We start from the raw sequence: 144,179 nt of genomic DNA on the forward strand, positions 1-144,179 counted from the left end.
AAGCATTCAGATTGGTCTTCTTTCTAAGGATGCACAATCTATCTTAAAAAAGTAGACTCCTCCATGAGCTATATGGGCATGACACATCAACTCCTGATACCATGGAACAATTAGAACACACAAATGTGAAATGTATGTCCTTAATGCCAACCCTAGCAAGCTGTATGCAATTCAATGAGACAATGTTAGAAAATGAAATGCAACCAATAGTGCATATTAACTCCATAGACAAACTGGAAGTGCATGACATGACACTCCCTATGTGTCAACAAGAAACAGCATGACCGAATAGCTTAGAAAACTGTATCGCCAACAAAGCTGGTTTGGAGAAAATGTTAACATTGTGTTTAAACTGTAGAGTAATTCTGAAATGTAACCTTGACATGGAACAAGGTTTAGTTAATGAAGCACTTGGAACAGTTATAGGCTTCTAGGTGTATCCACATGACAACAACATTCAGTTTGTCAACATCCATTTTGACAAAATTTCAGAAGTTAAAAGGATTGGACACTCAACATCACAATTCCTTCTTTTCAAAGACATCTGTGTACGCAGAGAACAATTCTCTCTGTCTCATGCATATGCAGTTACTATTCACAAATTACAAGTTCTAACCCTAGATCAGGCATTGATTGACAATGGCAGCACAGTCTTTAAAGAAGGTTTGAGTTACAAAGCACTGTCATATCTATGTACACTCGAAGGTCTATTTCTAGTCAATGTTGATACAAACAAAGTCATGGCTGACATTCCTTGCATCGTGGAGTACATCAGACTACATGCATTCTACACACTCCATTTCGATATGTACCCTGGTCCCCAAAAAGGAAAACCTGTTAAAAGAAAAGTAATGCAAACAGAACGCATAAGAGATTTCCCAACAGTACTACCAAAGAAAGTGAAAGCAGCTGCTACTCCATCAATTAACACAACCACAACACTATGTAGGTCAAATGCACGTGCACAACCGACATCACAAACAAAGAGAAACATGCCTTCTAAAAAACAAGTTGAACTCCAGCAAATGACACAGACACAGAACTCTCTGCCTCATTTAAATTTTCTAACACAACTTGTGTAAATTGCTATGCAAATGTAGCAATCAATGTTCTGTTCCAATTGCCACAAATTGTTCAAAACATTTACTTGAACGGCACAGACCAGTTATGTTTGCAAATGCTCCTCCTTCATAAAAATGCAACAAACAATCCTGACAATACTTACAGTGTCTCAGTAATAAGGCTAGAATTGGACTACTCTGCGGGAATGGTAAGATTCACCATAAACACATAGGAAGATCCACAATAATGTCTAATCTATTTACTGAAAGTGCCAGAAAGCAAAAATATACCTATAAATGAAATCTTACAGATTTCAAATACATGGAAACATACATGCACTCTCCGCAACAATGTTGCGCAGGAGCAACTCCCTAATCAACGATTTTTGTATGTATCTATACCTAATTGTGAATCCATTCCATTTCAGCAGCTGGTGCAAAATGCAAATCATGGCATATTATGTACTGTTTGCAATTCAGACAATTGTTCCACCTTACAGATAAACCTGCATAGCCAATACGTAATAGTAATGCTTTTAAGATAGAACGCAGATGGTACCATAAACAACTGCAAGCTTACTAGCTTCACACATGGGCAAGTATTGCTTAGCAAGAAAACCTTCACAACAGTAGGCATAATCTACCACACAAGTGCCACAACCACTGCCGGTCACTATACTGCATACTTTAAAAAGAAATGTGAGTGGTTTGAATGCAGTGATAATTCCATTACCAGCAAATCTTGAAAATGCCTACTTAATATTCCTTAAATCAAAATGTACTCACTGATTTACAAAAGTAGCATAGCCTACTGCCCAATACCCACCGACAGATATGTAACTGCAAACAAATACAACCTTCTGCCTTGTGAAACTGGAAGAACTTAGCAAACACCAACTGGCCCATGAGTACATCAGTTGCACTGCTGTACAGTTCTTTCCCCAATGACTCACTGATTATAGTAACAGAAGCAACAACTGTGCAAAACACACACTAATATTGTTTCACCCATAGTACTTAAAAAGAAAAGTACTGGGTATGAGGGTCTACAATCTGTCCTCAATGACCTGTAAAATCACCAACCGTTAGAATAAGGCAACAGCTGCCTAACTATGCCCATACCATTGCAATAAATATCTAACTGCATGTAACTGCACCCAAAATATGGCAATGGCACTTGGCAATAGTGGAAAATGGAAATCCGCCAAGAAGAATGAAGGTTCTTGAAAACATACACTGTAAAACTGTGAAACTGTAACAAGGTAGAATACACCAACTGTTATCTAACTGCAACCATAATACTGAAATATTACTTCCCATTACTACACAACTTAAAATCCACCAGCAAAAATAATAGTTCTTCTGAGGAAGCCCTTCAAGACTATCAACAACCAGAATACACTAACTGGTATATTAGTACTCCCACAGTACTACAATGTTACTTCCAACAGGCAAACTGCTAAAATCGACCTTCAGCAATCAAACTGCTACAAAACATACCCTCAGCAACTTTCAAACTACCAACAGTTAGAATACACCAACAGGTATCTAACTGCCCCACAATTCGTCAATATTAGTTCTCAATAGTACAGTATTTTGAAAAAACCAACAGCAATTAAACAGCATAAACGGATACTGTTAAAAAGAGGAAACAAATAAACAGTTATAATACGCCAACTGGTATCTAACTGAAACCATAGCACCACCACTTCCAAAAAGCAAAATGCATACACCATTTCAATTCCTTCTACTGCAACAGTGCTTATAGCAGCAAGACCACATAGAAATGTACCTGAAACATTCCTGTGAGTACTGCGCACATCAATGAAACAGAGTGTGCCACATAACATCAAATGAATGTAGACATTTTTTCTTTTAATCCTGCATGGATATTTTTTTTCTCCCACGGACCCAATGATTATGCATACAAACACAGGAATTAAGCACATTGCAAAGTACACTTATTTGAAGCATAGTATCTGTAATGTACTAATTATGTGGGTCCACAAAGTACTTAAATATCTGAAATTGTGTACAATACGACATCATGAAGTACCTTCCCTAACATGTTATGTTTTTTTATCACAGACAATGAAACAAGGATTTCTCCAGCATTTTCACGTGCAACAAAGAAAATATGTGCCCGCAGTGTCACAATATTCAAATGTGCTATTGCCACTTCAATGGTATTATGTCACTAAGTTCCAAAAAGTTATAGAGTGCCTCAACAATACATACAGTGAGTAGACGCTTATTGGTGTTATGCTTCTTTGTAATGAGCAAATTTCATTTCTATACACATGTTTGGGCAATCCATATGCCAGTGTCACATTTTTGGGTGCATGGCCGTATTATGCTGCAGTGGTTGTGGCCAGCCCCTAGACTCTTGGGTGTATGGCCTACGGCCTCTGGCCATGCACCCAAGAGCCTAGGGCCTGGCCATAACCACCACAGCATAATACAGCCATAAACCCAAGAATCTGGCCAGTGGACACAACTCACACACTTAAGGCAAGCGGCTGAGAGCCTGCCTCTTCTGTACACATATTATTACAAGTCTTGCACCCAGTGTGCAGACTTTCATACACCCAAGACTCTCGGGGCAGTCCAATAAGCCAGCTGCCACACACCCTATCCACTTCTGTACACTTTGTATTACCGTACTTGCAGCCAGTGGGCAGACTCTTGGATTCATGGCCTCCGGCCATGCACCCAAGAATCTAGTAGCTGGCACAACCACCACTGCATAATACAGGCTTGTACCCAGCAATCTGCCCAGTGGCCACAACCCACACACATAAACCAGCCGCCTGACGCCCTGTCCACTTCTGTAAACATACTATTACTGTACTTGCACCCAGTGGGCAAGAATCTTGGGTCAGTCCAATAAACAGCTGCCACATGCCCTGCCCACTTAGGTAAACATACTATTGCAGTACTTGCAACCTCAAGCATAATACAGCCATTCACCCAACAATCTGTCCAGAGCCCACAACCCACACACATAATACAGACACCCGGGCCCCTCTCCACTTCTATACACATACAATTACTCTTCTTGAAACCAATGGGCAGAGTGTCGTGCACGCAAAAGTCTAGGAGCAGCCGACAACCATCACACCATAATGCACCCATGCACCCAAGATTCTCACCACTGCCCACAACCCACACACACAATACAGGTGCCCAAGTCCCTGACCACTTCTGTTCACATACTATTACAGTGCTTCCACACAATGTGCAGACTCCACAGCACCCAAAAGTCTAGGGGCAGGCCACAACCACTACAGCATAATACAGCCAGAAACCCAAGAATCTGGTCAGTGGCCACAACTCACACACATAAGGCAAGTGACTGAGAGCCTATCCACTTCTGTCCACATACTATTACAATTCTTGCCTCCAGTGCACAGACACGGCAGCCTGGAATCCTGAAGTGAGTGGATCCACAAGAGAGGAAAGACACGTATAGAATCAACCATTTCAGCTTCCATCCTCCTTGCAAAAAAGGCATTGATTTTCTAGGTGCACCTGATATAATCAACATGAAGGAGCCTAGAAGTGGAGAATATTTAAAATGTTCTCCCACGAAACCTGGACATAAGATTCCAAAGGAAGTTGGGATGACTCTGAAGAGGACAACAGTGTTCGGTGATTAATTTAAGCACTTCCTGCAAATTATTAAATTTGACTGGCCATAAGTGGGCTAGAAAAACTGCTCATGCCTGCATTGAATAAATTGCAAAAAACAGTAATGGGGTACATGAAAGTATTACTACTGAACTGAAGAAATTGTTCTGTCCTGAAGAAGGCTGTGATAATGATGGTGGAACAGGCAATAGAGATAGTGTCTAATATAATCTAAAGGCCGAATCATGTCGACAATCTCGAAAGACTAGAAAACGAGAGTCTTGTGTTAATACCTATAACTTCGCTCTAGAGTTACTGATTTATTGAAATCGATCCCATGACTAATTATGTTGTTTTAATAATGTGTGTATCAATACTATGTATATGTTTATCTAAATATGTATTAGTAGTATCTAATTATATTGTTTTAATAATGTGTGTATCAATACTATGCATATTTTTCAGTCAAACATAAGAGTGCTTCTAAGATATGTGGCACAATAATGATCTAATGTATGGGTGGATCTATATATGCATGCTAATATGTTAATAGTGTAAAAACAATACCAATCCTGATCCTAACTTATATATAGAGAGGGGTAATCTTTTTCTCACCTTTGTATAGATAAGCTATTACTTGTTCTCCCGTTTTGAGAAATTGATCCCCCGTAGGAAAAATATTTTGGGAGATTACCTAAGTATTAGGTTTTGAATTGCAAGTCGTACATAATATGCTATAATTTGCATTTTGTACCGGCTGCTGAAATGGAATGGATTTACAGTTAGGTATAGCTATACACACAAAGCGCTCATTAGGGACTTGTTCCTGCATCACATGGCTGCAGAGAGTTCATGTACGTTTCCACATGTATGAAATCTAGAAGATTTAATGTATAGGTATGTTTTTGCTTTCCAGCACTTGAAGTAAGTACATTAGAAATTCTTGTGGTGGATCTTCTTGTGTGTTTACAGCGAACCTCACGATTCCTGCACAGTAGTCCAATTCCTGCCTTATTGCTGAGACACTGAAAGTGTTGTCATGATTAATTGTTGCATTTCTGTGAAGAAGTAGCATTTGCCAACACAACTGGTCTGTGCCGTTCAAGTAAATGTTTTCAAAAATGGGTGGCAATTGGAATAGAACATCGATTGCTACATTTGCATAGCAATTTACACCAGATGTATTAGAAAATTTGAATGGACTAGACAGTTCTATGTCTGAGTCATTTGATGGAACTCCACTTGCTTTTTTGAAGAGGTACTTCTCTTTGTTTGTGCAGTTGCATATTCATTTGCCTTTTCACTACATCCTTTTATGGTTGTGCTAATTGATGGAGTAGCAGCTGCTTTCCTTTCTTTGGTGCTACTGTTAGGAGATCACTTGTAAGTTGTGTTTGCACTAGTTTTCTTTTATCAAGTTTTCATTTTTGATGAAAAGGGTACATTTTTAGATGGAGTGTGTAGAGGGCATGTAGTCTGTTGTACTCTACGATGCAACACATGTCTGCCTTGACTTTGCTGTATCAAAATTTACTAGAAGTATACCTTGAAGTGTACCTAGGTGTGACAGTGCTGCTTAACTTATGCCTTCTTTAAAGACTGTGCTGCCAATGTCAATCAATGCCTGATCTATGGTTAGACTTTGTGATTTATGAATAGTGACTGCATATGCAAGAGACAGAGAAAACTGTTCTCTGTGTACATACATGTCTTTTAAAAGAAGGAATTGGGCTGTTGAGCATCCTATCCTTTTAACTTCTGAAAGTTTTTGAAAGTGGATGTTGACAAACTGAATGTTGTTGTCACGTGGGTATTTCTGGAAGCCAACAACTGTTCCAAGTGCTCCCTTAACTAAACCTTGTCCATGTATGCTTTAGTATTACAATGTTAACATTTTCTCCAAACCAGATGTGTTGGGGATAGAGTTTTCTAAGCTATTTAGTCATGTTGTGGCTTGTTGACAAATAGGCACTGCACGTCCAGTTTGTCTATGGAGTCAATTTGCACTATTAGTTGCATTTATTTTTCAACACATTTTATTTCATTGAATTGTGCACAGCTTGCTAGAGTTGGCATTAAGGGCATACATTTTACATTTGTTTGTGCTAATTGTTCCATCAGCAGGTGTGTTATGCCCAAATAGCTACTGGATGAGTTTGGTATTTTGGATGGACTGTACTTTCTTAGAAAGCACACCAACAGGAATGCTTTTCAAAATGTTAGCATAGGTGAAGTTTGCAGACTGATGCATGTTTTCAGTTAGTTCTCTGTATTGGAAATGTTGCCAGAAACTTACATTTCCTATGCTTCCAAGTGTGTTATAACACGGTTTGTGTCCTAAGGTTTTAACAATCGATTCACCTTTCACTGGAGTTAATTGTAGAAGATCTCAAAAAACAATAATGTTTTTTCCTACAAAGAGTTCTTTGTAGTTTGTTTTAAGGACCTCTTGCAGTGTGAGGTGAATCAATGCCAACATTAGGTTGGAGACCATGCTCACCTCATCGTTTAGGAGCATTTTCATTTGTTTCAAAACTCTGCATAGCTCCATAGCAGCTTCTGCTGCAATGTTGTAGTAGTCTAATTTGTTTTGGTGTTCTACTAGAAGAAGTAGCAATCAATATAAAGTAACACCATGTATGTTGTAGGCAGCTAAACCTGTAGGGGCAGTTACAACAGCTGCAATCTTGTTGTTTGTCAATTGTTGGAGGAACGTGCTGATGATTTTTATTAAGAATGTTTTGCCTGAACCAGCTTCACAACTTGCATATAGGAGTACAGGTGTATAGCTTTGACAGGTACAAGTTTTAGTTTCGTGCTGCACACTATGTTCAATTTCATTAGTTACTTCCAGGAAAATGCCACGCTGTTCATCATACAGTTGTAATTTCAGTAGAGCAAAGTTTTCTTCAAATTCCTCATACTGGGACATGGTGTTTTCTACTTCAGCCATGGCTAATTCTGCCTCATTTACTATGAGTGGCTCTCCAAGTGGTTTTTGGCTTCTGGTAAAAGAAGGTTGACTACTCTCAGGAGTGTCTACATTTAGTTGTGCTTGAAGATCTACCTCTTGTTGGTTTTCATTGTCCAACATGTTTTTGTACTGTTTGAAATGTATATCTGCTATGGTGCTTTCACTCTCATTGAAAGCATCTTCATAGGAGGCATGGGTGTCCAATAAATCTTCTTATTTTCTCCATGGTTTAAAAAGTTGTACTAGTGACATGTTTAAAGTTCTCTATGTTGAGGAGTTTTAAATGATAGCTTCATATGATTAATGAGGCCGCTTTTGGTAAGTTTAACCAGGCTGCCCAAACAACTTTTGGCTAAGTATTTACCTTTTTTTCATCTGTTTTAATTTTATTTTTGTATGAGAAGTTTTCGGCTATGTGGTATAGACACATGGCTTCCAAAGCAGTTCTCCTGTTTGGGTAGTATGTGTCCAATACATTGTTTTGTAAAATCTCTTGGCTGTTGGGATCGTTTTTGGCTATTGTTTCTATGTCTTGGTACGATTGGGAACTCTTTCTGGATGCAGCAGGGTCGGTTAAACGGTCTGCGGCTTCATAGCAACCACATTGTCTATTCTTTTAATGCCAAAGTTGTATAATTTTTGTGACAGTGTTTTGTCAGATGATATGTCATCCCACTTGTCTTTGAGCTCTGTTTTCTAAGATTTGGTTAAGTAGGCTTTGACATACCGTGCAACTGCAGTGGAATTGTGGAATTGTCTGCAATTTACTGCACATCTATGTTTGCATTCCACCTTAGGTCAATGATTGCATTGTAATCATTGATGTACTTTGATGCTTCAATTTTTTATGATGTCTGTGTTCTTATGCGATTTGCCTTTCACACTATGTCTAACAGAAGACATTAGACTGGTCTAGGGAAAACAAAGTGACATTTGGTATAATATCTGCCTTTGTATGTCTGTCTAGACAATACTTGCCACATTTTTGTCTTTGGAACCGCAAAATGTGTGCATGTAGCTCACTATGTGCACTTTCTGAAAGGATTTTGCAAGTGACATATTTGTGAATGAACTGCAAAACAGTGGCATTACTGTCCTGACCAAATTTAGGAGCATATTTAATCCCTTCTCAGAGGGGAGGAATTGTTTTATTAAAGATGAAGTGCAGCATGGAAATAAAGATGTGATATAAGTACCTTGACACATTTACAGGGTCAAGAGAGTAGAGTTCTCCTGTTTTTTTTCATGTTTTTCCCTGCTTTGTTTTCATTTGCTATGCATAGGAAATCATTCAAGTCTTCCCATGGATACTCTGCACAACTTAAATAGATAAACCATGTGGGTGGGCCAAGATTGCGTAGCATACAACATACATCTGTGTGACGTCGGAACCAGTATTCTTTTGTACCATGCATATTTGCCAAGAGATTTGAAATACTTGACTGCAAAACTGCATCTTTCTCTTGCACCTTTCGATGTAGCTGCATAGAAGACATGTTTAAAAAATTGGAACCTGTTTTCAATGTGTGTGCAACTCCATAACCTAGAGTTGCTAGTTCACTTTCAAACAGGAGGTGGATTATGTATTCAATGATTTGTCTCAATCTGGGGTCTTCAGAATAAATTTGTGAAGAGCAGTATTCTGATGCTGTTATTTGTGTGCATCTTTCATCATACTTTCCACCTTTTCCAGTAGGAAAAACTAGAGGAAAGGCTTGTGCTTCTAAACTTTTTTCCTATATGCTGATTGGAGATCCTTTGGCTTGCCGCATTTGATATGTTTCTAGTGCATCGTCTATGTTGTCTTTGGAGTGCATTGGGTGAATTATATGCCGGTCTTAAATATTGGATGCTGTAGTAGGATCTAGAAGTTCAAATTGGCCACTTGATTAGGAATCCTGAATTATTTTGGTGGTTTCTCTCAGGTTTTTTCAATGTTTATTTCTTTGTTGTATTCAATGTTCTCTTTAAGATATTGTAGTGCTTCTCGAACTTTGTTTAAGTCTACTAGCTGATGTGAAATATTGGTGTCTTTTATAGGTACACCATTCACTCGGATAATCAAAATTTGATCTATTGGATGTTGCAGTTCCAGAGTGGCTTCTTTTTCTTTAATATCTTATGGAAAATAAACTACTTTGCCACAAATGCCTTTCAGTAATTCTGAAGGAGGCAACTTGGCTCTTTTCGGTTGAAAGTGTATTGTAGTTTGACATGGGTGTAATGTTTGGATTAAAATGCTCTCATACAAATTAAGCTGGTGGAGTGGTTTTGGAAGTGGGAATACTTCCAAATTATTAGTGATAGCCTGTGAAGGCATTTGGTTATTATCAAGCTTTGCAGTGCAGTATTAGCAAAGTATTGAGAGGTTAGTAATTTTGTATTTGTTTTCTTCTATAAGGTAGAGAGCTAATTGGAACCATTGGGATTCCTCATTGTCTTCTATTTTGTATGCTACATCTACAGTGCTCTTTGTATACAACGTTCTGCGACAACATAGACAAACTTGGTTTGGTAATTCAGCAGATGTGCTTTTAAACTTTGCTATTTTTTTTTACGTGTCTAATAGGAGGTTGGCATCTGCAAGGTTGTCGCTGCTCTATTCTAAAGTTACTGGATTTTGTAAGTGCTCTTCACTTCCACAATATTTGCTTTGCATGTGGTGTATTTCTTGCAGAAGTTCTTTGGCTGTGCCATGTAGGACAATGTTATTTAAATGCTCCAGAGCTCAAACAGGACCTTTTGCATATTATAGTCTCTGAACGAGATTTCGTATAGTAGCATGGTGTGTTGTTAACATTTTGATGTCCTGGAAAGTCCTTTTGCAAGCAGGCCTGCAAATGCAGGCTAAAGAATGTCCTTGCAGTCCTGTGTATTTGTACACTGGACAGGAGTCCATGATATGTGATATTTTTATTTTTAATTTGTCTTTCACATACTGATTGAGCAATTGCCGTAAAGATTTGAAGGATTGTTTTCGAACATTACAAATTGAGGTGCACAGCCCTTTGTAGATGGGACGGATTGGTTCGATGGAATGGAGATTTCGATGGAGTTGATTGTAAGTTTGTTGGGGATATTCTTTCAATCAGCGTTTCTTCTGCCATGATGGTACTGTCTTCCTTTTTTCTTACCCTCGCCCACTCCTCTATATGGCTATTGTTTTTTTTTGTTCTTGTTTGAAAAAGGGCTCTGTGCCGGTTTTGTGAATCCACTCACCTGCACAGAAGTTTGCAATGGTATCTATGTTGATGTTGCATATGTTGCAAAGTACTTTCTGTAGTTTACTAATTAATTTAGTTAGTGGTTTCATTCCATTTAAAATTAATATAAACAATTTCCTTTTAAGGAGCATTGCACTGTCTAAGAGAGCTTCCAGGATCAGTTTTCGGTGGTAGGTTTTAAGGGCTGAGTGTTATTTCTCCCCTGTCCTTATAAGGTTCTGAAGGACTCGATGGTGAAAACATTTTTGACAAATGTTTTTTTTTCAGAATGCTTGCCTGTGCCTAGGTTAACATTGGTAGATGCAGTGTTAGCACTGCTGGTAGTTCCATTCTTCTTAATACATTCACTTTTAGTTTTACAGTTTGGAAAAGGGGACACACTTTTTTGCTGCCACCTGGTTCTGTTTTGCTCAGTGACTGTTTTAGCTGTTTTGTTTGAACTTTTTAGACAAAGTCTGCTAGAGGTGGATGGCTATTTTGCATGCTTTGAGTTTTATCTGCTCCATTTCTGCGTTGTTTTCTACAGAGTTGCTTTTTGGTAGGCATTCTCTTGTGTCTGTTGGGTAAAAAAGGAAAGTGTGGGTTTGGAAGTTGTGCAATGCATTTGTGTGCACTGTGCATGAGTGTCTGAATATGAGGGTAGGCATACATAAAGGGTGTTTGATTGTGGAAAATGTTTTTACGTTTGGTTGGGATGGTTGTACTGGTATGTGTGTGTGTTCCTTTGTGAAAGGTTTGCTTCAGTGTGTATGACAGTGAACTGTTCTTGAAGAAGTAAGGACATTACGATTTGTAATTTGGAAACTAGTGGGTGTTACCATACTGGGGTTCTGATGACAATACAAAGAGTGAACGTGGCAAGGTGCAATGAGTAAGAGTGAAGCAAATGCTGTGGGATTGGATATAATTGTCAAGGCCACAATACAACAACACTACACTGTCTGAGTAATAGGCAGAACACTACTACTGCACTGCACTTATTTTGTTGGATGTGAAGAGTAGGTCTCTTCTGGGTTTGATCTTCCAGCAGAGATGTCACTGACTTTTAGGAGGCAGTTCTTCACTGCAATTGCAAAAGAACGAGTAAGTGGGTGTCTTAATGGCACAGTAATAGCAATAGGAGAACACATTATTTTAGATTGTAGGAGGATTTGTTGGCAGGAAGAGGCAGTGTGTGTGTCCAATTGTACAGCACTGCATAGGAGAGGGGACTTGGGAGCATCATCATTGCTTCTATGGGGACCAGTGCAACTGTGATAATTGTGCCCTATGGGACTGCACTTTTGGATGTGTGTGAGATGTTGTTGAACTACATGGAAATGGATTGATGCACATTCTAGTAGGGTGAGAAAAAGGGCAGACAGATGTACAGATTGGAAAGGGGAATGTTACAGTGTTTGGAATTTTGTTACATGTTCCACACATAGATGCTTGGCTACATGAGAGCAGAAATTGTTTCCTGTTCTTGCATTTATTTATGCAAATGTATAGATAGCACTGTTGGCAATGGAGACATGCATTTCTTTGCTTTCCTTGCAATGGTTCACTGTGGTAATTTTGTAATGTACTTACTTGCCATGCTTTGCTAACATTCATACATTTTCCCTTCTCTGTGTGCATTCTGGGCATTTAACATAGGTTCTGCCACTTGAATTTGCGGTGCAAATGTTCCCAATGTCGTTTTCTTTTTTTTGTTTTACAACAAGAACAGATAGCGAAATATGTGGTTTGCAGCTGTTCTGCAAGTGGGCATTAAAAGAAAACTTTGAAAGCACACAACATTTTAAGTAACTGCCACTTGATGTCAGGAGATGGGACAAATGAGAGTATATTATTCAGTAGGTTATGCAGGGTAAGTGGCAGGCAGCCTGTTCACATGCATTTGTGACAGAGTACTCTACAAAATATATGCATACCTGTAGTTTGTGCTGACGGTTGCAGAAGTTAATGATTCTGGAAGTAGACATCTTGGAGAGTTTTGCAGTAGTTTTTGATGGAGGTTCTTTTCAATTATAGGAGACCTGTACTCTAAGTGTTCAACAGTACATCTAAAGTGTTTAACTCTGATGACAGAGTTTGATGTAGAGTTTTTCCTGTGATTAGTGGATGGTTGTGCGACTGGTTAACAGTAGCCAATGAGGGAGTGCTGCAAAGAGTGAAGTGGAAATAGAAGAAGGATTGGCCCTGTGTTATGGGATCTGCGGACACTGTGGTAGTTCGCGGATAGGTCGTGCCACATCCAGGGCTTCTGACCATGCCTGGCATGGAAATAGGATTGTGGGGATCAGACAATCAGGTGTTTAGGTTGTGCTTTTCAGGAAGGGAGAGTCATCATTTTATTCATTGCTTTGTTAGTTATGGAGTGAAGATGGCTGGTGTTGGAGAGAGGGGGAGACTTATTGTATGGAAAGTAGAATATTCATTTGTGTATTATATGAAGATGTATGCCCAGGCAAGAGGTGTTTCTGGTAATCTTGGTTTTCCAGGCCTGCAGGCTTTGTGGTACAGTGTGACTGGCTGCAATTTGCAGGCACTGCTTTCTTTTTGCAGAGACATGAATACTTTTGGTAGTCCTGATTTTTTGTTTGGTGGTGCACTGTGGAGGAGAGCATTTGGGCTACATCACTGCTCCAACTTTGGTTCCTGTACTAAAGTTGTTGGTGGAAGAACTGCTGCTTTTCCCTACTGTTAAAAACGTGTTTTATTCTGAAATACCACCTAGAGCATAATGGAACAACCCCTATGTCTTTAATCCCCAGCAACATTTTGGAAGGTGCCTCGTTAATAGAGGCATGGGTGTAGTTTTGCCACGTGCTGAGATGTCTGTTTGCTCTAATGACAACATTGACTCCCTTAGTGTGCACTACTTTACCCCAGATGGCGTTTCATTGTCCATTCTTGGAAATGCTCCTTTTTTTGCCATCTAATGGATTCTTTGCAGAGGTTGATGTAATGCAGTAAGGGGGAAAAGAAGATAAACCCCCCCAAAGAATAGAAAACAAACGGTGTTTGTTTAGTAGCACCTTAAAAAAAGAAAAACAAAAAATGAAAGGCTCTTTTTGGAGACATCACAATAGAGGAAGTTTCGTATCCTGGGTTAAATTTCTCTCTCCACAACTTTGATTTGGCTGATTTATCCGTGAACACTGCGGTAGTTCGCAGATCGCACATGCCACATCTAGGACTTTTAAGGATGGCATGCATGGAAATGGGACTGTGGTGGCCAGGGGATTGGCCAATAAGGTTTCCTGGTTGTGGAGTGTCTGGAATTTGGGGGACTCTTGGATACATTGGTTGCAGGTGTATACAGAGCTCTGTGGAGTGGCTGCACATCTTGGATTCCCTCAGGTGGATGTGCACTGGTATGGAGTGTGTGACATGAAGTGGCTGGATTTGCTTCCCCTTGGTGCCACTTTGGTGACTCAGGGTCATCCAGCCAATATTATTGTTCATTGTGGAGGGAACAGTTTAGGCCAAGTTACTGGAATCTCTCTGTAGTTTGCATGAAAGAGGCACTTGGGAAAGTCATGGACATATTTCCATACTCTCGAGTAATGTTTTTGCGCTTTGCCCAGAGACAGATGTGGCTGCGCTCTTCCTCATTTGGTCCGCAAATGGAGAAAGCCAGGCGCAATGTCAACAAGGCTGTTTGTGGATTTTTGCAAGATGTTGGTCTGTCTTCCTTTCACAATGAAAACATTACTTTTCCTAACACCAACATTTTCCGCAGAGATGGCGTCCATCTTACTGATGCTGGCAATCACCCTTATTTGCGCAATATCCAAAATATTTTGCAGCCATTCTTGCAGATATAGCAAGCATTTGTGCAGTAGGTGTCGGCCACTTCAAAACTTCCAAGAACAAAAAAAAGGCTTTTTTCAGAGCCACCACTTTCTCCCAGAAAAGAATGCAATGGTTTACATGCTGCCACCACCTGCATGCTTTGGAAGTCTGCAGACTACCGTGCTGTCTGCGGACTTCAAAGACTGTGCAGGGGCCTGCACCATTTCATTGGCACTTCTATTTTTTAACTATGAAAAGGTTGCTCTGAAAAGAGCAATTTTTGGGTGTGTTTTCTGGTTATATATTTTCTTTGGTATTTTTTAATGAGACACACAAGGAAGGGAAGGGAGGTTCGGGTAGGGAAGGGGCACCAACCACAGGGACAAAGGCACAGGTTGAGAGAGGAAGATGTTGGTTGAGCCTCATTGAGCTAGTGTGCACTTTCCGTCGTGCTCCCGGAGAGCAGCCTCAAAAGCACTCCGAAATTGTTCACCCCTGCAGAGTACCTTGTTGCAATACATATACAATACAGTGATCTTTGAAAGGTAAGGGTTAACTGCAGTGTGTATGGCCTGCGAGGCTGGCTCAGGGACTCACTGCCCCACAGGAGTCTCCCTTGTGGTGACAGGAGCGATGCCTAGGATGCTGCAGAGGAAGTCAACCTACTACCCTGTTTGAAGGGGACAACCCTTCAAACTGCTGCCTTGTGGCTCAACCTCAGGTGTCACCACATGGAGGTGGTGCCATAACTGTACAGCCTGGGTTTGCCGTGACTGAGTACCATATACTCATTGCAGTGAACCTTGGCTGCATGTGCCTTGGCTACCCCCCAATAGTGGTAAAAAGGCTCCACACCCAAGACTCACGTTGACAGCTGGTAGTGGGGACTTCCACTACCTCATCCTCTTCCTCTTATTGTTCCCCCTCTGCATCATCACACTTGTTCCCCTCCCCAGGCCGCCCAGAATATGTTGGTGGTGGTGGTGATATGGGTGAGGATGAGGAGACAGCAGCAACCGAGGCAGCAGTGGAGGCCATCCTTCAGCAAAATTGCAAACAGGAAACCAGGAAGCAGCAATCTGGTGCAAGCAGCAATCTGGCAGAGTGTTCTGTTCAGGAAATCCAAAAACAGATTGAGGAGCAGCACTGGGGTGTGGCCTTGTATAGGGGTGCAGGGAAGCGCACCACGAATAGTTGCATGCTCTGTGAACACTTTGAACCCCAATCAGGGCTCAAAAAGTTCTGAAAAGTTGCTAGATCGCCAGGGGCATGGCCTGGAACCTCTGCAAGGGTGAAGTTAAACAGTAAAACACCTTGAATTGCTCAAAGAAGCACTTTTTTACTGTTCACGGCCCCGGACCCTGTTCATGAATAAGGAACGATGCACAGCGTGGGTGCGGTCACAAGTAGACGTCGCAAACGTTGGCAAACAGGACAGCTGTCCGTAGGACACCTATTGCGTGGGATCCATTGTGCGCATGCGTCTAGGTGTCCTACAGAGAGGGTTGGGCTCCCCAAAATAATTAAAAGTGTGTAACACGTGCAGCAGACAGTTATGAACAAGTGCAGTGTTCGTAGAACCCAGGGGGTGTGATGTGCATGTGCCCAGGTGTCCGCCGGACATGGGTGGGCTCCCCAAACCAATTAAAGTACGTCACTGTTTTGCTGACATGCTGTACAGGCACGTTATTTGTAGGACCAGGGGGAAAAGATGCGCCTAGGTGTCCGTCGGACAGGGTTTGGCTCCCAAACAAATTAAAGGTACCCCGAAACTTTGCAAACATGCCAGACAGGCGCGTTGTCCGTAGGACACAGGGAATGTGATGCGTGTGCACCCAGGTGTCCACAGGACAGGGATGGGCTCCCCGAACTAATGAGAGGTACATCACAACTTTGCAGACATTTTTGGACAGGCGCAGAGTCCTATGGACACCTCCATTTTCATTGTGGACCACCCAGACAGGCGCGGTGTCCGTAGAACACCTCCATTTTGATTACGGACATGCCCGACAGTTACGCTCTTCTCAGACTGCTAACGAGGCTTGTAAAAAAGAAAACACACACACACAGCAACAGTAAACTCAAAGAACTTAATTTACATACACAAATACACACAATTAGGAAGGGGTAGTGGAAATGAAAACATATACAGGGGAATTGGGGTTTTGCACAGGCTGGTCATGAGGGGAGGAAGTGCTTGAAGTCTCATTATAACATCTCAGGAAATTTGTGGGAATATTAGGCTGGAAGAGGGGGAAAGGCTACAGGTACAAGTGGGACAGTGGTACTTTATATTTCACATTATATGCCTTTGAACAAGAAGTTTTAAATCAGCAAATCTGTCATTCAATTGGTCCATTTTGCCCCCAGGTTCACTAGTTAATTGCCCACATTATCAGTTTAGGTTTGTATGGGCTCATGCACTTGTGCAGTAGCTGGTGCGTCTGGGCCATTCCCTTCATTTCCCATATGTACTGGAAAAAAATAAAAAAATAAAAAAAATGTTTCAGTTACATGTGAAAAAATGTGTATTCATTCTCCTACTTTTGAAATTGCACAGTGCACCATTGGAGTTACTATCTTCACTAATTTCATCAAGAGGGAAATTCTCATCAAGCCATTCCAGGGTGCTATCCATTTCTGCGTAAAAAAAAATAAATACATTTTACTAGTCATGTACACAGAACAAACTGGACAGTTATAGGACAAAATATAGTGTACTTACCACTTTCTGGTACGGTTCTGCTGTCTCTAGTTTGTACTTCTCCCGCTGACAGTTGCTTCTCATTTTGTATGTAAAGCAGCACTGAGGTAATACTGTTGGAAGCACAGGTTATTTTTCTCCTTGGTGCATTCCATTATGTTGCATACCCGATGCAATTGCAATGCTGCTTTTATAAGTACAGAGTTTGTAGACAAACTTCATTTTTACTTAAAATTCACTTATGTGCTGCTCTTTAAACATGTTCGGTTTCTTTGCTGCACGCTATTATAATGTAAAACAACCCCTAAGCTTTTGAGCAGTGTGGATGCTACCCGAGGTCCGCGAACAGTCGCACAGTCTGCGCAGCTTGGATTATCAGCACTGGGCTAGGGGGTTCAATATATTATATGGTACATCTACACAAATGAAGGGTATCCTGGTAAAAACCTATGCAATTCAGTGAAAAAACTTTGTTAATGGAACGTTATGGTTAAAATGCGCTAATAAAAACCTATCAAATTAAGTGCAAAAACTTTGTTAAAGGGACATTATAGTTACTTTGCACTAATAAAAACCTATCCATATTGTGGTTACAAGTAAAATCGAAAAGCCCCAGAAATTTGCCAGTTATGGTAAGCTAAGCAACCATAACTTGCGCCACCACCGTGCACTGCTAAGACTAACACCCATGACATCAAAGATGACATCACAAATGTCATTGATAAAATCACTGATGACATCACATGTGTAGTTACTTTTCATGAAAAGTCCCTTCAAGGGATTGTGAGTATCATGTTGGCAAAAACGTGTCAGGGGTGGTTGGGAGATGTTTTATGAACTACGTAATTCAATAAGCAATGCACTGATATAAACAACATTCCATTGTAGTGTTCTTTCTAGTACAGCAACCTACTCATACAGAAACATAGGCATTGGCTGCAACATGCACCATAGATGTGTAATATTTACAATGTTGCAATGTTGGATAGTAAAATGAAGAATTCTTCCGTATCCGTCATTTGCATACTGTGCAACATGTAATAACTACCTAATAATGCATCACTTACTGCACGCTATAAACAAAACATGACAACACAACAATGTATGCAATTCTGTGGCATATAGAGGGAATATAAGGTAACCCAAAGAGAAGCAGTATTATCAGAAACTGTTCATAAGCTAAATGGTTATCTTGATGTACAGAAATGATAGCTGTGTTCCAATTTTTAGTTTCTGACTGTTACTGAAGAAACCATGTGGCCTAGATATGTCAGCAAAAGAAAAAAGAGTGAGCCAGAAGAACACTTCCGGTGTCCTGAAATGTTCGTACATAAAGAAAATGGGGGTGTTCTGAGGACGTTGTCGTATTGTTCGCTGGCAAGTTGCATGTGTTATAAGAACACTCGCTGTATCCTGAAATGTTCGAAAATAAACAAAATGGGGGTGTTCTGAGGACGTTCTCCGTATTGTGTGACTGCTTAGCTGTATGCAATGAGGGAATGGCACAGAGAGTGAAGTGGAAAGGGTAGAGAGCTGTCCAAGAGTTACGCGGTCCGCGGACATCGCGGCTGTTCGTGGACAGGGCGTGCTACATCCGGGTTTTTCCAGGAAATCCAACATGGAAAGAAGACTGTACGGATCTGCCAATCAGATGTCGAGGTTGTGGATTTGTGTTGAAAGAGACTGTGTGTGGTGAAGATGGCAGAAGTGGAGAAAGTCAGGGTGTTGGTGCTCGGAGATATGTTTGTGCATGGTTTACAGCAGTACGCTGAATGCAGGCATGTTGCAAAGAACTTTGATGTGAAAGGAGTGGAGGTGGTGTGGAGCAGTGTGCCTGATTGCAATGTACAGGGAATTGTACAAGTTTGTGAGGATATGGCCACGATGAACAGTCCGCATGTGGTAGTTTTGCACTATGGTGCTTTCCATTTGGGCAACGTCAGTGCCCCTATTTTGTTGGCTGATTTGGAACGCTTGGTTCAAGCAGTAATGAAGATCCTTCGAAATGCAAAAGTAATTTTTTCTGGATTACTACCTAGGGCAATATGGGACAATAGTTCAGTTTTTTGTCCTCAGCAAAATATTGCTAGGTGTGTCATCAACCGAGGCATGTGTGCCTTCATGCTTAGAGCTGGTATGTTCTTCTGTAACAATGAGAATATTGATGCCAGTAATGCTGTTAATTTTAAAGAAGATGGCATTTCTTTATCTTTTACGGGAAATGCCTTTCTATTTTGGAATGTAAGGGTTGCTCTGGAGAAGGTTATGTGAAGATTTTAGGAGTAAAGTAAGAAAAAAAACAAGAAAAAAAATACAAAATAACAGGTGACTGTCAAGCATCTGTAAAAATAAAAAAAAACGGCTCTTTTCAGAGCCAACTTCAAAGGGGAAATGGGGCACACTATTTAAATTTACATTCACCACGCTCAGATTTTCGATGTGTCCGCGGACATGGCGGTAGTCCGCTGACATGAAAATAACTATGAGGGGGTTAGTATGTTCTATGTTACATGTATATGAAGTCAGGGATATTATGGTTAAGTTGTGCACTAAAAACCTATGAAATTCAGTGAAAAAACTTTGTTAAAGGGACGTTATGGTTAAGTTGCGCTACTAAAAACCTATGAAATTCAGTGAAAAAACTTTGTTAAAGGGACGTTATGGCTCAAAGTAAAACCGAAAAACCGAAAAATTCAGCAGTTATGGTAACATAAGCAACCACAACTCGCGCCACCGTGCACTGCTAACACTAACACCTAGGACATCAAAGATGACATCACAAATGTCATTGATGACATCACTGATGACATCACATGGCTGGCTCTCCCTTTTTATCCTTTACTGACATATCGAAGCCACATAGTTTTCTTCAGTAACAGTCAGGAAGTAAAAATTGAAAAGGTACTATATTTGTAGACTTAGGGTCCAGTCACATCATATGAAACATATACATAGCGGAAGATACAGGCTTGAAAGAGAGCAATCGTTTCTGTGCATGAAGATAATCATTATGGTTATCAGCACTTTCTCATAGTTTTATTTTTATTACTCTACCTTCCCTCTATATTCTCATATTTGTATACATTATACTCACTCTCCATAGAGTGAATGGGAAAAAAGATTTGCTCGCGCCTACAGCCCAAACCGCTGGACGGATTTCCACCAAATTTGGACCAGGAGCAGCGGCTTGGTCCCGAAAGCGTGTTTTTGCAAATTTGGTGAAAATCCGTTCAGTAGTTTTTTTTTAAAATGACCAAAAAGTAGGTAAAAAAAATTAGTGGTATCTGTGTTCGGTTTGCGGACACACTTCCCTGTTCGCTCCGCGGAAAGTGTCCTGATTGGCCAATCGTCTTGCGTGATGTTCGCGGACATGCAAAGTGTTCGCTGATCGGACGGCATGGAGCGTGAAGCGTGTCAGATTTTTCGGTAGCGCCCGCCATCTTGGATTCACGGACGTCCCCGGACAGCGCGGTGAAACTTTGTTCAAAATGTGTATTTTGTATAGTGTGTTGGTGTGTAGGAGTGTTTGGGGAGGGTGGGAGTGTATGAGATAGGATGAAAGTTGTGTTTTTTATGTGTTAGACGTTCTTTTTGTGTTCGATTTGTTTGCGGCCATCACGGGTGTTCCGAAATGTTCTAAATAAACTGACTAGGGGGTATTCTAAGGAGTCAATATGTGTCCGTTTTGTTCGCAAGCAAAGTGAAACTGTTCTAAGAACACTCGCGGTGTCCGCGGAGTGTTCGTAGGGGGTGTCCTGAGGACGCTGTCCGTATTGTTCTCTGTCAAGTGTAATGTGTTCTAAGAACACGCGCGGTGTCCTGAAATGTTCGCAAATAAACAAAATGTGGGTGTTCTGAAGACGTTTTTGAGAACACTCCCGGTGTCCTGAAATGTGTGTAGGGGGTGTTCTGAGGACGCTGTCCGTATTGTTCTCTGTCAAGTTGAATGTGTTCTAAGAACACTCGCGGTGTCCTGAAATGTTCGCAAATAAACAAAATGGGGGTGTTCTGAAGACGCTTCTAAGAACACTCGCGGTGTCCGGGGAGTGTTCGTAGGGGGTGTCCTGAGGACGCTGTCCGTATTGTTCTCTGTCAAGTTGAATGTGTCCTAAGAACACTCGTGGTGTCCTGAAATGTTCGCAAATAAACAAAATGGGGGTGTTCTGAAGGCGCTTCTAAGAACACTCGCGGTGTCCGGGGAGTGTTCGTAGGGGGTGTCCTGAGGATGCTGTCCGTATTGTTCTCTGTCAAGTTGAATGTTTCCTAAGAACACTCGCGGTGTACTGAAATGTTCGCAAATAAAAACGATGGTGGTGTTCTGAAGACGTTTCTAAGAACACTCGCGGTGTCCGGGGAGTGTTCATAGGGGGTGTCCTGAGGACGCTTTCCGTATTGTTCTTTGTCAAGTTGAATGTGTCCTAAGAACACTCGCAGTGTCCTGAAATGTTCACAAATAAACAAGATGGTGGTGTTCTGAAGACGCTTCTAAAACACTCCCGGTGTCCGGGGAGTGTTCATAGGGGGTGTCCTGAGGACGCTGTCCGTATTGTTCTTTGTCAAGTTGAATGTGTCCTAAGAACACTCGCGGTGTCCTGAAATGTTCGCAAATAAACAAGATGGTGGTGTTCTGAAGACGCTTCTAAGAACACTCCCGGTGTCCTGGAATGTTCGTAGGGGGTGTCCTTAGGACGCTGTCCGTATTGTTTGTTGTTAAGTTGAAAGTGTTCTAAGAACTATCGCGTTGTTCTGAAACGTTCGTAGGGGGTGTCCTGAAAACGGTGTCCGTATTGTTCGCTGGCAATTTCAAAGTGTTCTAAGAACACTCACATTGTTCGCGGACATTAAAAGTTTCCCATAGATCATAGTTGAAATGTTTGACTCTATGGATGTGATATGCTGCGATGGTTGTTGCCAGGGCATAGAGTCTTGGGTGCATGGCCATTTGGCCATGCACCCAAGATTGTATGCCCTGGCAACAACCACCGCAGCATATCACATTCATATTTGCTTATAACTTTGGGTGAAAAACAAATGTATAAGGAACAAAGGTATTAGATACTATGGATGTGATATGCTGCTATGGTTGTCCTTATTATTGTATACTTACTGTTTGGTCTAGTAATGGGTGTCCATGTTTTTCTTCTTCATTTCTGTGATAAAAGAAAATAGCATGTTAGTATTAGTATTTTGCAATGACTTATTACATTGTATAAGCAATATACTTTTATTTTTTTTCGACCCTCATATTTAGTAGAGTACAAATCAGAGTACTGTGCAATTTGCTCAGTTTCTGTATTTGTTGCTAAAATCATTGGGTCTGTGGGAGAAAAAAAAATCCATGTTGGATTAAAAAAACACCTTTTTTCTGTTATGCTACAGTTTATTTGTTTGTTTGTTTTCAGTGTTCACTTGTTGTTTCTGGCTAATGCTTTATAATTTGCTTTGTTGTATTTTTTTTGGAGCAGTAACAGATTCTTCATTTGTTTTGATATTATAAAATTTTGGAGCAGTTAGATACCAATTGGCGTATTCTAACTGTCTATTTTTTTATATATTTTAGTGGTTTTGATTTATCTATTTGGATATTGTTAAATTTTGGGACAGTTAGATACCAATTGGCGTATTCTAACTGTGTATTCTTTGGTCTAATTTAGTGGTATTCAGTTATCTGATTAGTTGTTGTAGAATCTTTGAGCAGTTAGATAGCTTTTGGAGTATTCTAACAGTTTATATTTTTGTAACACAAATTTACTTAAAGGTTTAAATACAGTTTATTTATCAAATTTTGGTTTTAAGAACATCAAATAAGCGTTTGTAAGATTTGCTGGTAATCTCTGCTTTAGGTAATGGTACTATCATTACATTCAAACCATCCACATTTCTTTTTTATATATGCAGTGTAGTGCCCTGAATTGGTTGTGGCTCCTGCGTTGTAGATTATACCTATTGTTGTGAAGGTTTTCTTACCAAGTGATATTTGACAATGTGTGAATCCAGTCAGCTTGCAGTTGTTTTTGGTACCATCTGCATTGTAACGTAGAAGCATTAGTATTACATATTTACTATGTGTTTGTATTACTAACGTGGAGCGATTATCTGAATTGCAGGTAGAGCATAATGTACCATGGTTTGCATTTTGTACAAGTTGCTGAAATTGAATGGATTCACAATTTGGTATTGATATATATTCGAAGCGTTCATTCAGGATTTCTTCTTGTGTCACATTGTTGCAGAGAGTGAATGTATGTTTCCACATGTATGAAATCTGAAAGATTTAATTTATAGGTATGTTTTTGTTTTCCAGTACTTGTAGTAAGTACATTAGAAATTCTTGTAGATCTTCCTGTGAGTTTATAGTGAATTTCACCATTCCAGCACAGTAGTCCAATTGTCGTCTTATTCCAAAAACACTATGGGCCTCATTACGACCCAGGCGGTAAGTTACCGCCTGGGTCGTACCTTTACCACCATGGCGTAAACTGCGTTTACGCCATGGTGGTTGGCGGACTTACCGCCCCATTCCGAGGTCGGCGGGACGGTAAGTCCCCAATCCCCATTTACCCTTCCCCATTCCCATTTTTGCCCCATAGGGCATAATGGGAGTGGGGAAGGCGTTAATTACACCACCGTAAATTACGGTGGCGTAATTAACAACATGGTCCCTTAGCGCCATGGATTTTAACACCTGCAAAAAGCAGGTGTTAAATCCGCCATGGCGCTAAGGGACCTCGGAATCAGGCGGTAAGGGTCGGCGCTGTTTACGCCGCCGTAAACCCCTTACCGCCTGGGTCCTAATGAGGCCCTATATGTGTTGTCAGGATTGTTTGCTGCATTTCTGTGAAGTACTAACATTTGCAAACACAATGGGTCTGTACTGTGTAAGTAAATGTTGCAAAGAATTGGTGGTAATTGAAATAGAATATTCATTGCTACATTTGCATAGCAACTTACACCAACTATATTTCAGAATTTAAATGGTCCAGGTAGTTCTGTATCTAACTGCTTTTTTTGGAGTTTGTCTTCCTTCTTTAAAGAAGTACCTGGTTTACTTTGTCTAATTGATTCTTTTTTGTTTGTGGTACTTGATGAAGTATTAGTTTCTTTTACTCTCTTTGGAGGATTTGCAGTGACGTCCTGTTGCATTTCTGTTTGATTTCGTTTTCTTTTACAACATTTTAGTTTTTGTGGAACAGAATATGTCTTTAGATGGGGAGTGTATAGTGAGCGAAGTCTATTATATTGTAAAATGCAAGGAATATCAGCATTTACTTTACTTGCATCAAAGTTGATTAGAAATAGACCATCAAGTGTACGTAAGCGTGATAGTGCTACGTAGCTCATGCCTTCTTTAAAGACTGTGTTACCAATATCTATCATTGCTTTGTCTAGGGTAAGACCTTGTGATTTAGGAATCGTGACTGCGTATGCAAGAGTTAGAGAAAATTGTTCTCTGCGTACATACATATCTTTGAAGAGAAGGAATCTAGCTGTTGAGCGTCCTATCCGTTTTACTTCTGAAAGTTTGTCAAAGAGTATATTGACAAACTGAATTTTGTTGTCACGTGGATATGTTTGAAAGCCAACAACTGTACCCAGTGCTCCATTAACTAGTCCTTGGTCCACGTCAAGGTTACTTTTAAGCATTACTCTGCAATTTAAGGATAATTTTAACATCTTTTCTAAGCCTGCTGTGTTTGAGATTGATTTTTCTAAATTATTTAGTCTTGTTGTGGCTTGGTCACACATGGGTAGTGTCATACCATGTACATCTAGTTTGTCTGTGGTGCTAATTTCCATTATTGGTTGCATTTCTTTACTTAACATTATTTCATTGAATTTGAGACAGCTTGCAAGAGTTGGCATTAAGGCCATACAATTGACATTTTTGTGGGCTAATTGTTCCTTAACATCTGTAGCACATGCATTATCGCCATAAAGTGCATTAATGTGCCGGGTTTTCAATGTTGCTTCTGCTTCTTTAGAAAGTATAACAACTCTCAAACTTTTTAAAATGTTGGCATAAGTTAGATTTGCAGATTGGCGCATGTTTTCTGTTAATTCTCTGTATTGAAAATTTTGCCAAAGGTTGACATTTCCAATGCTGCCAACAGTTTTACGGCAGAGTTTGTGCCCTAATGTTTTAGAAATAGGTTCACCTTTTACTGGTGTTAATTGAAGCAGATCTCCAAAAACAATAATGTGTTTTCCTGCAAAGAGCTCTTCATAGTCTGTTTTGAGTACTTCTTGTAATCTGAGGTGAATCAAAGCTAACATCAGGTTGGAGACCATGCTCACTTCATCTATTAGTAGCATTTTCATTTGTTTCAATACTCTGCGTAATTCCATTGCAGCTTCTGCAGAAAGTTTGTAATAGTCTAATTTGTTCTGGTGTTCTACTGGTAATAGTAGTAATCGGTGTAATGTAACACCACCTATGCTGTAGGCAGCTAAACCTGTGGGGGCAGTGACAACAGCTGACAGTTTGTTGTTTGTCAATTGTTGAAGGAACTTACTAATGATTTTGATTAGGAATGTTTTGCCAGAACCAGCTTCACCACTGACGTACAGTAGTATAGGTTTATAATTATGGCAGGAACATTCTTTATTTTCATGTTTTACACCATGTGCAATTTGTTTTGTTACTTCTTGAAAAATGCTACTTTGCTCATTGTTTAGTTTTGATTGTAGTATAGTTAAGTCTTCCTTATCTTCATACTGACACATGGTGTTTTCTACTTCTATCATAGCTAATTCTGCCTCATTTGTTATTAGTGGTTCTCCCAGTGGTTCTTGGCTTCCTGTTACCGAAGGTTGACTACTGTCAGGAGTATCCTTATCTAGTTGGGCTTGGAGTTCTTCTTCATGTTGCTGTTCATTGTGCAACATTGTTTTGTACTGTGTAAAGTTTACATCAGTTATAGTGCTTTCATTTGCTTTGAAAGCATCCTCATATGAGTCATAGTTATCTAGTAATTGTTCTTCTTTTCTCTATGGTTTGAAGAGTTGTAGCAGGGACATATAATATACTTCTTTATGTTGAGGAGTCTTCAATGACAATTTGATATGACTAATTAAATTTGGTTTAGTGAGTTTAACTAAGCTGCCTTCACAGTCTGTCACTCTATATTTACCTTTTTTTCATCAGGTTTCATATTATTTTTGTATGTGTAGTTTTGGGCTATTTGGTATAGACACATGTTTTCCAAAGTAATACTTCTTTTTGGGTAGTATGTGTCCAATAAATTGTTTTTTAAAATGTCTTGGCTGTTGGGATCATGTTTGGCTATTGTTTCTATATCTTCATATGATTTTAGAACTCTTTTTCTAGATTTAGCTGGACCAAGACTTAGCCATACTATATTTTCAGATTTACCATACAATGAAGTACCAGTTAAACGATCAGCTGCTTCATAAGATCCACATTCTCTATGGATGAGCATTTTTATGCCCAAGCTGTATAATTTCTAAGATACTGTTTTATCTGATGACAGGTCATTCCAGAGGTCTTGGAGCTCTGTCTTTTCTGCTTTAGTTAAGTATGCTGTGACATATTGTGCAACTGCAGTATAATTGTCTGCAATGTACTGCACATCTATGTTTGCATTCCATAAGTGGGCAATGATTGCATTATAATCATTGATATATTTTTCTTCTTCTTTTCTTTTTATGTAATATGTATTTTTAGGTGACTTAACACGTTAACACTATGTCTAATTGAAGACATGAGGTTGTTTACTTGACCTGTATTTGTAACTGGTCTAGGGAAACCAAATCGGCATTTGGTGTAGTATTTGCCTTTGTTTTTGTATTTGCGACGACAATATTTTCCACATTTGTGTCTTTGAAATTGTAAAATTTGTGCACGAAGATCACAATTTTTGTGGCTTCTGATGGAATTTCACAAGTGACATATTTTTCAATAAACTGTAAAACAGTGGCATCACTGTCTTGACCAAATTTAGGAGCATCTTTAATCCATAAAAGCATGTGGATATGTGGTGCTCCTCTAGCTTGGTATTCTTTTCTCCAAAAGAAGTGTTGCACTTCTCCAAGTGGAGGAACAGTTTTATTACAAATAAAATGTAGCATAGCAATGAAGCGATGGCGAAAATATCTTGAAACATTAACAGGATCCAAAGAACAAAGTTCTCCAGGTGTTAGAATATCTATGTTTGTTTTGTTTTTATTTGATATGCGTAGGAAATCATGTAAATCTTCCCATGCATATTCTGCACAACTTAATGTAACAAACCAAGTGGGTGGGCCAAGGTTTCTGATCATACAACGTACAACTCCATGACGTCGAAACCAGTACTCTTTAATACCACGCATATTTGCTAATAGATTTGTAATATTTGATTGTAAAACCTCATCCTTTTGTTGCACTTTCTCTAATAATTGTGTAGCTGTCATATTTTGAAAGTGTGATCCTGATTTTAATATGTGTGCAACTCCGTAACATAAAGTTGCTAGTTCACTTTCAAAGATTAGGTGGAATATGTATTCCACATTTTGTCTAAATCTGGGATCTTCAGAATACATCCGTAATGAGCGGTATTCTGAAGCTGATATTTGAATAGGTCTATCATCATACCTTCCTCCTTTGCCAGTAGGAAAGAGTAGAGGAAAAGCACGTGCTTCTATACTTTTTTCCCATATACTGATTGGCGATCCTTTTGTTTGACGCATTTGGTAAGTTTCTAGTCATCTTGTACGGTGTCATTACAGTGCAAAGGATGAATTGTATAATGGTCTAAAGTATTTGATATTGTAGCAGGATCTAGTAGCTCAAATTGACCAGCTTCTTGTGTTTCTTGAATTATTTCAGTTGTATCTTTCAAGTTTTCACAATATTAATTTCTTTGTAATATTCATTATTCTCTTTAAGATATTGGAAGGCTTGTCTAACTTTATATAAATCTACCAGCTGTTGCCATATTTTTTGTCTTTTGTAGGTACTCCATTTACTAATATATTTAAAGATTGCTGCATTGGACGTTGCACTCCTAGAGTATGCACATTTTCTTTTAGATTTAATGGTAAATAAAAGACTTTTCCACAAATGCCTTTTACCAATTCAGAGGGTGGTAATTTTGCTGTTTTTGGTTGAAGGCGTATTATTGCTTGAAATGGGTGTACTGTTTGAATTATGATGCTCTCATATAAATTAAGTTGTTGTAGAGGTTTTGGTACTGGGTATAATTCCAAATTATTTGGGATAGAACGTGAAGGAGTTTGGTTGTTGTCAAGTTTTGTAGTGCAATAACTGCAAAGTATTAAGGGCTCAGTTATTTCATATTTGTTTTCTGCTGGAAGGTAGAGAGCTAATTCAAACCATTTAGAATCTTCGTTGTCTTCTATTTTGTATGATAGGTCCACAGTTTTTGTGTTACTTTTATAAAAAATTCTACGGCAACATACACATACATGGTTTGGTACTTCAGCTGATGTACTTTTAAATTTTAGTATTTCTTTTTTGTATGTGTTTAGCAAAAGGTTGCCATGTGTAGAATTGTTGCATAATCGGTTTAAAGCTATTTCATTCTGTAAATGGCTTTCACTTCCAAAATATTTTTTCTGGATATAGTGAATTTCTTCAAGTAGGTCTTTTGCTGTACCATGTAGAAGGATGTTATTTAACTTTGCTAGTGCTAAAGCAGGACTTTTAGCATAGTAAAGTTTATAGACTAGATTTCTTATAGTTGAATGATGTGTTGATATCCTTTTGATAACATGGAAAGTGGTTTTACAAGTAGGTCCTGTAATGCAGGCCAATTAATGTCCTTATAGTCCTGTGTACTTGCGCACTGGACAGGTATCTATATTTTGCAGTAATTTAATTTTGATTTTGTCTTTGCTTTTTACATATTTATTGAGGAATTGGTGTAAAGATTTGAAACATTGTTTGGGAATGTTACACATTGACGTGCATGGCCATTTGTACACTAGACGTTCTGATTCAGTTGAATGGAGGGGTAATTCTAAGTTTTCAGGGCATATTTTTCTAAGGAGTACTTCTTGTTCCATTATGGTATTATTCACTTTTCATAACCTCGACCACTGCTATTTATGGCAATTGTATTCGTTTGCTTTTGTTTGTACGCTTCTTCATTAAAATATAGTTCTGTGCTCGTAGTGTGAGTCCATTCACCACCGCAGATACTTAAGAAGTTCTTTCTGTTGACATTTCGCTTATTGAGAAGTCTTTTTTGTAATTTAGTTATTAGTTTTGTTAGTGGTTTCATTTTGTTTAACAGTAAAATAAATACATTTCTTTTGAGAAGAATTGCACTGTCCATCAATGCTTCTAAGATTAATTTCCTACGATAGGTTTTAAGCTTTGAACCTGTTTTTATAAGATTTTGAAGGACTTTGTGACGGTATATTTTGGCTAAAATACTTTTCTTGGTATGCTTACTTTGCACTATATTAAAATTTGAAGAAGTAGTTTTATCTCTACTGATAGCTGATTTTCTGTTAATTGTTTTTTGGTTTGTTTTACATTTTGATAGAGGAAGAGAAGTTGTTGTACTTGAAACTTCTTGTGTTTCACTAAATGATTGTATTAGCTGTTTTGTTTCAACTTTTTTTTACAAATTCTGCTAGAGATGGATGCTTATGTTGGACACCTTTATTTTCATTTGCTCTAATTTTGCGTTGCTTTCTACGGAGTTGTCTTTTGGTAGGCATTCTTTAGGGTCTGTTGAAAAAAATAAAGAAGATATGGGTTGGGGTGTTCTGGAATGTATGTGTGCTGTGTGCATGAGTGTTTGAGTAAGATGATAAAGATGTATGTAATGGTGTGTGATTGTGCATTGGGAACTAAAACTAGTAGGGATAGGTATTCTTGAATTTATGTGTTACCATCTGGGGTTCAGATGACAAAAAAAAAGTTAGCTAGTGGTGTGGAAAAGTACAAATAGTAAATCTAATGTATACAATTAAAACAGTTGTTTGTTCTATAATATGAAAATTGTAGTGGTTCAGTTGGCTAATTTGTGTGTCCAAAAATAGAAATCTGTGGGCCATTCTGGCTGTAAATCGCTGTTTAAGACATGGACATTTTTGGACAACATGGTACAAAATCTCTATTTTAAGAAGCCAAAATAGCTTGTATTAATGTTATAGTATATTTGATTAATAATGTAAATATTATGGTGATATTTTACTTACTTTTTTTTTAAATTAACAGGTAACTTCTTAGTTTTTCTTTCTTCTTCGAATTCGGCTGATTCTTTTCAGGAAACTGGTCTTCACTGCAATTGTAAAAGCTTCAAATTAGTAACTTTGTTTGTATATAGCACTGTTTTTAATTTAGATATTGATTTTTTTAAATTAAATCCTCAGTGCCTTCTGTAAAACCATTAAACTAATTTATTTCCATAAGATACATTGCATCAGTTCAGTACATATGATATGTTCTTAATGAACAAATTGTATTGAATGACTAACTGTAGCAAAAAAGAAATATCTTTACTATGTCTTGTGAAATTTATAATATATTAGTGAATACCACTATTTCTGTAAGTAAACTGTTCTAGGTAATAGCGCCTCAATGTCATGTCTAATTTAAAGTAATTAAGTAAATAAATAAATAAAAACAAAAAATATGAAATTGTATAAGTATTTTTATAAAGGTTTAAACATAGATTGTGTTTGCATGCAATTTTGTTTGAATATATGTAGTCTATATATTTAATTTAAAAAATGTTAGTTTAACATGATTTGAGTGTGTGTGTATAAAGAAAGTAAAAAGTATAAAGGTTTATAACTGATAGTTGATTTTAGGAAATTGAAAAAAGTACAGTAAATTCATTTTACAGATTTTACAAGGTACCATACCATAGCTCTCAACTCACACGCTTTTGGCGGGTGTCACACGCCTTGTAAAGGGCAGACTCACCCGCCAAGCCTCCAGCACGCCCATTCATTCCAATGGGCGTCTCACCCGCCAAAAACAAAATCGGGTGATTTCACCCGCCTGTAAAACAAAAATGGTTGAGAGCTATGTCATCTACTATACAGACATTTTTGGGTTCAGAAGTCATGCAAATGAGAATAAGCACTGAAAGGGATTGGTCAGGAAAGTTTGGTGGGTGTGTTGTGCCAGGAGAGATTTTCTCAGATACTATTTTTGCTGAGAGAACAAAAGATAGCTATGGCTGTGTGTTTCAGAAAACAATTTGTTTGGATTTTAGGAGATTCGTGGATACATTGGTTGAAGGTGCATGCAGAAAGCGGTGGAGTAGCTGTAGATCTTGGATTCCCACATGTGGAAGTACACTGGCATGGAGTACGTGGAATAAAGTGGTTGGACTTGCTACCTCTCTGTGCTACTTTGGAGACAGAGCAACATCCAGACATAATTGTAATTCATTGTGGAGGGAACAGTTTAGGACATGTGACTGGAATTTTTTTGCAATTTGCTATGAAAGAAGGACTGAGGAAGGTTATGGACATGTTTCCTAATTCTCAAGTGATATTTTCAGGGATTGCGCAGAAACAAATGTGGCTTCGTTCTTCTTAATTTGGTCCACAAATGGAAAAAGCAAGGCACAATGTTAATAAGGCTGTTTGTTCCTTTCTAAGAGATTTTGGCATGTCTTCTTTTCACAATGAATATATTATGTTTTGTAGTACATACATTTTTCACAGAGATGGAGTCCATCTTACTTATGCTGGCAATCAGATTTTTCTGAGAAATGTACAAAATGCATTGCGAACTTTTTTGGAATTACAACAACGATTTTGAAGTAGATGTTAAGCATTTACAATTTTTGACTTACAAACACCACCCAAAGGCTCTTTTCAGAGCCACCACTTCTTTCCAGAGAAAATTACAATGTTTGTGATGGAGTAGCAACCCAATTTTTTTAATGTTCGCGAACTGTCCGCGGACTTCTAAAAAATAAAAAAAGCCCTGCTTCATTTATTTTCACCTCTATTTTTTAACTGGGAAAGGCGGCTCTGAAAAGAGCCTTATTTTTTTTTGATTTTTGTAATTTTGTATTTTTTTTGGTTTTTCAGACACGACACACTAGGAGAGGAGGGTAAAGGAGGGTAAAGGGGGGACACCAACCACAGGGATAAGAAAGGGCGAGCTGAGAGAGGAAGATGTAGAGTGGGTTTTATTTGGGTAGTGAGCAGGTCTTCTCGTGCTCTGAGACGATAGTCTCAAAAGCACTCCGAAGTCGCTCCTCCTTGCAGAGTACTGTGTCACAGTACATACATACAACTGTGACCCTCGAAAGGTAAGGGTCAGCAGCATTTTGTATGGCCTGTGAGGCAGGTTGAGAAAGACGCTGTCCCACAGAGGTGGTCCTTGTGGTGACAGGATCAGAAACAGAGGATGAAGTAGAGGAAATCAACCTGCTACGTTCTTCGCAAGGTACAACCCTGCGAATAGCCCCAGAGTGAAATGACCTCAGGTGTCGCTTCATAGTAGTGGTCCCAATGCTGTAGTTACTGTGCTTCCCGCGACTGAGTATCATTTTGCACTCATTGCAGGTAACATGGTTCGCACGAGCCTTAGGACCATTCCCATGAATGGTAAATAACCGCCACACACAAGACTCACGCCTAGTGCGGGTAATAGGGATTTCCTCTACCTCATTCTCATCATCCTCTTCTTCCTCCTCCGCATCCTCAGTCCTGTTCCCCTCTTCATGCCCTTGGGGAGGTGGTGGTGGTGGAGGGGGTGTTGGTGGTGCTGAAGCAGGTGCAGCACCAAGTGGCAGTTCAGCAGCCAAGGATGCCGTATCGATGATGGTGTAGTCTGCAGGTGGCAGCAAAAATCACTGTGTTCTGAAGAATAGCCAGAAACACAATGGGAATAAGCTCTTGGGCATGGTCTTTTATAGGGGTGCTTGTGCGCGGTCCGCGGACATGCACACTGTGCGCGGACAGATCGAACACAAAAAAGGATCAGAAAGTTTCAAAAGGTATATAGAAACTCAAGATTGCTATGTGGGACTTGTGGCATGGTGAGATTTTATTGAAAAATATTATGGATTAACTGAAAATGTACTTTTAAATTGTTCGGGGACACGAACTGTGTCCGCATTTCAGGACACACGATGAGCGTGACGCGGTCATATGATCTATTTGCGAACTAGTCTGCGAAGGAAGCGCCTGCCCACAGGACACCAAGTGCATGGAGATTGGTTAGCGCATGCGCATTGATGTCCTATGGACACTGTTCGGGTTCTGAAGTAATTAAAAGTGCGTCACACGTGAAACGAACATTTCAGGACACCGCGTGTGTTCTTAGAACAGTTTAAACTTGGTAGCGAACAGTAAGGATAGATATAGTGTTCTTCAGGATACGTGTAATTTAGTTTATGTACGAACATTTCAGGACACCAATTGTGTTCTTAGAACAGTTTCAATTGGGTAGCGAACACTACGAACAGTTGTACTGTTGTTCAGGACACATCATTTTCATTTATTTACGAACATTTCAGGACACCAATTGTGTTCTTAGGACAGTTTCAAGTTGATAGCGAACATTACGGACAGATATAGTGTTCTTTAGAACACTTTAATTTTTGTTTCTTTACGAACATTTCAGGACACCACGTGTGTTCTTAGAACAGTTTCAACTTGCTAGCGAACAGTACGAACAGGTGTGGTGTTCTTCAGGACACCTCCATTTTCGTTTATGTACAAACATTTCAGAACACTCACACTGTCCGCGGACACTTCTATTGTTTTTTAAAAAAAAAACGGAAACTATTCACAATACAATATAAAAATTAAACTTTATTTAACATATATTAATAATTTATGACAGAGAAGGTGAGGCAGAAACAGAAACAAAAACAGGAGAATTTGGGGTTTCAACATGATTGGTATTAGGTGAAGAAGGGATGGAAATATCATCAAAACGTTTTGGATTATGGAGAGGGTTTGGGGATAATTGACTGGGATATGGTGAGGAGGGACAAGTACATGTGGGGCAATGGTATGACGTTTTTGTTTTAAAATGATCTTCAACAAAAGTTTTCAAATTATTAAAATTGGTCAACAGTAAATCAATTTTTTCTTTTATGTTGTCAAGCGTGTTTTCCATAACAGCTTCTTCAGAGGTAGTTTCTATTTTGTTATGCTCTGTACAAAAAATATATGTTAAATGTATACAAAATAATAATATTTAAATGGTTTATATTATAAAGTGTTTACCATTAGTTTCTCTATCTTGTGACATTTCTTCATGTGGGAAATTGTCCTCTAGCCATTCCAGAGTACTGAACATTTCTGTGAGAAAAAAAAAAAGATAATATATTTTTTAATCTAATACAGAAATTTTATAAATATATGAGTAAAATGAAGTACACTTACTATTTCTGGTAAGATAAGTCTTATGTATTCAGTGGGTCTGGTCTTGTTCTCATTTCTGTTGTGTCTGTGAGGTAATTATGTTGGAAGCCGATTTATGTTCTTGTGGTATATTCCATTTCAGAACATATTGTATTTAAATGAATGGTTAGTGTATTACATATATGTGTTACATTTCTTATGTATTACTATATATAATGTGTTTGTGTGCTGCTTTTTGAATTTGTTAAATGTTCCTATATTATGATATAACAATCAAACATACCCTCCCCCCCCACAGTTTTTAGGTAGTGGTACTGTTCTCCGAACATGTCCGCGAACATTAAATAAGTTCGCGGACATCACGTTCATAAGAAGAGATCTAGTCAGTTCCATATGACATGTATATAAAGTCAAAGTCATTATTGTTAAATTGTGCTACTAAAAAACTATGAAATTCAGTGAAAAAACTTTGTTAAAGGGATGCTATGGTTAAGTTGCGCTACTAAAAACCTATGAAATTCAGTGAAAAAACTTTGTTAAAGGGACGTTATGGTTCCTAGTAAAACCGAAAAATCCTTGAAATTCGCCAGTTATGGTAAGCTAAGCAACCATAACTCGCGCCACCACCGTGCACTGCTAAGGCTAACACCCAGGACATCAAAGATGACATCACAAATGTCATTGATGACATCACTGATGACATCACATGTGTATGTACTTCTCATGAAATATGTGTAGAAGGGATTCTTATTATGTTGCGCAAAAAAGTGTCAAGAATCATTGCAAGAAATATACCCTAATAAGTGCATTGAACGATGCATTGATATAAATAGCATCCTATTATGGGGTTCTATCTAGTATACTAAGCTACTCATACAGAAACATAGCATTGTGTGCAGCGTACAAGATGAAGGTATGATATTCGTAATGTTAATATGTTGAATAATGAAATGATAATTGTTTTCTTAATAGATTTTTGTGTACTGTGAAATATGTAATAATAGCTAATAAAACCCATGTATTACATAATTGCATTACTATAGACAAAACACAAAGACATAAGAACACATACCAATATGGGTATATACAGGGAAAGTGAAGTTAGCAAAAAAGCACAAGTAGTAGCAGAAACAATTCATAACTTACCTGATTAGATTCATGCAAATAAATGATTGCTCTGTTTCAAAGCTGCTATTTACCCTATGTATATGTATCACTTGATGTGATTGGACCCTAAGGAAAGTAGTGTGAGTACAATGTATACAAATATGACCATATACAGGGAAAGTACAGCCATAAAAAAAAACAGAACTATCAGAAAGTGCTATAAGTCTAGTGATTATCTTTATGCACAAAAAGGATTGCTGTCTTTCAAGCTTGTGTTTTCCCATATGTATATGTTTCATATGATGTGACTGTACTCTAAGGGAATTACTGTAAGAACCTACTAGAAGGATACGTCTACAAATAAAATAAAATTCTTAGTTTCTGACTATTACTGAAGATAACCATGTGGCCTAGATATGTCAGATATTTAGTTGCGCTACTAAAAACCTATCAAATTCAGTGAAAAATGTTGTTAAAGGGACGTTATGGTTACAAGTAAAGCCGAAAAAACCCTGAAATTCCCCAGTTATGGTAAGCTAAGCAACCATATCATCATAGGAAGTCCCTACAAGGGGTTGTGAATGTAAGGTTGGCAAAAAAGTGACAGGGATCATCTGGAGATGTGTGATGAACTACATACTTGATTATGCAATGTATTGCTCCAAAGAACATTCCATTTCAGTGTTGTTTCTAGAACAGGAACCTACTCATACAGAAACATAGGCATTGGCTGCAACATACACCATAGAGATGCACTATTTCTAATTTTCCCTAATTTTTGTAAAATGGTGAATGCTTCTGTATGACACTTTTGCAAACTGTCAAACAGACTAAGTAGGTAATAATGCATCACTTACTACATGCTTGTACTACTACACACAAAACATTAAGAGACCACAATGTATACAAATATGGGGCTTATACAGGGAGTGTAAAGTAAGTAAACAAGAGGCAGTATTATGAGCCACTGTGTATAACCAACATGACTATCTTCACGCATAGAAATTATTGCTGTGTTTCAGGCCTGCTTCTTCCCCTATGTATGTGCATCATAAGATACGATTGAATTCTAAGGAAGGTCCTGTAAGAACTTGTTGGAATAATAACATCTACAAATGTAATACCTTTTGAATTTAAAGTTTTTGACTGTCAGTGAATAAACTCACCTAGCCTAAGTATGCCAATGAACAAAAAAAGAAGGGGCTAGACATGTAATGTCATCAGTCATATTTGTGATGTCATTGTTGATGTCATGGGTGTTATTTTTAGCAGTGCACGGTGGTGGTGCGAGTTATGGTTGCTTAGCTTACCATAACTGGTGAATTTCAGGATATTTTCGGTTTTACTTGTAACCATAACGTCCCTTTAACAAAGTTTTTTCATTGAATTTCATAGGTTTTTATTAGTGCAACTTAACTATAACGCCCCTTTAACAAAGTTTTTTCATTGAATTTCATAGGTTTTTATTAGTCCAACTGAACCATAACGCCCCTTTAGCAAGGTTTTTTCAATGAATTTCATAGTTTTTTACTAGTGCATGCTATTTTCCTACAACTTACTAATATCATACTTACCCAATATAGCAATATTTGTGTCCCATTTACAAAGTGTTACCTTAAAACTCTGCCATTTCCCACCTTCTGGAATCATTTTGAACACTTCTACACACTTTTTGAAAAAAACTAGTTTTGTATCCGTAGCCGTCTACGAACACTATACACTTTTTGATAAAAACTAGTTTTGTATCCGTAGCCGTCTACAAACATCTGACTTCATAGTGGACCTTCCGGACAGTGCCACATGACCATACGTTGGTATGCAGCTTGACGACGTGTCCGAGAATCCATCCGCACGTCACGATAAGATGATTGCTTCACGGACAGTTCAGAGCTGCATATTCTACTGATCTAGGAACTTTCAACTTCAAAATGTCCCTTGCCCAGCTCCAACACCTATTCCTACTCATTATCCATTAACAATCTAGTACACAGTACATACTTTTAGCAAAACTGCTATTTATCTTAAAATGGCATCAGCTAATGCCATCCCTCCTCCCCAAGAGCCACCACCACTGCTGTAATCAAGGAGCATGGGAAACACTACCCCCTACCTTAGAAATAACACACATGCAGCATTTCCCCTTATCACCTACCCCTCCATATTAGTGTTTGTTTCCTCTTCCCTCATTTCCCTCCCCACCTTTCGTTCTCAGATTTCCTGCCAAAACAAAAAAATACACTCAAAAACAAGAAAAGACATATTCCTTTAGGAACCACCTTTCACAGTTAAAAAATAGAACTAAAAAAAACATGTATAGACTCCATTTACTTTATATTTCTCAGTAAAGTACATAGACTCAATAAGATGTTCTAACATTTCCATTTGCATTTTGTGTTATGCTAATGGGAATATTGTGGCGTTCATCCTCCGTTCCAGGGACTAGAATGGTGGATACCGGCCCAGCAGCCCAAGTTATCATCCCAAGCAAAGCAAGGGTGGATAACGAGGTCTCTGGAGCATTATCCCCCCATTCCAGCCCCTGAAATGGGGGATGAAGGCCATTAGCAACCTAGATTCCCAAAGCGGGAACTGGGGTGCTAAAAAAGAGGATTTTTCCTCCTATAAAGGGCGTCCCGGCGTAGGAAGAAAAATCCTTTTCCAAGATGGCACCATGGAAAGGGAAGGCAAGGGTTCCATACATGGCCCTCTTCGCTTTCCATGGCAGCCTGCAGAGGGCAAAAAGAGAACCCTATGACCATATTACCACAAGCACATTTTTCTTCCCTTTCAGATCTATCCTAATTTCAAATAACTTTACCACAATGCCAGTCCCAGGTGGACATGGCCACTTAAATCCTTTGTTTTGTCCCTTGTGGTCATGGCCAGTAGCCAGATTGACTGGATCATGACCTTATACCATGACCCGGACAATCTGGCCACTGCCCATGGCCACAGGCTACCCCTCAGTCACTAAAGGTATACCGCTATTTTTGTAGCTACATTATGACACTTGTCAAATAATAAAACACTGGCACATTTGCAAAACCATGCTTGTAGGTTTTTGCCAATGCTCCTTACGCAAGTTTGCTGGAAATCCAGCCATGTTTTATTTTTTGAAAAGTGTCAAATGTGTGCTCATACAATCGTCATATAACCTAGCCCCACTTGACAAAATCCATTCAGACTTTACAAAAACATCTATCTCTAGATCCATAATCTTTTTTGCAAACCTTTGTGTAGGTTTGTCAAATGGCACCACATTTATAAGCCTTTAAAATATTTTGGGACCCCCCTCTAATTTTCCTCCCTCTTAACAGAATCCCACCAAACTTCGCAAAAACATGTATATTTTGATCTATTATCAGTGTGCCAAATGAAGCGTAGATTCATCAAATGCCACCTCATTTTTGAGCCTTTACATTATTTTGGGACCCCCCTCTAATTTTGCCCCCTCTTCACAAAATCCCATCAAACTTTGGAAAAAACATTCATATCTAAATGTATTATCAGTTTCCCGAATTAGTGTAGATTCGTCAAATGTCACCTCATTTATAAGCCTTTAGATTATTTTGGGACCCCCCTCTAATTTTACCCCCTCATGATGGAATCCCACCGAACTTTGCATACTCACTCAGAATCAGCTCAGAAATATACATGCAAAATGTCATGCATTCCATTAAGTGGCAGCAAAGTTATAAGCCATCCAAGAACTGCATTTCACCAACCCTGAAATGCTGAGGTGTCCTCAAACTTTTCAGGACTGTTCACGAACATCCAAACTGTTTGCAGACTTTTGCGGCGAAAAACGCCTGTTTTTTTGCTTCTTGCAGCCATATCCCACCCCATCGTCTTCACCCCTCAGCTCCCAGAGATTATTTGATAAGTTTGACAAGTGCAATGTTGTGTTTTTTAATATGTTTTCACTGTGATGTCCGCGGACAGTGGCAAAGTCCACGAATCCAAGATGGCGGGCATTTCCAAAAATCTAACGCACTTCATGCTCTTCATCATCCAATCAGCGAACACGCTGCATGTCCGCGGACATGACGCAAACCGATTAAACAACTGGTGTCCTGTCCGCGGAGCGAACAGGGAAGTGTGTCCACGGAGTAGACATAGATATCATTAATTTTTAGTGACCTACTTTTTGGTTGTTTTAAAAACAATACTGGACAGATTTTCACCGAATTTACAAAAACACGCTTTCGGGACCACGCTGCTCCTGCTGCAAATTTGGTGAAAATCCGTCCAGTGGTTTGGGCTGTAGGCGTGATCAAATTTTTTCTAAGGGAAAAAAATTAATTTGGGGACCGCCCACTATAACTTTTAGCCCCCTGGACCAAACCCCACCAAACTTTGCAAAAAAATTCAGAGTGGGCCATATACTTTTTTTTGCCAAGTTTGGTCATGATTTGAATTTGGTTTGGATTCGTCTAGGGGGAGCGAAGTTATAAGTCGCCCAAAAAGTGCTCTTCCTATGGGTTTAGCAACTTAACCATAACTACACGGCCACTACTGTAGCTGTGTAATTACACAGCCACAAGTCTTGGGTGCATGGCCGAAAGCTACTGCTGATTGACCTGGTCAAAGGCCTGGACCAGGTCGATAAAACCCATATAGATGGTAGGGCCCCCCTGCACTACTTTAGCTTTCAGGGAACTCAGGAGAAGAATGTTAATTGTTGTCCCTGAATTCTTCACGAAACCATTCTGGAAAGGGTCTGCTTGACCTGTTGCTTGGATCCAGGTTTAGAAAGCGTCCAGTGCCATGGAAGCAAACACCTTGCCCATAACGTCCAAGAGGGCGATAGGTCGATAATGACTCAGATCGTCGGTCGAGCCTCTCTTGAAAATGGGCACGATGATGCCTTTTTTCAAAGAAGGGGGAATTTCCTGAAGATGGTTGCAGTTGTCAAAGATCTTACTCATTATGGATGCCCGCGTTGCAGATGCCATCTGGCCCGGGGGCCCTCGAGCTGTTCAGTTTTTTTATCTTAAGTAAGATCAATGCGTCGTCGGCAGGGATGGTCCATGGTTCGTGGTCGTGCCCTGATGTTTTGTCAACTAGGACTGGCAGAGAGTTCTTATCTGTAGTTGGCGCAAACAACTTTGAGAAATGGGCTATCCATTTGGCCTCTCTGACGTTGTTCTGGATATCCCCGGATCTTTTGTTAAGGGTCCCCTTAATCAAGTTCCAGAATTCTTTTGGTTTATTTCCACCGATGCCAGACAGCATTTGGTCTGCATCATTCTGGTACAGCTTGTATCTATAATGTCTCAGCCAGCTCTTATAATCTTGGACGGCAGATGCCCATAAATTGTGGTTGTTTGCTGAAGGTGATTTGAGGTAGATTTTCTTTAAACGTCGATGGAGCTTTCTTTCGAATGACCGGCTGCAGTTTTGAAGGACTTTGTAACTGGGATCGTGAACCTTGTCAGTAATGGAATATAATCCAGGTCACTTCTGATTGTTTGTCCACAAGTCGATACATTATGATAAAGACAGGAGTATTGGGAGTCTATTTCTCGCAGACCTTTGTCCGATATATTTACTCGGTTCCCCGTAGTCGATGCCTCCAAGGTAATTGGGTTAAAGAGAGATTTTGGCCTGGTCTTCAAACCTTCTGTAACAAGAAGATTGTGGTCACTGGACATTGTTCGCTCGACCCTAAAGCTGTGAATCAGTGGGAGAAGATCCTTAGAAACAAATACATGGTCGATCACAGCGTGTTGAAGTCCTATTTCCCAAGTAGGGATTGCGAGGTTTGCTATGGGTCGAAGCAAGTGAAGGTTATGCATGTCCCTAGAGGTCATTAGTTGATCTACCAATTTCCCTCTTTGCCATGCTGGGCGGGCTTGATCTTGTTGTTCAGGTTTGCATCCCATGCCTTCCCAGGTTGCGTTACAATCACCATTTATGATGGTGGTATGATGTTGGGATCTCTCGTCGATAGATAATGCCCAGTAACTATCTCCATGGTTGTTTGAATATACTCTAATCGTAGCGTACTGGGGGGGAGTCCTTCTAAAGTTCCAACTTTTATTTGTATTGCCCCTCCTTTCTTGGAAATATCAGTATCTGATGATGGAAGTTTCAAGTTTATGGGACTTACCGAGGTTGCCATGTGATCATTGGTTTGGACATCTAAATGATCAAGGTGGGAGACTTCTTTTGGGCTAATCAAATCATGCAGAGTTGGGATTGAGTGAACTTTAAATCTGCACAGAGTATTATTCAAATAAGTTATTTGCTCAAGTGGCAGGTTGTCAGTTACACTTGTGACTTGCTGTGTTTGAAGTGTACGAGCATTAGGCTCGATGAGGTCTTTGGAAGAGGAAATCCTCTTGCGGCCGTGGCCGATGCCAGAGGCGCTCAATGACGGGTACCCGAATCCAGGCAGGGAGGCCGGAGACCCCGCCCCCCTCCGCGCAATGGTTGGAGCCGGCTGCTCCTCTGCAGCCGCATGGGCCAGCAGCGCGACTTCGCCCAATGACTGTTCAACATAGTCGTGGAAGCGCCGAGGGGGGCTGGGAAAGGAGTCGACGGGCGGCGCTTCCTCACACACCGCCGAGGCAGGTGTTTTCCTCGCCATCTTCCACGCTGGATCCGCCAACCAAGCCGTAGAATCCAACGAACCTGGGGAAGCCGCCCGCTTTGTGGTTTGGCCCGAGGCTGCTGCACTACTGCCCCTCCTCCCCACAGAATGTCCACGTGTGGGGGCCTCCATGGATGACCGAAGGACAAGGCGGGAGGATTCGTCCACCACCTCTTCCAGCGTAGAGCTGCAGTCGTCAGGTGAGGCAGCAAGGGTCGAAGGGCAGGATCGGGAAGGAATGTCAGAAACAAACACAAATGCGGGGGTGGGAAAGGTTGGGATAACAGGAGTAAGGGAGGTCTGAAGCGTAGAATGTTGAAGGGAAAAAGAAACAGAGGGAGAAATTTCGGGTGCAAGGCTGCTGCTGTAGTGGCGGAGGGGGCATGCCGAGACTGTTTATCATACAGTTTTGAGTACTTACTTCCAGCCCTGGTTCCAAGTCCACAGGGGCTCTAGTCTGAAAATGAGCCTCCATTTTGCCCTGAACAAGGCAGGTTGCTCGTGAGCTTCGCAGGATCACGGTGGTGAGATTGAAGATGTGGTATAGTGTGGTAGGTGGAGGCTGTAGATCCAACCGGTGGCGGCGACCCGCGTGTCCCGCCAAGGTCTGCCAAAGTCTGCGATCACACTCTGCAGCACACTCCACGGCCGCTCAGCGGCCAGAGTGTGTATTTGTAGAAGAAGCAGGAAGTTCCAGCCAGTAGGGTAATGGAGGTGGTAGACAGACTCAGGGTGTCAGGGTCCAGGGTCCAGTCTGCCAAAGTCTGTGATCACACTCTGCAGCACACTCCGCGCCCATTCCACGGCTGGAGTGTGTATTTGTAGAAGAAGCAGGAAGTTCCAGCCAGTAGGATAATGGAGGTGGTAGACAGACTCAGGGTGTCAGGGTCGAGGGTCCAGTCTGCCAAAGTCTGCGATCACACTCTGCAGCACGCTCTGCGGCCGCTCCGCGGCTGGAGTGTGTATTTGTAGAAGAAGCAGGAAGTTCCAGCCAGTAGGGTAATGGAGGTGGTAGATAGACTCAGGGTGTCAGGGTCCAGGGTCCAGACTGCCAAAGTCTGCGATCACACTCTGCAGCACACTCCGCGGCCTCTCCACGGCTGGAGTGTGTATTTGTAGAAGAAACAGGAAGTTCCAGCCAGTAGGGTAATGGAGGTGGTAGACAGACTCAGGGTGTCAGGGTCCAGGGTCCAGTCTGCCAAAGTCTGCGATCACACTCTGCAGCACACTCCGCGGCCGCTCCACGGCTGGAGTGTGTATTTGTAGAAGAAGCAGGAAGTTCCAGCCAGTAGGGTAATGGAGGTGGTAGACAGACTCAGGGTGTCAGTGTCCAGGGTCCAGTCTGCGATCACACTCTGCAGCACACTCTGCGTCCGCTCCTCGGCTGGAGTGTGTATTTGTAGAAGAAGCAGGAAGTTCCATTATTGTCTTTTAGATATTGCAAGGCTTGTCTAACTTTATGTAAATTACGAGTTGTTGCCACATTTGTTTGTCTTTTGTAGGTACACCATTTACTAAGACAATTAAAGATTGTTCTATTGGACATTGCACTCCCAAAGTGTGCACATTTCCTTTCAGATCTAATGGTAAACAAACTACTTTGCCACAAATGCCTTTCACTAATTCAGAGGGAGGTAATTGTACTGTTTTTGGTTAAAGGCGTATTATTGCTTGAAATGGGTGCACTGTTTGAATTATGATGCTTTCATATATATTGAGTTGTTGTAAGGGTTTTGGTCAAGTTTTATAGTGCAGTAAGTGCAAAGTATTAAGGGGTCAGTTATTTCATATTTGTTTTCTGCAATAAGGTAGAGAGCTAATTCAAGCCATTTGGAATCTTCATTGTCTTCTATTTTGTATGCTACTTCTACAGTTTTTATGTTACTTTTATAAAAATTCTGCGGCAACACACACACACACATGATTTGGTACTTCAGCGGATATAATTTAAAATGTTAGTATTTCTTTTTTGAATGTGTGTAGTAGAAGGTTGGCATCTGTACAATTGTTGCTAGTCTGTTGTAAAGCTATTTCATTTTGTAAATTGCTTTCGCTTCCAAAATATTTTCTCTGGATATGCTCTATTTCTTCGAGTAGTTCTTTGGCTGCACCATGTAGAATATTGTTATTTAAATTGGCTAGTGCTGGAGCAGGACTTTTAGCATAGTACAGTTTATAGACTAGATTTCTTATAGTTGAATGATGTGTTGATATCATTTTGATATGATGGAAGGTGCTTTTGTAAATAGGTCCTGAAAAGCAGTCTAATGAATGTCCTTGTAGCACTGTGTATTTGCGCACTAGACAGGTATCCATATTTTGTAGTAGTTTCATTTTGATTTTGTGTTTGCCTTTCACATACTGATTGAGGAATTTCTATACTGGACGTTCTGGTTCAGTCGAATGGAGAAGTGATACTGAGTTTTCTGGGGATATTTTTGTAAGCAGTATTTCTCATTGCATTATGGTATTATTACGACTCCATTCACCTCCATTCACCTCCACAGATATTTAAGAAGTTATTTTTGTTGACATTTCATTTATTGAGAAGTCTTTTTTGTAATTTAGTAGTTAGTTTTGTTAGTGGTTTCATTCTGTTTAACACTAAAATAAATAACTTCCTTTTGAGGAGGATTGAACTGTCTATCAAACCTTCTAAGATTAATTTTCCACAGTAGGTTTTAAGGGTTGTAGGTTTTAAGGGTTGTGCATGATTTCTCTCCTGTTTTTATAAGATTCTGAAGGACTCTGTGGCAGGACATTTTTTCTAACATACTTTTTTTGGTATGGTAACTTGCCACTAGATCAAGATATATTTTAGCAGTGTTAGCAGTATTGGTAGCTGAATTCTTGTTAATCACTTTCATTTTCGTTTTACATTTTGAAAGAGGAGGGAAAGTTTTTGTATTGGAAGCTTATTTTGTTTCGCTTAATGAATCTATTAGATCTTTTGTTTGGACTTTTTGTACACATTCTGCTAGAGATGGATGCTTATTTTGGACACTTTTATTGTCATTTGCTCTACTTCTGCGTTTCTTTCTATGGACTTGCTTTTTGGTAGGCATTATTTGGGGTCTGTTGAAAAAAAAGAAGCTATGGGTTGGGCTGTTCTGCAATGTATGTGTTCTGTGTGCATGAGTTTCTGAGTATGATGTTAAGGATGTATGTGGTGGTGTGTGATTGTGCATTGGGCAGCTACAACTATTTGGGAAGGCTATTCTTATATTTGTGTGTTACTATACTGGGGTTCAGATGACAGTAGAAAGTAACCTAGTGTTGAGGAGAAGCACTAATACTAAATTTAATGGTTTAGAATGAAAACAGTTCTTTGTTCTGTAATACTAACATTCTAGGGGCTGAGTTATGTCATTTGTGCACCGAAAAACAGGGATTTGTGCGCCATTCTGCCTGCTAATCCCTGTTTAACAAATGGGGATTTGTGGGCAGAATGTTGCACAAATTCCATGAATCAACCCCAGTGTGTGTTTGAGTAACAGTAAGAATATTATGGAAGTATTGTACTTACTCTTTTTGTGTGGAATGAGCAGGTTTATTCTGAGTTGTTGTTTGTACTTCAGATGCTGTTGCTTTTCAGGAGAGTATATAGCACTGATGTTAATTTAGACGTTGATTTTTATGTTTTTGTAGTAGTATTCTTGTTTGATAACTGAACATAGCGTGTGCATGCAGTTTCCTTTGACTATGTGCAGTCTTTATATTTTACTTACAATATGTTAGTTCAATGTGCTTTGCAAATGAGTAGAATACTAAGTGTATGAAACTCACTTGGTTTCTTAAGGTTGTGTATTGAATGTTAGGAGAAAGAAGAAATAATGATATACTTATTTTGCAATTTTTATTAGGTAAATGGCAGAAATCTTATAGAAAAGCATGGAATGTATGCATTTGTGAAGGTGTGGGTAATAAAGCAGAAGGATGTGATTTACAGGCAGTGGTGTTTTTTCAGCTGAGTGCTTTTCAATGATAGGGTCTATCTGTGTGAGTGTATGAAGATGCATGACCTTATCCTGGCTGTGTGTAATTTTATAATACACTACTAAGTGTTTTTTCTACCATTATACTGTTATTTCTCCCATCCTCTGATATTATAATTGTTTAGATAGTTTAGATAGCTGTGTGTGTAAAAATGAATTTAGATAGCAGACAGGTTTGGAAGTGACAGTTGATTATAGCAGATGGGAAAAATGACAGTAAGTCATTTTATAGGTTATACAGGTTAAGTGGCAGTTACTCTGTTTATATGCATTCATAAGGGTTGTACATGTACTGTGCAGGGAAAATGCATACCTGTAGTTTGTATTCATGCATGTGGATATGCATGCAGCTGTAAGTAGATATCTTGGAGACTTGTACAGTAGTTTTTGTAGTAGGTGCTTTCCAATGATATGAGACTTGTACTCAGAGTGATCAACAGTACATTTCAAGTGCTGAACTCTGATGATGGAGTTAAATGTAGAGGTCTTGGATATAATGTGTGGATGGTTATGTGACTGCTTAGCTGTATCCAATGAGGGAATGGCACAGAGAGTGAAGTGGAAAGGGTAGAAGGGCTGTCTAAGAGTTACACGGTCCGCGGACATTGCGGCTTTCTGCGGACAGGGTGTGCCACATCTGGTGTTTTCCAGCAAATACAGCATGGAAAGTGGACTGTAGGGATCGGCCAATCAGATGTTGAGGTTGTGGATTTGTGTTGAAAGAAACTGTGTGTAGTGAAGATGGCAGAGGTGGAGAAAGTCAGGGTGTTGGTGCTTGGAGATATGTTTGTGCATGGTTTACAGCAGTATGCTCAATGCAGCCATGTGGCAAACAATTTTGATCTTAAAGGAGTGGAGGTGGTATGGAGCACTGTGCCTGATTGCAATGTACAGGGAATTGTACACGTTTGTGAAGATATGGGCAGGATGAACAGTCCCCATGTTGTAGTTTTGCACTATGGTGCTTTCCATTTGGGCTATGTCAGTGCCCCTACTTTGTTGGCAGACACTTGGTTCAAGCAGTAATGAACATCATTCCAAATGCCAAAGTAATTTTTTCTGGATTAGTACCTAGGGCAATATGGGACAATATTTATGTTTCTTGTCCTCAGCAACACATTACTAGGTGTGCATTCAACTGAGGCATGTGTGCTTTCATGCTTAGAGCTGCTATGTTCTTCTGTAATAATGAGAATATTGATTCCAGTAATGCTGTTTATTTTAAAGAAGATGGCATTTACTTATCTTATATCGGAAATGCCATTCTGTTTTTGAATGTATGGGTTACTTTCGAGAGGGTTATGTGAAGATTATAGGAGTAAAGTTAGAAAAAGAACCCCAAAAAAATACAAAGTAACAGGTCTCTGTCAAGCATCTGCAAACCCATTCCCCCAAAAATGGCTCTTTTCAGAGCCAACCTCAAAGGGGGAATGGGGCACACTATTTAAATTTGCATTCACTACGCTCAGATTTTCGATATGTCCGCAGACATGGAGGTAGTCCGCGGACAGGTCATATTACGTACAGGGATTTTGGGGTGGAGAGGCATACAAATGAAAATGAGTAGAGCAAGGGACTGTTCAGTAAAGTTTACTGGGTTTGTTGTGTAAGGAGAGAGTTTGTCAGAAAGTCTTTTTCATGAGAGAAGAACAGATAGCTATGGCTGTGTGTTTCAGAAAACAGATTATCTGGATTTTGGGAGACTCATGGATACATTAGTTGGAGGTGCATGCAGAACGCTGTGGAGTAGCTGCAGATCTTGGATTACCTCATGTGTAAGTGCACTGGCATGGAGTGCGTGGAATGAAGTGGCTGGACTTGGTACCTCTCTGTGCTAGTTTGGAGACAGAGCATCATCCAGACATAAATATAATTCATTGTGGAGTGAACAGTTTAGGACATTTGTCTGGAATTTCATTGAGATTTGCAATGAAAGAAGGATTTGGGAAGGTTATGGACTTTTTCCAAATTACCAAGTAATTATTTCTCGTATTGCACAGAGACAAATGTGGCTGCATTCTTCATCATTTGGTCCAAAAATGGAGAATGCAAGGTACAATGTCAATAAGGCTGTTTGTGCCTTTCTAAGAGATGTTGGCATGTCCTCTTTTCACAATGAAAATATTATGTTTTGTAGCACATACATTTTTCGCAGAGATGGAGTCCATCTTACTTATGCTGCAATCAGATTTTTCTGAGAAATGTAATAAAAATGCATTGCGACCTTTTTTGGAACTACAGCCATCCATTTTGCAGTAGGTGTTAACCATTTAAAGTTTTTCAAACACAAACAAACCCACCAAAAGGCTCTTTTCAGAGCCACCACTGCCTCCCAGAGAAAAGTGCAATGGTTTTGATAGGGCAGCACCCTAAAATGTTAGATGTCCGCAAACTGTCCGCGGACCTCTAACAAATGCACAGGGCCCTGCACCATTTATTTGCCACTTCTATTTTTGAACTGTGAAAGGTAGCTCTGAAAAGAGCCTTTTTTTGGTGATTTTTGTTGTTTTATATATATATTTTTTTTACACATGAGACACTAGGAGAGGAGGGGAAAGGAGGGTAAGGAAGGGACACCAACCACAGGGATAAGAATGGGCAAGTGGAGAGAGGAAGATGTAAGGTGGGCCTTATTTAGGTAGGTAGCAGACCTTCTGGTGTTCCTTCACCGCAGTCTCGCGAGCACTTCGAAAATTCTCCCCCCTGCAGAGTACTGTGTCGCAGTACATACACAATATTGTGACCCTCGAAAGGTAAGGGTCAACAGAATCATGAATGGCCTGTGAGGCAGCTGGAAGGATGCACTCTCCCAAAGGAGTGCCTATTGTGGTGAGAGGAGCAGATATGGAGGATGTGGTAGAGGAACTCAACCTAATACGTTGATCACAAGGTACAACCTTGCGAATGGCCCCACCGTGGAACGACCTTAGGTGTCACTTCATGGATGTCGTACCAAAGCTGTACAAACCAGGCCTCTCACGACTCAGCACCATTTTGCACTGGTTGCAGGTGACCTTGTTTGCACGTGCTTTTGGTACGTCACCATGAATAGTAAACACCTGCCGCAACCAAGACTCACAGCGAGTGCTGGTAGTAGGGACTTCCACTACCGCAACCTAGCAGCCACGCTGTCCGTGGACAGATCGTGTCAGTATAGAAATACGGATACCTCTACTGTGAGAACGCAAACGCATTTTGGTGGCCGTGGGCCAACCGTCGTATGCACGATGTGACAAAATATAGGTTTTCGAGTTTGCCAATGAACGGTCATTTTGATGTAACAAGAATCGCCATTTTGTTTTCTAACCATTGCTCATTGCTTTCTGTTCCTATTGTGTCGCAGTATATTTTCCGCTTACACTGCTCGATTGTGAAACATTGTTGTCTGTATGTGAAAAGGACAAGGCTGCAGGGCCGTGAGGATAACAAAAGTTTGCTGAAACACAAACGTAGGCAGCGCCGGGAAGAATGCCCGGCTCTCTCCCAAATGTAGCCTTGAAGCAGAGCTGCAGGGCATTTAATCATTTCACAGCTGCCAGCCAGTCTCGTTATATGGTGAAATATGTTAGAATAATACTGCTAAAGGCTTGAATTATGCTTTTCTTATGGCCCCCATTTGCTGAGCCTGCTAGAGCGTGTCGGCTCCCAGGACGCGAATAGCACCTGATAGATAGCAAGGTGTGGACTCCAACTCTTCCCCCCGTATGTAGCTCGCTTCCAAGAACAGAAGCGCTGTGTTCTATTCAACAACTGAAAGATGCCTTCGCACTCACAAATTGCAAATTGTTACTAGAATAGATGTTTGAAGGTGTCATAGCGGTCGGAGATGTCCATCATCACACCAATTCAAAGAAACCCAATAAAGGGGGGGTGTTAAACATGTAATAGCTGATTGTTTGATATGTATTTTGTATATATGTAACTGATGTACGTAATTCACTCTTTTGCGTCCCTCGAGGTCTAGAGATACACGTCGCGGGGCGTGAGACCGAGTTGGCCAACTGAGACTTTTGCTTTGCAATAAACCCTAGCTTTGGGAATACAACCTCGTGTCTGGCGTATCTATCGTGTGTGGTGACTCGCCTTGTTTCCATAGACGTCAACGTCCCCTAGGGGCCCCTTTCAATTACCCTAAAAAGGCTCAAAAAGCTCCAAAAAGTATGTAGAAAGCCAGGGCCATTGTCTTCAACATGTGCAATGGTGCATTTTTACTGTAAAATACTTTGGATTCTATGAAAAAGTACATTTAAAATGTTCGGGGACGCGGACAGTGTCCGCAAATCAGGACACATGCTCAGCTTGGGTGCAGTCACATGATGACGTCGCGAACACGTCCGCGAAGGGAACGGGTGTCCGCAGGACACCAAATGCACAGGAACGGTCATGCGCGTGCGACATGGTGTTCTGTGGACCGTGTTCAGGTCCTCAAACTAATGAAAAGTGTGCCACAAGTGAGACGGACAGTCCAGACATGCACGATGTTCGTAGGACTTATGGGTGTGGTGCGCATGTGCCTAGATGTTCTACAGACAATACGGACATGTATAGTGTCCTTAGAACACCCCCATTTGGGTTAAATTGCAAACATTCCGGACACCGAGTGTGTTCTAAGAAAAGTTCCATGTTGCTTGCGGACAGCACAGATGGGTGTAGTGTCCTTAGTTTTGTCCATTTTGGGATGTCCATTTTGGTTAATTATGGACATCCCGGACACCGATTGTGTTCTAAGAACAGTTCCATCTTGCTTGCGGACAGTACGGACAGGTATGGTGTCCATAGGACACATCCATTTTGGTTAATTGCAGACATCCGGACACAGAGTGTGTTCTAAGAACAGTTCCATGTTGCTTGCGGAAAGTACGGACAGGTATAGTGTCCTTAGGACACCTCCATTTGGGTTCATTCCAGACAATCTGGACTCAGAGTGTGTTCTAAGAACAGTTCCATGTTGCTTGCGGACAGTACGGACAGGTCTAGTGTCCTTAGGACACCCCCATTTTGCTAATTACGGACATCCCGGACAGGCACGCTGTCCGCTGACACCTTAACTGCCTTTTAAAATAAAATAAGACACAAAAGACTGAATTAAAACACAGACAATATTATTTTTATTATATACAGATAATAAATTTATGAAAGAGACAGGGAAGCAGAAACTGACACAAATACAGGGGAAATAGGGGCTTGGAGAGGATAGATGGGAGGGGATGAAGCGATGGAAGTCTCATCAAAACGTTTTTCTCGTTGATGAGGGTTTGGGGATAGTTGACTGGGACATGGAGAAGGGGACCAGGCGCATGTGGGACAATGATATTTAATTTTTTTCTTTTATGTGGTCCTCCACAAAATGTTTCAAAAGATTGATATTTTCCATGAGTTTGTCTATTTGTTGTTCCATGCGCTGCAGAGTATTTTGTAATGTCTCTTTTGGTGTAATATTTCAATGTTTGTATGGTCTGTTAAAAAACATATATATGTTAATTGCATATAAAGTAATGATTATTAATTTGCTTATATAGAAAAGTGTCTATGTTCCTCATGTGGGACATTTTCCTCAAGCCATTCCAAAGTACTGGACATTTCTGTGTAAAAAAACAAAAATATTACTTTTCGTGTACCTAATACAGAAAATTTAGAAATATATAAGAAAAATGAAGTTTGCTAACTAGTTTATGGTAAATTGTGTTCTTACTGTTGTGTAGGTCTGCTGTTGCTTATAGCTATGCAGTTTCTGTGAGGTAATTATGTTGGAAGCATATCTTTTTTGTTTTGGTATTTTAGTACATATGGTATTGAAATGGATGGTTGAGGTGCTACATATATAGGATCCACTTCTTATTTATTATTACATTTAATGTGTTTATATGCGGCTTTTTGAACTTGTTCAGCATTTATATAGCATGATAGAACAATCTAAGATAACCCCAAAGTTTTTGGGTAGTGTTGCTGTTGTCCGCGTCCCTCCGCGGACATACGCACAGTCCGCAGACATCAAAATCACTAGCAGTGGGTTAGGCATTTTCTATGTTACATTTATATAATGTAAGGGAATCCTAGTAAACATCTATCAAATTCACACTATGTATCTGTGTATTCAGTAAAACCAACTTTGTTAAAGGGAGGTTATGGTTAAGTTGTGTTACTAAATCCTATGAAATTCAGTAAAAACAAATTTGTTAAAGAGGCGAAATGGTTCCAGGTAAAACTGAAAACTCCCTGAAATTCGCCAGTTATGGTAAGCTAAGCAACCATTACTCGTGCCACCACCATGCATTGGTAAGACTAACACCCAGGACATCAAAGATGACATCACAAATGTCATTGATGACATCTCTGATGGCATCACATGTGCATTTACTTTTCATGAAAACTCTGTACAAGGGATTCTTATTGTAATGTTGACAGAAAAAGTGTCAAGGATCATTGGAATAGATATCTTGAGCTATGTAGTGCTTAGGCAATGCACTGATATAAATAGCATTCTATTATGAAGTTCTTTACAGTATACTAAGGTACTCATGTATAAATATAAGCATTGTGTGAAGCATAAATAATGGAGGTGCAATATTCATAATCTGCCCATGTTGAATAGTGAAATGATAAAAGCTTTCTTATTAGCGTTTTGTTTACTGTGCAACATGTAATAAGTAGCTAATAAAACCACTTGCTACATAATTTCATTATTACATACAAAACACAAAGACACAACAACACATACACATATGAGCATATATAGAGAAAGTGAAGTACGCAAAAAAGCAGCAGTAGAAGCAGAAAGTGTTCACAACCTAACTGTTTATCTTTATGCACAGAAAGGATTGCTCTGCTTCAAACCTACTACTTCCCTATGTACAAATATCACATGATGTGACTGCACCCTAAAGAAAGTCATGCAAATACAAATATGAGCACATCCAGAGAAAGTACAGTAATAAAAAACAGAAGAACAATAAGAAAGTGTTGATAACCTTACTGATTGTTTTCATACACATAAAGCATTGCTATCTTTTAAGTGTATATGTTACCTATGTATATGTTTCATATGCTGTGAGTGGACCCTGAATTATTCTAAGAGCATATTTGAAGTATAAGTCTACAAATATAGTACTTTTTGATTTCTTTGTTCCTAACTATTACTGGCCAAGATATATCACTAAAGGAAAAAAGAGCGAGTCAGACATGTGATGTCATCAGTGATGTCATCAATGACATTCGTGATGTCATCTTTGATGTCCTGGGCGTTAGTCTTAGCAATTCACGGTGGTGGCGCAAGTTATGGTTGCTTAGCTTAACATAACTGGCGAATCTCAGGGGGTTCTCAGTTTTACTTGGATCCATAACGTCCCTTTAACAACGTTTTTTTACTGGATTTCATAGGTTTTTAGTAGCGGAACTTAACCTAATACCAAAAGATAAGTCTTATGAAGTCCCACACCAGTTGGACTTTAGAAAAACATACCTAACTCTGGTGACATGCAGTGGGATGTATTGCAAGCTGGATTACATTGACTCTAGATATACTATGAGTTCAAAGAAACCATCCAATAGGTTGGTTTAACCAAGGAGTGTACCTAGACTTAACACAAAAACCAACACTATGGATTACTTTAAGCCTGAGGACTAAATAAACATATCATTGCAAGAATTGATTGTAGTGTGTAGGATATGTGGCGTCAATGATAAAGGAAGGAAGTATGACTTACTACAAGGGTTGTGGGAAAATACAGTGTTATGCCACTCATTCCACACATGACAATACTGATGAAAAAGAAAGGGAATGATGAGGGTTCAGATAGCTGTCCAAACTCCTCTGGGGACATGTATGAAGGGTCTAATGAGGAAGCTGTTAGTTCAACCTCCTCTCTTTCTCCTGTCTCTAACTTACCTTCAACCATAACTGAAGTCTTTCTGGACCTTAACAAACAAAGAAGTTTGATGGACTATAACTTACAGATCAGAACAATAGAAAAGGAATGTCATAGCTCATTGGAAGAGGATTGTGTGGAATGTTCTTATTTTTCAGGGTCTGACAAGTCTGAGGCTTCCAGGATCAAAGAACTGGTGAGTCAGTATGACATGGAATGTGACATTGTTGCATGGCTAAAACATTTGACCTCACTTGTAAAATGTTTGGTCTGTGTGAGAGTGATCGAGTACCCTGGGTTCTTTTTAGGCTCCCCAGAAAGGACCACCAAGTGATCTTGGATTTGTATGAAGTTGAAAGAAGTAACTGGGATAGGGTCAAATAAACTGTCATAAGTAGATATGAGAAAAAAAATGCTCAATATCAAAACACTTTAAGGGAACATGAGAATACAGATAGGTCTGAAAGTTCCATGTCTGTGTACCCTGTTGTGTTGGTTGCCAGTAAGTGTAACAGAAAAGCTTTGGTCTTAAACTCAACTGAGCCACCATGTTCAAAGGTTGAGGCTCTTAAACTAGAAGTAAGAGAGGTACCCTAAGAGACCCCTCCTCAGACATAGGGCAATAACTGCTACTCTGAAGGGCACTGGGGTGTAGCACCAACTTTAAATATGGACCAGGATCCTAGGCCCACAAAGCTAGAGGTCACTCCTGTGACCCCACCTTTAGCTTCTGCTAAGGTGACTGAGCCTCTTAAAAAAACACATAGAGTGGAAGTGTTTCAACTAGTTGTCAGAAACTTAAATGATTCTGTCCTAATACTGGCCTTGTCTAATGCCATGGTTAAGGTCACTTGTGTGACCCCCACCTTTAGTTAAAACTGAGGTGGAAAAACCTCTTGAAAACCAACCTAGAGTAGAGTGGTTCAAGTGGTTCACCCTGTTAATAAGAACTTAAGTGTTCCTGTTCAGCATATAACATTGTGTAGTAACTCTGTACAGGTCACCAATGTGACCCTGCCTTCAGGATAGGCTGAGGTATCAAGTCCCTTTGAAACATTACAGACAGTGGAGGGGTCCTTGAATCTCAAAACCTGGACTCTCATCCACCTGCTGTGGAGGCAATTCCTAGGGCTGCCAAGAACCTTAGTGTTCCTGTCACACACAATGTGTGGTGTATGTCCCTTAGAGTAAAGGCCCCTCCAGTTAAATCTGAAGTGGCTGAAGCACTTGAAAACCCACTTACAGTAGAGGTGGTTCCTAAAACTCTAAAGCTGGATACTCCTGAAAATCCACTTACCGTGGAGGTGATCCAGAAGGGTGTCTAGAATTTATATGTTCATGGACAACCTGAAAAGGTAGGAATTACGTTTTCTCCCTAGTTCCTGAAACTTCCAGGCCTGAAAAACTGAAATTCAAAAAGAGTAATAAGAAGTCTAACCATAGCTTTCTTACTAGGCCTTCTAATAAAAAGTCTGTGACTCCAACTACTCCTACAGGAGAGAGGGATAGTTGTCCTTAAAAGGCTACGGTCTCTGTTTGAAGAGACAACTCTAAACCTGCAGGATCCTCTGCAGATGACACAAATGTAAGTCCTTATGTTAGTAGGGCAACCTCTAACAAAGGCAAATCAAAAACTAGAATGTTAGGGAATTGGGAGCCCAAACCATGCTCCACCATTCCAATTCCAATTACAAAGTCTTTGACCAACACTGCCTCTGAGGAAGAGATGGATAGACAAGTTGGAAACCTATCTAGGCCTTTGAGGACTGGTAATCCTCAAAGCTGGTGGAAATCCAGAAAAACCTAGCGCCCAAGACTAAACGCCTTGAGACTGTGGGATATTCTGCTGAAGATCCAATTGTAAATCCTAGTGTTAGGAGGGAAACCTCTAACCAAGGTAAAACAAGTTATAAGATGATGTGGAAGCATGAACAATGCTTTGCCACAACCACTCCAACTAAAATTCATGAGACACAACTTGCTCCAGAGGGAAAAGAGGTGAGGAATCATGGAATCCCTTCTAGGTGTAAGAAATGTCTTCATAAGAACCCTTTCGAAAAGCCTATTGTAGGTTCAGAAGTTGTCACAACCTCTGAGGGACTGTTAGATCGGATTCCCAACACCTTAGACAAGAGGAAAGTGCCTAACAACACGTGTAGGTCATATCATTTGCTAAGGAAAACTAATGTTAAAAGGTATCACAGAAAGGGTTATAACAAGATTCATGGTGGACTCAGCAAGCAGTTCGACTGACTGAAACATGAGTTTCATCTAGGTGAGGATTCGATCCCCCTGTTCCTTAGTCTGGGAGGGACAAGTGTTAGGTATGATTTTCACTTGAATGCAAAATGTACCTCACTGTGAGAATCCCTGAACTTTTTTTTCCTGGACTGGTAGATTATTTTTCCCTATACCTCAGTGAGTGGGAACCAGCACCCTCAGGGATCCTTTTACTCTTTTTATGGGTGTCATGTTTAAGACTCTCCACAGTGTCTTTTCAAGTTTAGCCTCTTTAACAATTTTAGTTATATACCGTTTTATTGTTACAGGGTTACCCTGTTTGCTCCCCTTTTACTTTCTCTGGAAACCTTGTCAGACCTACAGTTCCCAAGGGCAGAAAGGATATTATTCTACCCCTTCTGCATTTTGTTATGTCAAACCAGCACATCCCACCTTATCTGGAGTGCTGGGGAGCTACAATGTATCCAATTTCTCACTAGCACTGTAACAAATCTGTTACAGGGCAAGCTTACCTTAAATGGCTGGTGACAGTGAACCTTTTTTACCAATTAGGTGCACCTTTATCATGGGCTGCTTTCACAGCTGCAGTAAGGGCACCCAAGGGGGCCCATTTTACTGAAATGGCCTGGTCTTCTTCTTTTACCATTTTAGTGTTGCTTGTCCTTTCTTGTTCCTTCCCCAGACCTGCAGGATGGGAAAATCCTTTGTATCAATTTTATCTTCAGTGGGAGACTTCGGTCAAGCCCGCCCAGTCTCCAAAGTGTCTGTAAAGGAAGGAAATGAGGGAGGAGTCCAACACTCTGCAGCCCTTTGTCTTCCATCCTGCCTGTGAGAATCCAGTTCAATCTGGGCGGCTGGCTGTTCTGAAAGGACTGCCAACCCCCCAAGTTTGAATATTACATGTCTGTTTGATTTGCTGGGTTCCTGCACAAATGTCTGATCCTGGAAGCTGAAGTAAGAGTTGACATTGGAACAAGGAATCCAAAGCAGAAGATGAGCAGAGATGCCAGCAGCACCTTCCAGGACCGCAGAAGCACAAGTGATGCCTTGCAGCTGTGCTGACCCCATTTTAACATCAACAAGGAAGACCCACTAAGGACGACTTCCTCCCTTAGGCTAGTGTGACCCACTAGTCTCAAGACCTTTGTCATTTTGGACCATCTTCCAACTTGCTGTGACTTTCCTGGGCAGCAGAATACCAATACCCATGTTACCTGCACCATTATCAAGTGCATCATCTTCCGTAGATTGAACTAGTCTGAAACTTTGCAGGTATCCATGTGGACCTCCAGAAGCAAGAATTTTTATCTTAACCAAAAGTCCCCTCACAAGAGTCAGGACTGAGTAATTAAAGAGAATCCAACCAGTGACATGTGTTTCTTCTTGGCACTAAGACAAAAGGTGCTAAAACCATAAAGAGTTGCTGGAGTAAGCTAAATCCATTGCTGCCAACACCTTCTCCTGAGTGATGCCACGGAAGCCAACCAGGAGTCCCCCCTTTCATCACCATGACCATGGAGCAGGAATTGGATCTGCAACTTTGCACCTGGAAGGAATCCAGCTACAATTCCTTCTTCAATTTCAATGTACTGTGGGGCTTGTGTTGTAAATACCTTGTGCATTTTAGTTGCTTCCTGGCATGAGAAGTGCTGTTTTCTTCAATTGAGAGTTGACCTCAATTCATCTGTGCAGGCCTTGCAGTCTGTGCATGATCAGGTAGGCTCCCCTTGAGCTCCTGTGTTTCTTCAAGAATCACTGACAAGTTAACTAACTTTTCCTCTGACGATCTTCTTCAGAACTGGAACTGTCCAAATGACTTTGGCTATCCTGGTTTCCCAAAAGTCCATCTTCTGATCCTATTGGCTTTGGCAATGGTGGTGCTTCCATAGGTTTTCATTGTGAACACTTGTATGACTTGGATACAGACTGCCTATATGCCTGCCGGGGAGTGTACTTGTTATTAACAGTTGCTAGATGTGTTGTGCCTATCTTTGAAACTTTCCCTCTGATTTCAATTTTGCAAAGATGATATATATTTATATATATTCAGTGAATAAACTTTGTTAAAGGGACGTTATGGTTAAGTTGCGCTACTAAAAACCTATGAAATTCAGTGGAAAAAACGTTGTTAAAGGGACATTATGGTTAAGTTGCGCTACTAAAAACCTATGAAATTCAGTGAAAAAACTTTGTTAAAGGGACGTTATGGTTCCAAGTAAAAACGAAAAACCCTTGAAATTCGCCAGTTATGGTAAGATAAGCAACCATAACTCGCGCCACCACCGGGCACTGCTAAGATTAACACCCAGGACATCAAAGATGACATCACAAATGTCATTGATGACATCACTGATGACATCACATGTGTATGTACTTCTCATGAAATATGTGTAGAAGGGATTCTTATTATGTTGCGAAAAAAGTGTCAAGAATCATTGCAAGAAATATACCCTAATAAGTGCATTGAACGATGCATTGATATAAATAGCATCCTATTATGGGGTGCTATCTAGTATACTAAGCTACTCATACAGAAACAGAACATTGTGTGCAGCGTACAAGATGAAGGTATGATATTCGTAATGCACTACAAAACTGGACAACAACCAAACTCCTTCACGTTCTATCACAAATAATTTGGAATTATACCCAGAACCAAAACCTCTACAACAACTTAATTTATATGAGAGCATCATAATTCAAACAGTACACCCATTTCAAGCAATAATACGCCTTCAACCAAAAACAGCAAAATTACCTCCCTCTGAATTGGTAAAAGGCATTTGTGGAAAAGTAGTTTATTTACCATTAAATTACCATAAAATGTGCATACTCTAGGAGTGCAACGTCCAATGCAGCAATCTTTAATTATATTAGTAAATGGAGTACCTACAAAAGACAAAAAAATATGGCAACAGCTGGTAGATTTATATAAAGTTAGACAAGCCTTCCAATTTCTTAAAGAGAATAATGAATATTACAAAGAAATTAATATTGAAGAAAACTTGAAAGATACAACTGAAATCATTCAAGAAACACAAGAAGCTGGTCAATTTGAGCTACTAGATCCTGCTACAATATCAAATACTTTAGACCATTATACAATTCATCCTTTGCACTGTAATGACACCGTACAAGATGTACTGGAAACTTAGCAAATGCGTCAAACAAAAGGATCGCCAATCAGTATATGGGAAAAAAGTATAGAAGCACATGCTTTTCCTCTACTCGTTCCTACTGGCAAAGGAGGAAGGTATGATGATAGACTTATTCAAATATCAACTTCAGAATACCGCTCATTACGGATGTATTCTGAAGATCCCAGATTTAGACAAAATATGGAATAAATATTCCACCTACTCTTTGAAAGTGAACTAGCAACTTTATGTTACGGAGTTGCACACATATTAAAATCAGGATCACACTTTCAAAATATGACAGCTACACAATTATTAGAGAAAGTGCAACAAAAGGATGAGGTTTTACAATCAAATATTACAAATCTATTAGCAAATATGCGTGGTACTAAAGAGTACTGGTTTCGACGTCATGGAGATGTACGTTGTATGATCAGAAACCTTGGCCCACCCACTTGGTTTGCTACATTAAGTTGTGCAGAATATGCATGGGAAGATTTACATGATTTCCTACGCATATCAAATAAAAACAAAACAAACATAGATATTCTAACACCTGGAGAACTTTGTTCTTTGGATCCTGTTAATGTTTCAAGATATTTTCACCATTGCTTCATTGCTATGCTACATTTTATTTGTAATAAAACTGTTCCTCCCCTTGGAGAAGTGCAACACTTCTTTTGGAGAAAAGAATACCAAGCCAGAGGAGCACCACATATCCACATGCTTTTATGGATTAAAGATGCTCCTAAATTTGGTCAAGACAGTGATGCCACTGTTTTACAGTTTATTGAAAAATATGTCACTTGTGAAATTCCATCAGAAGCCACAAATAATGATCTTCAAGCACAAATTTTACAATTTCAAAGACACAAATGTGGAAAATATTGTCTCGCAAATACAAAAACAAAGGCAAATACTACACCAAATGCTGATTTGGTTTCCCTAGACCAGTTACAAATCCAGGTCAAGTAAACAACCTCATGTCTTCAGTTAGACATAGTGTTAAAGCTAAGTCACCTAAAAATACATATTACATAAAAAGAAAAGAAGAAGAAAAATATATCAATGATTATAATGCAATCATTACCCACTTATGGAATGCAAACATAGATGTGCAGTACATTGCAGACAATTCTACTGCAGTTGCACGATATGTCACAGCATACTTAACTAAAGCAGAAAAGACAGAAGCTCCAAGACCTCTGGAATGACCTGTCATCAGATAACTATGACTCATATGAGGATGCTTTCAAAGCAAATGAAAGCACTATAACTGATGTAAACTTTACACAGTACAAAACAATGTTGCACAATGAACAGCAACATGAAGAAGAACTCCAAGCCCAACTAGATAAGGATACTCCTGACAGTAGTCAACCTTCTGTAACAGGAAGCCAAGAACCACTGGGAGAACCACTAATAACAAATGAGGCAGAATTAGCTATGATAGAAGTAGAAAACACCATCAGGCCGATTCATGGAATAATTAGCGCGGCGCAAGTGGCCAAAAACGTGCGAATCGCAGTGGAATAGCGAAAATCGCAGTGCAAGTGCGAAAATCGCACGAAAAGCAGCGCACATCGATTCATGGAAGGCCGTGCGCGAGAAAACCATTGGATGTGCGATAATAAAGTGCGCGGCGCATGTTAGCGCACAGGCCATCTAACTGCGTGCGCCAGGCCACAGCGAAAATCGCACAGGCCACAGCGAAAATCGCACATAGCGCGGCGCACGCAACAAAAGTAGGCGGAACACGGGGCGTAACACTCGGAATGGGGAACAACTTGCCAAAATGTGGGCGTCACGGGGGAAGTACAGGGTACAAGTGCGCGGAACGCCCACACGCTCGCCTACAACACGTATTCATGGAATAGAATAGGAGAAAAAAACGCACGCTCAAACTAGCGCACAGGCACAAACACGACCACCACAAGAAAGCAGGCGGTAGCGTCTCTGCGCCTGTAAGAAATGTGCGCCAAAAGGTGCGCCAACAAACAGCACCTATATACAGCCATGATGAATGTCCTATACTGTGCCCCTCCAGGACAAATGACGTGCAAAGGGGTACCCACAAACACGGACACCCGCTGACAAAAAATACGTGTGCGTGTATACCGGGGTGCGCGGGAAGTCTCACACGTGAATTGGCAGGGCATGTGAATTCCAGGGGTTTGCGGGAAGTTCCACACGCGATTTGTCAGGGTACGTGGATTACAGGGGTACGCGGGAAGTTCCACACACGATTTGGCCGTGTACGTTGATTCCAGGGGTGCGCGGGAAGTTCCACACGCGATTTGGCCGTGTACGTGGATTTCAGTGGTGCGCGGGAAATTTCACACGCGATTTGGCCGTGTACAAGGATTTCAGGGGTGCGCGGGAAGTTCCACACGTGATTTGTCAGGGTACGTGGATTTCAGGGGTGCGCGGGAAGTCCCACACGTGATTTGGCCGGGTAAGTGGATTCCAGGGGTGCGCGGGAAGTTCCACACGCTATTTGTCAGGGTACGTGGATTTCAGTTGTGCGTGGGAAATTCTACATGCGATTTGGCTGTGTGCTCCCAGGTATTCCCTGTACACTCTCCACGGCCCCTGCAGGCAGCACACACCACAGGGGACTACCCTGCACACCTGCTCATGTCACCCAGCACCCCCACCCCCCAGCATCCAGGGGCACCCTCCACCAGGCCCCCACTCATGTCTCCCACCACCCCCACCCCCCAGCCACCAGGGGCAGCCCCCACCAGACCCCCACTCATGTCTCCCACCACCCCCACCCCCCAGCCACCAGGGGCAGCCCCCACCAGGCCCCCACTCATGTCTCCCACCACCCCCACCCCCCAGCCACCAGGGGCAGCCCCCACCAGGCCCCCACTCATTTCTCCCACCACCCCCACCCCCAGCAGTGCAGGGGCAGCCTCCACAAGGCCCCCACTCATGTCTCCCACCACCCCCACCCCCCAGTCACCAGGGGCAGCCCCCACCAGGCCCCCACTCATGTCTCCCACCACCCCCACCCCCCAGCCACCAGGGGCAGCCCCCACCAGGCCCCCACTCATGTCTCCCACCACCCCCACCCCCCAGCAGTGCAGGGGCAGCCTCCACCAGGCCCCCACTCATGTCTCACACCACCCCCACCCCCCAGCCACCAGGGGCACCCTCCACCAGGCCCCCACTCATGTCTCCCACCACCCCCACCCCCCAGCCACCAGGGACACCCGCCACCAGGCCCCCACTCATGTCTCCCACCACCCCCACCCCCCAGCCACCAGGGGCAGCCCCCACCAGGCCCCCACTCATGTCTCCCACCACCCCCACCCCCCAGCAGTGCAGGGGCAGCCTCCACCAGGCCCCCACTCATGGCTCCCACCACCCCCACCCCCCAGCCGCCAGGGGCAGCCCCCACCGGGCCCCCACTCATATGTCCCACCACCCCCACCCCCAGCCACCAGGGGCAGCCCCCACCAGGCCCCCACTCATGTCTCCCACCACCCCCACCCCCCAGCCACCAGGGGCAGCCCCCACCAGGCCCCCACTCATTTCTCCCACCACCCCCACCCCCCAGCAGTGCAGGGGCAGCCTCCACCAGGCCCCCACTCATGTCTCCCACCACCCCCACCCCCCAGTCACCTGGGGCAGCCCCCACCAGGCCCCCACTCATGTCTCCCACCACCCCCACCCCCCAGCCACCAGGGGCAGCCCCCACCAGGCCCCCACTCATGTCTCCCACCACCCCCACCCCCCAGCAGTGCAGGGGCAGCCTCCACCAGGCCCCCACTCATGTCTCCCACCACCCCCACCCCCCAGCCACCAGGGGCACCCTCCACCAGGCCCCCACTCATGTCTCCCACCACCCCCACCCCCCAGCCACCAGGGACATCCGCCACCAGGCCCCCACTCATGTCTCCCACCACCCCCACCCCCCAGCCACCAGGGGCAGCCCCCACCAGGCCCCCACTCATGTCTCCCACCACCCCCACCCCCCAGCAGTGCAGGGGCAGCCTCCACCAGGCCCCCACTCATGTCTCCCACCACCCCCACCCCCCAGCCACCAGGGGCAGCCCCCACCGGGCCCCCACTCATATGTCCCACCACCCCCACCCCCAGCCACCAGGGGCAGCCCCCACCAGGCCCCCACTCATGTCTCCCACCACCCCCACCCCCCAGCAGTGCAGGGGCAGCCTCCACCAGGCCCCCACTCATGTCTCCCACCACCCCCACCCCACAGCCACCGGGGGCACCCTCCACCAGGCCCCCACTCATGTCTCCCACCACCCCCACCCCCAGCCACCAGGGGAACCCTCCACCAGGCCCCCACTCATGTCTCCCACCACCCCCACCCCCCAGCAGTGCAGGGGCATCCTCCACCAGGCCCCCACTCATGTCTCCCACCACCCCCACCCCCCAGCCACCAGGGGCACCCTCCACCTGGCTCCCACTCATGTCCCCCTGCACCCCCACCCCCCAGCATCCAGGGGCACCCTCCACCAGGCCCCCACTCATGGCCCCTATCACCCCCACCCCCCTGCCACCAGGGGCAGCCTCCACCAGGCCCCCACTCATGTCTCCCACCCACCCCACCCCCCAGCCTCCATGGGCAGCCCCCACCAGGCCCCCACTCATGTCCCCTATCACCCCCACCCCCCAGCAGTGCAGGGGCAGCCTCCACCAGGCCCCCACTCATGTCTCCCACCACCCCCACCCCCCAGCCACCAGGGGCACCCTCTACCAGGCCCCCACTCATGTCCCCCTGCACCTCCACCCCCCAGCATCCAGGGGCACCCTCCACCAGGCCCCCACTCATGGCCCCTATCACCCCCACCCCCCGCCACCAGGGGCAGCCTCCACCAGGCCCCCACTCATGTCTCCCACCCACCCCCAGCCCCCAGCCACCATGGGCAGCCCCCACCAGGCCCCCACTCATGTCCCCTATCACCCCCACCCCCCAGCAGTGCAGGGGCAGCCTCCACCAGGCCCCCACTCATGTCTCCCACCACCCCCACCCCCCAGCAGTGCAGGGGCAGCCTCCACCAGGCCCCCACTCATGTCTCCCACCACCCCACCCCCCAGCCACCAGGGGCACCCTCCACCAGGCCCCCACTCATGTCTCCCACCACCCCCACCCCCCAGCCACCAGGGGCACCCTCCACCAGGCCCCCACCCATGTCCCCTATCACCCCCACCCCCCAGCAGTGCAGGGGCACCCTCCACCAGGCCCCCACTCATGTCCCCCTGAACCCCCACCCCCCAGCCACCAGGGGCACCCTCCACCAGGCCCCCACCCATGTCCCCTATCACCCCCACCCCCCAGCAGTGCAGGGGCACCCTCCACCAGGCCCCCACTCATGTCTCCCACCACCCCCACCCCCCAGCGGTGCAGGGGCACCCTCCACCAGGCCCCCACTCATGTCTCCCACCACCCCCACCCCCCAGCCACCAGGGGCACCCTCCACCAGGCCCCCACTCATGTCCCCTGCACCCCCACCCCCCAGCATCCAGGGGCACCCTCCACCAGGCCCCCACTCATGTCCCCCTGCACCCAGGTCCTCACAATCACCAACCATGTGCGTAATGGTCAGCCTCCACAGCCAAAAGGCCCTACCAAGTAACCCATTCACCCACATGGAAATGAAAATTACATGTCACACCCCCAACGTACATAAAGCAAATGAACCCATGCCTGTCACACACAATGGTTGCAAATGAATTTGAAAACACCCAGCATGACATGCATGAAACCAATGAGATGATACCACACAGTGAAGTATGAAAACAAAAATGTATTAAAAAAAATATGAATGCCAATGAAATGAAACAAACTACAATGCAAATGAAAAAAAGAAAAGGTGCATGTCCGTCCCAAAAAATGAAAAACACCAAAACCCAAAAAAATGTATTTCAAAGTCACATTAAAAATGAAATCAATCCGACAGAAAAAAAATAAAATCCAAACACCATTGCTCCATGGAGAAGAAAAAATAACATTAAAAAATAAAACAATACAATGAAGAACTATGTACAAAATATCCAAGGGTCCATGAGCCCAACTGAACAAAGGAAACCTACTAAAAACCCTAACAAAAAAGCAACTATATACAAAAAGTGGAGCTGTATCCGTCGACTACAAATCATAAGAATAAACAAATGAAACCTAAAACTAAAGAACTATATACAAACGCGGCGGGCAACTCCAGCGGCTCACTCCGTAGTGTTCCGGGCCAGAGCATCATCAAACTCCTCGTCTATGTCCCGGAGGCGGTCCTGTTTCATGGCCCCGAGGGTCCGCAGGGACGACGCCATCTGCTCCTCCAACCCCCTGCGGATTGCCTCGAGGCACTCGGCCCGCCTCAGGGCCTTCCGCATGGAGTTCTCCGCCCTGACCATCGTGAGCCGCTCCTCTTCCGCCCACCGCCTCTCCGCACCTATCTGCTGGCCCAACCGCAGCCACACGGAAGACACTTCCTGTCCTGGGTCCTCCTGCCCTCCGGCCGATGCCTGCCCCTCCGATGTTGATGGACCCGAGCCATGATGCCTCCCACGTTGACTCTGCTGCTGCCTCCGACGCAACTGCCTCTGCCAGCACGACGGCATCCAGGCTGATGGAATCCACCGACGCCGTCGTGCACGTGCCCTGCCTGATGATGCCGGCACATCCTCCTTCTGCTGGGGTACAGTTGCTGTGGTGTCCACCCCTGCTTGACCTCCGACTCCCGACTGTGGCAGGGATGGGATCCCCACCGAGCTGGCTGCGTAGGTCAGGGCAGGTCCACAGGGGGCCCTGGTGGTATCTGGGCCGGAAGACGGCAAGGAGAACGACTCGCGTATAGCCTCCACAGAGGAGGAGAGGGCCGCCAGATTGGCCGACACATGCAGGAAACCCCCGAACATGGAAGATCCCAATTGGGCCACGTCGGCACGGTGCTCTTCGTGATGATGTGCGTGCTCCTACCGGGAAGCACGCACGTCATCACGAATTGCACCCGCGTGCATCGCAACCCCAATCAGGACCTTCTCCATATGGACACGAGGGGACCCGTGACCTGTGCTGCCTCCTGTGCTGTGCTGCCTCCTGCCCCTGGCCCTGGACTGCACCACTTGCACCAGCAGGGATGCCCCCACCAGGCCCCATGTATGCCCCTGTGGCGGCCTCCTCCTCCTCTGTGGAAACCACCAACCTGGATGGCTCCTCACCGTCTTCCACCGTAGCAGGCCCCTGTGGGGGCTCACCCACCCCTTCCGCTGCAGCCGTGGGGGCATCCCCGCCGCCTTGCTCCACAGTGCCGTCTCCGCCCTCTTCTTCACTAGCCGCTGCGTAGAGGGAGACAAAGAACACAAGCATCAGGGTACTGTACAATGGTCCCCTAGACAGGAAGCAATAGCAGATGAGTACCACTGTCAAAGTACACTTCCATCATGTCCCTCCACAACACATGGGTCAGTCCAGGCAAAACACACACAGTAACAGGCATGGTGCATGCCATGGACATTTACATACATGTCCAATGGACTCTTGAAACATACAATGATATGGAACTCACATGCATCATGGGTCATGCCTATCACATGCACACACTTCACCTCAGTCACATCCATCTGGCCCCATACACCCCAAACACAGCAGATACAAGGGTAACAAGGCTGCATCAGTGAATCTGTGCATTGTCACACACATGTGTCATGCATCCATGGCATGCACAAGTCACAGACACGCAGGTCAGGCACACAGACATGGCTACCATATATGTACCTGCCATCAGCACCCATCCCTCACCCCCACCCATGTCCAGGAACAGAGACTGGCATGCTCTCATGTCTAAAATCTGCATAGGGCTCCCCATGTGGCATTTAAACACATGCAACAACCATGTGGTTCACACATCACTGGTCGCACATGCATCACCATGATGTCCCTGCACACATACATGCATACATGGCCTATGTCACACATACAGGCAAGTATCAGAGAACCAGCACACCACAACATGCCCTGTCTCACACAGCAATGCTTGGACACTTACCGCTCAACTCCAGACGGGTCTTCCTCTCAAGGATCTGGCCGTGGAGCGCTTGGCGTACGCATTCCAGGACCCTCATCTGGATGGAACTCATGCGGCCCCGGCCCCCCTCCACGAGGCGCCGGGCCTTCACGAGGGTCCTGGACCTCAAGTCCTCCCAGCGCTTCTTGATCTTCTGGACGTCGCGGGTTGCCACCCCCTCCGCGTTGATGGCAACCACACAGTCGGCCCAGATCCTCTCCCGTCCTTCCTTGCTGGCGCGGGACGATCCAAAGAGGGCATCATACTGCCCCAGGACATGCTCCACCAGGACACCAACTTCGGTGGCAGTGAAGCTGGTGCCCCTCTGCCCCTCTGGCCTGGGGTTGGCACTGGTGCCAGATGTGGAAGTGCCCGACATGGCAACCCCAGAGGCAGGTGTGGGTGGGCAACTGGGTCCTGGGGCTGGGCTGTGGAGCGATGTAATCCCAGTCGTGAGTCTTCAGTTCCAGCAGGGGTGGACACAGCAACTGGACCCCTGCAGATGGCTGATGTGCAGGCACCAAATGGCAGGGCATGGTGGCAGCAGGCAGGCAGGCAGGTAGGCAGGCAGCAGCAGATGGCACGTGGGAGGCTGCTCGGGGCACTGGGGGGCAGTAATTCGGCCTTCTGGGCAGGAGCGTGGTCTTCCGTGTGTTGTCGCGTGGCCAGCTTGATACGGAGTGATTTGGCACGTGAAAATCCTGCACGTCAGCGTAAAATTCGAGGAAAGGCCCTTAGCGCGAAAGCACGTCAGCACGCATATGCGATTCTATTGGACCAAAGGCCCTCAGCGCGTAAGCGTGTCTGTGACGTGACCCGCACGGGTGTTTCCCACACAGCACGTGATGACAGAGCACACGTGGAAAGACTGCACGTCAGAGTGTCATCGCGTGTAATTGGACAGCACGTCAGAGTGTCATCGCGTGTAATTGGACAAAAGTGCGCGTACACGCGCTTGGCCTATGTACGTGTATATCAGGGGTGCGCGGGCACTTACACACGCAAGTACGTCAGCGCACCTGTATCCCGGGGTGCGCGGGAATTTCCACACGCTATTGGACTGGGTACTGGATTTCAGGGGTGCGCGGGTCACACGCTCGCCTACAACACGCGCAACGCATAAATTTGCGCGCTAACAAAATAACAAGCTCAGACCCAGGATGAACATACCGTTCCTAGCAGCAGTGGGCGTGGGCTACCAAAGGAGGAGGAGGAGGATAGTCAGGGCCAGAATATTCACACCCAAAACCAGCCTTTTCGGGATGCCTGATGACCAGGTGTATGGGAGGTACAGGTTTCCACCACACATAATACTGGACCTGGTGAGTGAGTGGGAGGATGACCTCACATCACCCACCCTGTGCTCCCAAGCACTCAGCCCCCTGGAAAAGGTCCTCAATGTACTGCACTTCTTAGCCACTGGATCATTTCAGCGGACAAGTGCCATAGTGGGTGGGGTATCACAGGCCACCCAGTCACGCTGCCTACACCAGGTCTTGAACATCATCACTGCACGCCTATCAGTCCGCAGGCACATATACCTGCCCAGAACACCTGCAGAAAGGCATGCTGCCGCCCTGAATTTTTTACGGTGTGGCACGATTCCCCAAAGTGCTAGGTGCCATCGACTGCACCCATGTGGCTCTACGTCCCCCCAGGGCATCAGAGCACATCTATAGGAACCGCAAGCACTGGCATTCCATCAACGTGCAGGTAGTATGTAATGCCAAGGGAATCATCACCTCAGTATATGCCAACTATCCCGGGTCCACCCACAACAGCTTCATTTACCGAATGTCCACCCTAAGCCGGGACCTAGAAGCTGGGCGGCATGGCGATACATGGCTGCTTGGTGAGTATGAATGCCACTGCACATGCATGCATGCCAGATACTGAGCAAGGTCACAACCCCACCAATGATACCAATCACCACCTCCACAGGGGACAGTGCCTACCCTCTCAGCCCCCACATGATGACGCCAATTCGGAACCCCACCACGCCACCCCAGGTAAGATATAACACAGCCCACATTACAACCCGGGGCATAGTGGAGCGCACATTAGGAGTGCTAAAGTCACGCTTTCGCTCCCTTGACCGTTCTGGCGGCCAGCTGTTGTACGCTCCCCCAGTAGTGTGCAGGATCATAGTGGCAGCATGTGTCCTGCACAACGTTGCAACACGCCGGGGCCTGGCCGTGGACATGGTCGTGGCCCCACATCCCCAACCACATGCACAGCAGCTGCGCATGGGAGGGGAAAGGGCACGGGGGAGGCAGCCCGTACACAGCTAGTGGCTAATTACTTCACATAGAAATCACACCCCTGTGGAGTGCACACTGCCCTGGCACATTCCATCTGACAATCAATGATGACTCAACCTGACACTGATCCTGAATGTCTGGAGAATCAACCGTGAAAAACATATCAGCCTGAGATTGTTCACCTGGAAGTGTTACAATGTGTGCATCCCTACCCACACAGACACCACCAATGCAGTTTTGTGAAGAAACACATTCAAGCAGCTAAAATGAATACCCACTTGCAAAATGCAACAAGAGGACAGTGCCATGTCAGCCAACCCATCCCCAGCACCGCCACACGACACACTGTGCCATGTCATGCTATTTGCAGGTAAACAAAGTAATCCCCACAACATGACACTAGTGTCACAATGTACAGTGTCCCTAATTGAAACTTGCAACACCTGAAATGCTCACAGTAATGCAGGACCAACAACAAACTTGAGCAGGTACTACCATTAACATGACATCACAAATGTAATAAATTAGTAGTCTCACCACCTGGAAATGCCTGCACTCCCACCACTACCAACTGTGCAGTGTTGGCGCCATGTAGAGTTGTAGGTGCACTGCTGCTAACATGGACCACATCTCCAAACTAGAGGGCCTTGTGTAGACATGAGGAAGGGACCTGCAAATTGGGAGGTAGACACAGATGATGAGTTACACATCAATGCAACATGCAGTGTACAACACAACATCAATATGCACTAGGAATGTATCCACAGTATTGACTAGACTACCCACACATGTAGTGGGAGTCCAATGTCACCATGTACGTCAATGTTACTTGGGCACACCCTTTGCAAGCCCATGGAAACGGGAAGCAGGGGGTGTGTGTGTGACTCAAACCCAAGCATCTGAACCAAATACATGACAAGCCTGCATGTGCCCAGCCACAATGCAGCATATGCCCAAAGGAACCACGTAAGGCAACAAATTGTCCCAAAAAAATTGGGAAAAAAATAATTAAAAATAAAAATAAAAATAAAAATTAAAAAAAATCATAAATGGCCATTGATGGGCCCGGGGGGGGTTGGGGAGGCCACCCAGGAGGTCCGAGGACAGGGTGCACACCAAAACCCACCTGTGTGGATCCTGGGGAAAAAAACACCTCCATGGGCTCATGGCCCACACGGCTACCCTATTGTGGGAGTATCACTGCTGTCGCTATTATCACCCTGTGCAGCTGCATCCGGAGGTGGTTGCACTATGGGAGGCAGCCCACACAAGGCCCTAGTCTGCTCCTCCATGGCTGCAAGCATGCAGGTGTGGTAGGTCTCGTTCTGGAGGATGAGTGTGCGGAGGTCCCCATGCAACAACTCACGGGATGCCCGGACCTCCGCCCTCGTTGCCTGCATCTCAGCTGAGAGCGTACGGGTGAGACGCTCCAGCTGCTGTTCTGTCCTTTGGTGTGTTGAAGCCTCAAGCTCAACAAGAGTCGCCCTGAGGTGAAGGAGCTCCTGCCTCAGGGCTTCCCTGTGGCCCTGGGACTCTATGGAGATGGCCTCCTGCAGAGTCGCCAGTGCCGCCCGCCTGTCCCTGTTGGATGCCAACATGTCCTCCCTGTGTGACTGGCAGATGGAGTCGGTTTCCTGCTGTAGTCGCTCCATCAGCCTTTCAGGGGGGACAATGGAAGTGTCCACCCTATCCATGGCCTGAGCCATCATCTCGGATGATGCTGCCTGTTGGGTTGCCATACCGTAAATGGATTGCTCCCATGCGGTATTGCCAAGTGGCGTACGGCCACCACGTCGGCGGGCACCACACCTGTCTGGGGCAAGGCAAACTGCGCCTTGCTGTGCCGGCACTGCCTGAGGCTGCAGGACTGCATTCCCCCTCTGATCTGCTGGCCCAGGAACAGGATCAGATGTCGCGGAGTGTGACCCTGCATCCGTAACCACCAAAGGCGTAGCTGCCAACACTGACATCCCCATTGAGGGTTCTGACCCTGGTGCAGGTGGGTGGGACAGAACAGAATCCCTCCCTGGAACACTCACCTGCGACGGCACGTAGGTCTCATCATCCGAATCAACACCTGAGTACAGCTCGGGGGAGGTGCAGCCAGAGACACCCCTTGAGAGCACGACCTGCAGCACTTGTGGGTTCTCACCCACCACCACACCACGTCCCTCACTGGTGGTTGGTCGGCCCTCGGACCCCTCCTGGGTCTGCACCATCTCCACAACCCCAGCAGTATCAGGTGCGTCTTCCCCTGCAAAGACATAAAAACAAAGAAATGGAAACAGGCATTAGCACCATGGCACACAATGAGGGCTGAGAAGCAAGAGAACCAGTACTTGATTGACACATGTCCCACATGACTAAATCCCTCCCATGCATGCACCCTCACTGCGTATGAAGGGGAGGCAAATGGCACACATTGATGACACCAAGATGGAAGATGAACACATTTTCTGCATGCTGCCTGGCAGTGGCATCACACATTGGCCTGTGATTGCCAGGTGAAACACACATGCCATCACACAGATGGCATGTACCATTGCTATTGAGTGAAGATGGAGAGGAGGGCAGCACCTATTCATTCAGTCCAGTTCCCGCATGTAATAGCTTTTCTAATTCAAACAGGTCAGATTTTTCTCCTGGAGCTGCCAGTCTAAAATGGTCCAATTGCACAGGGACATGTGTGAACAAATGATATGCAGGTAACAAAGTCACTCCACTTTACCATAGCCATGTCAGACATGTGACTAGAGGACTGCGAAATGCCTAGTAAAAGTGGTGGAATGCAAACAATCTGACTGAATTAACAGTGAAAAATAAGCAACAATGTTGTGGCAAGGTGACACTTCAATGGCAACTGGTGTGCAGGTGGGCTAGATGTCTACTGTTGGCAGAAGGGATACTGCTATGGCCAAATGCAGCTGCGCAGGATGTATTGCATGAAGCACATGGCTGACCCATACGACTCAGGCGCACACACTCTCACCTGGCACACAAACAGAAGCCCTCACACACACACCATGCACATGCATGTGCACTCACCGGACAATGCCTCGTAATCAGGCAGATCTCCCACGCCTTGGATCTGTTCCTCCGTGACGTAGGTCCCAGCGACTGACTCATGTGGAGTGAGTTCCATGTCTACTACTGGAGACCCACCTCCAGTCACTAGAGTTGCGGCATGACTTGAGGCCAGCTTACTCTTTGCCCTGCGCTTTAGGTCATTCCAGCGCTTATAGCAATCATTGGCTATGCGCCTCACGATTCCAAGGGCAATTACGATGTCCGCAACGGTCTGCAAGTGTGCCTGGCGTTGTGCAGGTGTGGTCTTGGATCCTGCAACAATGACCATCTCGTTATCATGTGCGGACACATACTCGACAAGTGCATTCAGTTCGTCATCCGTGAAGCTGGGCTTCCTCGACGGGCCGGACTGTGTAGCCGTGTCTGGGGCATCAGCCTGTGCCGGACGAGCACTCTTCCTCTTCCGCTTGGAAGGTGGTGGTGATCCTGAGTGTCCTGCGCCACTCTGGACACTAGGGGCAGTAGCCCTGGTGGACTCTGTATCAGGAGTGTGGGATTGCACACTCAGCATGGGAGTTGGTGCAGGCATTGGCTCAAGTGTAATGGTGTCAGGGGGAATGTCAGCAGGATGGACTAGGACCGACACTGTCCTGGCTGGGTGTGTGAGAGCTGGGGTGGATGGAGCCGCAGCTGCCCCTGCAGCCTCTCCGCCCTGCCTACTTGGGGCAGCAGATGACCTTGCTGCCCCAGATGCACATGGCATGATGACATCAACGTGCACCAGTGCACATGTCATAGGCCTGCTGACCTGGAAGTCAGCCATGGAGTCAGCCAGGTCTGGTGCCACAATGGGCTGGTCCAACAAGGGCTGAGCATGGATGGTGTCAGCCACATCAGCCTCAACGGGAGGGGGGGGATTATGGGTGCCCTTGACTGGTCCTCCACACATGGGGGGACAGGCTCACCCTGCAAGTTACGACCACGTCCCCTACCGGATCCACCACGGCCACCACTTGTGGCTCTTCCACCTTTGCCACCCTTACGGAATCCTCGCCTCCCAGCCATGGCACTGATGTTAATGTGCGTATGGGAGTGGATGTAGACTATTGTCCTGGGCAATTGGGGGTCAAAGGGGTTGGGTACCAGATGGTAATTGTACCCTAGTGCTCTAGCAAGGCTGAATGTAACCCCTGGGGAAAGATGACGGGTCACGCAACGCACAGGAGGCCCAAAAAAGGGAGATGACGTGCACGCAACCCCTCCTAGACCACGTGTGCAGAAAGAAAAACCTGCACTATGAAATGAACGTATGCGTGACACACGCAGCCTAGAATGACCTCTGAAGGGGTAGGCGACACACGGGGCAAGCACAGATGTTAGATACGTGCGTGACTCACCGTCTGCCAGGTAAAAGAGCGTGAAAAAGGAGCGCGTTTGGTTGGCAACACCCCCGCCAAAAGAAGATTTGTCCGCTGTCTGAGGAGACAGGACAACAGTAGAAGGGAACACTGTTTGAGGGAACAGGCCCAGGTAAACCAGTAAAAGAGAAAAAAGAGAAAAAGCTGTCAGAGGTAACAGGGAATACGAACTTGAAACGCCGTGAAGTAAATCGCGTGTGAAACGACAAGAAGTACAGAATTCACCCACTCGCTCTCCACGAAAAGCACGTACAAGGAAATGGTGTTCTACACGTACCATTTATACAGGCCCACACGTCCAGCGTCACTTACACGGAGTGTACGCGCTAGGGCCATTTCCACCAATTACACGCTTTGTCACTGCCGCGTGTACGGGCTAGGCCCATACCCACCAATTACACGCTTTGACACTCGGACGTGTCTTTCATTTTTTTAACACGCAACATTTTCAAACGTGTGCCCAATGTGCACGTGACTTCATAGACGCGCATACGCTGGCGACGCCTTTATGCGCTAAGGGCCTTTGGTCCAATGACATCACATATGCGTGCTGCCGTGCAAACGCGCATGGGCCTTTCCTCGTATTACACGCGGACGTGCAGTTTTTCACGTGCGCTGAAATGCGCATGCACGTCTGTACGCATCACGTCAAAGGGGCGCTTGCACTTGAGGGGCCTTCTGTCCAATGAAAATGCGTATGCGTGCAGACGCGCTTACGCGCTATGGGCGTTTCCTCGAATTACACGCTGACGTGCAGATTTTTCATGTGCCAAATCACTCCCTATCAAGCTGGCCACGCCTATGCACACGGAAGGCCACGCTCCTGCCCAGAAGGCCGAACTACTACCCCCCAGAGCCCCGAGCACGCTCCCACCTGTCATCTGCTGCTGCCTGACTGCCTGCTGCCCACGTGCACTGCCATTTGCTGCCTGCACATCAGCCAGGGGTGCTGTTGCTGTGACCACCCCTGCTGGAACCGACGACTCCCAACTGGGATTCCATCGCTCCACAGCCCAGTCCCAGGACCCAGTTGCCCACCCACTCCTGCCTCTGGGGTTGTCATGTCGGGGCAAACACCATCTGTGACCACTGACAACCCCCGGCCAGAGAGTCAGAGGGGCACCAGCTTCAGTGCCACCGAAGTTGGTGTCCTGGTGGGGCAAGTCCTGGGGCAGTATGATGCCCTCTTCGGAAGTTCCCGCGCCGACAAGGAAGGACGGACTCGGATCTGGACTGACATCGTGACTGCCATCAACGCGGAGGGGGTGGCAGTCCGTGATTTACAACATGTCAGGAAGCGCTGGGAGGACTTCAGGTCCAGGACCCTGAACAAGGCCCGGCGCCTCTTGAAGGCAGCGGATGCCAAGGGGCACCAGGGCCACTTGTCGGAAGAACAGATGAGGGTCCTGGAACACATATCCCCAGCGCTCCACGTCCAGGTCCTAGAGAAGCAGACCCGTCTGGAGTCGAGCGGTGAGTGTACATGCATCCTGATTGTGAGCAGTGCGTGTGGTGATTATTCGGTAGTGTGCAGGTTGCACATCTGTTTGTATGGGGTCGAGTATGGCTGGGGGTGTACAGGGCCGTGGGGCTGACACATGCGAGGGCTGTAATGTGTGAGACATGGATGGTGCTTGTGTGTGTAGGCTTGCATGCCAAATGCAGTAGTGTGGGCACACATGTTTGGATGAATGTGTATGTAAGTAGACATGTCCGTGATGTCACGCATGTATGTTGTTTTCGGCTGCATGTATCAGCACTGTATACATGTGCATGTGTGTGTATTTGACAAGGGTGCAACAGTGATGCAACATGGATGCATGTGACAGCGGTATGTGGAAGCCTGATTGGCAGATGTGACATGGATGCCCGTCTGAACAGTGCGACACTTGGCAGAGGTGTACACATGCATGCAAGTGTGGTGGTGTGTATACATGTGTGGTGCACTTCCTGTGTTGCATGTGATGTCGGGCTCACCTTTGGCTGCTCATGCTGTTGTATGTGTAGGGATGGTGGTGGCAGTTGCGATATGGCTGTGGTATGGCTCATGTGTGCGAGTTGTAATGACATGTGTGTTGGGGATTGTGATGACATGTCTGAGGTTTGCCAATGCCACTCATGTGCAACTGTCATGTGTGTATGTGTCCATTGTACAGTGCCCTGATGCCTGTGTTTTGTTTCTCCCTGTCTGCAGCGTCAACTGATGAAGAGGGCGGAGAAGGTGCTGTGGAGCACAGCGGTGGGGATCCCACCGCCAGCCGGAGACGCAAGGCCCGGCTCCCCTCCCGTGTTGTCATCTCGTCGGGGAGTGAGGAGTCCGGTGCCGCGTCCCAGGCCGCAGCTGCCGGGGGGAGGTCCAAGAGGCGGAGGTTGGAGTTGGACTCCTCGGCAGCAGAAGGGGCAGCTGGGACCCCACAGGGCCCAACAGGGGAAGATGGCACGGAATCATCCAGGTTGGTGGGGGGTTTGGTGGAGGAGGAGGCTGTGCAAGCACCAGAGATGGGGTCTGGAGGTGGGGATCCCACTGGTGCTAGTGGTGCAGTGCAGGACCAAGGACAGGAGGCAGCACAGGCCGCCGCGGAGGTGCCTGTGTGCAATCCTGTCCCCGATCCTGTCCCTGCATCATCTTGCATCAGCAGGGATGCCTACGTCCAGACCCGTTTTCAGGCAGGGGATGAGCTGACATCAACTGGCCTTCCTCTGCCTGCGGACGTGGCTATCCAGGTCCGGGTTGAGCCTGTCCTAGCTGGTGTGGCGTTGCGTCAACGGGTCATGCGAGGTGACCTGCAGTCTTTTCATGGAGAGACTGCACGTCATCTCGAATGGCTCGTTGACCACGTCAGCCTGCTGGGACAGGTCACCCAGGCCGGATTCCTCCGTCTGGTGGGGCTTGCTCCGACCCCCTCCTCAACTGGACCCCCTACGCGCCAGTCGTCCTCTGTGCCATCTTCCCACCCATCAGTCACCTGGGTGCCCTGTGGAGCTGCCTCTGATGGTGCGGCCAGGCTGGTGGAGGAAACATCCCTACCACAGTCGGGAGTCGGACGTCCAGCAGGGGTGGCCACATCTACGACTGCACCCCAGCCGGCGGAGGATGTGCAGGCAGCAGGAGGCAGTGCACGGGCAGAGGCAGAGCAGCAGCAGCAACATGGTGGGAGCCATGAAGGCTCGGAGCCTTCGACATCGGAGGGGCAGGCATCGGCCGGAGGGCAGGAGGACCCAGGACAGAGAGTGTCTTCCGTGTGGCAGCGGTTGGGCCACGCCATAGATGCGGAGCGGCGGCGGGCGGAAGAGGCGCGGCTCACAATGGTCACGGCGGAGAACTCCATGCGGAGGGCCCTGAGGCAGGCCGAGTGCCTCGAGGCAATCCGCAGGGGGTTGAAGGAGGACACGGCGTCGTCCCTGCGGACTCTCGGGGCCATGGAACAGGACCGCCTCCGGGACATCGAACAGGAGTTCGATGATGCCCTGGCCCGGAACACCACGGAGTGAGCCGCTGGACTTGCCCGCCGCCTTTGTATATAGTTCTTTAGTTTTAGGTTTCCTTTGTTTGTTCTTATGATTTGGAGTCGACGGACACTGCTCCACTTTTTGTATATAGTTGCATTTTAGTTAGGGTTTTTTGTAGGTTTCCTTTGTTCAGTTGGGCTCATGGACCCTTGGAAGTTTTGTACATAGTTCTTCATTGGATTGATTTTATTTTTCATTTGACTTTGGACAACATTTTTTTGGATTAGGATTTGGTGTTTTTATTTTTATAAACGGACATGCAGCTTATCTTTTTTCATTGCCATTGTAGTTTGTTTCACTTCTTTTGCATTCTTATTTTTTTTAATACAATTTTGTTTTCATACTTCACTGTGTGGTATCATCTCATTGGTTTCATGCATGTCATGTTGGGTGTTTTCCCATTCAATTGCAACCATTGTGTGTGACGGACATGGGTTCATTAGCTTTATGAACATTGGGGGTGTAACATGTAATTTCCATTTCCATGTGGGTGAATGGGTTACTTGGTAGGGCTTTTTGGCTGTGGAGGCTGACCATAACGCACATGATTGGGGATTGTGAGGACCTGGTGGAGGCTGCCCATGGTGGCTGGGGGGTGGGGGTGGTGGGAGACATGAGTGGGGGCCTGGTGGAGGGTGCCTCTGCACTGCTGGGGGGTGGGGGTGGTGGGAGACATGAGTGTGGGCCTAGTGGAGGGTGCCCCTGCACTGCTGGGGGGTGGGGGTGGTGGGAGAAATGAGTGGGGGCCTGGTGGAGGGTGCCCCTGCACTGCTGGGGGGTGGGGGTGGTGGGAGACATGAGTGGGGGCCTGGTGGAGGGTGCCCCTGGTGGCTGGGGGGTGGGGGTGGTGGGAGACATGAGTGGGGGCCTGGTGGAGGCTGCCCCTGGTGGCTGGGGGGGGGTGGGTGGTGGGAGACATGGGTGGGGGCCTGGTGGAAGGTGCCCCTGCACTGCTGGGGGTTGGGGGTGGTGGGAGACATGAGTGGGGGCCTGGTGGAGGGTGCCCCTGCACTGCTGGGGGGTGGGGGTGGTGGGAGACATGAGTGGGGGCCTGGTGGAGGGTGCCCCTGGTGGCTGGGGGGTGGGGGTGGTGGGAGACATGAGTGGGGGCCTGGTGGAGGGTGCCCCTGCACTGCTGGGGGTGGGGGTGGTGGGAGACATGAGTGGGGGCCTGGTGGAGGGTGCCCCTGCACTGCTGGGAGGTGAGGGTGGTGGGAGACATGAGTGGGGGCCTGGTGGAGGGTGGCCCTGCACTGCTGGGGGGTGGGGGTGGTGGAAGACATGAGTGGGGGCCTGGTGGGGGCTGCCCCTGGTGGCTGGGGGGTGGGGGTGGTGGGAGACATGAGTGGGGGCCTGGTGGGGGCTGCCCCTGGTGGCTGGGGGGTGGGGGTGGTGGGAGACATGAGTGGGGGCCTGGTGGAGGCTGCCCCTGCACTGCTGGGGGGTGGGGGTGGTGGGAGACATGAGTGGGGGCCTGGTGGGGGCTGCCCGTGGTGGCTGGGGGGTGGGGGTGGTGGGAGACATGAGTGGGGGCCTGGTGGGGGCTGCCCCTGGTGGCTGGGGGTGGGGGTGGTGGGAGACATGAGTGGGGGCCTGGTGGGGGCTGCCCATGGTGGCTGGGGGGTAGGGGTGGTGGGAGACATGAGTGGGGGCCTGGTGGGGGCTGCCCCTGGTGGCTGGGGGGTGGGGGTGGTGGGAGACATGAGTGCGGGCCTGGTGGAGGGTGCCCCTGCACTGCTGGGGGTGGAGGTGGTGGGAGACATGAGTGGGGGCCTGGTGGGGGCTGCCCCTGGTGGCTGGGGGGTGGGGGTGGTGGGAGACATGAGTGGGGGCCTGGTGGGGGCTGCCCCTGGTGGCTGGGGGGTGGGGGTGGGTGGGAGACATGAGTGGGGGCCTGGTGGAGGCTGCCCCTGCACTGCTGGGGGGTGGGGGTGGTGGGAGACATGAGTGGGGGCCTGGTGGAGGGTGGCCCTGCACTGCTGGGGGCTGGGGGTGGTGAAAGACATGAGTGGGGGCCTGGTGGGGGCTGCCCCTGGTGGCTGGGGGGTGGGGGTGGTGGGAGACATGAGTGGGGGCCTGGTGGGGGCTGCCCCTGGTGGCTGGGGGGTGGGGGTGGTGGGAGACATGAGTGGGGGCCTGGTGGAGGCTGCCCCTGCACTGCTGGGGGTGGGGGTGGTGGGAGACATGAGTGGGGGCCTGGTGGGGGCTGCCCCTGGTGGCTGGGGGGTGGGGGTTGTGGGAGACTGTTAGGGAGAATTCTCTGTTTAGGCTGAATTTCCCTACCTAGTGAGTCCCCCAGCAGCTTTGCTGGATTTCTGGGGTTTCTTTTTTTCTCCTGCCAAGAGTGAGACTCTTTTACCCTCACTCTTGGACATGTTGAAGTGTGTTTTCTTGGTTAAACCTTGTGTTGAATGGGCTATGGGGTCTTTTACCCCATAGGGCCTCATGTATTTTTGTGATGTGGGTTACACAGCACCCTCTGTGCCGTGACCCAGGGGTGTCCTAGGGACTCCCCAACCTAGACTCCATACCCTGGGACTGACTACTGTCTCCCAGGGCATGTAAAGTCACCAAAAGACTTTGCTAGTCTTGGATCCTGAACAGAACCAGTACAAACCATCATATTGTGGACGTACTGGCTGGGGCAATTCGATTGCCCCAGGGTCTGTTAGTCGAGGGGGCACGTCTCCGTCCCCCCTGATCGAGTTTTGGCTGGTGGCAGTGGAAACTACGTTTTATATTCGACCGCGAATATTTTCCTATGGGATTTCCCATTGTTTTAGGCTAACACATTTAATTATTTATTTACGGTAGCCTTAAACATACCGCCGGTTTATATATTTATTTTTATAACTCCGGTTGGGACTTTTTTGCCAAAACTTGATGCTAAAATGGCGTTGGTGTTCGCCTCTGTAACTCTGACCCAAAGTGGAGCCCTTTGTCCCACTTTTGGCGGGCTTCCCCACAGAAGCCCTCCAAAGTGGTGCCACTCTGTCTGGGGTACTTAGGAGGGGTGGAGGGGGATTTAGGCACCCTGGACTGAGTTACCTTGGTAACTCAAGTCGCACTCCGTCCTGATTGGCCCAAGTGGTGAGCCGGTCGGCTCACCACTTAGCATGTTTGAGTGACAGCTAGGCTGGGTGAATGGGGGTTTGCTGCATAAAAGCAGGGCTTTGGGGACTGGAACTTCAGAAGTCGCCACAGGACCAAGAATCCGACGAGGGAAGAGCTGAGCCGACCTGCTTCGACGACACCACCCGGTGGAGCCCTGCTGAACCGTCTCACCACTTTTCCCGACGACCGAGGAGAACTCTTAACGGAGTGGCTCCTTCCCTTGACTGGTGGGGACAACCAGTTTTCGCCTTCTTTTCGCTTCTCGAGGTATCTCGTGGCCGCCTTGCCAGTGCCAAGCACCCCGGCAACCGGAACCCCACCACTTTTACCCCAACCACGAAAGTCGGTACAACCCTTTGACCGGAGGACTCCGCGGCTGGTTTCTTCCCGGGCAGTGCAACGACCTTCTTCTTCTGCTCTTCTGCGAGAACTTCTTCTCCCTTGACCGACGTCGAGCCTTGCTGCCACTGCCTGGAACAACTGCCACCGCTGGAGGATCCTTTCCGCTTAAGGTACCGTGTTCCGCCTGGCTTCCCTTGCTACCGACTGTACGGGGTAGATTTAGCCCCCGGCTTTCGAACCTGGGAGTGCCTGGGACACCCTGGCTAAACTTTTTAAGCCACTCTAAACTCTTTCTAACTCTTTGCAAGACTTTGAATCCTTAACAACAGTGTGATCTTGGGCACATTTTCGCTCCGGCTACTCTAAGAGTGGGCCCTGCCTAGTGACTTTTGCTCACCTGGGACTTTGTGCTTCTTTGAGTCTATTGCAAGTGTTCTGGACCTTAGAGTGGTGTGTTTAACCCATTCCTGTTTCTTTTTACCCCTTTCTTGAACCTACTAGAGTGTCATCTAACGTTAAGCGCTCACCTCTGTTTTAATTATGTGGTGTTAACTTAGAGTTGTCTAGATAGGAGTAAGGGTTGGAACTGCTTTCATTTTAACTGTGTTTGAAGTGTTTTTACTATATTTTGCTAGAGTGATTTCAACTTATGTGTGTTTTATAAATAAATAACTATATACTTTTGAAACCAAGCTCTGGTCAGTGTTTGCTTGTACTATTGTGTCTGGGTACATATTGTGTATACTTTGCATACTGCCTAACTCTTCTTGAGGGAAGTCTGACTGCTCAGCCACAGCTACCAGGTAAATCTGGGTGGTGCGGACTGCTACCAAGTGGGTTTACTGCTATACCTGTAGTCTTAAATCTTTTGCAGTGTTCCCCAAGGGAACTGCACAGGTTTCTGCCTAACACTGGTGGCAGCGGTGGGATTTGTATTGAGTATACATTTTATTGTGCTTTAGATACCTTAGTGCAACTAACCACAAAGCTTAGCACTGTAAAAAGTAATCCTCTAACATGTCAGTTATAGAAAGCTATAGTCAAGAGTCCCTTGCAGCCAAAACTGCTGATTGTTTAAGAGTGCTCTGTAAACATAAGGATCTCCTGACTAAGGGCAAGAAAATGGAGCTGATTGAAAGATTGTTGGCTAACCAAAGTCTGGGTGATGGTTCAGAGGAACCTACCACTCCAGCAACTGTAGATGACAGTATTGAAGTTAACATGGAGCAAAATGTTGATGATTCTGAGGAAGAGTCAGAAGAGGAGGGTGAGGCTGTTGTAACTGTCCCCCCTAGGCCTCTGCCTGCTCTACCTGCTGTACCTACTGGACCTTTACCAGGTCCCACATTTAGTCCTCAGTACTTTGAACTGGAGAAAATGAAGCTAGAATTGGAGTATAAGAAACTTAATGCTCAAACTGACAAAGAACTAAGGCTAAGGGAAATGGAGCTCAAGTATGACTTAGAAATGAAGAAATTATCTGTTGAGAATGCTTCTCTCTCTGGCTCCTCTAGAAGTTCCAGTCCTAAAAGACCCCGGATGCCTAAAGAATTGGTTGGTATGTATGAGCCTAAGTTGGATGTGTTGGATTGGTTGTCTCTGTTTGAATATAATCATGGGCTCCAGAACATCACAGGAAATGACTTGCTCACCTGGTTGTTCTCTAGGCTTCCCCCTGTTGCAACTGATGTGGTAATGGAGATGGGGGAGGAGGATAGGAAGGACTATGAATGTGTGAAACTAGCTTTGATAGCTAGGTTTGGGAAAACCCCTTCCCAGTATCTTAAGAGGTTTAGGAGCCTCAAAAAGCATGATGGTACCCCTTGGGCTACCTGGGTGAATGAATGTTTGAAAAACTTAGAGGGATGGATTAAGGGTTACAAGGTGAACACTTATGAAGGTATGAAGAATTTGTTTATGTTGGAGACTATTTATGATGCCTGCTCTCCTGAGCTCAGACAACACTTGGCTGATTCCAGGGAATTGGATTCCCGGAAACTAGCTAAGGCTGCTGACTTGTGGGTTGCCAACAGGGCCACTCACAGGGATTCTGGGGTAACTCAGAAGAAGGATGGGGAGAAACAGTCTAAAAAGGACTCCAAAGAGAATTCTAATACTACAAATTCCAAAGAGGGCCCCAAACAAAACTATAAGGGTAAGCCACAGGGGAAACCAAATCAGGCTAGTGTACCTCCTGGTCCCAGACCAGAAGGAGGTCAGAACAAGCCTCCATTCCAGCGAGCCTTTGGCTCATGCTTTGTTTGTAAGGCTACTGACCATGTGAAAGGAGATCCCAGATGTAAGGGTAAACCTTCAGGGGTCCAGCTTGCCTCCTTAGCCTTCGCTCCAGAAGAGGAAGTACATATGGCAAGTGGAAACTTTCTATTACTAGCTGATGAACCCACTGGAGTCTCAGCTAGTGTTTCTTTAGTCTCTCTGGGGTTGTGGGAACAACAGAATTTAGATGTCTATAACTCTATCCCAGATAATACTAAAGAGAATTATAAGGACAGTGTCCAGGTGAATGGTCAGGAGACTCCTGCCATTAGGGACACTGGAGCCAGCATAACTGTGGTGGATGAATCATTTTTCAAGGCAGAGGATGTTGCTAAGGCACCCAAATGCCTCACCAAGTTAGCTGGTGGGCCTGTGCAGATGTGTCCCCAGTTACCAGTTCTCATCCAATGTAATGATATGGCTGTAAAAATACCTGTCAGTGTACAATGTGAAGTGCCAGGTAGGGTTCTGTTGGGTAATGACCTCAAAGCTCTTGGAGTTGTATCTCATACCCCCAGACCTCCTAGCAAAAGGTTCCAGGAACTCACAAAACCTGCAAGAGAGAAAACCCTGAGAGGGTTATCTCAGGAGATGATGACAGAAATCACTCCTCTCCCACTGGAGCAACTTACTGCAGTAACTACCAGATCAGGAGCAAAGGGGCAACCCAAGACTCCTAGGAAAAAGCCAGCAGCAAGCACTCCAGTGCTTCCAACAAGGACTTCCCCTAGGTTGTCCAAAGTTACACCTGTAACTCCACCTCCAGCTGAGGCTGAGAGGGAGGTACAACCCTGTGTGGTTGAGCTAGACTCTGAGGAAGAGCTAGAAGGAGGCCCCAACCTTATTGGAGATTTGGACCCTGAGGACCATCCTGAGCTGCAGTCTTTACTGGCAGAAGGTGGGCCTAGCAGGGCAGCTTTTCGTAAGGGGCAAAGAGAATGTCCAACTCTGGAAGGTCTCCGCCACCAGGCAGCTTCTCAAGCTGATGGGCAAGAGCCTGGGAAGTATAGGTTGCACTGGGAAGATGGCCTCTTCTACAGTGAGCCCACTGAGTCTGAACCTGGAGACTACAAACGCCTTGTAGTCCCACAAGAGAACAGACAACAGTTCTTACAACTAGCCCATGAGATACCTTTGGCTGGTCACTTGAGTTTCAAGAAGACCAAGGAAAGGCTCTCACTCTACTTTTATTGGCCAAAGATGGGGGCTGAAGTAGATAGATATTGTAAGAGCTGCCATACCTGCCAGACTTCTGGTAAGGTTGGTTCCAAGAATGTGGCACCTTTAGTGCCTCTCCCAGTTGTGGGAGTCCCATTTGAGAGGGTAGGGATTGACATTGTTGGTCCCCTTGATCCTCCAACCTCCTCAGGCAACAGGTTTATACTTGTTGTAGTAGACCATGCTACTAGGTACCCTGAGGCAATTCCTATGAGGACTGTTACAGCTCCGGCTGTGGCTAAGGCCCTCCTTGGTATTTTTACCAGGGTTGGGTTTCCTAAGGAGGTAATCTCTGACAGGGGGTCAAACTTTATGTCCCACTACATGAAAGCCATGTGGAAAACCTGTGGAGTTACCTACAAGTTCTCAACCGCATACCACCCTCAGACAAACGGGTTGGTTGAAAGGTTTAACAGAACCATGAAGAGCATGATAGGTGCTTTAGAAGAACCCCTTAAGAAAAAGTGGGACCTTCTACTGCCATGCCTTCTCTTTGCTTATAGAGAAGTCCCTCAGGAGGGAGTAGGTTATTCTCCCTTTGAGCTTCTCTATGGCCATCCCGTCAGAGGTCCATTGGCCCTGATTAAGGAGGGATTGGAAGGTGCTCCTCCCCTCAAGCCAGTCAGAGTGACTGACTATGTGATAGGTCTCCGGAGGAGAATGTCACACATGATGGCAGAAGCAAGTGACAACTTGAAAGCTGGTCAAGCCCTGGTCAAACATTGGCACGACCAGAAGGCTAACATGGTTGAGTTTACTCAAGACCAGCTAGTTCTAGTTATGCTCCCAACAAGGCAGAGGGCCTTGCAAGACAAATGGATGGGACCCTTCAAGGTTGTGGGAAAACTTGGAGAGGTCAACTATCTGGTGGATCTGGGCAGACCCAGGGAAGCTCCTAGAGTCTTCCACACCAACCGACTAAAAGCATACATCTCCAGACCTGATGTAGGAGCCTTGCTTCTAGCTTCAGCTGCAGAGGAGGAAGAGAGTGAATCTCTCCCTGATCTCCTCAGAGGTGTGCCTTTAGATGAAAAAGTTGAAGGAGTCAATCTCTCTTCAGACCTGACACCTGAGCAACAAGAGGAGTGCAAATCTATGTTAAATCAGTTTGCCTCCCTGTTCTCACTGTCACCAGGCTTGACCCCTTGGGGCCAGCATGAGATACTCACTGGTGACTGTCTGCCAGTCAAAAGCAGAGGATACAGAATGTCAGAACATATCAGAGCCCACATCAAAGGAGAGGTCAAGAAGATGCTTGATCTCGGGGTAATAGAGCCCTCTACTAGTCCCTGGTCTAGCCCAGTTGTGTTAGTACCAAAGGCAGGATCCAAAGACTTGAGATTCTGTGTGGACTATAGAGCTCTAAATGCAGTCACCAAGACTGATGCCCACCCTTTGCCCAGGACAGATGAGTTGGTGGATAAACTTGGTGCAGCCAAGTACCTCAGCACATTTGACCTGACGTCAGGCTATTGGCAAATAGCCCTGACAGACCATGCCAAGGAGAAAACTGCATTTTCAACCCCAGTTGGCTTGTACCAGTTTAAGGTCATGCCTTTTGGACTAAAAAATGCACCTGCCACATTCCAAAGGATGGTGAACCAAGTTCTGGCTGGGATGGAAGATTTCTGCATGGCATACTTGGATGACATTGCAGTCTTCAGCCACTCCTGGGAAGAACATGTGAACCACCTAGGACATGTGTTGCAGGCTCTGGAACAGGCCCATTTGACAATCAAAGCCAGTAAGTGCCAGATTGGTCAAAGTAAAGTGGTCTACCTTGGACATGAGGTAGGAGGTGGAGAAATAAGGCCTTTGCCCAGCAAGATTGAAGCTGTGCAAAATTGGACAACACCAACTACTCAAACCCAAGTGAGAGCTTTTCTAGGCCTCACTGGATATTACAGGAATTTCATTGAGAACTATGGGACCATAGCTTCTCCACTGAATGTAATCTCCTCTCCCAAATTCCCTAAAAAGGTAAAATGGAATGAGGAGTGCAATCAGGCCTTTGAAAAACTGAAGAGAGCTCTTTGCCAAGCTCCAGTATTGAGAGCTCCTGACTACCACCAACCTTTCATTGTACAAACTGATGCTTCCAATGTAGGTATAGGTGCAGTTCTAAGCCAACTGGATGAGAAGGGTAGGGAGCACCCCATTTGCTTCATCAGTAGGAAACTGAAGGATCCTGAGACAAGGTGGGCAACTATCGAAAGAGAATGCTTTGCTATTGTGTGGGCACTGAAGAAGTTTAGGCCATACTTGTATGGTTCTACTTTTGTTATCCAGACTGACCACCAACCCTTGAGATGGTTAATGCAAATGAAAGGGGAAAATCCAAAACTATTGAGATGGTCAATCTGCCTGCAAGGGTTTGATTTCACCATTGAGCACAGGTCAGGGTGTCACCATCAAAATGCTGATGGACTCTCTAGGATGTATATCATCGACTAGAGGTATGAGGTTCATCCAGGAGTGGATTAAATCCTCCTGTCCCTTAGTCTGGGGGGGGCGAGTGTTAGGGAGAATTCTCTGTTTAGGCTGAATTTCCCTACCTAGTGAGTCCCCCAGCAGCTTTGCTGGTTTTCTGGGGTTTCTTTTTTTCTCCTGCCAAGAGTGAGACTCTTTTACCCTCACTCTTGGACATGTTGAAGTGTGTTTTCTTGGTTAAACCTTGTGTTGAATGGGCTATGGGGTCTTTTACCCCATAGGGCCTCATGTATTTTTGTGATGTGGGTTACACAGCACCCTCTGTGCCGTGACCCAGGGGTGTCCTAGGGACTCCCCAACCTAGACTCCATACCCTGGGACTGACTACTGTCTCCCAGGGCATGTAAAGTCACCAAAAGACTTTGCTAGTCTTGGATCCTGAACAGAACCAGTACAAACCATCATATTGTGGACGTACTGGCTGGGGCAATTCGATTGCCCCAGGGTCTGTTAGTCGAGGGGGCATGTCTCCGTCCCCCCTGATCGAGTTTTGGCTGGTGGCAGTGGAAACTACGTTTTATATTCGACCGCGAATATTTTCCTATGGGATTTCCCATTGTTTTAGGCTAACACATTTAATTATTTATTTACGGTAGCCTTAAACATACCGCCGGTTTATATATTTATTTTTATAACTCCGGTTGGGACTTTTTTGCCAAAACTTGATGCTAAAATGGCGTTGGTGTTCGCCTCTGTAACTCTGACCCAAAGTGGAGCCCTTTGTCCCACTTTTGGCGGGCTTCCCCACAGAAGCCCTCCAAAGTGGTGCCACTCTGTCTGGGGTACTTAGGAGGGGTGGAGGGGGATTTAGGCACCCTGGACTGAGTTACCTTGGTAACTCAAGTCGCACTCCGTCCTGATTGGCCCAAGTGGTGAGCCGGTCGGCTCACCACTTAGCATGTTTGAGTGACAGCTAGGCTGGGTGAATGGGGGTTTGCTGCATAAAAGCAGGGCTTTGGGGACTGGAACTTCAGAAGTCGCCACAGGACCAAGAATCCGACGAGGGAAGAGCTGAGCCGACCTGCTTCGACGACACCACCCGGTGGAGCCCTGCTGAACCGTCTCACCACTTTTCCCGACGACCGAGGAGAACTCTTAACGGAGTGGCTCCTTCCCTTGACTGGTGGGGACAACCAGTTTTTGCCTTCTTTTCGCTTCTCGAGGTATCTCGTGGCCGCCTTGCCAGTGCCAAGCACCCCGGCAACCGGAACCCCACCACTTTTACCCCAACCACGAAAGTCGGTACAACCCTTTGACCGGAGGACTCCGCGGCTGGTTTCTTCCCGGGCAGTGCAACGACCTTCTTCTTCTGCTCTTCTGCGAGAACTTCTTCTCCCTTGACCGACGTCGAGCCTTGCTGCCACTGCCTGGAACAACTGCCACCGCTGGAGGATCCTTTCCGCTTAAGGTACCGTGTTCCGCCTGGCTTCCCTTGCTACCGACTGTACGGGGTAGATTTAGCCCCCGGCTTTCGAACCTGGGAGTGCCTGGGACACCCTGGCTAAACTTTTTAAGCCACTCTAAACTCTTTCTAACTCTTTGCAAGACTTTGAATCCTTAACAACAGTGTGATCTTGGGCACATTTTCGCTCCGGCTACTCTAAGAGTGGGCCCTGCCTAGTGACTTTTGCTCACCTGGGACTTTGTGCTTCTTTGAGTCTATTGCAAGTGTTCTGGACCTTAGAGTGGTGTGTTTAACCCATTCCTGTTTCTTTTTACCCCTTTCTTGAACCTACTAGAGTGTCATCTAACGTTAAGCGCTCACCTCTGTTTTAATTATGTGGTGTTAACTTAGAGTTGTCTAGATAGGAGTAAGGGTTGGAACTGCTTTCATTATAACTGTGTTTGAAGTGTTTTTACTATATTTTGCTAGAGTGATTTCAACTTATGTGTGTTTTATAAATAAATAACTATATACTTTTGAAACCAAGCTCTGGTCAGTGTTTGCTTGTACTATTGTGTCTGGGTACATATTGTGTATACTTTGCATACTGCCTAACTCTTCTTGAGGGAAGTCTGACTGCTCAGCCACAGCTACCAGGTAAATCTGGGTGGTGCGGACTGCTACCAAGTGGGTTTACTGCTATACCTGTAGTCTTAAATCTTTTGCAGTGTTCCCCAAGGGAACTGCACAGGTTTCTGCCTAACAGAGACATGAGTGGGGGCCTGGTGGGGGCTGCCCCTGGTGGCTGGGGGTGGGGGTGGTGGGAGACATGAGTGGGGGCCTGGTGGGGGCTGCCCATGGTGGCTGGGGGGTGGGGGTGGTGGGAGACATGAGTGGGGGCCTGGTGGGGGCTGCCCCTGGTGGCTGGGGGGTGGGGGTGGTGGGAGACATGAGTGGGGGCCTGGTGGAGGGTGCCCCTGCACTGCTGGGGGGTGGAGGTGGTGGGAGACATGAGTGGGGGCCTGGTGGGGGCTGCCCCTGGTGGCTGGGGGGTGGGGGTGGTGGGAGACATGAGTGGGGGCCTGGTGGGGGCTGCCCCTGCACTGCTGGGGGTGGGGGTGGTGGGAGACATGAGTGGGGGCCTGGTGGGGGCTGCCCCTGGTGGCTGGGGGGTGGGGGTTGTGGGAGACATGAGTGGGGGCCTGGTGGGGGCTGCCCCTGGTGGCTGGGGGTGGGGGTGGTGGGAGACATGAGTGGGGGCCTGGTGGGGGCTGCCCATGGTGGCTGGGGGGTGGGGGTGGTGGGAGACATGAGTGGGGGCCTGGTGGGGGCTGCCCCTGGTGGCTGGGGGGTGGGGGTGGTGGGAGACATGAGTGGGGGCCTGGTGGAGGGTGCCCCTGCACTGCTGGGGGGTGGAGGTGGTGGGAGACATGAGTGGGGGCCTGGTGGGGGCTGCCCCTGGTGGCTGGGGGGTGGGGGTGGTGGGAGACATGAGTGGGGGCCTGGTGGGGGCTGCCCCTGGTGGCTGGGGGGTGGGGGTGGGTGGGAGACATGAGTGGGGGCCTGGTGGAGGCTGCACTGCACTGCTGGGGGGTGGGGGTGGTGGGAGACATGAGTGGGGGCCTGGTGGGGGCTGCCCCTGGTGGCTGGGGAGTGGGGGTGGTGGGAGACATGAGTGGGGGCCTGGTGGGGGCTGCCCCTGGTGGCTGGGGGTTGGGGGTGGTGGGAGACATGAGTGGGGGCCTGGTGGGGGCTGCCCCTGGTGGCTGGGGGGTGGGGGTGGTGGTAGACATGAGTGGGGGCCTGGTGGAGGGTTCCCCTGCAATGCTGGGGGGTGGGGGTGGTGGGAGACATGAGTGGGGGCTTGGTGGAGGGTGCCCCTGCACTGCTGGGGGGTGGGGGTGGTGGGAGACATGAGTGGGGTCCTGGTGGGGGGTGCCCCTGGATGCTGGGGGGTGGGGGTGGTGGGAGACATGAGTGGGGGCCTGGTGGAGGCTGCCTCTGCACTGCTGGGGGGTGGGGGCGGTGGGATACATGAGTGGGTGCCTGGTGGGGGCTGCCCCTGGTGGCTGGGGGGTGGGGGTGGTGGTCGACATGAGTGGGGGCCTGGTGGGGGCTGCCCCTGGTGGCTGGGGGGTGGGTATGGTGGGAGACATGAGTGGGGGCCTGGTGGAGGGTGCCCCTGCACTGCTGGGGGGTGGGGGTGGTGGGAGACATGAGCGGGGCCTGGTGGAGGGTGCCCCTGGATGCTGGGGGGTGGGGGTGCAGGGGGACATGAGTGGGGGCCTGGTGGAGGGTGCCCCTGGTGGCTGGGGGGTGGGGGTGGTGGGAGACATGAGTGGGGGCCTGGTGGAGGGTGTCCCTGCACTGCTGGGTGGTGGGGGTGGTGGGAGACATGAGTGTGGGCCTGGTGGAGTTTGCCCCTGCACTGCTGGGGGGTCTGGGTGGTGGGAGACATGAGTGGGGGCCTGGTGGAGGGTGCCCCTGCACTGCTGGGGGGTGTGGGTGGTGGGAGACATGGGCGGGGACCTGGTGGAGGGTGCCCCTGGTGGCTGGGTGGTGGGGGTGGTGGGAGACATGAGTGGGGGCCTGGTGGAGGGTGCCCCTGATGGCTGGAGGGCGGAGGTGGTGGGAGACATGAGTGGGGGCCTGGTGGAGGGTGCCCCTGTTGGCTGGGGTGTGGGGATGGTGGGAGACATGGGTGGGGGCCTGGGGGAGGGTGCCCCTGCACTGCTGGGGGGTGGGGGTGGTGGGAGACATGAGTGGGGGCCTGGTGGAGGGTGCCCCTGCACTGCTGGGGGGTGGGGGTGGTGGGAGACATGAGTGGGGGCCTGGTGGAGGCTGCCCCTGCACTGCTGGGTGGTGGGGGTGGTGGGAGACATGCGTGTGGGCCTGGTGGAGGGTGCCCCTGCACTGCTGGGGGGTGGGGGTGGTGGGAGACATGAGTGGGGGCCTGGTGGAGGGTGCCCCTGGTGGCTGGGGGGTGGGGGTGTTGGGAGACATGAGTGGGGGCCTGGTGGAGGGTGGGCCTGGTGGAGGGTTCCCCTGGTGGCTGGGGGGTGGGGGTGGTGGGAGACATGAGTGGGTGCCTGGTGGAGGCTGCCCCTGCACTGCTGGGGGGTGGGGGTTGTGGGAGACATGCATTGTTGATCAGTAGTGCAAGGTGACATGTGGGTTGGCTGGGGGGCATGCCCATGGTGGATGGGCTGCCTGCGGGACATGAGCAGGGGTGCAGGGTAGTCCCCCGTGCTGTGGGCTGCCTGCAGGGGGCGTGGAGGTTGTGGAGCATACACCTGGGAGGACCCACACGGCCAATTCACGTGTAGTACTCCCCAGAACCCCTGAAATACACATACCCTGCTGAAATCGCGTGTGGAACTTCCCGCGCACCCCTGAAATACACGTACCCTGCTGAAATCGCGTGTGGAACTTCCCGTGCACCCCTGTTAATACACGTACCCTGCTGAAATCACGTGTGGAACTTCCCGCGCACCCATGGAATACACGTACCCTGCTCGCACTGGGCCAATCGTGTGTGGAACTTCCCGCGCACCCCTGAAATACACGTACCCTGCTGGAATCGCGTGTGGAACTTCCCGCGCACCCATGGAATACACGTACCCTGCTCGCACTGGCCTAATCGCGTGTGGAACTTCCCGTGCACCCCTGGAATACACGTACCCTGCTGAAATCGCGTGTGGTACTTCCCGCGCACCCATGGAATACACGTACCCTGCTCGCACTGGCCCAATCGCGTGTGGAACTTCCCGCGCACCCCTGAAATACACGTACCCTGCTGAAATCGCGTGTGGAACTTCCCGCCCACCCCTGGAATACACGTACCCTGCTGAAATCGCGTGTGGAACTTCCCGCGCACCCATGAAATACACGTACCCTGCTCGCACTGGGCCAATCGCGTGTGGAACTTCCCGCGCACCCCTGAAATACACGTACCCTGCTGGAATCGCGTGTGGAACTTCCCGCGCACCCCTGGAATACACGTACCCTGCTGAAATTGCGTGTGGTTTTCCCGCGCACCCATGGAATACACGTACCCTGCTCGCACTAGCCCAATCGCGTGTGGAACTTCCCGCGCACCCCTGGAATACACGTACCCTGCTGAAATCGCGTGTGGTACTTCCCGCGCACCCATGGAATACACATACCCTGCTCGCACTGGCCCAATCACGTGTGGAACTTCCCGCGCACCCCTGAAATACACGTACCCTGCTGTAATCGCATATGGAACTTCCCGCGCACCCCTGGAATACACGTACCCTGCTGAAATCGCGTGTGGAACTTCGAGCGCACCCATGGAATACACGTTCCCCGCTTGGCGTTTGCTGTTTGCCAGCCCGGTGAACTGGTCCAGGTTTAGCGCAGCCCTTTGCGATGATTTAGCGATTTTGATGGCTTTTCCTTGCGCGAGGGCGTTCTTGGGGGCGTTACTGGCACTGCTGCAGGGTCGCTGCGATTCTCTGCGCCACGGCTGGTTTGGGAGCCTAAAATCCATGAATACGCTGTGCGCGGAAATCGGTTTTAGCGCACGTGCCTGGCGCAGACAATCGCACGCGGACACTCTGCGCCAGCCGCTTGCGACACTTTTCTGCGAAATTCTATGAATTACCCTGCATGTGTCAGTATGAAGATAAGGAAGACTTAACTATACTACAATCAAAACTAAACAATGAGCAAAGTAGCATTTTTCAAGAAGTAACAAAACAAATTGCACATGGTGTAAAACATGAAAATAAAGAATGTTCCTGCCATAATTATAAACCTATACTACTGTACGTCAGTGGTGAAGCTGGTTCTGGCAAAACATTCCTAATCAAAATCATTAGTAAGTTCCTTCAACAATTGACAAACAACAAACTGTCAGCTGTTGTCACTGCCCCCACAGGTTTAGCTGCCTACAACATAGGTGGTGTTACATTACACCGATTACTACGATTACCAGTAGAACACCAGAACAAATTAGACTATTACAAACTTTCTGCAGAAGCTGCAATGGAATTACGCAGAGTATTGAAACAAATGAAAATGGTACTAATAGATGAAGTGAGCATGGTCTCCAACCTGATGTTAGCTTTGATTCACCTCAGATTACAAGAAGTACTCAAAACAGACTATGAAGAGCACTTTGCAGGAAAACACATTATTGTTTTTGGAGATCTGCTTCAATTAACACCAGTAAAAGGTGAACCTATTTTTAAAACATTAGGGCACAAACTCTGCCATGAAACTGTTGGCAGCATTGGAAATGTCAACCTTTGGCAACATTTCCAATACAGAGAATTAACAGAAAACATGCGCCAATCTGCAGATCTAACTTATGCCAACATTTTAAAAAGTTTGAGAGTTGGTATACTTTCTAAAGAAGCAGAAGCAACATTGAAAACCCGGCACATTAATGCACTTTATGGCGATAATGCATGTGCTACAGATGTTATGGAACAATTAGCCCACAAAAATGTCAATTGTATGGCCTTAATGCCAACTCTTGCAAGCTGTCTCAAATTCAATGAAAAAATGTTAAGTAAAGAAATGCAACCAATAATGGAAATTAGCGCCACAGACAAACTAGATGTACATGGTATGACACTACCCATGTGTGACCAAGCCACAACAAGACTAAATAATTTAGAAAAATCAATCTCAAACACAGCAGGCTTATAAAAGATGTTAAAATTATCCTTAAATTGCAGAGTAATGCTTAAACGTAACCTTGACGTGGACCAAGGAATAGTTAATGGAGCACTGGGTACAGTTGTTGGCTTTCAAACATGCCCACGTGACAACAAAATTCAGTTTGTCAATTTACTCTTTGACAAACTTTCAGAAGTAAAACGGATAGGATGCTCAACAGCTAGATTCCTTCTCTTCAAAGATATGTATGTATGCAGAGAACAATTTTCTCTAACTCTTGCATACGCAGTCACGATTCATAAATCACAAGGTCTTACCCTAGACAAAGCAATGATAGATATTGGTAACACAGTCTTTAAAGAAGGCATGAGCTTCGTAGCACTATCACGCTTACGTACACTTGATGGTCTATTTCTAATCAACTTTGATGCAAGTAAAGTAAACGCTGATATTCCTTGCATTTTAGAATATAATAGACTTCGCTCACTATACCCTCCCCATCTAAACACATATTCCGTTCCACAAAAACTAAAACGTTGTAAAAGAAAACTAAATCAAACAGAAATGCACAGGACGTCACTGCAAATCCTCCAAAGAGAGTAAAAGAAACTAATACTTCATCAAGTACCACAAACAAAAAAGAATCAATTAGAGAAAGTAAACCAGGTACTTCTTTAAAGAAGGAAGACAAACTCCAAAAAAAGCAGTTAGATACAGAACTACGTGGACCATTTAAATTCTCAAATAAAGTTGGTGTAAGTTGCTATGCAAATGTAGCAATGAATATTCTATTTCAATTACCACCAATTGTTGACAACATTTACTTACACAGTACAGACCCTTTGTGTTTGCAAATGTTAGTACTTCACAGAAATGCAGCAAATAATCCTGACAACACATATAGTGTTTTTGGAATAAGACGACTATTGGACTACTGTGCTGGATTGGTGAAATTCACTATAAACTCACAGGAAGATCCACAAGAATTTCTAATGTACTTACTATTAGTACTGGAAAACAAAAACATACCTATAAATGAAATCTTCCAGATTTCATACATGTGGAAACATACATGCACTCTGTGCAACAATGTGACACAAGAAGAAATTCCCAATGAATGCTTCATATATATATCAATACCAAATTGTGAATCCATTCCATTTCAGCAACTTGTACAAAATGCAAACCATGGTACATTATGCTCTACCTGCAATTCAGATAATCGCTCCACGTTAGTAATACAAACACAAAGTAAATACGTAATACTAATGCTTCTACGTTACAATGCAGATGGTACCAAAAACAACTGCAAGATGACTGGATTCACACATAGTCAAATATCACTTGGTAAGAAAACCTTCATAACAATAGGTATAATCTACCACGCAGGAGCCACAACCAATTCAGGGCACTACACGGCATATATAAAAAAAATGTGGATGGTTTGAATGTAATGATAGTACCATTACTCTAAAGCAGAGATTACCAGAAAATCTTACACATGCTTATTTGATGTTCTTAAAACCAAAATTTGATAAATAAACTGTATTTAAACCTTTAAGTAAATTTGTGTTAAAAAAATATAAACTGTTAGAATACTCCAAAAGCTATCTAACTGCTCAAAGATTCTACAACTAATCAGATAAATGAATACCACTAAATTAGACCAAAAAATACACAGTTAGAATACGCCAGTTGGTATCTAACTGTCCCAAAATTATAAATTTGTGTTAAAATAATATAAACTGTTAGAATACTCCAAAAGCTATCTAACAGCTCAAAGATTCTACAACAACTAATCATATAAATGAATACCACTAAATTAGGCCAAAAAATACACAGTTAGAATACGCCAATTGGTATCTAACTGTCCCAAAATTTAACAATATCCAAATAGATAAATCAAAACCACTAAAATATATAAAAAAAATAGACAGTTAGAATACGCCAATTGGTATCTAACTGCTCCAAAATTTTATAATATCAAAACAAATGAAGAATCTGTTACTGCTCCAAACAAATACAACAAAGCAAAGTATAAAGCATTAGACAGAAACAACAAGTGAACACTGAAAACAAACAAACAAATAAACTGTAGCATAACAGAAAAAGGTTTTTTTTTTAATCCAACATGGATTTTTTTTTCTCCCACAGACCCAATGATTTTAGCAACAAATACAGAAACTGAGCAAATTGCACAGTACTCTGATTTGTACTCTACTAAATATGAGGGTCGAAAAAAAAATAAAAATATATTGCTTATAAAATGTAATAAGTCATTACAAAATACTAATACTAACATGCTATTTTCTTTTATCACAGAAATGAAGAAGAAAAACATTGACTCCCATTACTAGACCAAACAGTAAGTATACAATAATAAGGACAACCATAGCAGCATATCACATCTATAGTATCTAATACCTTTGTTCCTTATACATTTGTTTTTCACCCAAAGTTATAAGCAAATATGAATGTGATATGCTGCGGTGGTTGTTGCCAGGGCATACAGTCTTGGGTGCATGGCCAAATGGCCATGCACCCAAGACTCTATGCCCTGGCAACAACCACCGCAGCATATCACATCCATAGAGTCAAACATTTCAACTGTGATCTATGGGAAACTTTTAATGTCCACGAACAATGTGAGTGTTCTTAGAACACTTTGAACTTGCCAGCGAACAATACGGACACCGTTTTCAGGACACACCCTACGAACATTTCAGAACAACGCGATAGTTCTTAGAACACTTTCAACTTAACAACGAACAATACGGACAGCGTCCTAAGGACACCCCCTACGAACATTCCAGGACACCGGGAGTGTTCTCAAAAACATCTTCAGAACACCCCCATTTTGTTTATTTGCGAACATTTCAGGACACTGCGGGTGTTCTTAGAACACATTCAACTTGACAGAGAACAATACGGACAGCGTCCTCAGGACACCCCCTACGAACACTCCCCGGACACCGCGAGTGTTCTTAAAAGCGTCTTTAGAACACCACCATCTTCTTTATTTGCTAACATTTCAGGACACCGCAAGTGTTCTTAGGACACATTCAACTTGACAGAGAACAATACGGACAGCGTCCTCAGGACACCCCCTACGAACATTCCAGGACACCAGGAGTGTTCTTAGAAGCTTCTTCAGAACACCACCATCTTGTTTATTTGCGAACATTTCAGGACACCGCGAGTGTTCTTAGGACACATTCAACTTGACAGAGAACAATACGGACAGCGTCCTCAGGACACCCCCTACGAACACTCCCCGGACACCGCGAGTGTTCTTAGAAGCGTCTTCAGAACACCACTATCTTGTTTATTTGCGAACATTTCAGGACACCGCAAGTGTTCTTAGGACACATTCAACTTGACAGAGAACAATACGGACAGCGTCCTCAGGACACCCCCTACGAACACTCCCCGGACACCGCGAGTGTTCTTAGAAGCGTCTTCAGAACACCCCCATTTTGTTTATTTGCAAACATTTCAGGACACCGCGGGTGTTCTTAGAACACATTCAACTTGACAGAGAACAATACGGACAGCGTCCTCAGGACACCCCCTACGAACATTCCAGGACACCGGGAGTGTTCTTAGAAGTGTCTTCAGAACACCACCATCTTGTTTATTTGCGAACATTTCAGGACACCGCAAGTGTTCTTAGGACACATTCAACTTGACAGAGAACAATACGGACAGAATCCTCAGGACACCCCCTACGAACACTCCCTGGACACCACGAGTGTTCTTAGAAGCGTCTACAGAACACCCCCATTTTGTTTATTTGCGAACATTTCAGGACACCGCGAGTGTTCTTAGGACACATTCAACTTGACAGAGAACAATATGGACAGCGTCCTCAGGACACCCCCTACGAACACTCCCCGGACACCGCAAGTGTTCTTAGAAGCGTCTTCAGAACACCCCCATTTTGTTTATTTGCGAACATTTCAGGACACCGCGGGTGTTCTTAGAACACATTCAACTTGACAGAGAACAATACTGACAGCGTCCTCAGGACACCCCCTACGAACATTTCAGGACACCGGGAGTGTTCTCAAAAACGTCTTCAGAACACCCCCATTTTGTTTATTTGCGAACATTTCAGGACACCACGGGTGTTCTTACAACACATTCAACTTGACAGAGAACAATACTGACAGCGTCCTCAGGACACCCCCTACGAACACTCCCCGGACACCGCAAATGTTCTTAGAAGCGTCTTCAGAACACCACCATCGTGTTTATTTGCGAACATTTCAGGACACTGCGAGTGTTCTTAGGACACATTCAACTTGACAGAGAACAATATGGACAGCGTCCTCAGGACACCCCCTACGAACACTCCCCGGACACCGCAAGTGTTCTTAGAAGCGTCTTCAGAACACCCCCATTTTGTTTATTTGCGAACATTTCAGGACACCGCGGGTGTTCTTAGAACACATTCAACTTGACAGAGAACAATACGGACAGCGTCCTCAGGACAGCCCCTACAAACATTTCAGGACACCGGGAGTGTTCTCAAAAACGTCTTCAGAACACCTCCATTTTGTTTATTTGCGAACATTTCAGGACACCGCGGGTGTTCTTAGAACACATTCAACTTGACAGAGAACAATACTGACAGCGTCCTCAGGACACCCCCTACGAACACTCCCCTGACACCGCGAGTGTTCTTAGAAGCGTCTTCAGAACACCACCATCTTGTTTATTTGCGAACATTTCAGGACACCGCGAGTGTTCTTAGGACACATTCAACTTGACAGAGAACAATATGGACAGCATCCTCAGGACACCCCTACGAACATTCCAGGACACCGGGAGTGTTCTTAGAAGCTTCTTCAGAACACCACCATCTTGTTTATTTGCGAACATTTCAGGACACCGCAAGTGTTCTTAGGACACATTCAACTTGAGAGAGAACAATACGGACGGCGTCCTCAGGACAACCCCTACGAACATTCCCCGGACACCGCGTGTTCTTAGAAGCGTCTTCAGAACACCACCATCTTGTTTATTTGCGAACATTTCAGGACACCGCGAGTGTTCTTAGGACACATTCAACTTGACAGAGAACAATATGGACAGCGTCCTCAGGACACCCCCTACGAACACTCCCCGGACACCGCAAGTGTTCTTAGAAGCGTCTTCAGAACACCCCCATTTTGTTTATTTGCGAACATTTCAGGACACCGCGGGTGTTCTTAGAACACATTCAACTTGACAGAGAACAATACGGACAGCGTCCTCAGGACAGCCCCTACGAACATTTCAGGACACCGGGAGTGTTCTCAAAAACGTCTTCAGAACACCCCCATTTTGTTTATTTGCGAACATTTCAGGACACCGCGGGTGTTCTTAGAACACATTCAACTTGACAGAGAACAATACTGACAGCGTCCTCAGGACACCCCCTACGAACACTCCCCGGACACCGCGAGTGTTCTTAGAAGCGTCTTCAGAACACCACCATCTTGTTTATTTGCGAACATTTCAGGACACCGTGAGTGTTCTTAGGACACATTCAACTTGACAGAGAACAATACGGACAGCGTCCTCAGGACACCCCTACGAACATTCCAGGACACCGGGAGTGTTCTTAGAAGCTTCTTCAGAACACCACCATCTTGTTTATTTGCGAACATTTCAGGACACCGCGAGTGTTCTTAGGACACATTCAACTTGAGAGAGAACAATACGGACAGCGTCCTCAGGACAACCCCTACGAACACTCCCCGGACACCGCGTGTTCTTAGAAGCGTCTTCAGAACACCACCATCTTGTTTATTTGCGAACATTTCAGGACACCGCGAGTGTTCTTAGGACACAATCAACTTGACAGGGAACAATACGGACAGCGTCCTCAGGGCACCCCCTATGAACACTCCCCGGACACCGCGAGTGTTCTTAGAAGCGTCTTCAGAACAACCCCATTTTGTTTATTTGCGAACATTTCAGGACACCGCGGGTGTTCTTAGAACACATTCAACTTGACAGAGAACAATACTGACAGCGTCCTCAGGACACCCCCTACGAACACTCCCCGGACACCGCGAGTGTTCTTAGAAGCGTCTTCAGAACACCACCATCTTGTTTATTTGCGAACATTTCAGGACACCGCAAGTGTTCTTAGGACACATTCAACTTGACAGAGAACAATATGGACAGCGTCCTCAGGACACCCCCTACGAACACTCCCCGGACACCGCAAGTGTTCTTAGAAGCGTCTTCAGAACACCACCATCTTGTTTATTTGCGAACATTTCAGGACACCGCAAGTGTTCTTAGGACACATTCAACTTGACAGAGAACAATACGGACAGCGTCCTCAGGACACCCTTTACGAACACTCCCCAGACACCGCGAGTGTTCTTAGAAGCGTCTTCAGAACACCACCATCTTGTTTATTTGCGAACATTTCAGGACACCGTGAGTGTTCTTAGGACACATTCAACTTGACAGAGAACAATACGGACAGCGTCCTCAGGACACCCCCTACGAACACTCCCCAGACACCGCGAGTGTTCTTAGAAGCGTCTTCAGAACACCCCCATTTTGTTTATTTGCGAAAATTTCAGGACACCGCGGGTGTTCTTAGAACACATTTAACTTGACAGAGAACAATACGGACAGCGTCCTCAGGACACCCCCTACAAACATTCCAGGACACCGGGAGTGTTCTTAGAAGCGTCTTCAGAACACCACCATCTTGTTTATTTGGGAACATTTCAGGACACCGCGAGTGTTCTTAGGACACATTCAACTTGACAGAGAACAATACGGACAGCGTCCTCAGGACACCCCCTACGAACACTCCCCGGACACCGCGAGTGTTCTTAGAAGCGTCTTCAGAACACCCCCATTTTGTTTATTTGCGAACATTTCAGGAGACCGCGGGTGTTCTTAGAACACATTCAACTTGACAGAGAACAATACGGACAGCGTCCTCAGGACAGCCCCTACGAACATTTCAGGACACCGGGAGTGTTCTCAAAAACGTCTTCAGAACACCCCCATTTTGTTTATTTGCGAACATTTCAGGACACCGCGGGTGTTCTTAGAACACATTCAACTTGACAGAGAACAATACTGACAGCGTCCTCAGGACACCCCCTACGAACACTCCCCGGACACCGTGAGTGTTCTTAGAACAGTTTCACTTTGCTTGCGAACAAAACGGACACATATTGAGTCCTTAGAACACCCCCCAGTCAGTTTATTTAGAACATTTCAGAACACCCGTGATGTCCGCAAACAAATCGAACACAAAAAGAACGTCTAACACATAAAAAACACAACTTTCATCCTATCTCATACACTCCCACCCTCCCCAAACACTCCTACACACCAACACACTGTACAAAATACACATTTTGAACAAAGTTTCACCGCGCTGTCCGCGGACGTCCTCGAATCCAAGATGGCGGGCGCTACCGAAAAATCGAACGCGCTTCACGCTCCACGCCGTCCAATCAGCGAACACGCTGCATGTCCACGAATATCACACAAGACGATTGGCCAATCTGGACACTGTCCGCGGAGCGAACAGGGAAGTGTGTCCGCGAACCGAACACAGATATCACAAATTTTTTTTTACGTACTTTTTGGTCTTTTAAAAAAAAACTACTGGACGGATTTTCACCAAATTTGCAAAAGCACGCTTTCGGGACCAAGCCGCTGCTCCTGGTCCAAATTTGGTGGAAATCCGTCCAGCGGTTCGGGCTGTAGGCGCGAGCAAAAAAAGTTTTGGACCCCCCCCTATAACTTTGCCCCCCCGGACGAATCCTCACCAAACTTTGCAAAAAAATTCAGAGTGACCCAAATACTTTTTTTGCAAAGTTTGGTGAGGATCCGTCCAGGGAGAGCAAAGTTATTAGCCACCCAAAAAGTGCTCTTCCTATGGAAACAGCAACTTAACCATAACTACATGGCCACTACCGTGGCCATGTAATATATAAGTGATGATACTGTCCTTAATGGACATCACTCTGTGTGCTGGATATGTAAAGCATAGAAAAAGTTACTTGCCTGCATTATTGTTTCATATATACATTGGGCCTCATTACGAGTGTGCTGTGCGGGTCCGGTAACAACAGTGCCGGTCGGCGTACTGGCACCATTGTTACCTGACCGGCACACTCCAAGTTCTGTGAGCGGCTGCCGTCCCTCCAGCCATGTCAGACCTTGCAGGCAAGACGGCAGCCGCTCACAGACTTTGACGGAAGCACCGGCACTGTTGCACACAGTGCCAGTGCTTCCGTCCTCCCCATTCCCATTGAGTCCTATGGGAGTCGAATAGGAATGGGAAGTAATATTTTCTGGCGCCTGGCTTCACTTACCACTGGGGTGTAATGCCCAGTGATTCCTTAAAGCCAGGCGCCAGAAAAAATCACAACTCCGGCAGCAGACTGCCATTTTTACCGGCACGGCTACAGCCGGAGTTGTAATGCAGCCCATTGATTCTATTTCACATTGAATGTTATTGTTAGTTGCTGAATTTTAGATTTGCCTTGTGTATATATAAATCAATATAATTGAATATAACTTTAAGTGAGAAAGCGTTTACTTGGATACCCGTGTGAACTGATGTCATTGTACTGCTTTACAGCTCACATAACTCCCTCCTAAAATAAGTTTGGCTGCTCAGCCACTCTACCGACTTGTGTAGCACAGGCCTATATTAAAAGATGGGTCCCTAATACAAATAGATAAGTGATATGAAGTCCCACAGCAGTTGGACTTTAGTAAACCTTACAAAACACTCTTGACTAGATACTCCTACCTTAGGATCCCCTCATGGCTTTGGCTCCAAGGTTCTATAGGGCTGCTGACCTTGGGACAGCTCAGGACTCTCCAGTTAAAAATAGCTTGCACCATACACCTGCCATGTGTTTCCCATGCATAGAGGAACACCCCATGGACATCTCAGAGGAGAAAGAGTGAAGTGATCCATGTTAATCTCAACTTGATCCTTAAGGTTTTCAACATAAGGGCAACTGAGACTTCTCTGAGTTAGCAATACAAGGACCTGGTTGCACCATACTCAAAGGGGACACTTACGGGTGCAGTTTAGCTACCCAGACCCTTTAAATACGATCTGTTACAAGCATCTCTGAGAGTCAGGACAGCGACACAATGGTAGTCTTTGATGAAGAACACTCTCAAAAATGAATTTCAGCACTGAAGGCCATACATATTCTGGCTTGGTTGGAGCAGGCCAATCGCAGACTGATTAGGTTCAGTCACACTAAAAGCAGATTTTCCACAGGCAAGTATCCAGACCCAGAAGAAAATCTTGCATCTGTAGAAGGTAACGCAGGTGGAACAACGCATATTCCTGTTAGCTAGTGGCATTACCCCATAATACCTGTAGGCTATTGCTTGAACCCAGCCGTGATTTTACTAGCACATGACACCCAAGCAATCTCTGCATGTGAGGAGTCGGTATAATCCTACATCCATGCCATAGAATACCTAGTTAAGCCATGTGGGTTTTATTCTTACCCTGTGTACAGAAATTCCCCTTGGCGTCTATGTGGAAAGACAGTGTATCAACCAAACCAAGCAAACCAAGTTGCTACTCTCAAGTCAGTCCCTGAGATTGTCAACCACAAGTGGGAAGGGGATGAGGATGAGGATGTCTGCCTTTCTCTAAGAGAGACCATGTCTAAATCCAGATGGGCCACCCAGTCCCTGCACGAGAACATATGGGTCTCAATCTGAGTTTGGGGGTGCAGTAAAAAAAGTGGTGGTAATTCGGTCACAGCCACTTTTCCTGTACTGCTAAACTCCGAGTTTGGCCATAAAGTGGAGGATTTACCTCCAGCAAATGCTGAAGTTAAATCCTTCACTTTTCTCTCTAGCAAAATCAGCAACATCGTTGGAATTACTGTCTGGAATTACCACAGAAATCCCCATAGTGTCCCATGGACTCATACAAATGGGATTTGCACCACCTACCACCACTTGGATTCATGTGGTAAACCACAATGACCAAGTGGCAGTAACAGTAGTTCTGTTTAGTGGTAGTTTCGGTGGTAATTCTGTGGTGAGCCCCAGTGTCTTGGCCTTTCAGCTGAGAGCTTAAAGGCAGCCTCAGCTGAGAGTTTTAAAGCAACCCCCATGTAACTAGCCTGTAAAATCACTACCAGCTTTAGGATATGACCCAAAGACAAGGTGCAGCTGTCAGTTGGCATCTCTGATACTGGTAGCACCATAGCTACATTGAAGGGAAAAAATGTTATTGAATTTAAAGTGCTACTAAGCCAACAATCATACTCAAGCAGAATGGGGTGTATTTAAAAAATGCAACTACATCCCTCTGCAATGCCTTAGATGTAGCAACCTATTTTTGGCGAAAATATCTGCTTGTGAATCCTGAACATCGGAGGGTACATGGCTTAAAACATGGATGGAGAAAGTTGCCTCCTAATGTTTGAAATATAACCAGATATAGTTCTGCCACCTCCACTAGTTGCTCTTTGCTGACAGGTCACATGCATCTTTGCCCACATTTTGCACCTAGAAAGACTTGTGTACTTGCACGTTATCAATGCCATATCATATCATATCATCTCCATATATATAAAGCAGAACATCTGTTAGTTTGTTCCTTATACAATTTCACACCGTTCCACCAATCTGCACCACATTTTCCCAGGTTACCTCTTAGGACGCTCTGGACATTACTGACTACCTGACATTTGGACAGCTCACCCCTTTTCCCCGATTTTAGCCCCTTTATACATGAAACAGTTCCCTGAAATCAGGGAAAGGTCAAGGTGGTCGTACAAGGACCGGGCAAAGCTAATTTTAAGTGTCTTGATGCGAGGAACAAAACTCAAAGATTACTTGATAACCATGATTCAAGGCCCTAGGAGGCACTGTTCTTTTGATATTTGCACTGCAATACACTAGGGTGAGGCGGAAGGTGTGAAGAGCGCACAGAAGGTCCCAACGCCAACCTTCACTTCCCCTCCAGGTCTGCTCCAGGGTATGTCAGACTGCCACACATGCGCATTCTCAGTGCAGTTTACTTCAGAGTGCAAAGTACATCAAGCGATAAGCGACTTGGATCAGCGACATACAGCATCATTGATTTTCAACAATTGATCAGAGTGTTAAGATGTTTCTCTACAGAACCCGTGCGTAGTACGGGTACTTTTATCTAGTTTGATTATAATATGTAGAGTGGGTGACATCTGGAATCCACTGCAATTCATGCAACTGCCATGTTTAATGCACAGCCATTTCTGCTGGCATGTATGATTATTTTTCTAAATGTGTTTACATTTTTCTGTTGAAAACAGAGACCACCTGGATTTCTTTGCAAAATGTACACCTAGTCACTCAAACGGATGTCACAAGCTTCGCTATTACACAATAACACTAGCCAAATCATGGCTAAGCCGTTTTCTTCAGCCCACCACACTTTCCCACATCAGCAACTAACCAGAACCAAAGCTCTGTAGTCTATCAAACCTTGGGCTCTTCCCTATGGATAAATAATCCTATGTTTTCTCTGACAAACCCATGGAAACCAGATTGGCAAACAGTACTTCCAACCTGCACCCACCAACACCACCAGTTTTGCATCTGCCTGTCCCACTAATGACCAGTGTTAAGAGGGATTTCTGAACTCTCACCTGGTGGCCTGAAGTTTAGGAGGCCACCCTAGTTTAGTGGTACAGGGGAACCTTCTAGACAAGCCAATCACAGTATCTCGTTAGGCGGCCAACTAAGTCTCAAAAGGGGTGCGTACAATGAGCACACACATTAAAACCAAATACGTTTAAGCAAGTGTATATAAAAAATACATATACGTTTATTATAGGACTTCATAATTAAACAAAAATAAACCACAGTAATAATAAAAAAGTTACCACACATGCCTTTCACTATTTAACATATTTACAGTTACTTTTCACCTAATGCGCTAAAGCGGTAAACACAGCCAGAACCTGGAACAGAAGGGTAGGATAACACAAATATAGCATTAGGTAGTTCTTCAGAATCGATCCCTAACTTAAGCAGTCCAGCCCTACGAAGTGGGGAGCCTTGTGCTAGTGCATTGAAAACACGCGGTTGTGCGTAATGAGAGAGAGCAGATCCTCTTCAGAGAGCTGTAGCAATTCAGGAAGGGACTTGAGGTGATGAAGAACACTGTCCTACTATTCGAGGAGGGTCTACCCTTGCAGACAGAGTGACTTTCGAGTTTTGGGAATAGCTAGGGAGTGCAGGCTAGCCCAGCTAAGGTGAGTATCTTTTTAGGGATTTTCATGCGTAAAGAAAAATGGCTGTGCCAGGCGGCCACTGGTAAGTAATGCAAGTACTCACCAACCCTCGCCACAGTCTGGGCCAACCTTTGTCAGTCGCTCCGGCGCTCAGTGGCTGTGGGATGAGAGGATCATCCGTGGTGGGATAGTAGCCTTTTCTCAGCTCTCGGTGAAGAAAAGTGGACAGTTCCAGTGCAGCACATCTCAGGGCACAGGGGGCAGGCAGGACATGCTGTACCAGTAGTGTGGATTGAGATCAGACAGTCCCAATCCTCTTCCTAGGTACTAGCACAAGGGATATGCGGGAGCCCGAAAAAGTTGCAGTATTTGTGGGAGGCTCCATGACCAAATAAGAATTTCACAGGTCTACTCAACCTGGGGGAAGACAAACGGACAAAATGGCCAAAGGACAGAACAAAAGACTTTTTGGCATGGCCATTTCCAGAACTGGCCAAAGTCTTGACCCAAACGCAGTAAACATGATATGGTTAATTCAAAATTAAGTTCAAATACAATAAAAGTAAAATGCTGCCACCATTTCATCCTAGGCACACTTGTACACTCGCCAACAAATCTTTAGATGTGGTCTAGGGCCATAAAACAAAGGACCCCTATGCGTGGTACTGCAAGGTACTTGACACATAGATAAAAAGTTAGCAAGAAATTGCAACATAGTCAAAGACTAAAGGAAACATAGTTTCCCAGTACTGACAGTCTAAAGGACATGTAGGTTTCCCCATAACAGATGAGCAAAAGTGCAGAGGAGCACAACTGAAGGCTGTGCTCCACTGGAAGAAGTCATGTTAGGTCAGCCAAACAAAAGCAAAACGTTTGGCGGGTCCATAGATGGAGGGAAAATTGCACCTAAGGTAAATCTTTCCTTACACTCACTCCTGCCAGGCCACAGACAGGGGGAATTAATCCACCCCTGGATGGGCCTCATGTTTAGGTCGACTAAACATTCTGGACAACCCATCAGCATTGCTATATTGAACAACTGTCCTGTGCTCAATCGTGAAGTAAAACCCTTGCAGGTTTATGGACCACTTGAGCAACTTTGAAATCTCTCAGTTCATGCTCATTAGCCACCTTAAGGCCTTATGGTCAGTTTGCACAGTGAAGTGGGTGCAATAGACGTAGGGCCTCAGCTTCATTAGGGCCTACACGAAAGAAATACATTGGACCACCTAAGCTCTCTGTCCTTAACCTGGTGTCTAAAGAATCCAATCAGGCGTTCCTTGCCTTTCTCATCTACCTGTGTACAGCATCTATCCCAGTGTCAGGGGCATCTGTCTGCACAATAAAAGTATGTTTGTAGTCAGGGGCCCTGAGAACAGGGGCCTGGCACAGGGAGTCTTTTAAGCCTTTGTAGGCCTTCTCACACCCCTCAGATCAAGAGACTTTCTTGGGTTTCATAGGAGTTGTGAGAGCTGTCAGAGGGACAGCTATGGTACCATGGTCTGCCATGAAATTTCGGTAATACACAGTGAGACCTAAAAAGGCTCTCACTTGGGTTTGTGTAGTGTGTGTGGGCCAGTCTTGTACTGCTTGTATTTTACTTGGTAGAGGCTGAATCCTACCTCCACCTACTTCATGCCCAAGGTACACCACTGATCATTGTCCAATCTGGGATTTACTGGCCTTTATGGTGAAGTAGGCCTTCTGAAGAGACTGCAATACTATTCTCGGGTGTTTCATATGTTCTTTCCAGGTGGCACCGAAGACTGCTACGTCATTCAGCTATGGTAAGCAGAATTCTTCTCACCCATTTAGGACATGATTCACAAACCTTTGAAAAATGGCAGGTGCATTATTTAATCCAAATGCATTCTTTAATCCAGACAATTACTGCCAAATCAAAAAGGACCATATCGCCAACGAGAAAAAAGCCCTTCACTGGCTATCGATCGAATTACCTTTAAATCAATGTCCCTGGTTCACTACTGTATATACGGAGCTGCCCCGAATATCTGGAAAAGTATATCAGCCCATACGTGCCTGGTCGGACCTTAAGATCTGAAAACAAAGGGATTGTTAAAACTGGTCACACAAAAAAAGCAAACAGACTTGGACGGGTGTTCCCTGCCAAAGCCACCGCAAGATGGAATGAACTTCAACCACACCTCAGACTTGAACCTAACTACCTCAAGTTTAGAAATAACTTGAAAACAGTGCTTTTTGGATAATTCAGCAACTACTCGATCCCGGCCACCTCCTACTGATAGTACACATATGCCCTGTTATCTTTCTGTGGTCCAGGTCACTCTGTTCAGCCCCCTGATGCCTGCGGGCTGCGGCGCTCTATAAACACATTCATAAATAAATAAAAAAAATAAACAAAGGGCATTACCCTCAACTGGTAAAGGCCTCCTGGGGTTGTTCTGCTAGGGCTATTTGCCAATACCCTGCTGTGAGGTCAAATGTGCTGAGGTATTGGAGGCACCAAGGTATCCACCAGCTCATTTTTTCTAGACAGGGGGTGAGCATATGTCCTGGTGACAGCATTCAGAGCCCTGTATTCCACACAGAACCTCATTTCAGAAGTACATCACTTTGGTAACAGAACCACAGGACTGGACCATGGACTAATGGAGGGCTCAATCACTCCAAGATCCAATAACTTGTTGACCTCGCTTTTGATGTAGGATCTCCACTTATCTGACATTCTATACCCCCTATTTTTGGTAGGTATACTATCCCCAGTATCAATGTCGTGTTTGCACCAATGTGTCAAACCTGGGATAAATGAGAACAAGGGGGAGCACTGCCTTAGAAAACGTCTTACTTCCTCTTGTTGATTAGGAGTCAGGTGCGGGGCCACTTTGACACCCTCAATGGAGCCATCTAAAGGGCTATTTTGAAATACCTCAGGAAGAGGTTCTGATTCCTCTTCTTCAATATCAGTTGCCAAAGGTAGTGCAGCAATTTCAATTCCAGGGATGAAAGCCTTCAGCCTATTTATGTGGAACACTTTGAGGCCTTGATCCAGCCACTTAAGGTCCACTAAATAGTTCACCTCACTCAGCTGCGGCCTGCCCATTTAGCCTACAGGGCTCTAGGCCTTACAGGGTTCATAATCAGGACTTCTTGGCCTGTGGTAAAGTTAATAAGTGAAGCCTTCAGGTCATACCAATGTTTTACCAGAGCTTGTCCAGACTTCAACTTATCACTAGTCTAAGCCATCAGGAAGACCCTTCTCTTCCTTAACCCCAGCACATAATCCACTACATTGGCAGTGACAGAAGGAGTAGGGAGCTCCAACGCTTCCTTGACTATGGCTGGTGGACCCCTAACAGGGTGACCAAGAAGAATCTCAAAGGGGCTGAAACTAACACCCTCTTGAGGTGCCTCTCTGTAGGCAAACAGTAAGCATGGTAACAGGAGATCCCACTTTCTCATTTGGGGTTATTTCAGAGCCACCATAATGCTCTTGAAAGTCCTATTACATCTCCCATCTATGCCAATTGTTTGTGGATGATAAGCAGGTGAAACTCATAAGTGACCCACACTCTTTCCACATGGCTTGCATATACTTAGACATGAGGTTGCTGAATCTGTCAGACAAAAATTCCATAGGTAAGGCAACCCTAGTAAAGATTCCAAGTAATGTTTTAGGAACTAACTTGACAGTCACTGTCTTCAATGGGATGGCCTCTGGATATCTGGTGGTGTGGTCAACCAGCAACGAGATAAACCTATTGGTAGAGGATGTCTGATGGTCAAGGGGACCAACAATGTCGATCTCTACCCTCTCAAAGGGCACTCCGACAACAGGGAGTGGAACCAATGGAGCCTGGATTGTTGAACCACTTTTACTGGAAATCTGGCAATTGGCACAAATCCTACAATGACCTTCTACCTGGACTCCTATCTTGGCCCAGTAGAAATGCATGGATAGCCTCTGCTTAGATCTCTTGATCCCAAGGTGACCAGCTAGAGCAACTTCATGAGGGAGTTGTATGAGGAAGGGTCTTATTTTACGGGGGACCACCAACCTCCTATTGTCACTTCCAGTAGACTCTGTGGGCTCTCCGTACTGGAGGTTCACACAGAAAAGTACCAACTCCCCTAAACTACTTTCACTTTGAACATGTTTCACACTTGTCCAAATCTGGAGGAAGAGGTCACCTTTAATGTTTAAGCTATAAAAAAAAGCGACACAAGGATATCATGAAAGTCTATCTAACACTGCCTGTAAATAGCTAATACTAGTTTTCGCTGGTGTGCCGCTTATCTGACAGCAGACAGGAAAATAAAGGAAAAAACAAATCAATGTGTTCTTCGGTTATGAAAGGTATGAGGAATCAAGCTCTTCTCCTCTTCGCCTCATCTTCTCCTCATCTCTCAATCTCACTCATATACATCTAAGATATGGGAGACAAGGCAATTGTGACGTAATTCAGTTGTCTATTTGATGTGTACTACAATTAATGACCTATAGACAAAATTAATAACTACCATTTCTCTTAAAGAGCATATCTAAAAGCATAAGATATTCGCTAAAACATCCATGTCAAATGTGTGTAAAGACCACAACGCATCTACTCTATATAAGGACCACCTTCAACCAATAAACATTGGAGTTCAGGATCGTCATGTGGGTTGAGAATTTCAGGTAGCATCTCTTCCTTGTCATGTTCAGGTGATTAACCAACTAACTCCACCTCAGTGGCAGGTGAGCTAGGGGGAATATTCTCTTTCTTCTGAGTTTTTGTACTCTTTTGGCCTTGGGTTTGCCCTCTGGCTTTGGCTCATCCTTGGCTTGGCCAGGACACCCTTTGTTTGTAACCTTGTGCATGGTCTTTCTGCTGTGTCCCCCAAAAGACCTTAGTCTCTAAGGACATTCCCCAGCAGAACCTTTCCAGGGAAATGCCTCTGTACACTCACAGATATACCTACTACTGTACCATTTATGATTAGATTTAAAGGCATCACTGAGAACTTGAGAGGGGCGCATCTGCTAATGTGGTGGGCATCAAGGGAGATCTGGTAAGCTCATCATGTTTTACCAAAGTGGAATCCACCACTGTTCTGCTGGCCCCACTATCCCTACTGGCAGGAGTGTCAACTCCAGTGATTAGCACACTATCTGTAAAGTAGTGCTTGGTATTATCAGGTATACTAGTTTAGGCCTCTGAAACTCTAGGCTCCCAGGAACCGAGGGATACTAAGAATACTTCAGACTCTATACCACTGGGGAAGGAGTCAGAAGAGAAGGATGCCCCTTTGACAATTTCTTCTTCCTCATTAGCGGGTGGAAGGTCAGATTCAAAGAGTTGACCCCCAAGGGTTTGACCTTACATCAGGAGTCCCCCTTCACATGGTCACTTGCTCCACAAACCACACAATATCCACTGGGACTTGGGACAAAGGGTGGCTTATTGTAACCAGAGCTATGCTTGGGAGGATGACTCACAGTACCCTGAATATTAACATGGGACTTACCCTCATTAGACTTTGTGTGGCCCTTATGGGAAGAGGATTTATCAGTACCCCCACCCTCCTTATCTTCATGCTTTTTCCCCTCCTGCTGCTTACCAGAAGCAGGCTTGTCCTTATAGGACACCCTGTGTGACACCCATACATCTGCTGAAATTGCTAACATCTTTGGATCTATCTTCTTAGATTCACCCAAGTTATGCTTTAGCTCAGGGGAACAAGAAGCAAAAATATGTTCAATTATGATTAAACAAATCATACCCTGAAAGGTAGTGACCTTATAACCTTCCACCCAACCAGTCAGGTTTTTTAAGGAATCAGTCACATACGAAACTCAGGTATTACCTTCTTTCTTTCTGTAATCTCTGAATGTTTTCAAGTATTGAGCAGAAGTCTTCCCAAATGTCAAGACCAGAGTTTGCTTCAATTTTGCAAAGTCTTTTCTGTCAGCCTTTGACATTTCCATAATCGCACTGCAGCCAGAACGGGGTAGTCGACTGAGCAACCATGCAATCTAATCAGCATCCACAACATACTGAACTGCAGTTACCAGTCAATGATGGTATTCTTGTCATCATACATACTAAGCAGATCTTTTGGAAATTTTGGATGAGAGGAGGAGCCAGACCCATTACCATAATCCTCTAGAAGAGCCATTGGAAGCGTGTAACTTGGCAAGCTCCAACTGGTGATCCCTGTCTTTCTGTTTCTCTGCTTTCTCCAGTTCTAGCTTGGCCATGCGAAATTCAAGCTCCTTCTGCTTAGACACCAGCTCTCATGAATTCATGCGTGGCCTCGGCCTCAGAGCCAGCAAAGGAAACATGGGACTCTAACCTCATCCCTATCATCATCAGTCTCTATAAAGGCTGCAACAGTTCTTTCAGCACAGTTACTGGGAGCAACCCCAGCATCTTCGGCACTATCATAAGAGACAAAAGCTGTGATTTGGTTGTCCTGCCATTCCAGGATCTTATGGATCATGTGAAGCCTCTTTCTGCACAGATCTTTCTTAGTGCCTCAGACTTGGAAGCACTTAAAGTGACATTTGCTATTGCTTCTAAGCTATAAGTGAGGCAGGCGGCTTACAGTAAAATATTAATTAAAGTCTCTGTGTTTCTTGTTTAAGTGTAACATGGACATTTCACCAGTCTGCAACACTGGATACCTCCGATCTTGTCCCACCGCTGTACGCTAATTAGCTAAGATACATTTCTAAACTCTGACCGATGGGCAGAAGTTTAGGAGGCCACCATAGTTTAGTGGAACAGAGTGTTAGGGAGAATTCTCCAGAATGGATAATTTCCCTTATCTACTGAGTCCCTCAGCAGCTTTCTAGGGTTTATTTTTTCACCTGGTAAGAGTGTGAGCTTTTTTTCCCACTCTTACATGTGTTTTGCTGTATGTGTTTAACATGTTTGTGTTCATAGATTGTGGAGCCTCACCTACTCCATAGGCATCATCTTTTTACTGTGTGTTACACAGCACCTTCAGTGCAGTGACACTGGGTTGTCTTTTTAGACTTCCCAACTAAGACTCAATTTTCTGGGACTGACTACTGTCTCCCAGAATGTGTAAAGCTGCCATTCACTTTATTAGTCTTTTTAAAACCACAGACCCAGTACAAACTATCTTACATAGAGTACTGGAAAGGTTTAATAGTTATCCCTTATTGTCTGTCTCTCATGGAACATTGTTTAGTTCTGGTTTCATTAAGACTTGGCTGGTGGCAGTGGTTTCTACCCTATTTTTCCTACAGCAGTTATTTTATATAGCCTTGGTATTGTTTTAGGCTATCTTGGTAGCCTTGAACTTAAACCCGCTGGACCATATATATTTTTATATGGTTCCGGCTGGGTTTATTCGCCATTTCTTTTTGTAACAGTCTTTCTCGTGTTTTACTCTGCGCGACAAACCAGGTTTGGTCCCTTTGTTCGCTGGCCTTTGGCAGGATTCTGCACAGAAGCCCTCCTTAGATGCCTGTAAGTCTGGGTAGGCAGGATGTGAGGGAGGGGTTTTAAGACCCCTGCCATGGGTTCCCTTGGTAACCCAAGTCGCACTCCTGTTTGATTAACTAGGGGACTGTCTTGCCAGGACAGCCGCCCTGCTGTGTGATTGACAACCAGGCTGTGTGAATGGGGGAAAACTGCATAAAAAGCAGGTCTCTGGGACTGAGAAGGCAGAGTCGCCTCTGCATCGAGAGAACCGAAGAGAAGTTGACAGAAGAGGACCTGTACCACGACTGAACCTCCCGGTGAAGCCCTGCTGTGGGTCCGAATCTCCAAACTTTTTGACGACAGGGAAGATCTGCAAGGAATCTTCTCCCCTTCAGCTAGTGGGAACAAGCAGTTCACCAGACTGCTAGCCAGGCCTCCCTCCTCAAGTCGAATTTGCTGTGCACAGCTACAGTGAACCGGATAGCCAGGATGAACGGACCTTGCTTGCATTTTAAGGAGCGCACCTTTTATTTGTGGTTTTGCTCTGCTGCTGGCTTCTTCCCTAGGCAGTGCAGGACCCTCAAGTCTTCTTCCTTCTTGTCAGTCCGACAGTCGCTTCAGGAACTGTGAGCCTGCAAGACCTGCCAGGAACGTCTGCCGCAGCTACAGCATTCTTCTGCTCTAAAGGTACTGTGCTAACCCGGTTGTTCGTTTCCTCCAGCCACGGTGAAAGTGTGTGAAATCTTTTGCCAATGCGAGGGCTTGACCTTCTCTATTCTTTAAAGTAACTTTTCATCCGAGCAACTTCGTTCTGAACGCTTGGAAAAGACTTAGCCGCAAACTACCCTGAACTGTGTGATCCCCTGCAAAGAATTTGGTCCATTGACTTTGGCCCTGGCCTCTTGATTTGATTTCCTCAATGTAGTTCCTTTTTCTAGATTGCCCTGCTTACTTGTTGGTGCTGCTCAAGTTCTGTCTAACTTTTTCTCCCCCTCCCCTTTTTATTGCTGGAGTGCCATTTTGCTCACACTTCATTTTGAACCTAACTTGTCCATAATCTATTGGGTGTGTTGTAGTGTATTAGGATCATGATTTTTCAACTGCTTGATAATATTGAAATGTTTAATAACTGATGTGTAAATAAATGTATATTCTTTTACTCAGAAACCTTGAGTCAGTGTTTGTTTGAATCATAGTAATTGCTGTCCTTTGGGTAACTATTGATACTGCTCACTTTAGTCTTGAGATAAGTCTGGCTTCTCAGCCATCGCTCCCACTTTACTCTGTAGTACTGGCTTGTACCAAAGGTGAATTTGTACTGTCAGTTGTAGTCCTAATTGTGTGTGGTGTTCCCAAAGGGTACTGCATATAATTCTGCCTAACACAGGGGAACCTTCTGGACAAGCTAGACCAATCATAGTAGCTTGGCAGGCGGTCAAGACTAAGGGCCTCATCACGAGTTTAGTGGTAACACTATTACCGCCGCATTTAAGGGTCCGCCAGATCATGGCCTTGGCTGATTTCCCCCCAGCTCTGAGCTGGGGGCAAATCTGCCGATTTGCTTATTTTCGACGCTATTACCGCCAGTGGGAAATCCACCGGCGGTAATGGTGCGAAAATTCCCCATTGGGACCAATGGGGAATGAGGAATTCCTGAATGTGCCCAAAGGGGAATGTGAACCAACCGTTCCAACAAACCTGTGATCCAGCGCTATTAGCGTCAGGGGGGTTTGTCGGCAGCGCAAATAGTCCCAGCGCTAATAGCGCCGGGGCTACCGCCCAACTCGTGATGAGGCCCTAAGTCTCAAGAGGGGTGAGAGTGATCGGTATCCCACAATGAGAAACTACACAGAATATGTGTAGATAAGTATATATAAAAAATACATATACATTTATTATAGGCCTTAATAATTAAACATGAATAAACCACAGTAATAAAACAGTTACCACACACACTTTTCTCTGGGGTTCATTTTGCCCAAAGTTCATTTGCTTGCCAGGGACCACCAACTTTTGAATGTATGTGATGTTGAGGCCCCTGCATTTAATTTCAACTTTTGCAAAGCAGAGTTTAAAAGAATAAAAAGAAATGCAATCACATTTACTCTTAGCATTTTTTTTTTCATGGAGCATAAAATCCAAACTGTACATTACACATTTCAGATGTCATATGCATGAATTTCTATGAGATCCTACTTATGAATCCCTTTGCTTTCCACCTGCATGGAAAGTTCATACAAGCATGTGTGAAGTGCACATTGAAGAAGGAGGATTAACGGTTGGTAGAAACATGAATTCCACTGTGAGCCCCTACACGTCCTTCAAAGTGAAACAAGGTGTAAACACATTATGCCTTGCATTTTCACCTTGGTTTATCTCTCCATCCATGAAAAAAAAACACCTCTGTTTTCCAGAGTATTTTCTTTCTTGTCTTATTTCTGTATTAAATTAGACCTAGACTTGTTTCCTAAAATTCAGTATTTAAACTGATTCCACTCTTTTACTAGACTATATTTCCTTGTCTTTGATAGTTATTACAATTCTTCCTCTCTCGTTATGTTACATTTTATGATGTTAAACTGTCTGTTTGAAAGCAGTGCCTCAATTTTCTTCCCTTCTCATATCGAACACACCCTCACACCCGATTATGTTTTGGCATTGAACTCTACCTCCAAGAATGCTGCTTTGAAACTATGAATCACCACGTTCTTGCTCTCTGTCAGTGACTAGAGCACTCCCCTTTGGGTTTTCCTGTTTGCTGCTCAGCTCTGTACCTATCATTCTGCACTAAATTGTCTGTGATCACACAACTCAGGCTTGAAGTCCCACATTATTCTGCCTGTCTTCTCACTGGTGTGTCACTAGTTTTCAAGCTGTTTGTTTCTAAGCCGATGCAAATGGTGCCAGACCAAGTTGTGGCAACGCTAATTGAGTTGAGCAGTATCCCGGCCAATCTTCCGCTGGTATACTGCCCACTCGTGATGAGGCCCGTAGTTGAAGTTGTAGAAAAAGTAAAGACCACATAAGAAATCAAGACTCCTTAAAATAACAAGATTTTCAAATTCAAACGTCCATAAAAATGTTCCCTTCTGATTATTTCTCACTGTAGATGCTTCCAATTATAGAGACTACTTTCAGCGTTTCATAATTCCACATGTTGACTTTTATTACAACTTCATTAAATTGAATTGTTTTCTTAGACTTCATGAATCCTTCCCAAGTGATGATGATAAAAATGGAGTTAACCATGGCACAATTCCTCATAAATAAAGAATCCAGGCTGACAGCAAGAATTATATCAGAAATGCTCTCCCTTCTGCATTTTGCCTAGCGTCTAAAATCTATTCGTCTATCGGAACGTCGACTTTTTCATAATAACATCATAAACATTCCACATGGTAAAGGATTTATATATGAAATGCATACATTGAACATCGTGTAGTTTTCTTGAAATTGTGCAAAATAATGACATACAGTGCAATATCAAGGTTGCCATTTAAAATAGCTTTACCTTCTCCTATGCTCTATTGGCCAAAGGTTGTATGTAATACATTATTTTGTTGAACTTGGCTTTGCACATTTGTAAAATAGGTACTCGTTTAAATGTATATGTTTTCAAAAGAAAGTTGTTGGGCTGCTCGAGGAAACAAAAGGGGTGACTACCAAATTGTTGAATGTGCATCAAAGTCAAGGAAACGCTGCCTTCCGAATCAATCACTAAATCAATGGACATGCATTAAATTAGACAGTAGACATACAATAGCCACATACTCAGAGTCCAGGATACCACATCATAAATATAAGCACCCCATAGCCTCAAGTGTCTATTGCAATCGAACATATGACAATAGGGACAATAAAACTGCACACAAGGAGCTCCACCACACACACTTTGAAAAACCCAAGCCTCACTTCTCAATCCGTACTAGCGATCTGAGCACATTAATCAAATGAACACTCACAGAGTCAAAAAACAAAGATGTGAAGACACACGAGGATAGCAATCAAGGTACATAACGCACAATAAATGAAAAGCACAAATGGTTTCACAAAAAAGAAAACATGTGCCGGCACCAATGCAGAGTGCATTGGGCTCATTGTGAAGGATTACCATCTGGCAAGGGTGTAGAAGCCTGGGCTGTTTTCATTTGAATTAATAATAAAGTGATGCATGCAATCTTTCACAGAAATCTTGGTCGGCTAAACAGACCCCATTTCAGCAAGCTCCATACTAAAAGAGAGTGTACACATGTGTCCTGCTGCACCAGTCTACTAATCTGCAGCTCTTGCACTTCCGTGACACAGAGTAGGGTCAGTAGTTGCATGTGCCATGTTTGACAGCTTCCGTGAGAACAAAAATCACTGAACACAATGGTCTAATTTAAATCTGCACATCTGACCATAATAATTTTGATTAACTGTCTGTTGGCAGTGTACTCTCTAGTAATACGCCATGGGTTTTGGAATGGTGACTGATAGTTCACACAATTATTACAGCCGATTCTGATATTTATCACACACGTCAACACTGTGAAGCCAGGCCACACATGGAAAGAACTTGAGTAAGGGTTCCTCCATCTTGGTTTTCTCTGCGCTTCTCTTTCTTTCCTGTCTCCTACACCTCCTGTAGAGCCAAGCATATGGGACATAATACAAAGAGGCAAACATTGCTTGTTACCTTGACAGGGATTGGACCTCTTCCTTTCATCCAAACCCGTGGTGACATTTTGCCTTATTAAAGCAGAACTGTCAAACTGCTTTGTTAATTCACTTTGGACTCTTAAGGATAGAAGAGTTTGTTTCAATCCTTTTGGGGGAGCAGTCCTTTCTAAAGTCATCTACCAGAGGTAAAGACAGGAGAGTCAAGGTAGAAGTAAGCTCTGATCCATCCCCATCCCCAGGGAACATTGGGAGTGACCTCTTGTTGACCAAGACCTGCACTCACTCCCAGTTGTACCAGTCCCCAGGCTCCTCGCTGGAGTATGTGCCACCAAGCCTCTCTGGACTGTGAGTGAAGAGAAAAATGGCTAATCATGTCCCTAAGCTTCTGGTTCCAGACTCACACACCAGAAGAAGCAAAGCAGCTGGATTCTAGAATTATTTAGCTTTGAACCATCCTCACTCGCAGGTTGACCACATGCACAAGACTGCAAATTTTCCAAAACCCAGAGTGCTCCATTTGACACTTTCTTTGAACTTCTTCAAACTGCTGTTTTGCATTCATCAAACTGGCTCAACACCACATCACAGAGGCAAGCATGTTGAGTTTGGCTTGAACACAGCATGGTGCTGCGGTTGACTTCAAACTGCAGTCTCTTTAAACAACCCATCATGCCACCAAGGTTACCAATTTGAACCACTCTGGACCTGAAATGAAACCACTGGACCCATCATGTCACTCGTTGTCTTAACCCAGCAGTAACCATCATCTCAAAGTGGTTAATTGTTCAGACCCACCCTGGTGGCTCATTGCACTGCTTCACTAGAACCCTACCTCCAAACCACAGTGAGATCTGCATTGAACCAACATAACGCTGAATCACTGACTGGACATGCATGACTTGCTGCATCCCAACCTGGTTCGAAATAATGGCACCTTCCAGGAACAGTTTAAATTCGTAAAACTGCCCTCCTGCCGGCCAACTATCGCCCAATCTCCATTACTCCCTTCCTGGGCAAGCTCCTGGAGAAACTGGCCATCTCCCAGCTTAACCTCCATGCTGAATATGTTGGTAATCTTCATGACCATCAATCCGGCTTCAGAGCGGCCAGAAGCACGGAAACTGCTCTCCTGAACATCCGTGAGGACCTGCTCCTGAACCTCGATTCCAACACTCCCTGTGTTCTCATTCTGCTCGATCTCTCCTCTGCCTTTGACACTGTCAACCATGCCATCCTGCTCAACCGTCTCCGTGATAACCTGGGTATCACTGGTCAGGCTCTGGCATGGCTGACCTCTTTCCTTTCCGGTCGACCCTCCCAAGTCCAAATGGGCTCCTTCCTCTCTGACATCTTTTTCTCCACCTGTGGTGTCCCCCAGGGATCCAACCTCTCTCCCTGGCTTTTCAATCAGTATCTGGCACTCCTTGCCCACCGCATCGCTGCTCTCTGCCCCCACTTTCAGTGCTATGCGGACGATACCCAGCTCATTTTCAGGCTACCCTCGGCCTCCTCCTCTCCTTCCCTCATCTCCGACTGTCTGTCTGCTATCCAGGAATGGTGTGCCGCCAATGACCTCTGTCTTAACGCCAGTAAGACTGAGATTCTACTCATCGGCACACCCACTCCCTCCTTTCCTGCAGCTCTCTGGCCGGCCTCCCTTGGCCCTCTTCCTGCCCCTACCTGCAAAGCTAAAAACCTCGGGGTCATCTTCGACTCCACACTCTCCTTCTCTCCTCATATTTCTGACGTCTCTAAGAAGTCACACTACCAGCTGCACCTCCTCAGAGGTATTCTTCCCTTCCTCTCCTTCCCCCAGAAGCTCACTGTCTCCCGAGCCCTGGTTCTCTCAAGGCTGGACTACTGTAACAGCCTATATCTTAATCTGCCTGCCTCCACTCTCCGCCCTCTGCAACTTATCCAGAACAGAACTGCGAGACTTGTCCTTGGCCTCAAGCCCAGGGACCGTATCTCTCCAGGACTGAAATCTCTTCACTGGCTCCCAGTGGCTGCGAGGATTAAGTTCAAAACCCTCTGCATTGTCCACAAGGCCTTCTGGGGCCTGGGGCCACAATACCTTCAACTCTCTCTTCCTAAATATCTGCCTTCACGAGCCCTTCGCTCATCCGTCTCCAACTCCCTCATGGTCAGCCGCTTCTCGAAGCAACGAGCTGGGGGTAGATCTCTCTCCGCAGCAGGGGCCTCCCTCTGGAACAGCCTTCCTGCCTCCCTGAAACTTGAGGAGAACCATCTCCGGTTCCTAAAGCACCTCAAAACCTTCCTCTTCGCTTCTGCCTTCTCTCTCCCTCTCCCCTGCTAAACCTGCTAAACTCCCCACTGAAGTTTGCACTAAACCTGCATCTGGGCCACTCTGTGACCTCGGTCCAGGGCCCAGCCACTCTCCACTTGCACTGCCTCCCTGGCTCCCCCTGCACTGTGGGACTGTCACTGCATCCCTACAGCCCCCTTCCCAGCACTTGCTCTGCACTTACCTCGCACTTGCCACCAGCTGGCCCTTATTATTTATTATTTTATTACGCTACTTACCTTGTACTGCACTTTCCCCCCCATCTCTTCCCCCTGCACTTTCTCCTTTTCCCCTTACCTCTGCACTTGCGCGATCTGAATGACACCTGGCCTAGTAGGATCGTTTGTCTGTCTTCCCCTTGTTTCCCCCCCTCCCTGCCTCGTCGCGCCTTGAAACACTTGTGTATAGGCGCGTTACAAATACCATATCATATCATATCATATCATATCATAATGTGAGGTCCAACTTCTTCATTGTCCAATTCTGAAACTTAGCGACTGTTTCTATCAAGGCATTTCCCTTTAACTGACATTCTTGCTACGTAGTGTATTTCACCACTTTTTTATTACCAACAGTGCTTGCTACTTTTACAGTCTGCATTTTCTGTGTTCTTTTCATATGAGGGGATTTTTGCTAGTGTATTTATAGTCAGATGTATTGCATATTGGTGTGTTTGATAAGTATATGTGTTTTACAATTTTCAATGCAAAACACTCCACTGCCTACACCTATAGACACAGTGGCCCTCATTACGACCCTGGCGGAAATCGTGGTGCTAAATGCACCTCGGAGCACGGCGGAAAGCTGCCGATAGCGCCATGGGGGTTGGCGGATTTTCCGCCCCATGCCGACCTTGGCGGAGCGGTAAATCCCCAATCCCCATTTTACCCTTCCCCATTCCCATTCTTGCCCCATAGGGTATAATGGGAGTGGGGAAGGCGTTAATTACGCCACCGTAAAGTACGGTGGCGTAATTAACAACAAGGTCCCGTAGCGCCATGGTTTTCTCCGCCCGGTAAAACCAGGCGGAGAAAGGCTCCATGGCGCTACGGGAACTCGTAGTAGGGCGGACGGGTCCGCCACGAATACCGCTAGCGTAAACCCACTCCGCCAGGGTCGTAATGAGGGCCAGTCTTTGTTAGAGCCGGAGCACGGCTGTCAAGGTCCTTGATGTCAATGTAATGATGGAAGCTTATTGGCAGTGCTTTAGGAAGACTTAACATGTCCCTAGGGCTGCTTGGCAATTTTGCCATCTGAAACAAGATGGGAGATTATGGGATTTTTGTTATGGGAGTGAGTAAATGTGACCTCTGGTTTTTTGTGTGTGGAAAAGATTGGAAACATGGTAAAGGATAGTCGTAATTCACAGATGACTTCAACATATCCACCAAAAAAGAACACAGTAGCTAGGAGTCGGGGCCAAAACAACCTTTCTAAGACAGCAATTACCATCACTGTATGATGTATACCCATAGCATTCCTTATGGATCGTGCATGTACATTTTCTGTTTACAAGTATAACTCATCAGAGGTCAAGCATCGGCATACTCATTTGAATTTGGTGATGTATAACAGCCCATCTGATTGAATGTTTCTGTGATGGCCAAACTCTAATTTACATTTCAAATGGAGTCTTAGCCAGGATGAATGCTATAGGTGTGGCAGTCCAATCATACATTTCCCACTGCGTAAACTTTCAGTTTGTCCCATTTGGCCTGTGGCCTGTGCTCTAGTATTACCACTGCAGACATGAGGGATACAGATGTGTTACTCTGTGTCTCAGATAGCATGTACTGTGTGTCAGTTATCAGAAAATGAAGGGGTTTGGCATCAGAATATGGTGTCAATGTCCTTTAGCAGGGGTCCTCCAAACCACGTATTAAACAATTACCACAGGTAGTTCAGAAAAGAGCGCACACCGGACAAGAAGCAACACTATTTATTACAGCTGGGCAAGCACAAATCAAACAGAACAGTGGACTAGAACTGATTAATGAGAGCTGACAACTGACATACAGTGAAAATCATCTTTAGACATGTAAGACAATGTTTATAATGTTAGAAACGGTTGCACTTCAAGCTTTGTTTTTTGCAGTTCTCACAAACACTACTGGTTAAGACACGCCATTCCTCTATAGCTAAACATACGTTAGTCAAATATGATCGGAGCAAACAGATCTGCCCTCACATAGTTCACTTCCTCCCCATGTGGTGCCACATTGTTTTCCCACTTCTCCCGCAATCATTGCAATTAGTAAAAACATTTGTTCTGACCTCTGGTTCTTTATTAGCCTGCCATTGGTCCGCACCACAGTGGGTGGAACACGAGACACCCTGAACTAGTGGGCATCTTCAAGATAGAGACCTTCATAAACATTGTAGTCTACTTTGTGAGGGCTGGTTACTTCCCAGGGATGTTGGAATTTATAGTCTGATTGGTTCTTCAAGGCACACAGCTCCAATCCACCTCTCCTTTCCCATGCCCACTGTCTAAAGAGCAGTTAAAACAGTTGTGATGTGTGTGTGGATTGGGCTTCCGTTAGCAACCGTGAGACTGGTTTGCTGTCCTTAATCATGTCACCCATTGATGTCTCAGCGACTGGGGTCTGCTGTAGATAAGCAGCTTGGGTCCAGCTTCCCCCCTCCCTTGGCTGCAGTGCACAGCACATGTGTACGATGCAGGCCTTCAGGTCGAAGCCCAACCAGTAGACCTCCGTAGTATGTGCCTACCTGTGGTTTGGTTTCCCGTCACTCATGTTGGTACCTACGAGTGCCCTCAAGTCATGGTTATAAACAAGGTATCCCTCTCTAGGTTGAATGCAGGGAGAGAGGGAGAGAGAAAGAGAGAGGGAGAGAGATAGAGTGGGATAGAGAGAGATAGAGAGAGAGAGAGAGAGAGAGAGAGAGAGAGAGAGCGAGGGAGATAGAAAGAGAGAGAGATAGAGTGAGATAGAGAGAGAGAGAGAGAGAGAGAGAGAGAGAGAGAGAGAGAAAGAGAGAGGGAGATAGAGAATTAAATGCAGCTACTAGAGCTCCCTCATTTTCTCTCCCTAGGAGGTTTCTCTGCCTGCCCTATTTATTACCTCTGTTGATAGGTGCAGCCCCCGGTCTGCTGGCCCTGAATCATCACCTTCATTAAATTCCCACCAGGGTTATCCTTCCTTAGCTCTGTTTTCATGGGGTCAGGTTTCTGAATAGTGGTGTGTATTTGGAGATGCTTGACGATTAAGATTATCCTTCATTTATGCATGTGGGTTTTATTTTCAGGGGATGGAAGGGCTTCATGATATCCCTTAATGGCTTCAGTGGACACATTCTTTTGAGAATTCACCCTGCTTAGCTGGATAAAGCATCATGTGCTGTGCTGCAATCCCCACTTCTTCAGTTTCTCCAGCAAGTTGTTGAGTATATTGCATACTTTCGGATGTATTTGTACATTTATAACTTGCATATGAAGGGATAATCCTTGTGGTCGCACATCAGAAATTACATTTTTGTGTGCAATTATGGCCTTCAATTGGTCATTAATGACGGTGGTGTCTGTACTTGGCAGTGTGAATGGGCCAATAGTTTGTGGGCACATGGAATTCATTTTGTTTGGGAAAACTATAACTGTGTATCAATATGCACCTGGTATACTGGAGTGAGAAGTGTAGTGTGTGGCATGCTATTGTTCTCATGAAGTGTGTTTCATGTTCTGCACTTGTGCAATGAATTGTTTGTGTTGCAATTGCATGCATTTTGTTGTCCTCTAAGTTAGGTGTAGTCATCATGTTGAAGCACCATTGTCCATATATGGGATTGGATTGGGTCATGGATCATCATCTTCATCATTCTCATCATCATATTTATTTCAAATGGTAAAAAGAAACAAACATAAAAGAACAATACAAATCCAAATAAAGCACGGTACAGTGCCACAAAGTAGTACTAAAAGTAACAATAGTAAGATAGAAAATGAATTCAAATATTAGAACTAATTAACCAATAGCATTCATTATTTAACAATGCAATGCTTCATCATTGTTAAACAAATGGGGTGTGCCAATGACAGAATATGTAGTTTATGTATATGTATATATTTTTTGTCAATGGGTCACAAAGAGTGCTATATTGTTAAAACTCAGTCCCTTTGTTGGTTTGTCTACTGCCAAGAAAATGGTTTATATAAAATAATCTTTCTTAACTTCTTTTGAACCGATTAGAACATTGAATACTAGGACACAAAACACATATATACAAACATCTTTTTACTATGAACAAATGTAACAAGTTACTTACCTGTAACTGTTGTTCTCCAGGATGGGTATGGCATGAATTCACATGCTCATGAATATCCCTGTCGTCCTCCTAACAACCAGTCACTGAGCTCTGGGTCATACTGCCCCTAGCCAATGACTGCCCTCTACCTAAGCCCCTCCTATGGCAGCCATCTTCGGATTTGGTTGCACGTAAAGTGGCAGTGGGACCAAGAGAAGAGCTGCAGAGGGGTGGGCGGGAGGGTTCGCATGAGAATCCATGCCAGACTCATGCTGGAGAACAACAGTTACAGGTAAGTAACTTCTTCCTTCTACAGCATGGGGTCTGGCATGGATTCACATGCTCATGAATAAAGAATACATAGCAGTACACACATGCACAACCACGGGAGGTGGCAAGGCTCAACGTAAGCATCTCTTACCTCCTCACGAGGCTCAACTTCAAGCGAACAGGTTGCGCAGCACTGCTTGGCCGACTCTGGACTCCTCCCTGGAATCCCTGTCAATGCAGTAGAATTTCGTGAAGGTGTGCGTCGACCTCCACGTCGCAGCCCTGCAGATGTCCAGCAGGGTCACACCAGACTGGAAAGCCGTTGTAGTAGCGATCACTCTGATAGAGTGGGCTCTCGGACATCCAGGCAGCGGTCGGTATGCCAACCGGTGACAGTGGGTGATACAGCCGGAGCTCCACCTGGAAATGGAAGCATTGGACAGGGACTTCCCATGGTTCAGAGGGCCAAAGTTCACAAAGAGCTGAGAGGTTTTCCTGAAACTCTTTGTGCGGGCCACATAAAACTTCAGTGCTCTAGCCACATTCAGCGAGTGCAAAGTGCTTTCAGCCGGCGACTAAGGCGTTGGAAAAAACACAGTTAACACCAGGGGCTTGTTTAGAGGAAAGTCCGACAGCACCTTGTGCATGAAGGAGGGGTGCATCCGCAGCACCACCCTCATCTCGTGGAAAGTCAAGTAAGGTGGTTTACAGGAGAGAGCCTGGATCTCACCCACTCATCATGCAGAGGTGATGGACACGAGAAAATCTGTTTTCCACAACAAAAACTTGAGTGGTGCAGAATGCATAGGCTTGAATGGAGGTCTCATGAGCCTAATAAGCACAACATTGAGCTCCCACGTTGGGGCCGGAGCATTCACTGGCAGGAACAAACAGAATAGTCCCTTGATGAATTCCTTGACCAATCAGTGCAACCACAAGGATGGTCATACTGGGGATCTGGAGTAGCAGGAGATAGCCGCCAGATGAACCTTGATGGAGGCGTGGGCCAGTCCCGATTTGGCCAACAACAACAAATATGGAAGTACCTGAGGAGCCTTGACCCTCTGAGGGTCGATCTTCTGAGAACAACACCAAATACCAAATCTCGTCCACTTAAGTCTGTAGCATTTCAAAGTATACAATGCTCTAGCCTTGGTGAGAACTCCCTTGCAGTCTGCCACGAGATCATAGCCACAGAATTCTAGTGCTGCAGGAGCCAGGCCTTCAGGTTCAGAGACCTAGAATCGTGGTGAAGAATGGCACCTCCTTCCCGGGTGAGAAGGTCCTCTACCACTGGCAGTTTAACTGGTGGCGCCGTCAACATGCTAAGAAGATCCAGCTACCAGATCTGCCTCGGCCACGCCGGTCCGATGAGGATCATCTGACACTGACACTATATGAGTAGATTGATGACCCGAAGTAGCAACAGAGGGAATGCATACAGAAAGAGGCCTTCCCAAGGGAACGAGAATGCGTCCCCCATGCTCGCCTGCTGGGGAAACCTGCTGGCAAACTTCCGGCCCTTGGTGTTTATTGCCGTCACAAACAAGTCACAAAACAAGTCGATATGGGGATTGCCCATTTGCGGAACAGATTCTACACTAGACCCTGCTGAAGCTCCCACTCGTGGCAAAAACGAAGTTCCCTGCTCAGAGAGTTGGCAGCTGTGTTCTTTACTCCTGCCAGATAAAACAGGATGAGGAATTTCCCCTTAGCGACGACCCAATGCCATAAATCCTGCAATTCATTGGAGAGCACTAGGGCCTTGTATTCCCTGCTTTCTGATGTAAATCATTGTGGTGGTACTGTCGGTAAAGACCCATGTCACCTTGCCCCTGAGGGATGGCAGGAATGATTTGAAGGCCCAAAACACCAACCGTAGTGCCAGCACGTTGATGTGCAATGTCTTTTCCTCCAGCAGTCACATGCCTCTGGTGTGAAGTCTTTTGTGTGGGCTCCCCATCCCTCCAGGGAGGTGTCCGTTGTTACAGTCTCCTGATGTGGTGGGGTCTGGAAATGCAAGCCTCCGGTCAGATGAGAGTGCACGTCCCACCATCTTATCGCTCGATGGGACCCCTTGTTGAGAGCGATCTTGTCCTGGAAGCTACCGAACACTTGAATCCAAAGGGCATTGAGGAACTCCTGCAGTGGCTGCATCCATAGCGTGCAGAGTCGGATGAGATAAATGCATGATGACATCATGCCAAGCAGAGACTTGATGGCCCTCACCGTGTCAATCTTCGGAGCGAGCAGCCTTTGAACCTTACCCAGGATGGCTGCCATGCTCTCCTCCGACAGTGATGCCAGGCACAACACCATGCTGAGCCGGGATCCCAGTGACAGCGTGACCTGTGATGGAGTCAAGCACGACTTTGCATAATTCACTGAGAACCTCAGATCTGTCAGTAGGCGGACGGTCCTCGCCATGTAGTCAACAGGGATGCTCCTTGAGCTGGCCTGGATGAGCCCAACATCCAAGTAACATGGATCCCTTGCAACCGGTGCCAGGCACTTGGTGAAGACCCTTGGCACTGACTTCAATCCAAAGGGATGGGGCTTGAATTGGTAATGCTTCCCCTGAACGATGAAGGGCAGAAAATTGAAGGTGTCCCTTGAGAATTGGGATGTGGAAGTACGCATCCTCCAGGTCCAACAACGAAATAAATTCTCCCTCTTCCAGCTGTCCGAGCACGTGCTGAAGAGTGACCATTCAAAGCTTCTGGCACTTGATGTATTTGTTCAGCCGCTCTTCTTTCTCACAAGGAAGTCCCTTGAGTACACTCTGGAGCCGCAGAACCGCTTTGAGATAAGCTCTATCGCCCCTTTCATTAGCATGACCCGGACCTCCAGCAGCAGCTGAGGGATGTGGTTTTCCTGACGGGCCATAGGTGGTATTTGGGGACACTTCTGTCAAAACTCTAGGGTGAGTCCGTGGGAGAGAGAGTCCAGCACCCAACGGACGGTGGAGATGGTCTCCCACACGCTGACAAAGTTCACAAGCCAGCCTCCCAACGGGGTGCACGGGTGGGGGTCCGAAGTCACGGCCAGTTAATTCCAGCTTGGATGTTGACGGGCTGCCTGGGGTCCCAGGCGACAACAACGTCCTACTCTGAAAGCCTTGGAACGGCCCCTGTTGGTCTCTTGGGCCGAGGAGTGGGAGGGTTGGTGGTACGAAGAGGAACTCTTGCCGTAACCTTTGGCAGAACAGGGAGACTTGCCTCCTGAGGATCGAAACGACAGCTGTTGCTGCTGTAGCATGCCCAGGGCATGTGCAGTCACCGTGTCATTCAGCTACAGCCTTCCCAAACAGATTGTCTCTGTCAAAGGGCATGTCCAAAACCCTCATCTGGACGTCCTGTCAAAAGGTGGTGGCCTTGAGCCAGCCACGACGACGAAGGCAAACAATGTTGCCCATCTGGCGGAAACCACCTCGCCTTCTTGCAGAATTTCCAATGCCTCCAACCTCTTGTCATTGGGGCGGAAGACCAGGATGGGAGCAATCTTGAACCACAGCTCCTGGTCGTAGCACGCTACAATTGTGAGGGCATTGGAGGCTTTGATGGTCATGACGTAGAGTAGATAACAAGTCGTCCCATGGCATCTAACTTCTTCCCCTCATTGCCCGGTGGGGTGGACGCTGCCGAGGAAGAAGCGCCAGGTGGCTTCTTCTTGGCTACTGCTGCGATCACTGAGTCCGGAATGGTTGGGCCTGCAAGCACTTTGGCGCAGAGTCCATTACCCTGTTTTTCTTCTCAAGGTGATCCCTCTTCCCCAGGGCCATAGAAGGGTTCTTCATCGGAGACAAGCCTTTGTCCCAAATGTCATCCAAGAGTGGGACAGAAAGGATGGTCTTTCTCTTCGCCGCGTGGCACTGGTACAAGAAGCCCTCTTTCTTCTTCTCCTCTGGAGCGAGATGGAAGAGTTCCGAAGCTCTGGAGTTCATCGCGTGAAATGAGCCTATCTCGCCCGGCGGGGACAATGTGGGAGGCGGCGACTGGAGGTCCCCCATCCCACCGTCATCGCCCGTGCCCGTCTTTGTCGTTCCCGAATCAGGGTTCGTCTCATCCCTCAAGGGGAGAGAGGGCGACAAGGGGGGGCAAGGAGGGAGTGAGTGCCTCTTCCTCTTCTTGGCTGGGGGTTCCCCCGTCGTCAGAGGGTTGGCTGTCACTGGCGCTGTGGGAGGGGCTGCCGGTGAAATAGGCATCCACATCTGTATCTCAGAGACCAGAGTATGTCGTGTAGAGAGAATGTCCACAGAGAGGTCTCTAGGTGGTAGCTGAGAAAGAGGAGACAGCTGCGACAGAGGTGGAATAGGAAGCTGGGGTGTAGGCAGAGAGCCCAAGCCCTCAATGACCTGCGGCTCTCCGTCACCTTACTCAAGGGTATCCTTGTCATCATCGCCTTCATCGCTGCCTTCATCAGCGCCTTCTTCGTAGGGCCTGATCCCGACGTTCTACTCCTGGATGGTCTTAAGGTAGACAAGCTCCTCCTTTGAGGAGATATCCGTGCGCTGGAGGACCTTCACACCCCCCTTCTTTGCATCCACAAGGGACGGTCTTGGGGAGATGATCGGCATCTTCTTCTCTGGTTTCTTCTCTATGGTCTGGAATGAAGATTCCCACCTGGCAGGCAGGTACACTCTTGCCTTCGGTGGTGCGCCCTGTGGTTCTGCCTCTGCGGCTCTGAACCCTCATGGCCTTCTCCGGCAGGTTGGTCTTGGACTTCTCCTTGGCCGTCTGTCGGGCCACCTTGAGTTTTCCCAGATGGTCCGACTTTCTCTTGGATGACGACCCTGAGCGCTGACTCGATATTGAAGTTGTTGTAGACGTCGGATGCACCCTGGCTGCCGAGGAGCCCGCCGCAACGGAGCTCCCGGTGGCAGTGGACTCACTGTGCTTAGCTTTGTGTTGGGCTCCCGCGGAAGTGGCACCCTCAAAAGACTTAGAAGTCTGCTCAGCTTTCCTGGATCCGGGAGAGGCATGCCGCTAGGAACCACCCAGGGCAGAGTCCTTGGCCTGCAGCCACTTGTTGGACTTACACTGATCCTTCAACGTGTGGGTCGAAAAGTCATGGCAAAACGCACAATCTTTCTCTTACATGTAGGGTACAGGCAGTAAAGACACTGGGAATGCTTGTCGTACTAGAAACCATTCAGTAAGCCGCAGTCGGAGCAAAGCTTGAACAGGGGGGTGGAATCCTTCTTCTCCTCCAAAATGGTGCACTCAGCATAGGCCTGAAGAATCTTCTGGAAGCCTCCACGAAGAAACTCAACAAAATCCACCCTTGAGGTGCGCTGAAGAATCTGAAAAAACGGGTCCCCGTTAATCGGTAGGTTGATTGATGGAGCACAAGGCTGGATTGACTGAAAAATAGAGTAAACTCTGCCAAAAAGTGAAAAAAACACAGTAAAAGCTCAAGAGCTAAGCGTGAGGACTCCCAACACTTGAACGTGCAGTAAAAATCTGAAGATGGCTGCCAGAGGAGGGGCTTAGGTAGAGGGCAGTCATTGGCTGGGGGCAGTATGACCAAGAGCTCAGTGATTGGTTGTTAGAAAGACAGTTCAGAAATGAAACTGAAATGGATTTTTTCTTTACCCAGGATTCCCAGATCGACGACAGGGAATATTCATGAGCATGTGAATCCATGCCAGACCCTATGCTGGAGAAGTGTAAATATTTCTTACCAATTACATACAATTAGGCTAAGACACGATCACAACCTAATACAAATATGGAGATGAGGTGTGAAGAAGAGATAGTATAAGGAAGAATAAAGCAATAATTTCCCCATGTGACTTCCAATTAAAAAATATATGAAACAACCAAAACACACGCTGCAATACGTGCCGCAGTGATGCACTTTTAATGTTCCTTATTTACATATTATATTGATGGCTGTTCTCACAGAAGTCTTGTATATCAAGCACTATACATTATTTTCTGCAAAAGGGGACATGTATGTACTAAGTAAATGCTCATTTACTGTTTCAGGGGCCTTAAGGCACAGTTCACAAGGTAACTTTTATATTTGTGGATACATTAATTTTGCAGTTATTCTAATACGGAAAATAGTTTAGACAAGGGTCACCCAAGGGGTGGATGTCTCTTCTGAGCACATCCATTTAAGGTATGCCTGCCCACTGCTTAGATGAGCGTGGAGATGTTTCAGCGAGCTAGATGTTCATGTTTGCCTTTGAAGGCGCTCGCTCCCCACATTAATAATAAAGACTCAGAATAAAGGACACATCCCAGTAGGGAATGAGACCAAGAGATTCGATTGCGAGTTGTCAAGGTTTTTATATAAGATTCAGCATCCAGAGAAGTCTGCTGCCTTGAGAGCGCTCTGGCAAACAATACAGATACAATATGTTTTAAAGGGTTACAGTGTCATCATTGACAAATTCTATACAGGCTACAAATTACAATTTCATTGGATAGAAAGGAGGTGCACATATAATTCTTTATGGGCCGGCTCCAAGGAATTGGCTGATGACTTGGCGGGCGGTTGGACATCACGTGATTCAGCTGGGCTGGTCCGTGCGAGGTGAAGTTTAGACCAGGTTGGAGAGGCAGCTGAACCGCACTATCTAATCTACACACTTATTCTAGACATGCAATAAACAATGAGCATCAATATACCTTTGAATGAATCTTAGAGGCCTATAAAGTTCACAAGTGTGTCGGCGTCATCCCACTCTAGGTCATTCATGGGGTGAAGGGAGCGAGGGGCTTGCCCCTACAGCAACCTGGGGGCTGGGATTGATAGCTGTCTGGTCTGGCACATCAGAACGGGGAGGGAATGGAGTGACACATGTTAGTTTAGGACAGAATATACTGTGACAGGTGTCTGGGTTTATTGGGGGCACTCTAGGGTGGGCAGCACAGCAGGGTCATCCTTCTGTTACATCAAGAGAATACCTTTGGAGGGACACAAGGTTGAGCAAGCAGTAATTGTCCAACAGCGGGGGTGAGGGGTGCAGGAGCAGGTTTGTGGAGATAGATGAGGTACAAGTCATGGTTCGGCCCGGTCACACACAGGACAGTGATCTCAGAGGAAGAGTGAGAAGATACATTGTTTAATTGTAGCAGTTAGCCCCAGAGCATCCAAGAGAAAGGGACTTGGGAGGCGAAGGCAACAGAGGAAAAAGGTGGGGGCTGTTGGTGTTCACTCTGCGTGGCGTTGCTGAGGGGAGAGGAGGCTTCATAGTGCCAGAATGCGGCCTAGTCCAAAGATGGAATCGAGGGCACACAAAATGGAGTCCAAGTGTGTCTTGCAATAGCCCCAACCTCTGCCTCTGCCAGGGCCTTATTCCTCGTGGCTTCAGAAGGGCGATGGAGGCATCCCCCACTAGTTCAAGAGCAAGTGGTCCTTTTTGCGTAAAATGTAGGGGGGGGCTGAATCGGCCCATTGCTTCCATACACATTCACCAGGAAAGACATGTACCAGTAAGCCCTGTGGGAACACATAATGGCTGTGTTGCATAAAGTAAACAACTTTGCAGTATTATTAGGGACAGACCCTTTTTCCAATTCCAACGCAAAGTGGGCTGTTGGTGCACACCAGTATACACCATACAAATTATAAAGGTTTAAAGATGTTTAGGTGCAGGGGTGGATTAATGACCCTGACACGAGGTCACAATACAAAAGTGAAGAAAAAAAAGTCCAAAGTATGAACCCTTCCATGCCCTGCACACTACAATGCTGAACAACTGCTGAAATTGTAATTCCCATTAGGAAAAGGAATTCAAAACAGCAAAATGTAGCTCAACCAAAGTGATTTAATACATTGAAGTAAATACAGCAAATCTTCAAGACGATGATTGATATGGAGGCCAAAACAATTCCAATCAAGCTCGCCACATTTTCGGGCAACAACCCCTTCTTCAAGAGCAATATGTACTGTAAATTCAAAGCCATACAAACTGATTATAAGTCAGAAATAATAGATGGCAAATGTTAAATAGTAGTCATAGAGAGTAAACTGATATATCACAGAAAATCACAGGCAGTAATGTATCCACAGTGGTATGTTTGTGAACCAACCATCAATTTAATTGACACAGATATGCGGCCTAACCAATCCAACATGGTGGCTCTATTGTAAATTTAGTCACAATAACAAGACAGTTCAAATCTATGATCATGTCTTTCACAGTGCATCAGTGCATCAATACATACATTTCCTACTGATTATTCCAATGGGCAAGTTGAAAAAAATACCTAGAAGTATGATTTTCAGTAGTGAGCTAGTACACCAATCCCATTTTGTTTACACACTGTACACTTCACTATATTATGATTAAAGTACACACCTGTACTCATACCATTCACAATACATTAGATGAGGGTGGGCAAAAACAAGCGCAAACATGGGTATATACATTGTGGATTTACAGTCACACTCTTGATATAGATGTGCTCCAAGCTGACAGGCTCAAATAAAACAATTAAGACAGAAACCTTCATTAAGTCATGTAGGATGTACAGTGTCTAGTTTATGTATCCAGAGCATCTCCCACTGCAGTAGGAGGGAGTTGTAGTCACCACCCCTGGTCTGGCGTTTGACAACTTCTAGCACAATACATTTCATTTGAGCCACTGTGTGGTTGTGTAGATTGAAAGTCATGCCACTGGTGACCTTTGTAGCTTGAATCTAATGTTTGATTTATGTTCAGTCCACCTCTCTGTGACTGGTCTTGAGGGCGGACCGATTAAAGAAGTTCACAAGGACACTTAATTGCATATATAACGCCTGATGTAAGGCAGGTAGCAAAATCACTCAGAGTAATCTTCTGTCCTATGTGTTGGTTTGAGATGGTTTTCCCCTTTATGATATTTGTGATGTCATCTTTGATGTCCTGGGTGTTAGTCTTAGCAATGCACGTTGGTGGCGCGAGTTATGGTTGCTTAGCTTACAATACCAAATATATTTCAGGGGGTTTTCGGTTTTACTTTGAACCATAAAGTCCCTTTAACAAAGTTTTTTTTACTGAATTTCATGGGTTTTTAATAGCGCAACTTAACCATAACCTCCGTTTATCACATTTTATTTTACTGAATATACATATTCATAGTGTGAATTTGATAGATGTTTACTAGGATTCCCTTACTTTATAAACATGTAAGATAGAACATGCTGAACACCCTGCTAGTGATTTTGATGTCCCCCGGACTGTGGGTATGTCTGCGGACGGACGCGGCCAACATCAACACTACCCAAAAACTCAGGGGGTATCTTAAATTGTTCTATCATGCCATATAAACATTGAACAAGTAAAAAAAAAGCAGCACATAAACACATTATATGTAATAATAAATAAGAAGTGGAACCTATATATGTACCACATCACCCGTCCATTTAAATAGCATATGTACTAAAATGGAATAAACCAAAACAAAAAAGATATGCTTCCAACATAATTACCTCACAGAAACTGCACAGGAAGAAGCAACAGCTGACCTACACAACAGTAACAACACAACTTACCAGAAACTAGTAAGTAAACTTCATTTTTCTGATATATTTCTAAACATTCTCTATTATCTATTAGGTACACTAAAAGGAATATATTATTTTTACATAGAAATGTCGAGTACTTTGGAATGGCTTGAATAAAATTTCCCACATGAGGAAATGACTGAAGATAGTGATGCTAATGGTAGACACTTCTCTATATAAGGAAATAAATAATCATTACTTTATGTGTACTTAATATATATATATATATTTATATATATATATATATATATATATATACATATATATATATATATATATATATATATATATATATATATATATATATATATATATATATATATATCTTCTTTAACAGACCATACAAACAGCGAACATAATATAGCAAAAGAGATATTCGAAAATGCTTTACAGTGCATGGAACAACATATGGATATGCTTATGGAAAATTTCAATCTGTTCAAACATTTTGTGGAGGCCCACATAAAAGAAAAAAAATAAATATCATTGTCCCACATGTACCTGTTCCCCCTCTTCATGTCCCAGTCAACTATCCCGAAACCCTCACCATCAAGAAAAACATTATGAGGAGACTTCCATCCCTTCATCCCCTCCCATCCATCCTCTCCAAACCCCTAATTCCCCTGTATTTGTGTCAATTTCTGCTTCCCCCTTTCTTTCATGAATTTGATATCTGTATATAATAAAAAAATGTTATGTGTGTTTTAATTCAGTCCTATGTGTCTTATTTTTTTGAAAAGGCAGTTGGGGTGTCCGCGTACAGTTTGGGTTTCTGAAATGTCCGTAATTAACTAAAATGGGGGTGTCCCAAGGACACTATACCTGTCCGTACTGTTCGCAAGCAAGATGTAACTGTTCTTAGAACTCACTTGGTGTCCGGAATATCCGCAATAATCAAAATGGTGGTGTCCTAAGGACACTATACCTGTCGGTACTGTTCGCAAGCAAGATGGAACTGTTCTTAGAACACACTCGATGTCCGGAATATCCGTAATTAACCAAAATGGCGGTGTCCTAAGAACACTATACCTATCTGTACTGTCTAGAGCAAGATGGAACTATTCTTAGAACACACTCGGTGTCCGGAATATCCATAATTATCCAAAATGGCGGTGTCCTAAGGACACTATACCTGTCAGTACTGACCATAAGCAAGATGGAACTGTTCTTAGAACATACTTGGTGTCCGGAATGTCCGTAATTAACCAAAATGGAGGTGTCCGAAGGACACTATACCTGTCCGTACTGTCCGCAAGCAAGATGGAACTGTTATTAGAACACACTTGGTGTCCAGAATATCCACAATTAACCAAAATGGTGGTGTCCCAAGGACACTATACCTGTCTTTACTGTTCGCAAGCAAGATGGAACTGTTCTTAGAACTCACTTGGTGTCCGGAATATCCGCAATTAACCAAAATGGGGGTGTCCTAAGGACACTATACCTGTCTGTACTGTTCACAAGCAAGATGGAACTGTTCTTAGAACACACTCGATATCCGAAATATCCGTAATTAACCAAAATGGTGGTGTCCTAGGAACACTATGCCTGTCCGTACTGTCCGCAAGCAAGATGGAACTATTGTTAGAACACACTCTGTGTTCGTAATATCCGTAATTATCCAAAATGGCAGTGTCCTAAGGACACCATACCTGTCCGTACTGTTCATAAGCAAGATGGAACTGTTCTTAGAACATACTTGGTGTGCGGAATATCTGTAATTAACCAAAATGTAGGTGTCCTAAGGACACTATACCTGTCCGTACTGTCCGCAAGCAAGATGGAACTGCTCTTAGAACATACTTGGTGTCTGGGATGTCCATAATGAACCTAAATGGAGGTGTTCTAAGGACACTACACCTGTCTGCACTGTCCAGAAGCAAGATGGAACTGTTCTTAGAACACACTCGGTGTCCAGAATATCTGCAATTAACCATAATGGAGGTTTCCTAAGGACACCACACCTGTGCGTACTCTCTGGAGAACACCTATTCACATGTGCACCACACCCATAAGTCCTACGAACATCGCGCCTGTCCGTAACTGTCCGTCTCATGTGTGTCGCTCTTTTAATTAGTTTGATGACCTGAACACTGTCCGTAGAACACCCACACGCATGCGCACAACCGTTCCTTCGCATTTGGTGTCCAGCAGACACCCGTCCCATTCGCGGACGTGTTCGCAACGTCATCATGTGACCGCACCCACGCTGAGCGTGGGTTCTGATTTGCGAACACTGTTCGGGTCCCCAAACATTTTAAAAGTACTTTTTTGGACAATCCAAAGTATTTTACAGTAAGAATGAACCATTGCACATGTCCAAGACAATGACCCTGGCTTTCTACATACTTTTTGAGACTTTTTGGGATGTGCGATCTGTCCGCGGACAGCGTGGCTGTCTGCGAAGCACGCACCAGCACCACTATAAAAGGCCACACCCCAGAGCTGATCCTCATTGTGCTTCTGGCTACCTGACAGAGCATTGTCTATTTTAGCTTTTGCAGATCTTACTCTCTTGCTGCTTCCCATCATCAGACCTGATGGCATCTATGGTTGCTGCTGCTACTTGTTCCTCAGCACCACCCCCACCCGCTCCACCACCAACACCTCCCCAAGGACCTGTAGAGGGGAACAGGCGTGAGGATGTAGAGGAGGAGGATGAAGAGAATGAAGAGGAATGAGGTAGTGGAAGTCTCTACTACCAGCACTCGCCGTGAGTCTTGGGTGTGGCGGTTGTTTACCATTCATGGTGGCGTGCCAAAAGCATGTGCGAACAAGGTCACCTGCAACCAGTGCAAAATGGTGCTGAGTTGTGGAAGGCCTGGTTCGTACAGCTTTGGTACGACATCCATGAAACGACACCTAAGGTTGTTCCACGGTGGGGCTATTTGCAAGGTTGTACCTTGTGATAAATGTAGTAGGTTGAGTTCCTCTACAGCATCCTCCGTTTCTGTTCCTGTCACCACAAGAGACACTCCTGTAGCTGCCTCACAGGCCATCCACGATGCTTTTAACCATTACCTTTCGAGGGTCACAATATTGTGTATGTACTGCGACGCAGTACTCTGCAGGGGGGAGAATCTTCTAAGTGCTTTCGAGACGGCAGTCAAGGAGCACAAGAAGGTCTGCCCACTACCTGAATAAGGCCCACCCTACATCTTCCTCTCTCCACCTGCCCTTTCTTGTCCCCGTGGTTGGTGTCCCTTCCTTACCATCCTTTCCCCTACTTTCCTAGTGTGTCGGGTGTAAAAATAAATATAAAACAACAAACCACCCCCCCAAAAAAAGGCTCATTCCAGAGCCGCGTTTCACAGTTTAAAAATAGAAGTGGCAAATAAATGGAGCAGGGCCCTGTGCATTTCTTAGAAGTCCGCGGACAGTTCACCGGACATATAACAATTTGGGGTGCTGCCCTATCATAACCATTGACTTTTTTTGTGTTTGAAAAACTTCAAATAGTCAACACCTCCTGCAAAAAGGATGGCTGTAATTCCAAAAAAGGTTGCAATGCATTTTGTACATTTCTCTGAAAAATCTGATTGCCAGCATAAGTAAGATGACTCCATTTCTGCGAAAAATGTATGTGCTACGAAACATAATATTTTCATTGTGAAAAGAGGACATGCCAACACCTCTTAAAAAGGCACAAACAGCCTTATTGACATTGCACCTCGCTTTCACCATTTGTGGACTAAATAAAGAAGAACGCAGCCACATTTGTCCGCAATACGAGAATAAATGACTTGGAATTTGGAAACATGTCCATGACCTTCCCAAGTCCTTCTTTCATTGCAAATTGCAAAGAAATTCCAGACACATGTCATAAACTGTTCCCTCCACAATGAATTATAATTATGTCTGGATGATGCTGTGTCTCCAAAGTAGCACAAAGAGGTACCACGTCCAGCCACTTCATTCCATGCACTCCATGCCAGTGCACTGCCACGTGAGGAAATCCAAGATATGCAGCTACTCTACAGCGTTCTGCATGCACCTCCAACCAATGTATCCATGAGCCTCCCAAAATCCAGATAATCAGTTTTCTAAAACACACAGCCATAGCTATCTGTTCTTCTCTCAGGAAAAAGACTTCCTGACAAGCTCTCTCCTTACACAACACACCCAGTAAACTGTATTGACCAATCTCTTGCTCTACTTTTTCTCATTTGCATCCCTCTCCACCCCAAAATCCCTGTATGTAATACGCGATGTCCGCGGACTACCGCCATGTCCGCGGACATATTGAAAATCTGAGCATAATGAATTTAAATTTAAATAGTGTGCCCCATTTCCCCTTTGAGGTTGGCTCTGAAAAGAGTTGTTTTTTGTTTTTTTTTTGCAGATGCTTGACAGACACCTGTTGTTTTGTATTTTTTCTTGTTTTTTTTTCTTACTTTACTCCTAAAATCTTCACATAACCTTCTCTAAAGCAACCCTTACATTCCAAAACAGCATGGCATTTCCCGTAAATTATAAAGAAATGCCATCTTCTTTAAAATAAACAGCATTACAGGAATCAACATTCTCATTATTACAGAAGAACATACCAGCTCTAACTATTGTCCCATATTGCCCTAGGTACTAATTCAGAAAAAAATACTTTGGCATTTGGAAGGATGTTCATTACTGCTTCAACCATGTGTTGCAAATCTTTCAACAAAGGAGGAGCACTGACATAGCCCAAATTGAAAGCGCCACAGTGCAAAACTACAACATGGGGACTGTTCATCCTGCCCATATCTTCACAAACGTATACAATTCCATGTACATTGCAATCAGGCACAGTGCTCCACACCCCCTCCACTCCTTTAACAACAACATTGTTTGCTACATGCCTGCATTCAGCATACTGCTGTAAACCATGCACAAACATATCTCCAAGCACCAAAACCCTGACTTTCTCCACCTCTGCCATCTTCACTACAAACAGCCTCTTTCAACACAAATCCACAAACTCAACACCTGATTGGCTAATCCCTACAGTCCCCTTCCCATTCTGGATTTGCTGAAAAACCCCAGATGTGGCACGCCCTGTCCGCAGACAGCCGCGGTGTCCGCAGAGCGTGTAACTCTTAGACAGCCCTTCTACCCTTTCCACTTCACTCTCTGTGCCATTCCCTCATTGGATACAACTAAGCAGTCACACAATCATCCAGCAATCACATCCAAGACCTCTACATCTAGCTCCATCATCATAGTTCAGCACTTCAAATGTACTGTTGATATGATATGATATGATATGATATTGTATTTGTAACGCGCCTATACACAAGTGTTTCAAGGCGCGACGAGGCAGGGAGGGGGGATCAAGGGGAAGACAGACAACGATCCTACTAGGCCAGGTGTCATTCAGACCGTGCAAGTGCAGGGGTAGGGGGAAGGGAAAAGTGCAGGGGGACGGGGAGGGGGGAAGTGCAGTACAAGTAAGTAGAATAAGTAAATAAATAGGGCCAGCTGGTGGCAAGTGCAAGGTAAGTGCAGACAAGTGCTGGGAAAGGGGGGGCTGTAGGGATACAGAGACAGTCCCTCAGTGCAGGGGTTGCCAGGGAGGCAGTGCAAGAGGAGAGTGGCTGGGACCAGGACCGAGGTCGGTGAGAGTGGCCCAGTTGCAGATTCGGTGCAGATTCAGTCGAGACTTTAGCAGGGGAGAAGGAGAGAGAAAGCAGAAGCAAAGAGGAAGGTTTTAAGGTGCTTCCGGAACCGGAGATGGTTCTCCTCAAGTTTCAGGGAGGCAGGAAGGCTGTTCCAGAGGGAGGCCCCTGCCACGGCGAGAGATCGACCCCCGACTCGTTGCTTCGAGAAGCGGCTGACCCTGAGGGAGTTGGAGATGGATGAGCGAAGGGCTCGGGAAGGAAGATATTTAGGAAGAGCGAGTTGAAGGTATTTAGGCCCCAGGCCCCAGAAGGCCTCGTGGACAATGCAGAGGGTTTTGAACTTAATCCTCACAGCCACTGGGAGCCAGTGTAGAGATTTCAGTCCTGGAGAGATACGGTCCCTGGGCTTGAGGCCAAGGACAAGTCTTGCAGTTCTGTTCTGGATGAGTTGCAGGGGGCGGAGAGTGGAGGCAGGCAGATTAAGATAGAGGCTGTTACAGTAGTCCAGCTTTGAGAGAACCAGGGCTCGGGAGACAGTGAGCTTCTGGGGGAAGGAGAGGAAGGGAAGAATACCTCTGAGGAGGTGCAGCTGGTAGTGTGACTTCTTAGAGATGTCAGATATATGAGGAGAGAAGGAGAGTGTGGAGTCGAAGATGACCCCAAGGTTTTTTGCCTTGCAGGTAGGAGCAGGAGGAGGGCCAAGCGAGGATGGCCAGAGAGCTACAGGGAAGGAGGGAGTGGGTGTGCCGATGAGTAGAATCTCAGTCTTACTAGCATTAAGGCAGAGGTCATTGGCGGCACACCATTCCTGGATGGCAGACAGACAGTCAGAGATGAGGGAAGGAAAGGAGGAGGCCGAGGGTAGCCTGAAAATGAGCTGGGTGTCTTCCGCATAGCACTGAAAGTAGGGGCAGAGAGCGGCGATGCGGTGGGCAAGGAGTGCCAGATACTGGTTGAACAGCCAGGGAGAGAGATTAGATCCCTGGGGAACACCACAGGTGGAGAAAAAGATGTCAGAGAGGAAGGACCCAAGATGGACCTGGGAGGGTCGATTGGAAAGGAAAGAGGTCAGCCACGCCAGAGCCTGACCAGTGATACCCAGGTCATCACGGAGACGGTTGAGCAGGATGGCATGGTTGACAGTGTCAAAGGCAGAAGAGAGATCGAGCAGAATGAGAACACACAGAGTGTTGGAGTCGAGGTTCAAGAGCAGGTCCTCACGGATGTTCAGGAGAGCAGTATGGAGGTTAAGCTGGGAGATGGCCAGTTTCTCCAGGAGCTTGCCCAGGAAGGGAGTGATGGAGATTGGGCGATAGTTAGCCGGGCAGGAGGGGTCGGAGGAGGGTTTCTTAAGAAGGGTTTCTTAAGAAGAGGGTGAACAAGGGAGTGCTTGAGGGGGGATGGGAAGACTCCAGAGGCGAAGGAGTGGTTGCAAAAGTCAGCCAGGGCAGGAGCCAGGGAGTCGATGTGGTCCTTGATAGTTTTGGAGGAACAGGGGTGAACCTGTTTAAACGAGACTTTCATAGATCGGACTTGTCTGGAAACCTTGTCAGCAGAAAAAAGTGGAAAGGCAGAGAAGGAGGGAGGAGGGGTGGCTGCAGAAGGGCCAGAGGAAGAGTCCGGAAGAGAGGGAGGGAGGTGATAGGAGGAGAGTGAGGACAGGATGTCCTGAGTTTTTGAGATGAAGTGAGAGGCCAGTGCAGTGCAGAGGGCCTGGGAGGGGACAGGAGAGGTAGAGACTGCAGCAGGGTTGGCAAGCTCCTTGCAGATTTTAAAGAGTTCAGCCGAGTTGTTGGATGCCGCAGAGATTACGGGCTTGGATAAGGGCTCTCTTTTTGGTGAGAACGGAGAGATGGTATTGCCTTTGGAGCAGGCGGCAGGCCAGTTTATCAGAGGATGAACATGAAGCACGCCATTTCCTCATCATTCTGAGTACACGACTCATACTACACAAACTACTGTACAAGTCTCCAAGATTTCTACTTGCAGCTGCATGCATACCCACATGCATGAAAACAAACTGCAGGTATGCATATTTCATGCAGAGTACATGTACAACTCTTATAAATGCATATAAACAGAGTAACTGCCACTTAACAAGTATAACATATAAAAGGAACTTACTGTCATTTTCCCCATCAGCTATAATCAACTGTCACTTCCAAACCTGTCTGCTATCTATATTTTTTTTTACACACACAGTTATCTAAAAAAATATAATATTAAAAGATGGGAGAAATAACAGCATAATGGGAGAAAAACACTTGGTAGTGTTTTATAAAATTACACACAGCCAGGATAAAGTCATGCATTTTTATACACTCACACAAAGATAGACACTATCATTGAAAAGCTCCCAGCTGAAATAACACCACTGCCTGTAAATCACATCCTTCTGCTTTATTACCCACACCTTCACAAATGCATACGTTCCATGCTTTTCTATACAGTTTCTGTCATTTATCTTATGAAAATTGCAAAATAAGTATATCATTATTTCTTCTATCTCCTAACATTCAATAACACAGCCTTAAGAAACCAAGTGAGTTTCATACACTTAGTAGTCTACTCATTTGTAAAGCATGTTGAACTAACATATTGTAAGTAAAATATAAAGGCTGCACATAGTGAAAGGAAACTGCACGCACACACGATGTTCAGATATCAAACAACAATACTACTACAAAAACATAAAAATCAATGTCTAAATTAACATCAGTGCTATAGACACACAAAATTACTAACTTCTTTCTTTTACAATTGCAGACCACTCTCCTAAAAACCAGCAGCATCTGAAGTACAGACAACAACTCAGAAGAAACCTGCTCATTCCAAACAAAAAAGTAAGTACAATACTACCATAATATTCTTACTGTTACTCAAACAGACTGTGGGGTTGATTCATGGAATGTGTGCATCGAAAAACGGATATTTGTGCACTTTCTTCCCACAAATTCCCATTTGTTAAATGGGGATTTGCAGGCAGAATGGCACACAAATCCCCATTTTTCGGTGCACAAATGACATAACTTATCCCATAGAATGTTAGTATTGCAGAACAAAGAAATGTTTTAATTCTACACCATTAGATTTAGTATTAGTGCTTCTCCTCACAACTAGCATACTTTCTACTGTCATCTGAACCCCAGTATAGTAATGCACAAATACAAGAATAGCCTTCCCAACTAGTTGTAGCTGCCCAATGCACAATCACACACCACCGAAACACACTCAGGGAAACCGATTGGTTATACTTTATAGTTTATCCTGAAGTGTTATTTTAATATGTTTTTAACACACACGAACACTTCGTGGGGTCCACTTTTTAGCGTGGGAACTGGTAGTTATTCATGTGCCATTTAATGGGTGGCCTCAGATTATCTTTTCTTCTGGAGTAGCCCTCATAAAATATGCGGACTGCTATCCTTCGGAGTGGGGTGCGCGGATCTTCTGCCCATAAAGAAGTGGGGACGGAGATTAGTGTCTGGGTAGGACTTGGGGCCACATTTCAAAGAGGAACTATTTTGTAGGTCATGGGACCTTTTTTCTTTCATTGACCTTCGTGCGAA

The sequence above is a fragment of the Ambystoma mexicanum genome, chromosome 11 (genome assembly GCF_040938575.1).
Source record: "Ambystoma mexicanum isolate Mex_15411 chromosome 11, UKY_AmexF1_1, whole genome shotgun sequence".
In the NCBI taxonomy this organism is placed as follows: domain Eukaryota; kingdom Metazoa; phylum Chordata; class Amphibia; order Caudata; family Ambystomatidae; genus Ambystoma; species Ambystoma mexicanum.